This window comes from Helianthus annuus, chromosome 1, assembly GCF_002127325.2.
Source record: "Helianthus annuus cultivar XRQ/B chromosome 1, HanXRQr2.0-SUNRISE, whole genome shotgun sequence".
NCBI lineage: Eukaryota > Viridiplantae > Streptophyta > Magnoliopsida > Asterales > Asteraceae > Helianthus > Helianthus annuus.
In genome coordinates this window covers 132,579,502-132,697,029 of record NC_035433.2, presented here as the reverse complement: position 1 = coordinate 132,697,029, position 117,528 = coordinate 132,579,502, and the positions used below count along the sequence as shown (strand labels likewise).

Genomic DNA, 117,528 nt, shown 5'->3' with positions numbered 1-117,528 from the left:
AGGGCGGTTGCATCCAAATAACTATTGAATAAAGGCGATCAGTCGATGATGTTGATGTTGTTGTTTGATCCAAAGTGTCCAAAAAACACATGTCAACACCACAAGTCTTGAGATACCATAACTTTAAGCATAATCGTCGGAATCTTATAATCACCCCTTTTGAATTAACCTCAATATTCTCATGTACGTGCATACAGTTCATGTTCCCTATCATTCCTGGAAAGCCATGCCATCGATCATGTGCCGCACATAAATGTTGAATGTCGGTGTAAGTCGGTCTACGGAGATGTCTCACCTATCTTTACAATAAATCAAACTTGCAAATCATTAAAATACATAACATGGGCATTCATCTCATGTATTTATCCACCCATCACCAAACACGTGTTCTAAATCATTCTTTTACCCCAAACTTGTTAATTGGTTTATTACTACTCACATGACCCCTTTATCACGCATTTGTGTTTAATCATAACATATGAGTCATTTTCACCATAAATTCTCCAAAGCTTTATGTTTACTAAACACCAATTGATTATTAGCAAATCATTTAAATCAAGTAAACATTATAAAATCTCTCAATTTCCACTATTTATTTAGTTTAGGCATTTCATCGAACACGTTGTGGGCGTGATTAGAACTCACCATAAACATACCTATTCGAACTCCCACAATTACCATTTAATCATCAATGTTATCAAGTTCATTAAGCATGCATATGCAACTTGAAACTATAATCAAGCTCGTAGTTTTTTTAATCGACTATCACCATAACTATGCGAAAATGTTAGAACCCAACATAAACAATTATGTTTACACCTTTTACACACCAAATCATATAATCTAACATCTAGACTATAACATGCAACCACACCCATAACTCAATAATCACATACAATCACTGTAGTCCATAATTTGGAGATATTTACACCAAAATCACACAAATGGAAACCCTTTAAGGTCACACACACCTAAGAACCCTAACTTTGAATTTCATCAACATAACATAAGAAATCACTTACTAGAGCCATAAGATAGAGCGAAGAAGGTAAAATCTAGACTTCAACCCTACAATTTCGTGATTCCCTGTGTGAAATCGACCTCCTTCTCTTTTTCCCTTGGCTTGCGTCGCACAGGGCTGGCCTCCTAGTCACGCCCATCTTCTTTCTTTCTTTCTTTTTTATAACCCTTTGAAACTATATGTTTTCCCCTTATTACCATAACTGTTAGTTTTAATCAGGTTTGACCCCTTGCAATATAAGAGGGTGTTCGGGGTTGAGTTTTGAAAGAGATTTTTAGATTATTGAGTTTTGAAATCGGAAATAATCAGTTTTGAGTGTTTGGGTAAAAAAAAATTAAAAAATTAATTATTTACGTTTAGAAAATTACAAAACACAGTTTTCCAAAAGCAGCTTCCCCCTACTGCAACATAACGCAGTTTTCCAAAATTGATTATTTGCGTTTAGAAAAAGATTTTCACTTGTTTATTTTTTATAAATATATATTTGCCAAACACTCAAATAGTTAATTATCTGATTATTGTGATATCAAGCAACATAATCAAATCCAAACACTATCTTTGAACATCACGTTTTGTTATAGTTAATTATCTGATTATGATTATTAAAAACGCATAATTTATGTTCAAAACTCAACCCCAAACACCCTCTAAATCTTTTTTTATTAAATTCCATCATAGTATCTTTTTTTATAAAAATACTATTTTGCTAATATAAACTCACTTTTGAGATTTAATATATACATTTAATTTATATCTTAATCTCACGAAAAATCAGGATGTTACAGTTTGCTAGCTGTTGAACGATTATTTAAAAAACATTTTTATACTATTTATATCTCTCCATTTAACCTATTCTTACCACACAATTCTACTCTTTAATTTTCTCATCTACAACTTAATTTTTCTCTAATTTTTACCACCCAGTCTCAAATGGCTAGGAAAAGTTGGATCAAAGAAGAGGAAGTTGCCTTCACTATGTCTTTAATTTTCTTATCTACAACTTAATTTTTCTCTAATTTTTACCACCCCTGGAGTAACTCGAGAACCAAACGTAGATGCTGCGCGTGTTCGGCTTTCGTTTTGGAATAAATCAAGACATCGTCGATGAATACGATGACGAAACGGTCAAGGTATGGCTTACACACGCGATTCATCAGATCCATAAAAACCGCGGGTGCATTGGTTAGACCAAAGGGCATAAAGCAGTTACGACTAAGGAGCTTCTCGAATTCAAACGACACAAAGCAGTTATCGGCCCCAGTATCAAACAAACATGATGCATAAATACCATTCACAAGGAACGTACCATTAACCACGTTGTTATCCGCCTGAGCCTGATGGGCATTCATGTTGAAGGTTCGGGCATGGGCTGCTTGCTGCTGTTGCTGAGGCTGCTGTTGCTGCTGCTGCTGCTGTTGTTGCTACTGGGGCTCTTGCTTAACCACCCTGTTCGGGCATCTGTTGGCAAAGTGGTTAGGGTCACCACATGCAAAGCAGACTCGAGCATTAGCTGCTGGTGCTTGAGCTGCCTGCTGACCTTGAGGGGCAGGGAGTAGAGCTTGGTTGACAGTGGCTTGAGCTAGGGCTTGACGGGGACCATAGCGACAGTTCGTAGTGAAATGACCATAGAGGTTGCAGTGAGCGCAAAAACGACAAGCTAGACCCACTGGATGATGATACGAACATGTCGGGCAGAGTGGGTGAGGCCTGTGTATGCACGCTTTGCTGGCGGTGCATTGATCACTGGGGCTGAGCGCTGGTGCTGCTGAGCTGGTACAGCCTGTAGAGGAGTGGCATTTGTCGCGGCAGCACAACTCTTGTTGCTGGAGCTGTTGTTGTTCTTCTTCTTTCTTCTTGACGACTTGGAGGATTGAGCAGATGAGTTGGTGGGTGTTGCAGTGGCTTGGTGCAGAGATTTGGTTTGCTTATCCCAGAAGCCAGACTTTACTCGCTTATCGTTGATCTCAGCGGCGAGTAGGTAGGTTTCTTCGATAGTGGCTGGCTTGGCGGCGTGAACAAAGTCGGCTACGCAATCGGGCAGGGCTCGAATGTACTTCTTGATGGCTTGATCTGAGGTCTTGACTTGATCAGGACAGATAATGCTAAGCTGCTTAAAGCGGGCAGTGAGAGCAGCGTTGTCTCCATCCTTCTGCTTGATTCCCCAGAACTCGTCCTCCAGCTTTTGGCGTTCATGAGGAGGGCAGAATTCTTCGATCATAATTGCCTTCAACTCCTTCCATGTTAGCCCGTAAGCTGCATCATTTCCGCGCTTGTTTCGTTCGGCCGTCCACCAGTCTAGAGCACGGGACTGGAAGACGCCTGTAGCATTGAGAGTGCAGAGATGCTTAGGACATCCGCTCTGGCGCAGAGTGACTTCGACTGAGTCGAACCAGTGAAACATGGCTGTAGGACCATCTTCGCCAGTGAACTCTTTTGGTCCGCATGCTTTGAACTGCTTGAAGCTGAAAGCAGCCTTGCTTGAATCCTTAGGGTTCTCAGCTCGAGATTCTTCAGACGACTTGCTAGCGTTTTCATACACCTCACTCACAGCTTTCGCTACGGTTTTGGAGATGATAGCAGCAAGGCGTCGGTCTCTCTTTTCTTGGCGAGTAAGTGGGGTTCGGTGTCGAGATCCAGACGACGACATGGTCTGCATTAGACATCGTCACGAGACTCAACACAACGAAATCGAATCTCACCTCACGCGTCTACTACTATCTAAAGCTTAGAATCACGTCGAAACACGTATCACATAGACACATAAGCACACAACCACAGATACACATAAGCACAGAAGCACATAGAACACATAGGTCACAGAAGCACATAAGTACTTAGAACACAAAACACAGAAACACGTAAATACCTAGGCACTTAATTACTGAAGCAGTCAGAAAACAGAAACCTATCCTTCAAAGCTCGCGTGTCGTTTGATTAGCATGTCGAATAGCATCGTATTAGCCTAACTTAGTCGTATAGCATAACATACCGTAATATCATCTAGATTGCAGCAACTGGGGATTGATTAGGGATAGAATAACAGTACGAGTCGTGTGTGTCGATTGAAATGATAGCAAAATCGAATAATGTCCCAAAATAAAAACACAAAAACAGAGAAAGCACACATAAACACACAAAAATCGGCGAGTCATCAAAGTACGTGGTTGCGGTTCTCAGAATCGAAACACATAGAATCGAGATATAGATTGTCTGCGGCTACTAGACATCGACTACCCAAGGCAATTCGACTATTCACAGTAGACTTGTCATCACTTTCGACTCTAGAGGTCGTGTTTCTGCCTCGATTCTTGGGCACTTCCACACGCGTTCCCTAGGTCATACTTGTGAGTTCAGGTCGTTGGAGTCCGTCGAATGCCTTGGTGAGATAAATAAAGTACAGAACAAACTGCCAAGGTCAGGGTTCACCCCTTGGCTTAGCAATTTCTTCCTTGTTTTTAGTAAAATAAGGGAGATTAGTCATCAAAATATGGATTTCACTCCTGATTTGGTATAATCTTCCTGGTTTGTTGGTGAAAATAATGAGATAAGCATGAATAAACGAATAAAATCAGCATAAGTCAGGCGGTTTGGTCAGGAGTTTGCGGCTTTCACACCTATTCCTAACTAAATCTCCCGACTTTATTTGAAAACTCAGGTGCAGTGATAGTGAAGGATTGCAGAATAAGCACATAAACTTGGTCTGATGGTTCCTAACTATAGTCTAGGTCTCTAAGACAGCGACCCGGACTAGGTCGTGTCTAACCTAATTCCCTATAGTTATGGCTCTGATACCAATCTGTCACACCCCAACCGATGGCGGAATCATTGGGGCACGGCACTGAGCGAAACAGATTGTCCAGAAGTTTCCACAACAACTATAATATAAATTCAGTTTAAATGACACGTCCCATACCGTGTCCCAAATAAATAAACAAGTTCTCATAGAAAGCAACTAGGCAAATAATTCCGTTCCGACAACTCAGATTCAGTTATTATTACAGACAATTGTTTATTATTTCTAGACTCCCTAGCCTCGATTTTATCACCACGCGCCTAAGCATCCTAGCAACTTAAGCACCTGTCACATACGTTAAAATAAAGTCAATACATATAATGTAAAGGTGAGCATACAAGTTTGATAATAGCATATAGAGTTTGAATAGTTTACGCATAACCAGCACGTACACAGAGGGCAATGATGCATGTAAATTATCGACATGGACCTATCAATACCAATGACTACGGGTTGACTGTCCGATACAGTTTGCAATACATGATCACCACCGTAAATCATGCAAGTAGATTATCCTTAACAACCCCCGTGTGAACGGGTGCTGAGTCCAAACTATAGTACTACGTTGCTAAGGCAGGTAGACAACTTTCCACGTGTAAACATAACAACAAGCATACATTTAATCACGTAATACATGTAGTCGGTTAGCGTTCAAATAGTTTGAATAGTGTGTTCGATTGTGATTTTGATAAGTAACGTATGTAACACCCAAAAGTGCTAAAGCAAAAAGGGTTCGAGTATACTCACAGTGATGGATTATGGATTGAAAGGAGCGCTGAGAGTAGGGTTAGCCTGAATAGTTCGATAGCACAACAATGAGTAACGTGGAAATGCAAACAGGTGTGAATGGATCGAATAGGCTGGTCGATCGAACGGCAGGTTCGATCGAACGATCTGTTCGATCGGCTGGTATATCCGATTGGACAGTCCTGTTCGATCGGCCGGTTGGCTCGATCGGCTGGGCCATTCGAGTGGATTGTTTCTTCCTCTGGTGTGTTTGTGTTTGAGGATGTGAACTTTTGAAGTTTTTGTTGCAGCATTTGAGAACACTGAAGTGTTCCTACCTTTCAAGTCGATCGATCGAGCGGTTCGCTCGATCGGCTAGCTCACTCGATCGGCTAGGAACTTCAGAATTAGTCCTCAACTGTATGTCACTCGATCGAACAGTCTGTTCGATCGGCTGGCATTCCCTACTACGAACGAGTTGTGAAAAACGATTAAGTGTTGAAGAGTAGTATCTCATGATCCGAAGAGTAATGTTCACCAAACGTAGTTCGCTCGAACATCCCTTCCTCGATACTATGCTTCATGAAATTTTAAAGTGTGGGACCATGTGCTAGCCGATCGGCTGGCCCGGTCGATCAGCTGGTATGTCCGATCGGCTGGGCTGTTCGAACAGCCTAGCCGTTCGGCCAGCATCTCTGACCTGGTCGGCCTGTTATCTAACACTTGGCTGTTTGGTTACTTGTCGTTATATCGAGGTAGTTTGATAACAAGTTGAACTATGATACCTTCGTTCTTACTTGTCTCTCCGGCTCGGACAGGAATCACCCAAATCCGTCCGTTGAGCGGTTCGGAACGTCGGCTTAGAGTTTAACCCATTGTCGGTGAATCCTCGTAGATAGAACCCGAATCTTGAACCTTTTAACTGTTAGATTGATCAGTTAGCCGGTTCAAGCTCCGTTTCTAACGATTTGAAGGCATTGAGTGTAAAAGAGTTGAAAGAAAGTTGGAAATCCTTCTTTCAATCCTTCACACCATGAAAATGTTTAGATCTATGATAGATCTTAACTTGTTTATGTGGAAATCGGTTAGATCTAAGCTATTCATGGTTGAGTGAGGCCAAAGTTTGATGTTCTTCAAGAACACTATGATGACATCACCCAAGAACACTTAGATCTTGGTGATTTCACGGTTAGAATCCAAGTTTTGAAAGATAGAAAGGTGTAGAATCAAGTAATAATAAAAAACGTACAAGATTTAGAGTGAAAACTTACCGGAGTTGAGAGAAATATGAGAAAAGGTGAAGAATAGGAGCTGGCCGGTCAGAACTTTCCAAAAGTGGAAATGAAGAGAAGGACAGCCCTATTTATAGGCATCCAAAAAGGGAAAGTGGCAGCCGATTGGCCAGGAGCTCCGATCGAATGGGCTGCTCGATCGGCTGGCAAGATGCTAGCCGATCGGCTGGCCTATTCGATCAGGATGCCTCCTGTTCAATCCGCGACACACTTTGAGTATTTTGCGACGATTTTCGACGTTTCGATTTCGATGAACGATGATACGAATACGATAGGGTTCCTAGTCAAATTACTTTCAGTCCCAACTACTATATCTACATACAAGCATCTACATTTCACGTTTCGATGTCGGTTTCGATTGAGTTCGATTGCTTTTCGAGTTTCGATTCGATTTTCGATTGATTTGCTTGAATACCACACCAATCATAAAGTAAACACGCACAAGTAACACATAAGGCACACACACACGTATAACAATACCAAAATTCGCATAATTCGAGTCTCGAGTTCGATTGATTGTTAGATCGGTTTGATTACTGATTAGTTATCTTTATCGCATTGTTACTTCCTATCATTCACAGTCGTAGATCGGTTCGCGTCAAAACATTCGATTGCTTCGATTCTTGCTGATTATAACACTTACTCCACATAATACAACTAAAACATAAAATAGACTATCTACAGTCAAAGAAAGTCAAAGTTGACTTGGACTTTGACTTTGACATTCGAAAACACGGGGTGTTACAAAAGAAAATGTGATGTACCAGATGATGGACAGATGATCCAACAGAACCATCAAGTGAAAAAAAAACAAACAAACAAAGGATGGATCCACGACCTTTGTTTTTAAGAGTATAACTAGTAATATGACCCGCGGGCGATGCGCCGCGGGCCCATTGCACACATCAAATGAATTAGCTTAAACTTTATGTAATGCGTTAACCATATGAAAATTCATGTTTTTACGTACTCGGTTCAGCTCAATGTAACATATATTGAATCAAAACGTTAAGTAATCGAGTTTATAGAATTTATATTGTACAATTATAACAATCAAATTTATATAAATTATATTGTATAGTTATACCGTAATGTGCCAAAAAAAAAACATGAAGTGTATATAGAGAAATAACTGACATGGCTTATTATAGCTTTTAAAAAACAGAAACCACAAAAGAAAAAAAGAAAACACATTCACATCATGGGGCAACTACAAGTATTATGCAAAGTGAAAGGACCAAAGTTGGGAGGTGTAAACGTCAGCGACTATGGTTTTAGTATACATATATATATATAATAATAATAATATAATTGTAATTTTATCTGTGTTGCATTACTAATGGTCGAAATGTAGAGTAACTCGAATTTTTACCATCGAATGAATGAAAATGTATCATATTTAACGATGCTCGGTTTGGTACATTTACGCGAAACGTGGACCAACTGGAAACGTACATAAAATAAGAACCAAAACGTATTATATTTGAGCGGACTCATTTCAAAAAAAAAACATGTAAAAACTTAGTTTTTATGAGTAAAGGAGTGAAAGGGGTAAACTCGAAACTTTAGAAACTCAAGGAGGTCAATGACAAATTAGTTTTTTAAAAAGAAATTAGCAAATGAAAATTATTGAAGAAAATAATAGGTTAAAAACGTATATTATAGATGGTATAGGGGTAAAGTTGAAACATTAGAAATTTGAATGGTTAATTTGTAAAATTTGTAGGGAATATGCCACATAATAGTAATAAAATTTTAGGAGTGTTCCAATTAGGTCACTGATAAAATTAATTGTTCCAATTAGATCATTATACTTTATTTTGGTGTTCTAATGCTAGAGATTTTACCTGAATAGCAGGTCATAATCCTATATGGCATTTATTTAACTTTTTTTTAAAGAGATGATGACATGGAATAAAAAAAAGAAATATAATAAATCAAAACAAAATCAAAACCCAAAAGGATCAAATATTACAAATCATTGAAATTTTATCGTTAGTTGTTTATCTTCATTTAGAACTTTTTAGATATTTTGAAAAAAAAAATAACATTTTTTTTAATTTTTTCGCATTTTTTTAACTTTTCTACCATTTTTTTAAAAAAAAATTTAAAGCTATTTCGCATTTTTTTCTAATCCATTTGGCATTTATGTGCCCTGTCAACAAATTTTTTAAATAAAAAACCTAAATAAATACCATGTAGGATGGATGACCTTCTACTTAGGTAAAATATCTAGGATTGAAACATCAAATGAAACTTGAATGACCTAATTAGAACACAAAAAATTATGAGTGACCTAATTAGAACACTCTTGAAACTTGGTTACTATTGTACAAATTTGTAATATGAAGTAGTAGTCTAAGGATTAAAATTTTCATTTTATGAAACTTTGAGGGTAAAAAAAGCAATGAACTTAAATTGTAACATGATGAAAGGTTAGAGGTGGTCTATTGGAAAATAGACTGATGTTGCAAATTAAGATAGAATAGAATAGAATATAATTAGTATTATCAAACAAAAAAAACAAATATATATATATATATATATATATATATATATATATATATATGGGGAAGGATTCACTAAAAAGTGGATTTTGCCTAAGTAGCCTAAGAAGGATTGTGATAATGACATGTGGCACTCCTAATAAGTAAGAATGAATGACATTTTGATCCGTATAAATAGGAATGAAAATGACATGTGGCAACCCTTTTGTTTTTTAAAAATACAACAAAAAAATCTAGTACAAAAATATAGCATAAAAAATCTAGTACAAAAAATATAGCACGAAAAATGTAGTACAAAAAATATAACACAAAATATTTAGTACAAAAAAATGTAGTACAAAAAATATAGCACGAAAAAATTTAGCAAAAAAATGTAGTACAAAAAAATTCAGCACAAAAAAATGAGAAAAAAATTAAGACAAAAAAATTCAGCACAAAAAATTTAGCACAAAAATATAGTACAAAAATCCAGCACAAATAAATGTTATATAACATAGAAATACAACAAATTTTAGTGGGTTTTTTTAGTTTTCATATTTTATATAGCAATATGGTACTCAAATTAAAGATAAAAAGACGCTCGATTTTACGGTGAAATTTTTATGAAAAAATAATGTGGTATTAAAAAGTTATGAATGTTTAAAAAACGGGGGTGGAATATGCATGTGCCTTGCATGTGGAGAGAGAAAAATCCATAAATAGGATTTTCCCAAGATACCCTTCTACTCATCTTTTCTCCTACACTTTCATCTTAACCATTGATTTGAAAAATGAATGTTAAGATTATTTCTCATCCTACTTAGGCAAAATAAACTTTTTATTTGATCTTACCCCATATTACCCCATATATATATATATATATATATAAACGACAAAATAGAGAAAGTGATATTTGATCATATAAGACAATAAAGACAAATACGGAGAAAGTGGTCAGTGTTCTGTTTTAAGATGTTATATAATAATAATAATAACTATAATATAATTAAGCGCCCCCGCGTTTTGGCGGGGCCTAAAGCTATGTCAAATAACATCAATGCCATACCGCGGGTAGCGACCACCAACACTGAAGTTGCGGCGTGTTAATGCGGAAATATAAGACCGAAACATATAACATGAAAAAATAACTATGTCGATTTATGTCACACCCCCAAAATCCACCTGCGGATAACACCCGCTTCGGGGGCGTGACCGACCAGGATCCAGCCACCAATTATACTGAATACTTAAGTTGATAACAAAAGTAATACTTACTAATCATAAGCTTAGCAAATATTAAGTTCAGAGTTTAAAGTGTTAAGTTCAAAACAGTAATAAATAGCGGAAGCATAAGTAAGGTAGTTTAAAACAAAGTTCATGTTTCAAAATAAGGTAACACCCAACACAAGGGTGAACAGACACTACACGTTCCCAAGCTGCAAGCTCCTTCGTCACTGGTTACCTGCAAAGCATGCAGTAAGGGGTCAACAATAATGCTGAGTGAGTTCACTAGTTATCCAGTTTTAATTACCAAAAACTTTGTTTCACCGGTTAATTTATCCGTTTATACATGCCCTGGGGAGCTACCCCAAAAGTTAGCGACTAAACTGTTTTTCCAATACCGAACACTAGGTAACCGTTGCGTATCCGCAGGATGCCCCGATGTCAATGTTCTATCATCATTGACGGATTTCTGAGTTCATTAGTTCACGCCCGTCCCAAACCAGGGCACGGTGTGAGGCTGGTAAACACCTAAATAGCGCTATCAACTAATAACCCGTTCGCCTAACCCGGCGACTAATCGGTATTTGTAGTAGGGACTTGAGTGATAGAGTTTCGTTTAGTGCCGTTAGTTGCAATCCGTATAAACAGTAATTAACCAAAAGGTTTCCCAATACCCGGGAAGGAAAAGTAAGTTTCGTTCCCAATAACTAGGGAAGGTATGTAAATGGTATCCCCTTTTACCAGGGGATAGGGTTGTTAGTCTCGTGTCCCAAACCACCGGGACGCATGCTTTTAAGTTGTGAACTCACCTTGGGTTGCTCGGTAGGTTTAGGTTACTTGTCAATCACGTTGGTCACCACGTCCTAACATGGTTACCGGTATAGGTCAGGTTCGGTGTACAAGCATTCACGTAAAACACATATAGGCACGTAACTAACACGTATCAAGCATATAAGTAAACAGTGGGTTACTGGGCCGGCCTAAGAAATTAAGCAGTCAACAGCAACATATAATCCAGTCAACAGATAGTCCAAGTTAAACACATATGGGCCCAGTAACCAAAATGAACAGCCCACTCGCAACCAGCTGGTCTCGAGTCGCAACCAGGTGGTTTCGGCTTGTCACGCTGTGGTTGCGAGTCGTAACCGTGGTCTCGAGTCATCATGCTGTGGTTGCGAGTCGCAACCGACGTAGTCTCGAGTCGCAATCACGTGGTTTCGACTTGTCATGCTTTAGTTGCGAGTCGCAACGGTGTGGTTTCGAGTCGGAATGCTGTGGTTGCGAGTCGTAATGCCGTCGTTGCGAGTCGTAATTCTGTCACTTTCATATACACGTGATGATGCAGATATGACAGTCCAAATTGTACACATAAAATCAGACCCAGATTAGGAAACTACCAATAAGGTTTCACTAACACTTTTCCTAATCTGCCCATTGGTAAATATAGATCAAACTTTGCCATTTTTAAAACCTTCAAACCATATTCAAACAAGTTCTTCTTATGTTCATAGTTTTCTAGGGTTTTCATGCCAACATAAACACCTATTTATGAGCCGTAAATCACATATTTTTGACAAGATCATGATGCTAAACAAGAAAACATACATTATATAGTCGAAATCTCATATTTAACAACATCATTTTGCAAGAACAATGAAGCATTCATTTTATAATCTTGAACATAGTTTTGGTTGGCATAAACATTCCTACACTACCATTTCTAACATGTTACCACATATTTGTCAAACTTTTACAAATCAACCTAAAAGTCATACAAAACTACTAATCAAGCATTTCCTTGTTCATACAACATACATACATCTTAAACACAAAAGAAAACACTAACCGGTTATGAAAAGGAGGAGCCGAAAACAAAGAGAAGAGAATGAGAGAAGATGAAGTGTCCGAGTGATCCGAGCTTGACCGAGTCCTTGTCCGAGATCCTTGCTTGAACCGAGAATTTGGAAGAGTTTGGATGTTGTTTTGGGGTTTTCTTAGTTGAGAGAAAATAAGGAGTGTATGTGTTGGTGTGTTGTGCCAAATGAAGGAAATGAAGGAAAGTGGGGGATTATATACCAAGTGTCAACAAGACTAAGGGGGTTTCGGGTTGGGCTTGGGGGTTTCGGCCCAAACCGGTTTCGGCTCAAAGGCCCACTCGAGACCGAGTGGCCCACTCGCAACCGCCCGGTTGCGAGTCATGGTCTCGGGTCGTGGTTTCGGCTCTCATATAAATATATACATAATACATACATATCACACATATCATGTAAAAGTCACGTTTCCAATTAGTAATAATCATATATACACAAAATATTACAAGGTGTTCGATCGGAAAAACCTCGAGTGTCACAATTTAGGACACACGCGTTGCGACGAAGTTGTTACATGGAAAAAAATAGATGTAAAAACGTTGAACCACACACGCACGTTGCGCCGTGTTAACTTGCAAAATAACGTAGAGAAGAATAACTAAGTTAATGTAGGATCCGCCCGTTGCAGCGAATTTGCCAAAAGGGGAAAATAGACACATTGCGACATACCTGTCAAATGTGGAAAAATAGACGAAAAACGTTGAACCACACACGCACGTCGGGACGTATTAGCTCGCAAAATTTAGAACGAAATGTAAAACGAAAAACTTGCGAATGATAAAAAGTATGGGGACCAAAGTTGTAATTAAAAAAGTTTTGGGTTAAATTACAAAAAATGTAAAGTTTTGAGTTAGAACTAAACAAATTAAAAGTGTTAAAATACAAATGATTAAAACTTTTGGGTTAAAAAAGAAAAATCACAATTTTTTTTTAAAAACCCCCAATGCTTAGGGTACAACACATAATACAACAATTTATTGCAAATTTATATTATAGAAATAACAATAATAATAATAATAATAATAATAATAATAATAATAATAATAATAATAATAATAATAATAATAATAAAAACAACAACAACGCAATTGTTTTAACATTTGACTAGTATTTTAATAATATTTGTATTGAAAAATTAGGGATATTTTTTTTTAAGGATGACTTTCTATGTACACGACCTATTAAAAAATTAGGGATATAATTCTAATAACTAAATAGTTTCAAAAAATAAAAAATAACTAAATAGTTTCAAAATTTGAGCAGTGCGTATTTTACGAAATAAAGAAGCTAGGAAATTAATTACAAACATTGATAATAATAAAATGGACCGAGATTGGAAAAATACCGATATTGGATAAGTAAAATAGCGATACTTTGGGCTTACATTAATTAACAGATCATATAAGATAAGATAAATAGATAATAATCCCCTTTCATGCTATATATATAAATCAAGTAGTGCGTATTCTTCATGCAAGTTTATGTTGTCATTCGTCAACCTCTACAATCGTATTATCTTCTTCATATAACCTACTCGAATAACCACGTTATTCATGGATCAAATCGTTCCGAACATGCGTCAAGAACAGCCTGATTATCTCGATAACCTGCCTCCAGGCTATCGGTTTTGCCCAACGGATTCAGAACTCATACTCTACTACCTAAAACCAAAGATTGAAACCGGAAAACATCCCAAATGCCGGATATACGCGGTCAATCTTTACAACCACAGTCCTGAAGAACTTACAAGTAAGTAAAACTTATACCAACATAGATTATATATATAATTTGAATGACATATGTAGCGTATATTAGATTAGTTAATCTTGAAAATTGTTGTGTTTTGATAACAGATCAATACCGAGCTTGTGATGACAAATGGTACTTTTTTACACCAAGAGAGCGAAAATACGAAAAGGGGAATGTACCTAATAGAAGAACCGGGGACTTGGGGGTTTGGAAAGCAAGTCAGAAGTATACATTGGTTTATCATCATGATGCGACTGGATCGCGAGTGGTGGGAACGAAAAGAGGTTTAGGATATCATGACAGGACGGGTTGCAAGACATCATGGCTAATGCAGGAGTATGCTATGAATGATCCAAATCTTCCAATTAAAAGCCGACAAGACAGTAACAAGGTATGTGACCTACTCAGTGTAGAACTCAAACATCAGTGGCGAAGCTTGAGATTTCCGACGGGGGTCGAAAACGTATATACCCAAAAATTTCTATAGAGCCGGGGGTCAAAAACGTATATACCCAAAAATTTGTGTACGAAAGCTACATACATAATACTACTGAGCGAAAAGTTCAGGGGGTCCACCCGGCCCCTTCTAACCTTCGCCCCTACCAAACATTAACCCTAACATTTGTTTGTTTAAAAGACATTAACCCTAATATGGACGCGCCTCTTGTAACACGAACACAACCCGGCTAAAATTTGGTTTTTTCAACTTTACAAAAAATACAAAACCGAAACTGCACACTAAAATTTGGTTTCCAGAAAATATATAAACGGGTCGTCATTTTTTGTATGATCCAGTTATTTTAATTCGGTTATGTCAAATAATTTGGTTTCGGATTTGGTTTTGGTTTGATTTATCGGTTCTCTACTCACCCTTAAATTTTTATACAGGTTTTAACTGATTGGGTGATCTGTAAGATTTATAAGAAGAATAGTACCAATGAGACGAAGAACAGTATAGCTCAAGCTCCTCGTCAAGTGTTTGCAAGTGAAGGAACTGGTGAATATCAACAAAATATTTCAATGGCATACCCTAAAAACACTGCTCAAATCCCACATGGTGCTACAGCCATCACTTCACATGTTTATGTTGCACAATCGCGCGCTTACGCATCTCCAGTGTTGGATCAGATCGTTCCACAAAATCAGTCCATGTCGAACGCTACAAGCAGTTTTCGATATTATGAGGTTCCTTCAAATTCTACTTCAGCCGAATCGCTTGTTGATGCTGCACTACCATTTGGTTATACAACTCCAGTGACTTCAGAAGATGTTGCTATGGATGATTTCAATACAACACAGTCAGTTGTTGACAAGGACGACATGTTGGTGATTGATGATTGGATTTCTTTTGATGATTTCATGAAAACATACTGAGATAGTTAATGTAACTTTTGAGTTCTGTTGTTTTCTTTAGTGTGTGTGGGGCGAAACACACAAACAAATGTAAGATATCGTTAGAGCTCAACAAAATTTTGTTGACTTTGTGAACTGTTAAAGAAAAATGAAAAAAATAATTAAAGTTCTAGCTACTAAGATACACACAATTAAAATTTAAAATATAAGGGGTTTACTTTTCGATATCTTTTATATCTAGCGAGATGGGTCAAGTTATTCTACAAAGGCTTTTAATTGTAAGAAGTGTAAGAAGGATTTATAGAGTGACAAGTGTCTATCCAATAAGCTAAAAGTAAACCCATTACATCACCACCAAAAACCTAAACACCCACCCCCACCCCACCCCACCACCACCCAAAAACCTAACCCCCCCCCCCCAAAAAAAAAAAAAAAAAACTAAACCCCCCCCCCCCCCCCGCGGGCAAAAAAAAAAAAAAACTATACCTCACCAAAAAAACCTAACCCCCCCCCACCCCCAAAAAAACTAAACACCCGGCAAAAAAAAAAAAAAAAAAAAAATTTTTTTTTTTGGGGGGGGGGGTGGGTGATGTGGGGGGGGGGGGGGGTTTAGGTTTTTGGTGGTGGTGGATGTTTAAGGTTTTTTTTTTTTTTGTAGTGGGGTTTTTTGTGTAGTAGGTTTTTTTAGGTTATTGGACACTTGTCACTCTATAAATCCTTCTTACACTTCTTACAATTAAGATCCTTTGTATTTGATCCTAATCCCTAGCGAGATATTAGAAGTTTAACTTAGTTTAGTATAACTTTTTGGTAGTGTATGTAGGTATTTGGAGATGTAAAATCTTTAATCTTTTGCTGGTTTGAGGATGGATGTGATATTCACCCACAACAATAATTAAAAGTGGATGCATCTAGCATAGAACTAAATGATCTTTTGTCAAAACTAAAAACATGTTTTAATAATATATATGTATACGTACTAAGGTTAGCAACGTAGACGTAATACAAATCAATAGCTTCATGCAACCTCTTATTAGGAAGGAATGAGACATCTCGATCGTTTTTCCCATAATTACCCAAGTGCTGTGTAGCATGGTGTCGTCTTAAATTTCTCCAAATTAAAATATTTTAATTTAATTTAAACTTTAAACATAAATGTACTTAAAATGTTTTAATATAACTAAAAATAAAAATTACATAAATACAACAATAAAAATAACAAAGATATAAATTTAATTACAATAAAATAAAATAAAATAACCTGCAACATTTTATTAAAGTAAACCTGGATATTCATTTGGTTCATTTGGACGTACGTTTAGTGTCAATGCTCCAAATGCTCGATAAGATCTGATTTAAGGTTATTGTGAGTCGTTCATGATTGTAATAGTGAAATAATATTGTCTTCAACTATTCTTTCGTTTGGAAGATCCTTTATGTGTTCAGGAGATCTTACCACATCATCGTGATTCAAAATCATATTTTGTAGGATTATATACATGCACACATGATTTTTCTAATCTTTTGGGGATGTAGTGCCTTTGCAGGTTGTTGAAGTATGTTTCACCTACCTTTTGGGACCCTGAAAGCTCGTTCAACGTCCTTTCGTGTTGCTTCTTGTGCTTTCTGGAAGCGACAACATACATTTTAAATTGTTTTCAGAAGGATGCGACAACGTCTTCACTATGGTTTCCCATCAGTGGAATATCCCATCCGCAAGATATACGAAAAAGGACAAAGAGGGGCGATTCCATCCAAATAACTATTGAATAAAGGCAATCGGTTGATGATATTGATGTCGTTGTTTGATCCAATGTGTCCAAAAAACACGTGCCAACACCACTAGTCTTGAGACACCATCACTTTAAGTATAATCGTTGGAATCTTATAATCATCCCTTTTGAATTAACATCACCATTCTCATGTACGTGCATACAATCTATGTTCCCTATCATTCCTGGAAAGCCATGTCATTGATCATATGCCGCACGTAAATGTTGAATGTCGGTTATATTGGATATAACTAGGAGGTCGGCCCTGTGCGACGCAAGCCAAGGGAAAAAGAGGAGGTCGATTTCACATGGGGAATCACGAAATTGTAGGGTTGAAGTCTAGATTCTGCCTTCCAGGAATGATACGGATCGATGACTTTATATATTTTAGGGATTCAAGCTCCAATCACTACTGGGTTATGGCCGAATCTTTTTTAAGTAGCACTTTAGTTCAGTCCATAGGTCCAAGTCGGGTTTCACCATGAAAAGAACCGAGAACTAACCCAACCCGATTTTATATGAAAAATTGGAACCGATATAAATACCTAGGTACTTGGGTTCGGGTCGGGTTGGGTATATTTTCAGTTCGGTTCTCGATTATTTTTGGTCCGGACCTAAACTTGCTCACCCCTATCATCTTCTTTCTTTATTTTTTATTTTTTTTTTGTTTATAACCCTTTCAAACTATGTGTTTTCCCCTTATTACCATAACTATTAGTTTTAATCAGGTTTGACCCCTTTGCAATATAAATTTTTTCTTTTTATTAAATTCCATCATAGTATCTTTTTTTTTTTATAAAAAATACTATTTTGCCAATATAAACTCATTTTTAAGATATAATATTTACATTTAATTTATATCTTAATCTCACAAAAATCCAGGATGTTACAGTTTGCTAGCTGTTAAACGATTATTTAAAAAACATTTTTATACTATTTATATCTCTCCATTTAACCTATTCTTACCATACAATTCTACTCTTAATTTTCTTATCTACAACTTTTTTTTCTCTAATTTTTACCACCTGTCGCAAATGGCTAGGAAAAGTTGTATCCAAGAAGAGGAAGTTGCCTTCACTATGTCTTGGATGAGTGCCGCCTTTGAAAAATTCACTCTAACATTTGGGTGGACCCGATCGAAGGTTACATGAAATTTATTCATAGTTTGGGTTGATCAATGGCATGGCTCATAGATTTAACCAAACCTACAACGAGACAGACTAATGGTAATGGTATCATAGCAAACGATTGTGGTTGTCCATCGCAAGTGCCGGAGGTGGTATGCGACCCGACTATTTAATCTTGTTTCATCGTGATAAATTTTGCGAAGCAATTTTGAATGAGAAACCGTTTAGAATTTTAATTTTAATCTAATATGTAATTTCTATTTTAATTAAGTACTTTTAATTATTTAAGTTTTTAGTTTTATGTAGTTTTTAAGTTTTACATTTAACAATGTAGTTTTAAGTTTTAATTTTAAGTAACTAGTTTTTATGCACCTTTTATTTTATAATTAACATTTTAATCTTTAAATTTAGTTTTTGTATTGTTAAAAAACTAGTATTTTTCCCGCCGTGCGTTGCGGCGGCGCGCAACGGGTGGAAATGTTTAGTAAGACACGTGTAAAAGACAATGTGTAAGACACAATGCGCTACACACAATTCGTAAAACACAATGCGTAAAAGATAATTTAAAAAAAGACAAACAAACACTAAAAGTTTACACTTAGTTTTGTTCAAAGGGATGCCTAAGCATAATAAACTTCACATACAGATCTCAAAAGTTCATTCAGTGCTATGCTTGCAAGCAAGTGGTTTCATGCTCTATGCAATGAAAGCTGCAGTAACCTAGTAGTTTCTTCTCGGTCAAACATAATGCCATTCATTGTTGCCACTAATTCGAAACAACATGAAGCAAAACTGATGAGATGGGGAGGCAAACGGCAGACCTCAACTCAGTGGTCTTGTGGAATACGGATGATACATGGGTTCTGATGATGTCAATGTGGTTCTGCAGACGCCAATATGCATCTGTTGACTGTTGTTACCCTTCCATCTTTTATCTTCGTCTGTAGGATTCCTACTACAACAACACCTTTCATTGTTGCAATTTTATGACATCTATGTAAGGATTTAAACCCTAATTAATAATAGAAGTTGAAGTGAAGGCCCAGTTGCCCAATTCTGAAACCTACGAAACCCTAATTTCACTCCTCATCACTTTCCACATCAGAACACACAACGAACACAATTTCGTAGACGGCTTCGCCAGAGAAGTCTCCCCCAGTCGCGGGCGCCGTCCTCTGTAAACGACCAGCTAACCGCTAAGTGCATCGGCGGTGGTTGAACTTCTTCACGAAACATCGTACTGCCGCTCATCGGGCTTCGTATGACAGTTGATGTTGTTGGATATGTGAAGAATACCTTCTGCACGCTAGATCCTCCAACGCTGCCGCCATCGTCTGTCGCTGCTGCTGGAGCCATGGTAATGGCGGTTCTTAACTAAAAATTCATCTCTCCATTGAGCTCGCGACCCCCTACTTATGCAGTTAATAACAATGTGGTGGGTGCGGTGGTGTCACCGTTGCACTCTCCCTCTCATCTCTCTTTGAAGACTGTGGGATATAAATATTTTATCAGGTCGGTCAAAAAAATACATACTACTTTGCTAGGGAGGGCTGTTTAAGGAATTTGGTTGACTTTGGAGATGTGTGTTTTCAGAGGTGGGCATGAACGGCAATTGTCAGTTGTATGAGACTTGGAAACCTGAACTGTTCCTAAGAGCTTTCATGTTTTGTTATTTTATATAAAATTATATGGTTAATTCCTGGGGTGATGCGCTCTTATTAGGCTTGACGGGGCGGTCCCGTTGTTTTTATAACGCAAAGTTTATCACGCGTGGATTCCCACCGCCGCATCAAAACTCAACGCGTTATTTTGTGGAAAAAATCAGATTCCGTTATTTTTTTAACGCGTTATGATTTTGGTTTGTGAGGGTATTTGTTGGTTGGGGGGAAATTGTTGGGTGTGGTGGTGAGTGATGACCACCCCTAGTAAAAATGGTTGTGAGTGATGGAAAAATGGTCAATGACATGGCAAAACTTGATTGGTGCTTGTGAGTGATAAATTCTATCACTAGTGAACCACCCCTAGTCCCCTTAAAATTAAGTACTTTGGATACTTTTGAGGTGCCAAAATTTCATCGGCTAGTTAAAATTTTGAGTACTCGAAGTAAATGGGTAAGATATATGACTAGCTTATTTGAGAAAGACAATTATTATTATACATATCAATTTAGGGTTATGATATAATAGAAAGTTTATTTGGTTAAGAAGGCTAGTAAGTAATCTTGATCATCCATTTATTTAATCAAAGGTTAAGATTAAATGAGGAAAATTGAAGGGAAGAAAAGAGGCGCGTGAGTTTGTTTAGAGGCATTCTAGTCAATCCAAGGCAATAGTTTCTCTCTCCTCCAATTCCCCCTCATTTTTATACGTTAATAACTCTTTCATACGACATTATTTTTTTTTATAAAAATTGCACCAAAAAAACGAGCGTTTTTTTATCTTTAAAACGAATATACTATTGCTATATTTTCGAATTTTTTTTTCTAAAACACAGTTGCGTAAAACGCAATGAAAAAAACCCAGTAGAACGCAATGGAAAAAAAAACCTAAAAAATGACATTTTTCTAAAACACAATGCACCAAAAACACAAAGAAATTTCTTATTTGTAAAACGCAATGGCCAGAAAACACAAAGAAATGTCTTATTTCTAAAACGCAATAGCCTAAAAACACAAAAGAAAGTGTACTTTCTAAAACGCAATGGACTGAAAACACATAAAAATGTGTTTTACTTAAAACACAATGCACCAAAAACACAAAAAAATCTCTTATTTATAAAACGCAATTACCAGAAAACACGTAAAAATGTCTCCTTTCTAAAACGCAATAGCCTAAAAACACAAAAGAAAATGTACTTTCTAAAACGCAATGAACTGAAAACACATAAAAATGTGTTTTACCTAAAACGCAATGCACCAAAAACACAAAGAAATGTCTTATTTCTAAAACGCAATGGCCAAAAAACACTTAAAATGTCTGTTTTCTAAAACGCAATAGACTGAAAACACATAAAAATGTGTTTTACCTAAAACGCAATGCACAAAAAACACAAAGAAATGTCTTATTTGTAAAACACAATGGCCAGAAAACACTTAAAAATGTCTCCTTTCTAAAACGCAATGGCCTAAAAAAACAAAAGAAAATGTTCTCTCTAAAACGCAATGGATTGAAAACACCTAAAAATGTGTTTTACCTAAAACGCAATGACTAAAATCACTTCAAAAATGTGTTTTTCTAAAACGCAATGGTCAGAAAACACATAAAAATGTCTTAGTTCTAAAACGCAATGGCTTAAAAACACCAAAGAAAGTGTTTTCTCTTTTAAACGCATTGAACCAGGACAATGGTTTTGTCTGTGAATTATCTCGACCCCAGCCAGGGGCTCTGCCCCTTGGACCCCGCTAGGGGCTGCCGCCCCTTGGACCCTGCTACCATGCTCTCTTTCAGACAACAGTAAAATCTTGCTTTACAGCTGTAGATGTAAAAGCAGTACGTCAGTTGAGTGTAGTTGAGGGTTTGTAGAGTGTTGAGCTTGATGAAGTACTTATAGAGACTGAAGCAAGCATGAGACAACAGTAAAATCTTGCTTTGGATTATAACTTGAAGTTGGATTCTAACTAAACCATTTGGTATTTGAAAGGGGTAATACTTCCAGCTATAAATTGCTTCTCTATTTAGCTGGTCAATCTGAAAGGGGTAATACTTGACTGGTTTTAATTGTTTTCATAAAAAAAAACTTCTCTATTTGTAAATTATTGTTTTAGTAATAAAAACAATATTATACATTTATTCCTATTTTACGACCAGCTAACCCTTTTTTTCAACATTATGTCCTATTTGATCATTTTATCACTAAGCACTAAGATATTAATCATATCTAATTATCTTATTAGGTTATTTAACATCACATAATCAGTTTTGAAACGCATGTCCAAACGCCCCATAACAAAAATCACCATTGTGCTATTACCTCTTGACCATAAGTAAGAAGAGGGATCTTGTGGCTAAGATCGTTTGCGCTGACCACCAATGCAGTGGCAAAACCAGTAATATTGGATGCAACAGGCCCAAAATTCTGGCGCGAAGGAAGTTCAGAAAAACTATGATGAGGGTCTCTCCTATCATTGTTTCAGAGATTAAATTCATTATCCAAATCATCAAATTCATCCTCTTCTTCATCACCATTCACTCTTGGATTCCCTGGTATTTAAACTTCCTGTTAGGTTCTTTGATATTCACTAAATGACACTTAAAAAATTCATAACATGGATACCTTTGATTTGTTTGTATCTGGTTTTGCATTGAGGGCAAGCTTGATTACCCTCTTCATTCATATTCATAACAAGATCTGCAAATAGGAAATGCACATTCATTACAAGCCACAAATGGCTCCCCATCAACTGTTATTTCAATCTCATCATTGCAAACAACCATGAATCAGCGGTTCAGTTGAGCAAACAGGCCAGATCATGTTTCAGTGTTCTCAGAAGCATTCCAAAAAGCATGAGTCGGGATGGTTTTTGGGTATCTTTAGTTATAGTGCACCCAAAAAGCATGAGTCGGGTTGGTTTTTGGTTATCTTTAGTTATATTTGCATAACAAAACTTTGTAATCATTTTATTCGGTTCAACTGTATATATAAACCATGTAACTTTAAGTCGCAGATTTAAGTCGCACATTTTATTCGGTTCAACTGTATATAAACCACGTAAATTTAAGTCGCACAGTTAAAATTCTTTTGAGTAACTAAACGATCAACCCACAAACCCAGTAAATCAACCCAAACACCCATTTCATGGGTTCGACCCAAAACTGACCCGAACCTATTTAGACTAACCCATAAAACAAACCATGAATTATCATCAATGTTATTATTGTAAATGATAAATGAATGAACTGCTAACAAAAAATTTAATAGTACAAACAAAGTAGTGTTTGTGGGTCAGCTCAACCTAACCAATCAAGTGCCGATCTTTACAGCTCTAGAAAAAGCATATAAATGTAAAACAATACTTACAGGGTAATCATCATGCACACGCCAGATGCTCTCGCCAAGTAGGTTTGCTACCAATAAGACAGTCAGCGGTGGTAAATAGTTATTTTCAGACACCGGAATGGTATTCGTGGTAATCACCTCTTGAAATAGACCACTTGACAACCGATCAATTGCTAGTGGACTGCCGTAAAACATATCCACTTAACTTAAACCATTCATTTTCATATGGAAGAGACAAAGTATGAGGTAAAAGGTGTGTGAGTTACCTGAAAACAGCATGCGTGCTGTATGCATAAACTTCCATGCCTCTTCCCCTTCACGATGCAACAGGTCTGCTCCTTTGGCAATAGTACCTATAAACACAAAATCAACATATTAATCGCCATATAAAGAGATACAAGAGGAAGAAGAAAGTAAATCTCACCAGCAGTATCGATCATGTCATCCACCATAACTGCTACTTTACCTTTCACATCACCGTTCAAATTCGTTACCTGAAAAGGGTAATATCAGAAACATCAAAAGGGAGAATATAATTCTTTCCTTCATCTATAAACTTCTTACTTCAGCTACATTGTGCCCATGACGCCGCTTATCAACAATGGTCAATGGCGCATCAGATAACTTTTTAGCAAAAGCTCGTGCTCTAGCAACTCCACCAACATCCGAGGGCACCCATAGTTGTTAATTGCGAATAGCGACAAATAGCGATAAGGTACCTATAAGCCACATAGCGAATAACGATAAATAGTGGGCGGAAATTTTATAAACAGCGATACGTATGAAAATTTTTTAAATATTTTTATATGTATATTATATCAAAATACCCTGGTATATATGCCATTTTACATATATATTTAACAAAAACGTATAATCCAGCCATTTTATAGCTATATTTACTTGCTATTTATATCAAAAGAAATTAATTGTCACTATTCTCGCTATGAGTCGCTATAATCCTAAATCAGCCATGTTTACCGATTTTGCACCGTCCATTGCCACCTTGAGAGCCGCCACGTTTACCAAATTTGCCAAATCAGCACCTAAAAATACGATAAACAGATCGTAAACTGAACTGACATAAAGAATTATGTAAATATAAACTGTTGCTGGTCTTGAACAACATCAACCTTTCGAGTAATGTATTGTACTTACATTTTGAATTTCGGTAACCTTCGACTTCTGGCTTTTTAACCGTTCACCGCCTGCATTCTCGATCAGCTCTCCCTAACACCACTCTCAAATCTCCAGCATTCGCAATGTAAATCAACCCTTTACAAATAACACCTACCAAACAGCACGTCTCCACAGACGCTATTTGCGGGCATATCCGCCATTGTTCTCTTACAACCGAAAGAAACTCATATCTTGATAACATTCGCAGACATATCTTGATCCTCAGACGCAAATCCTGAACCAAAATAAACAAATACTTTATAAAGTTTCACTCTCAAATCTCCAGCATTCGCAATGTAAATCAACCCTTTACAAATAACACCTACCAAACAGCACATCCCCACAGACGCTATTTGCGGGCATATCCGCCATTGTTCTCTAACAACCGAAAGAAACTCATATCTTGATAACATTCGCAGACATATCTTGATCCTCAGACGCAAATCCTGAACCAAAATAAACAAATACTTTATAAAGTTTCACACTTACACAATCGAATCGAATTCTTGAAACCGTTTAACCGAACTTACTCTTGAGATTAGCAAACAGATTCTCGTTAACGAATCTTGACGTCTCCGGTCCACCATGTCCCTCATAGACGCCGATGAACGTTTCGTACGGACCTGAATTCATCGAACTCAACGGTCCTGATTCCACCTGGCTGATCTAACAAATTGTTTGCTTGAATCACAACCATTGAAAATTCATCACTTACATGCATCAATGAACACAAAATTGGAAAAGGAACTTTACCTAGAAAGGCATTGAGCAAGCAGATAAATCCCAAACCTTGAAGGGTTTATGTACCATCCTTTCTCGATAACCAACCTCCCAGATGCTTATGTGATATAGAAAACAAAATCATGTAAGAAAATCGCAAAAGTGATATAGAAAACGAAAGGGACTGATCTGGCCTGCAAAGGCAGTTAGCCTCACTAACCCAGACTATTAGTTCTCACCTTGGAGACAACTTTTCCTAAGTAGTCGGAACCCTCATCTCTTAAATCATAAGCTTTATAGACACCTGCAAGATGATAACTGTATGCACAAATACACAACATCAAAAGGCTGTACCAAATAATGCTACAAAGACATCAATTAAGACAATTTGTTTCATTAAAGATACAAATCTTACCTGTTGAAGTGCCGCTAGAAATAGTTGCTCGACCAGTCGACCCCATGTATGATGTACCACTTCCGTTCTCGCAACATCAAGGAAATAATCAATCAAACGGCAGTAAATGTCCTTCCAAACTCATACAATTCCACAAATCTTCAAGTGTAACCATAATATTTCATTAACAGTGAAAAGTATTGATTCAACAAAAGAAGTAAACTGTACATAATCATGAGGAAGCGATAACTGTTTCCCTGTCTCCTTAAGCAGTCGCTCCAGCTCAGCATTTGCAGACGCCATAACCTCGCACTGTTCGAAACCCTAGCAAAAAAACCACAGTCAAAGAAACCGAAAACCAAACGAAATCTCCCTAAAAAAACACAAAACACATAAAAAAGCCTATAAATTTAAACAAAAAATCAAGAAATCTTGTAAATAAACCCTAGACTTGTAAATAAACCCGAGAAATCTACTTACAAAGAACAGAGTGCTTGTTGTGCTATTCTAGAGAGAAATCTACTACAAATAAACCATAGATCTTGCCAGATCTTCCACCCACAAGCACCATCATTGACAAACCCACAATCAAAAGGAAGATCTGAAACATTACCCAGATTAGATTCAAATAACAAAAAAAAAAAAAAAAGATATGGTAACAAGAAAGGTACCCTACAGTAGCCACCGGGAAAGAAGCCATAGAAATCGATCTGGTGTCGGATCTGGTGTCGAATCTGCTGAGATAGTGTCGGATCTTGAAGCCACCGGGAAAGAAGCCATGAAGCGACTGTTGGAGTGGAGAAGGGGAGAAGACGGTGATGGCGACGACCGGTTCGATGGAGGAGCGGTGGAGGATCGATGGATGAAATGAAGGTTAGGGTTAGGGTTTGTAGAGAAAGGTGGAGCGTCTGGATGGATGAAACGAATTTTGTGGTTAGATAGAGTGAATGAAAGATTATATTGGATCCATCAAACTAAAAACGAGTCAAGTTAATCCGGGTAAGATCCGCGTGGGTATCAGGTGTTGAAAACAAGTTTTCAACACTTTGTGCTTAACAGGTTTGTACAATGGGCTTTAAAGACTTGTAAAGTGGCAAATGACCATTCTATCCTTCCTATATGCTTTATAAAGTAGTATAGATATATATATCCTTAAAAAACCCCGTGTATTGTACGAATTGAATAAATCTAATTTTATACATCAAATAATAAAAAGTTATATCCTAAAAAACCTCATGTATTACATGGGTCGAGTAAATGTAATTTTGTATAGTGAAAATAAAAATATTTAATATATTAACACAAAGTTTGGTTTTCGTGATAAAAATAGATTATTCTGTTGTTGCAAAATTTGTTAATGTAGTCTCAATAAATTTAACCCTTTATTTAAAACTCTATAAATGTATAAATGATAAATAATATTAGTTAATTTTATTTTAAGTTTCATAAAATCTATTTGATAACAAACTAAACAAAATGTTCAAATATATAGTTAAGATCAAATTAGATAATTAAGTTTGAATTTGAAGTAAATAGATAAATATAAAAGTAATAATTAATTCAAATAAATAATATTATAAATGAGAAGAAGATTAAACTAAATAATAATTATCCATAAGATATTAAACTAAATAATATTTAGTAGGAGGATTATCTTTAATGAATTAGAAGAGATTAAACTAAAATAATAGTTATCTACAAGAGATGCTCTAATATGATGACAAGTGTCCCCAAAGTGATTTCTTTTATTATATAGTAAAGATAAAGATGATGATAATGACATTGGCGAGCTGAGCTCAAGCCGAGCTTTGGCTCGTTTAAGCGATATTGAAGCGAGTTCGAGCCGATCTTTTAGCTTGGTTGTTCTCAAAATATCTCGAGTCGAGCTCGAGCTTAACTCACGAGCCGAGCTCGAGCTCAAATGAGTAGACTCGAACCAAGCCGAGCTCGAGCTTCATAAAACATGACGGGCTCGGGCTTGGCCCGACTCGAAATGCATGACATAATCACTTGACATCTTAGAGGATGTTTGTGATTACGTTTTAAAGTGATTATTTGATTATTGCGTTTATAAAACATAAAGAATCTAAAAAAATGTTTGGATGAAAAAGTGATTATTTACCTACATGCTTTTTCGAAACACAGTTTTAAAAACGCAACACCAACCTAACACCTTAAAATCACAATCAACAAGAATTGTTGCACACTATAGGCAAGTTCGGCGAGAAACTCAACACACGAGTCATATCATATGCGATCGTCATCATCTCCTTACTGGCGTCACTACTGCTAACTTATTAAACCCTAGTCCACACACACACATCCACCCAGCTTCTTGTTTTCAATTCAATGGCGGATCCACAAATTGTAGCAGGTAGACGACGACATGTGTTCGACTCATTCTACTCGATCATTACACTTGTATTCATTCTAATCGCCTGTGTTGAGCTCTGCGATGCATCCACCGTCGTTGACGTTTACCGCCTCATCCAATACGATATCTCCGGTGCACCTTTTGGATCTCGTGCTGCTTCGATTAATCATCACGCCGGTTCTTCGTTCTCTCCTCCTGGTTCCGATCTGTCTCGTACTGTTGCCGTACTTACTCTGCGTGAATTGAATGAAACTTTTGTTAGAGGTAACTGTTGAGTTCATCATCTTCGTTGAATCTGATTTTGTGCGGTTTGACTTTTGAGCGTGTTATGTAAATCTAGAGTGTAAGAAGATCAGTTTGATTTTGGATTTTATTGAGTTTGAATTAGGTGAAATTGATAAAAGTGTTGTTGATTGGTGCTTAGATTCGGTTAGAAGCTGAATATACTTGAGATGCAAACGGATTAAATGTTCTCCGTTGAATCTGATTTAGTGTATTGATTATGTGTGGTTTGAGCTAGTTTTATGAATCTAGTGAATGAGATCATTTTGATATGCACCGCAGCTTAGTCTGTTTGTAGATTTTGGAGTTATTGAGTTTGAATTAGGTGAAATTGATAAAAGTGTTGGTGATAGGTTCTTAGGATCGGTAGGAAGCTGAATATACTGGAGATGCAAAGTGATGTGATCTCCATTGAATCTGATTTAGCGTATTGATTATGTGTGGTTTCAGCGTGTTTTGTAAATCTAGAGAGTAAGATCAGTTTGATATGCATAACTGCTGTCTGTGAATAGATTTTGGATTTTGTTAAGTTTGAAGTAGGTGATATTGATAAAAGTGTTGTTGATTGGTGTTAGGATCGGTAAGAAGGTGAATATGCTTGAGATGCAAACTGATTCGCTTTTATTATGACGTTGATTTGCAACTTTACTTATTTGAGCAGATTCATGATAGTTGTGATTCAAATTTACAAAGGTAGCAAACGGTCAGTAGCAGATAGATCGGCTAAAATTTAACAAAAATATAGTTACTTACATAGAAAGTTTGACTAAACCAGAATTTAATGAGATGTTTACCAGCTGTTTCCAAAGTTTAGGCTGTCGCGAGTGCTACTATTTTCGAAGCTGAACTTTTGGATACATTTTGATGATAAGAGATGTGTTCGCTTTTGTTTATAGTATGAATATGAATATGAATGTTGGATTTTAGAATTGTTATTTCTTTCTTTCTACCTGTTGGCTGAATTTGAAGCCGGTGGAAGTTGGAAACTTGGAATTCAAGCTAATTGTATTTTAGATTTAAGACTTGAAACGAAAGGTGATATCTGACGTCGAAGAGAGTGTGACAGATTCACAGAGGAAAAAAGCAGAAGATGAAATTGATTGTTGTTTGATATTGAAGCAATGTGACGAGTTCGTTGACAGAAATTGAGGGATGCTAAATTATGAAATCTGAAGTGATTATAGGATCTATGTGTGGGTGCATAGTTCTTCATTTTGTATCCTGATTTAGTAATTGGCTTAAAGTGTCAAATTTATCTGAATATAGTTTTGTTAAATCTTTTGCTGTATTCATTCAAATCGTATCCGACTAGTTAGGTTTAAAGGTTTTTCATTGTCGTTGTCACGTCTATGATTATCTGATTCAGTTTTTTAACTATCGTTGACCATATGCAGAATATATTGAACAGGGAAAGCCTTTAGGGGGCTTACTACTTCTACTTCCTCAAGTTTTTCGTTCTGATAACAGTCAAACTGTTATTGATGATGGTGATTACAAGGATATGAAAAAAAAGTTGGCGGATTTAGAGCAAAAACTAATACATTCTACTATTCAAGTGAGTGAACAATATATGTGCATAACAACTATTATCCTTGTGCATATGCAATTGATTTTTTAACAAAAATAAAATCATGTTCGACAATGAACTATGACGTGTAAAAGGTTTAAGACAGTTTTGATTCTTCACAAGTCAGAATATGGTGCTTAATGTTTTTTTTTTCTATGATTCACTTTTATCTTGTTTATTAATTCTGTTTTCATTTTACAGTATCCTGTCTATTTTGCTTTTGAAGATGAAGACTTAGCTAACGTGTTAGCCGATATCCAGAGAAACGATGCGGCTGGCCAGCCTGCAACAGCAACTACTGGCGGGTTAGTATATAATATATGTATGCTTACAGCTTACGCTCTAGTACAACCGGTAGAAAGTTTACTTCTACATTATATTTACAATGTATGTTATGCTATAAATTTTTGTGATCTACCCTATTGCTACTGTTACTTAAAGTTAAAAGAATTATTTGAAACTGTTGAATTTAATTGCAACATTTTATCTTGAATCATCACAATCAGAACTTGTGTTATTTTCAGATTTGGTGTTTAGTAACTTTATAACACATCCATAATTAATCTTTATGATCTAAAGTTTTACTGCTCTATGCTTCTTTATAAAAGATTCATGAAGTTTTTATAGTACATTTAACTTAATTTGGTTACTTAGTTTGGATATTGGTGGTGATCTTGGCTGCATTCCTTTCTATAATTGCAGATACAAGCTTATTGTTACGTCACCGGCTCCTAAGAAACTTGCATCTCCCACAATTACAAACATTCAGGTTTTCTCTTCTTTGCATAATTACATTTGATTGTTTATTCTATATACTTGTGTTAGTTGAAGACTTGAAGTGTTCCTGCAACGGAACAAAAACCAACCAAGCAATATATCTTATGATTATGTGAGGGAATAAATGCTAAAATAAATAAATACATATTTCAAGCAGTAGAATTTATTTGTCATCGAACATTGAACATATAAGGTTTAGGTAGATTCTACTGAACATTGAACATATAAGGTTTAGGTAGATTCTACTGAACATTGAACATCATGTGTCAAATGTGATGTAAACATCTTTTAACGACACTCATTCTGAAACTGATTTTTAAGAGATTTATGAAAAAGATACGGTTTTCTAATTAGTTTAAAGTTTAAACAAATGTAAAGATTGCTTAAAGTTGCAAAGTTCGAAAACTAAATGGCTAACCTAGTTTAGAAGAAACCCGAAAACCAAATGGCTAACCTAGTTTAGAAGAAACCCGAAAACCAAATGGCTAACCTAGTTTAGAAGAAACCCGAAAACCAAAAAGCATTACATTACACAAATACATACCCAATTTGCTTATGAATTGATCGATTTGGGTTATGCTTTACACTAAACAGGTCAAATGAGCCAAACGGGTTGAGACGTTTAAAGGGTTCTCTTTCTTTTAATGCATAGGGCAGGAGAATTGCTTTATCCAATAATTTACATTAATTAATCTACAAATATAGTCTTTGTAAACCTAACTACCAGTTTAACACACTAGTAATTCATAAATTAAATTAAAAAATGTACAGAAAGTGTTCTGGTCAACCTGTTGCGGTTCGTTTCAACCTGTACCATGAAATTATCTGTTTTAATCAAACCCATATTGGTAACTTCTTACAGGGATGGTTGCCTGGATTGAAAGCTGACGGGGATTCAAACCAACTCCCAACTATTGCCATCGTGGCATCATATGATACGTTTGGTGCAGCTCCGGTAATTTACGAGATTACCCTTTCATTTTATTCCCTATAATCACATTACATTTACTTAATTGTGTCTTGAAATTATCCATAATAGGCATTGTCAGTTGGAAGTGATAGCAATGGAAGCGGTGTAGTGGCACTTCTTGAAATTGCTAGATTATTTTCTATTTTATATTCCAACCCTAACACGAGAGGAAGGTATAACATACTCTTTGGGCTGACATCTGGTGGGCCTTATAACTACAATGGAACTCAGAAGGTGTGTATCTTTCTCTATGTACTATGTATTAGATTTGGCAATTTCTAGGCCTGTAAATGAACCGAACGTTCATGAACTGTTCGTGAACTTGTTCGGTGGGAAGTTCGTTTATGTTAATAAACGAACGAACATGAACACAATTTTTTGTTCATCTAATCAAACGAACAAACATTAACACACGTTTTGTTCGTTCATTTTTGTTCGTGAACGTTCATTTATGTCCGTTCATTTATATTCATTTATTTATATCTGTTTATGTTTTTTTCGTTTGTCGTTTAAACATAAAAGAACCTTCTAACTACTTATATAAATATAGATAATTGGTAATTGGGTTTTCTAATGATAAAAATGGGTTTCCCATGGAATTTATCATAATTAATCACTAATTTATATAAAAATTACTTTATGTTGAGTCAATTATGTTCATTTATGTTAGTTCAGTTATGTTTATATGTGTTGCTTATTGTTTGTTAATGTCCGTTTAAGTTTGTTTGTTTACGTTCATGAACTGTTAGTTTAGTTTCTAAACGAACGAACATGAACATGTCCATTTTCATAATAAACGTATATGAACAAAAAAGTGTGTTCGATTATGTGTTCGTGTTCGGTTAAAGTTAAATGAACAAACACGAACATGCCTCTATTCATGTTCGTTCAGTTCCTTTACAGGCCTAGCAATTTCAACTCATTGACTTACAAATGTGTCAATTTGAGCAGGTCAAATGGTTGAAAGTTGCCCCAAATTTATTTTTATTGCATATAATATTCTAAATTGTTTTATTCAAACAATTAGATTTGTATTACTATATTTTGATAAATACTTTAATACACATGCGTTATCTATTAAAATGAACAAAGTGTTTATGGGTCAAACCAACCCGACCCGGACGCCTGTATAGAATCGATTTCGTTTCAATCTTAACCTGTTTTTCATGTTATCCAAACTTTGTATGACCCACCCATCTTGCCACATCTACTATATGTATCTTTTTTTTCTTGACATTTGCCAATCATTATGTTTTTTATTCCTTGCAGTGGCTTAAAAGTTTTGATCAGCGTTTACGTGAAAGTATCGATTATGCTATCTGCCTGAATAGTCTTAGCTCAGGGGAAAATGGGTTATGGCTTCATGTTTCTAAACCTCCAGAGAATGCTTATGTAAAGCAAATTTTTGAGGCAAGTGTATAAAAAACCTCCTAGGAAGCACGATACATGTTGGACTGGATACAGTAACTATTCATATGCTTAAATATCAACCTTAAAAACATACCTAATTCTTGTGTACAGGGTTTATCCAACGTAGCTGAGGAATTGGGCCTTAAAGTTGGCCTAAAGCACAAGAAAATAAATGTTTCCAATTCCCGAGTAAGTAATTTAGACAATACGGATGTTAATTTTAACACATTGCACGTATTATACAGTTTAGGAAGCGATTTGATTTTATGCATACATGCAGGTGGCATGGGAGCATGAACAGTTTTCAAGGTTAAGAGTTACTGCAGCCACACTCTCTGGACTTTCTGTTGCACCAAATTTACTAGAACATACCGGAGGCATTTCTGATAAAAGGTGAATAATTTAAATTTTGGATACATTGTCATCTTTACCTTCTATTTAAACAACCATATAATAAGGAGAATCATTTTTCTGATCTTGCCAATATTTATTTAGTTTGCTTTGTCATCAGGGAATTTGTGAATGAAGATGCAGTTGTTCGGGGCGTAAAATTGGTTGCCGAGAGTCTGGCTGTAAGACTCTTATTAAATAAATAATTATTAATTGTGGACATTTATGCATGAATACGTTTCAGCATGTAATGCTAGCTTTATTATATAAAATTAAAGGAAGTGTGAAAATCGCTTAAACAACTATTATACGCAGAGGCATATCTATGGTCACGAGGGGAAGAACGTCAATATTTTTGCAGATAACAGTAGTTTGGCGGTTAATCCTTCTTACATAGGATCATGGCTTGACCTTCTATCAAAAACACCTCGTGTAGCACCTTTTCTCTCGAAGGACAGTGCATTTATAATGGCATTGAAAAAGGTATTTTTCATTTTGATATTTTATTATTTTTGGTTTTTGGGTTTTGCTAACAAATAAATTAAAATCCACAATTTCAAATTCATTCTGTTATTTGTTGATTTCAGGAATTAGCAGATCATGTTGTAGAAGTGAATTTGCAACATGACGTGATTGATGGGATGTTCACCTTTTATGATTCAACAGTTAACACACTGCAGATTTATCAGGTAAAGTTATTTCCACTTTCGTCTCTTTATCAGAGTAATTGTTGATGTTACCCACTTTCGTCTCTTTATCATATTAACCATATGCTCGTTGACTGTATCGTAGGTCGCCAGTGTAACATTTGACTTGCTTTTGCTGCTTGTTCTCGGTTCATACTTGATTACCCTTTTCAGTATCCTTGTGATAACTACCAGGGTATGTTCTCGTTTGCTTAACCTTTAGGTATAGGCGCCAATTTCTACCGGGTGCATAAAAAATCTTCTTTGGAAGGAAACCTGTCAAACGGGTCAAAAGTCACCAAAAATTAGAGTTTGTTATTTGTTAATACCTGTGTCCCACTGTCCCATATCTGTTGAGTATCAGTTACTCATTACATGTTAGGTTTCTATGTTTTGGGTATACACGTTTATGATCTTAGATGGTTAAAAGTTATCTTTTGGGACTTGCATTACCCAAAACCCGATCAAACATTCACCCAAAACTGACTTGAAATATCAAATACTCACTACACTTCTAACTGTTCTATATTCCTAATATTTCTTACAACTTCATAATATTTCATATATTTTTTAAAATTTTATCATATATCTATATATTCGATTCTATATATTCGATTTCAATGTGGGTAACTGGTATGGGATTGGTTTCGGGTAATCAGACTGAAACGGACCCCTCATCATTTTATTCACAAGTTATTTTTACTGAAATGGATCCCCATATTGGCAATTTAGGATAACATGGCTCTTATGTTTATTGCATTTCGGAATTATTAAATTGAGAAAAAAACATTATTATAAAATGTGCACGTATTATATCCTTCAACAGGGTTTGGATGATCTCATCAGTCTTTTCCGTCGTCCTCCATCTCGCAAGATGAAATCAACTTGATGAAACGCGTGCCTGTTGTGGGACAAAACTTTACAGTTTCTGCATAACTAGTTCATTCTGACTGCAGAGATTAGATGTGCTCTTGATGGTCTCTTGTAGCTTTACTTGTAGTTACCGAGGACTATTTTTTGTTATCATCACAAACATGCAGAAATTTTTGGTTATTCTTAGACGTGTAACCTCTGTAATCTTTTACGGCAATTTATAGTAAATTTGTTCTCGGTGATGTCCGACTTTAAGGGAAAAACAAATTGTCCCTTTGTAGTTTGTAGTGTGTATGGTCAGTCCCAACCCATGGGAGAAACCGATATAAGGCTAAGGTAGCCTAAAGGGGTGTAAATGAGTATCCCGAGCTTAGCTCATTTTGTGCATTATTTTGAAAGCTCAAGCTCTTTATTACATGACTTATAATATAGGTTCAAGCTCATTTAAGCTCTTAACAAACCGATTTGAAGTAGTTCAAGAGCGGCTTGACTCGTTTATATTCATAGTAAGATTAACATTTACAAGCCACAAGAGCGGTCTACAAAGAAGCCTTGGTACTCAATATTCGTGGGTTGATTTCAATAGACTAGAATGTTGCAATGAAATATCCGAAGTATTATACAAGTATATAACAAAATAAAACTGAAAAAAAAAATATGCATATTGTAGAGGAAACAAGTGTTGTTTTAACAATCAATGTATTGTTGATTAAGTAGACTACTTAACGTCCATGTGAAAATACATTAGGCCATATATAGTGTTCAAGCCCCATAACCCCCATAGATGTGGGGTTATACAACATGATTGTGATTGTGTGTAAGAAAGGGGATTATATAACTTGAGTGTTGTTAGTTGCAAATAGTTGAAGGGCCTAGTTGTTAACTAGAGGTCCCTACATGCAAATATAGATGTCCTTGCATGTAATTATAGGTGTCCGACATGTAATTAATATTTACTTGTTGGTTCTTCCTTCCCCTATAAACAGAGGGGTCCTTTTCATTTGTAAATACACACTTAATTAATACAAGTGGAGATTTCTCATACCAGTCTCATTTACATGGTATCAGAGCTAAAGGTTTCTTAGCTCACGAGCATCTTTTCAGGTGACCATTTCCGGCTAAATTTCCGGTCACCACTAGTCCCGTATAACCTTCATCTTCCGCTCCTAAAACCCGTTTTAGAAGGTTCGTAGTATGCTCTGTGGTTGCAGCTTACTCTGATCTTCCACATCAGAAACGGATTTTCTTGGAACTCAAACACCCAAAACCATCACAACCCGTAACCTCCTTTTTCAGATCCAACCATTTTCCGGCACGTTACATTACACCGCCACCACCATTGAACTCGTCATCGCCCGATCTACAAAACCCCTCAAACCACCCCGCCAACCGCTGCCGCACATGCCCCTACGCGCTGCCGGAACCTCCGCCGCTACCACCCACGCGCCGCGCGTGACGCCACCTCCTGCCGTCGTATTTTTTCCAGTTTCGTCGGAATTTGTTTCCGATCATTTCCGTGCAGTTGGTTTTTCGATCTGAGCAACTTTGGTTTTCTGCCTCGGTTCACGTGTTTGGGTTTCATCTCAGTTTTCCGCTTTTCTAGCTTGAACATCTTTTCAAATGGGTGACGAACGAAATCACACCAGTACATACACCAAGGAGGAGTATGATTTGCTTCAATGGTTCCTTGCTTTTTGGTCATCCGGTCCTCAAACCAACTCGGTACAACCAGGTACGTTTTCTGGCCTTGACTTATCCTGGATTATTGATTCTGGAGCTACTTATCACATGACTGCGAATCAAGGAATTCTCACTAGCCTTCATAATACCTCTTACCCACCAGTTAAACTTGCAGATGGTTCCTCGTGCCCTGTACGCGGCATCAGATCCATTCAGAACCCAGATAGCTGACTGGTAGTCCATAGGACAACCCTTAAATGTTATAAACGAAAATTTAATCTCGCATTTATCCATGTATTTATCTTGAATTAGATAACTACGGTTGTTCATGTTCCAGGTGTGTTCGGGGCTTTAAAAGTGTGGAAATGAAGCTTCGAATAGGCGCGACTGGATTGGAGATTGAAAGATGGAGCATAAATGAAGAAAATAATTTATTGGAATTGAAGAATTAAGAAGATGACATGATAGAGGATGAAATTACGAGAACGTGGGCGAAAACGGCGAAGAAAACGGAGTTGAAACGAAAAAGTTAAGCTGAAAACAAAATTTTATGCTGAAGCCTACCGTAGCCTACGGTGGAGGGCGTAGCTTACGGTGGACCCTGACAAAAATTGTCACCGTATGACAGTTTAAACCCACCGTAGGCCATTCCAAGCCACCGTAAGCTACGGTAGCCACCGTAGCTTACGGTGGAGGCCAGCGAGAAATGTGTAACTGCCCTATTTTATGATGTTTTATTGTGTCTTTTCAACTCCAATCATACCTAACCGTTTTGAGCAGTCCTTGGAGGCGAAAATAGGTGTTCTTGTGTGGATTTTGCAAGATTCTAACATTGGGTTTGTTGTTTTAATTCCTATGAACAATATAATTGATGTAATGATGATTCACCACACTATGCGCGGCTAATCTCGTTGGTGATCATCCCGAATGTAAGGTTTGCTTGTGACACTTATGTTTTGTTCTTTAATTTATGGAATAATAGACTTTGCATGTGTTGTTTAGTTTATTATGGTGTTTGAGTGATTGTTTGTAAATTGTTAATGTGTATTTGATCATAGTTCTAAACCATACGTTCTTGGTGCCGTTGGCAATCGAGATATCATGGGAGGGATTAGGGTTGGATATATGTTGATTGGTCATCGGGTAACAACCTCGCGTTCTAGGAATCCGAGTACTTAGTTCCCTTTCATCACAAACAATTGATCTTACATGAGCCATGTCTATATGGTTTTTTCCAGTTGAACATGAACATTGGTTGTTACTTAAAACCTGAAACTTGGGATGATCGCTACCTTCTTATCCTGCTACAAAACTTAACTTTGATTTGTAATCTAATTTAGTTCAATGTAGACAATTAAAACCAAACAACCAAATCAGTGAATTTACTTTGCTTGCAATTTATTTAAACTTAGTTATTTTAGATAACCATTGAGATAGAACATATTCCACAGACTCTCTGTGTTCGATACCCACTTACCGCTAGCTATCTAGTAGTATTTGGATTAAATTTGATTGAGACTTTGACCTCACGTCAATAGCCTAAACCCGTCTTCTATTCTTCTTGTTCCTAACTTCCTTGCCAGCCTTTTATCTGTCAGTCAGATTACCAAACGAAATAATTGTTCCGTTACCTTTTATCCTACTCATTGTACCTTTAATGTACTAGGTACTAACCGAGTAATTAGCACCGGCCTCGAATCAGAAGGTCTCTATCGAATATCCTCATTGTCACATCCCAAAGAAAACATCTATGAGTCTAGTATCTTTGAAACTCATTGTCGGTTAGGCCATCCCTCAGCAGCCGTTGTACAGCAAATGAAACGTGGCATCTCTATTCTCGATAACTTCCATTGTGAGTCATGTCAACTCGGTAAACATACTCAACGTCCTTATCCCCCAAAAGTGTTAAGCCGAACCATTTCCATATTTGAACTTGTCCACTCAGATATATAGGGTCCATGTCCAGTTAAGACTACACTGGGTTTTCAATATTTTGTCACTTTCATTGATGATTATTCTCGTGCTACATGGGTTTACCTATTGAAATCCTGTAGTGAAATCAACTCGATCTTTCATGAATTCCATGCATATGTCAAGACCCAGTTCAAAACATCCATCCAAACCTTACGCATCGATAATGCTAAAGAATATCTATCCACCGATTTCTCTACATATCTCAAATCACAAGGTATAATTCATGAGACTTCTTGCGCGTATACATCCCAACAGAATGGTGTTGCTGAATGCAAGAACCGGCATCTGTTGGATGTTACTCGCACACTCATGATTCATTCTCATGTTCCTCGTCAATTTTGGGGTGATGTTGTTCTTACTGCGGCTTATCTGATTAATCGTATGCCATCGTCTATTCTTCATGGTCAAACCCTGTTCTCTGTTTTATTTCCTTGAGGAACTCCGTTTCCTCTGTAGCCCCAAATTGTTAGTTTGATGAAATTGATGATGTATTGTGTTGATGATCACTATACTTGCTAGTATAGATGAAATATTTGAACAATCTAGAGACTAGGTCAAGTGTTCATACATGACATAAAGTGGTTTTGATAGTAGAATGAAATTGATGTTATAGTGATGTCAAAACATGCATATAGTCTTTATATTTACAAGAAAATATGAGATACTTTCCTCAATTGATGTTTGGATTAAAGTCCATGTATATGGTGAAATGGGTTTTTAAGATAGTAATAAAATCCCCAAATTCTAGTATGATAATTTGAGGGATTAGCTATGATGATTAAAAGTCTTGCTAACTTGACGTTAATAATTGTGTAAACTTGACGAATCGAAAGAAATAAGGTAAATTTGGTTAAGGAAATTAGCCAAATTGGTGTCCTAAAAATGATGCCACCAAGTGTTAGATAAAATGCCTAATGAGTTTTATTAAACTTGTTAGTGCATATACATGTAAAACGAAAGTTTGACTTTTAAAAATTAAATCGACCTATAATTGAATCGAATACGAAATTTGGTAGAAAAGTCCATAAGGGTGATGGTCATGGTATTGATGACTAATCTAACTATCTTATGGATATTTTATTAAAGTTTGACTCTTGACGAGCTAGGTGGAAGCTTGGAGAAGAATGGGTCAAACGGGTCAAAGGCGCAAGAAAGAATAAACGGACTTAAGGTAAGTAAACCTTACAATTCCTAGAATAGAATTACAACTTACGTGATGGAAAGTATTTTGGGGATTGAGGACAAAATGTAATGTGACCTTATGGTGTCAACCATAATGGGTCAAACGAGTAAAATGGTTGGTAACCACTTATCGTGTTTTGTCAATAAAATAGTTGTTGCCAGCAACAGGTACGCTACTTGCAGAAACTGTTTCGAGGTCTAAACCATTGAGTTTTCACACAATATTTGATCAGAAGTTGTTTCACAACATAAAAGATGTTTGGTAATTTTTATAGATTTTTCCAAAGTTGTTTGACGTAGTTTTCGCAGCTGTTTTGTCAACAATATAGTTGTTGACAACAACAGGTCCGCTAATAGCAGAAACTGTTTTAAGGTCTTAACTATTGAGTTTTGACACAATATTTGGTCAGAAGTTATTTCACAACATAAAGGATGTTTGGGATTTTTTATAGATTTTTCCAAAGTTGTTTGACGTGGTTTTCGCGGATGTTTTATCAACAAAATAGTTGTTGACAGCAATAGGCCCGCTAATTGCAGAAACTGTTTCGAGGTCTTAACTATTGAGTTTTGATACAATATTTGGTCAGAAGTTGTTTCACAACATAAAGGATGTTTGACAATTTTTATAGATTTTTCCAAAGTTGTTTGACGTGGTTTTCGCGGCTGTTTTGTCAACAAAATAGTTGTTGACAGCAACAGGTCCGCTAATTGTAGAAACTGTTTCGAGGTCTTAACTATTGAGCATTGACATAATATTTGGTCATAAGTTGTTTGAAAACATAAAGGATGTTTGGTAATTTTTATAGATTTTGCCAAAGTTGTTTAACGTGGTTTTCGCGGCTATTTTATCAATAAAATAGTTGTTGACAGCAACAGGTCCGCAACTTGTAGAAATTGTTTCGAGGTCTTAACCATTGAGTTTTGACACGATATTTGGTCAGAAGTTGTTTGACAACATAAAGGATGTTTGGTAAGTTTTATAGGTTTTTCTATAGTTGTCTGGCGTGGTTTTCGCGGCTATTTTGTCAACAAAATAGTTTTTGACAGCAACAGGTCCGCTAATTGCAGGAACTGTTTCGTGGTCTTAACTATTGAGTTTTGACACAATTTTTTGTCAGACGTTGTTTGACAACATAAAGGATCTTGGGTCATTTTTATAGATGTTTTAATGAAATAGTTTGATGCGATTTATGTGTGACATTTGTGCCTCTACAACCATCATACAAATACGAATCCAATGAAATCTTGTGTTTCATTCTTGGGATTTGTACAAATTACATGTGACTTTTACACATATCAATTCTTGTTCGATTTCAAGCTTTAAATCGCTTTCTGGAAAGTTATACGCAAACTATTACGTAAACGTAATCAGTTTCACGCAACAAACACTCTGGAATAGTGATATGAGCTTAACATACCTTAAATAACCTTTACATAACTTAGAAATAAGTTTCGAAGGGTTTGGTATGTCAAAAACAATTTTATTCGATCGCAGGGACTATTTGCGACAAGCTGCAAAAGTCTGCCGATTCCTATAGCAACACACATTTCGGAACATGATCATAAGATAAAAATACCCTAAATATCCTTTACATAGCTTAGAAATAAGTTTTGAGGGGTTCGGTATGCGAGAATACGCTTAATTGATCATAGGGACTAAAAGCGTTAAAACTGCGAAAGTATGCATTTACGTGCATACCTTGCATTCTGACCATATCCGGACATTCATAAATTTATTTAATCATTAAAATATTATATTCTAGTGATGGGAATGCAAAAACTTCATTCGTTTCGCAATTTGGGTCATTTTCGCGTTCGTTACGATTCCGTCGTAATTAACCGAAAACCGTAACAGTACGGCTAAACGAACCGACATCCGTGACATTTTTTTAGCATAATTCAAGTTAAATATACCTTAACTTCATCATGGAGCTTGAAAATGGGCTTGACGTGTGTTAGAAGTGCCAAAACGTGACGAAACAAGCACAGGGACTGAAACTGTCAACTTGTGAAACTGGCTGGTTTGCAAGGTCCATACGGACCGTATGGACTAGAGCTTACGGTCCGTAAGCAGTTTCCAGCTTCACAAAAATTAGAAACTTCTAATTCAGCTGCTGTCTTGGTTTGAACGATTGGTTTATGGTAAGTGATTACGTAACGGGACGAGTGTAATGTGATAAAAGCATGGTGGATATGCCGCTGGTACTTCCTATATATAAGTGTTTTTAACACATTACATGTCGTTGCGTTATCTAGATCACTTGGACGAATGTTTTCAAGACGAAATTACAGTACAAGGATTAGTTAAAGATATAAACCATACAATGTTTAATTTCAAAGCCGATTTACTACTTGGTTTACAAAGACAAATGTTTTCAGTCAAAATTCATGGCTACAATGGTTTTGATTTACACATATATCAACTTGTAAAGTTGATAAAACATACTGCAATATCAAACACTTTTGATTTCAAGGTACACACTCTACAACTCTCGTAGTTGGACGATGTATTGCGATATGAATTCAAAGCCATGAATTTGACACACTCATAAAACCTATGTACTCGTCGGCATTTTTATGCTGACTTATTTTCACATATGTTTCAGGTTCTACTATGTGATGATTGTTGATTGCTTGCTACACATAGGATGGACGAGGCATTAGTGACTTAAAACAAGATAGACAATTTGTTGAACTCGTTTGTTTTACTTTAAGACAATGTTAAACACTCAATAATTAAATAAAACACAACTTCAATATCCATGTGTTGTGAAACAATTATTCTGTTACTCGACTCCCCGACGTTTCCGCCGCGTTTTGTTGTTTTAACGCGGTCGGGGTGTGACATTATGCCGACGTTTTGTCATAAAATTGTGGTTGATATAAAAATGTTTGATAATTTTGTAACGAGTCAAAATTGTTAGGGAAACGGTCGAGTGGAAATGTGACCCGGCTGGGTAAGGGTTCTGAGAAAAAGACATGTTTCAGTTGACACGACCGGGTGGAAATCTAAACCGGCTGGGTATGGGGGCTGGAAAAAAGGGATATTTTGTGCTTAATATTTTCGTTCAAATGTTTTGATTTCCGATCGTTTGACCATAGAACTTAAACACTAATTGTTTTTAGTGTTCATGATAGGCTTTCACTAAGGCGGGAAGCGTACGGATAGACGACCAAGCACGTCAAGAACCGAACACTCTTAAACCGCCATTTCTACAGAGCATTCTTCGGGAAAGTTTAAGCGTGATCACGCATGACAAAGTTTTATGCATTAAAATCTTGTTTTTAACGGTAACTTATTTGTATAATTACCCATTAAGTTGGTTTGTCTGGGTTATTCGTTAATCCAGACTCGTACGTTAAACATCCGAAAAATTTGGGACCTAATTATCCGCATTTGATTAAAATATTACTAAAACGGGTTAGATTGTTACAGAACACCGACATCAAAATCTTTATAATTGTTATATCCTTCTAAATGAGAACACCCTACATCATCCAATTTACCTGGTACATCATCATTTTGTTTTAAACATTCAACAACCAACTTTTACTTGGACACAACCTCTTCTCTATTCACTTGTTTTATTGCATCAACAGAGGCTAACCACTCTTCATCATCTCTGTCAGCCCCATTATCAACCAAATCTGCTTTATAGTAACTATTACACGAGCTGGTTCGCCTTCCGTTAAAGTGATATGCACCGAATGCAACATATAAATTATATCAAATAAGGTATAAAATCAACTCTTTTATGTACTAATGTTGAAAAAATTGCGTTTCTTTGTATACTTTTGATTTTCAGGATTAAAAGAGCTTAAATGTACAAAAGAAACAAATTAACGACAAAAACCAACATAAATACAAAAGAAGAGAAGTTGATACATCATACCAACCCTCCGAGCTTCACCCCAAGACCAAAAATAAGAAATCAGAAGACAAGTACGGGGTCGTGCCACCAAGGCATGGGGTCGTGCCCCACTCCAGATTTCATGAACAAAAGACAAACAAGAGACACGAGCTGTGGTCAACTCCCAAATACGCAAAATCTTCAATAGTACAAGTACAAGGTCACGGGGCGGTGTTAGCATACGGACTGACACAACTCATTAAATGAAGACAGAGAATGAGACAAGAGGTCGTACCCTCCAGGCACGGGGCCGTGTAAGGAGTTTGTTTCCAGCTATAAATAGGGATGCTTGGTTCAATTGCAATCCATCCCTTAACAGTCCTCTCCCTCACTTCACCACCACTTCTCCACCACTGCAACACCATCATACACCACAACCGTTGAGTTTAGAGTGTGTAGTAGTCTCGGGATCCAGAATTGATCGTAAGAGTCTTTGTCAAACTAAGGCCATGCTTGACTAATCTCTTACATCACTTGGTGAAGACAATTCTTTTATGTATTACTTTTGATTTTCAAGCTTTGGTTAACTTTTTAATTGGGTGTGTATTAATGACTTTAATAACTAGTTTTTTATATTGAAAGTGAACTTTATTCTATCGCCTCTTTATGTTTTGTTGATTCACTCATTCGTGTATTTACGGTCTATATAAAGCGCGTTAACTGTCTGGAATTGGGTTAGAAGAGTGGTTTGGGTAAAGTTCTTGCCTCGTTCTTTGTATAGATCCTGTGAGGACTTGATTCAAGCTTATTAGACTTCCTTTGAGGCAGATAACATCAAATCGGGGGAAGTAAGAACGGCTTGAATCCCTTATAAATAAACTACTACTAAGACTTTAAACCGGTCTTGTGGGACTGTATCTCTGCTGACTCAGACCAATATGGTCGAGGGTAGGGTTGCCTCCAAAAGAGGGACATGCCACATTTTGCATTAATAAGTTACTTAATTATATTTCAATATTCCGGCCTTGCGGGACTGTATCCCTGCTAACTCAGACCAATATAGCCCAGGGTAGCGTTGCCTCCAAAAGAGGGACATGTCACAATAACTAAGATAATCTATTAAAAAACCCAAAGTGCGAAAATCATCAAATGATACATAAAAGATAAGTCAGAACCAAGAGATTCTATTTTGTCTATCTTTTATTATTTTAGTTTCTTTATTGAATTTAATTACTAAAAATCTTTTTCTTAAAATTTGGTTAGATTAGACGTTGACGATATTCCAGTATTAAAAGCTCTTGTGTCCTTGGACGACCTCGGTATCTTACCATCACTATACTACGCCAACGATGGGTGCACTTGCCCTAGCGTGAGTGATAGTGTTATATCGTGTTTTATAAATTTAAAGCTTGATAAACGAGTAAAAGTGCTTAAAAATATCAAAAATTATACCCGCTCGACACCACGTCATAAAGCAAGTGGTTCTGGTTCAATTAAGTAAGGTGTTACATCAGTAAACCTAACATTCCTCATTTTTGGAGTAGCAACTTCGAATGCCCCACCAATCTAAACGTTAATCTTGATGCTTTCTGCCATTCGATTATGATTGTTTCTTCGTTTGATCAAGTGGGGGAGATTAGGCTTTGTTCTTCTTATGCGAGAGTGTATGAGATTAGGGTTTGGTTTTTATGTTGTCCGACTGTTTGTGTGAGGGGTGAAGTCTTTAATGTCACACCCCGACCGCGTAGAACAACAAACCGTGGTGGAAACGTTGGGGAGTGGAGCGACAGAATTATTGTTTCACAACACATGGATCAAAAAGTTTCGTTTTATTTAGTTATTAAACGTTTAACATTCTCTTGAAACAGCACAAACAAGTTTAACATATTGTCTATCATCGTGTTATTAAGTCACTAAGGCCTTGTCAGATCCTAAGTGAGCATGCATCCTAGTCACAATCAACATCATCAATCACCACCTGAAACATATGTGAAAATAAAGTCAGCAAAGAAATGCCGGCGAGCACATAGATTTTGTGAGTGTGTCAGATTCATGGTTTGTATATATGTTGCAATGCCTCGTTTGACTATAAGAGTCGATAATTGAAAACCTTGTTTTGAAAAGTGTTTAGCATTGCAATATGATTAACCAACTCAAAACAAGTTGGTTATAGTTTTATAAAACCTCGTTGCCATAAATCTAGACTAAAACATTTGTTTATGTAAACCAGATTGTAAATCATTCTCGTAATAAAACTCGTATGGTTTATATCATATAGTAAACATCGTTGCGTGTCATCGTTTAAAATCGTTCGTCTAAGTGAACTAAATAATGCCACGGAATGTAATATGATAAAAGCATTTATATATAAGAAGTACTAGCGACGTATCAAACATGCTTTTATCACATTATACTCGTCCCGTTATCTAATCACATACCAAAAACCAATCGTTTAAATCGTTTAACTCGTTCATGTTATAAGCCATCGTTCATTTGTTCAAATCGTTCATGTTTTAATTGTGAAAACTAACTTTTGGTCGTCTCGTTGAATACATTCAAACATTCGTAACTCGTCCATCGTTCAGCTCGTATTAACAAACCACCAAAGGGTAAGTTAACAATCATCAGGTTCAGTCATTACCCACATAACCCTCATACATAACCATGGTGGAAGTTTGATAACGGGATTTGTTAAATCCTATGGTACCATAACATACTACTGGTCGGCTTGATCATTGTTAATGAATGTCATTCGTTATGTAATAACGTCCCAAACAAGTTCGTTCACATTATCGAAATCGTTGTGTTTAATATAAACCATAGTATTCGTTTTTGAAAACATCGAAATCGTTTAGCACATATGAATCACCTCAAAACAATTGAAAACGGTAAAATAGGGGAACTATGTACTCACATTGAATTGCAAGGTATCCTCGATTAACAAAGCTCGAGTAAACCAAGGAAATCAAGTGGCACCTAGTAATCGGATCACTATGTTAATAAATCGACACCTAAATCGGAAGATCGGGTAGAATGAGGTCTCGTAAACCAAATGAGTATTGGAAGTCATGTGATATGGTTTAACAAAGCTTACATTATAAATCGGGACCTATTCTAAGTGCTTACAACCTGTTATGACTCATTAAGGTAGTCTACGCTACTTTAACGTGTCGTTCGCACGAATGCGCATTCGAGACGCCTAATTAGTCCTATGACAAGTATTATATGCCCTAACATGTTTAAATATGTTGCATAATCAATTTAAGTGACAAAATTTAGGTTACATATGCTTAAAATCAAATTATGCATGAAAAGGGGATTTTGGTCATTTACCTAAGGCATATAAACTAACTATCATACAACTAATTAAACTAAGTGACCATAAGTTATAACCTCGGAAGGTTATTCCCTATACAACTATGGTCACAATATATGTTTGGTCGGATCCTAACGATCGACCAAATGGGTCGGGTTCGAAAGTCTAAACGGTTGTCAAGACCGCTTGACTTACGACCCTATACAAGCACTATACTAAAAGTGACGAGTTAAAAATGTTAAAACATGTTTAACTAAGTTAGAAAACAGATTTGATATCAAAACAAAGTGTCTTGATACCCGAAAATAGTTTCGTCGCAAAATGCACATAATCGGCATTTTGACCTAAACTTTGACTCGTCACTTCGACTAATCGACGTGGTAATCAGTAGGTATAGTCACAAGGGACTATAACCATCGTGATTACGCTCACGTTGCAAAGTTAAAATGAACTTTGTCTTGACCAATTCATGGTCAAAGCAGAAGTTTGACTTTCATGCTTGAAAAGCATAAACAAGCATGGAAGAAGCTTACAAAGGTGTCCAAGCTAGGAAGAATTGAACTAAAATTATTCAGGTATGAAGCCTTCAACAAGTGAGAGCTTCAACTTAGAGCAGATTAGATCAAATGAGCAAGGAACTTGGCAAACTTGATGGATATTTATAGGAAACCTTGAATCATTAGAATGATTACATGTGTTTTTGAGCAAATCAAAGCTTGATCTTGGCCATACACATGTTACCCATAGTTTTAAATACAGGGGAGCACAAAAACAAGCTCAATGTATGCTAAAACCATGGTAAAAATCAATGGAAACAGGCTGCTGAACCAGATTCAATGTTTCTGCCAGATGAGGTTGTCGCGCCCCGCGTAAGACTCACCCTTGGCTTACGCGGCCCGCGATGGATCTTTCAGAAATTGTCAGTTTTAGTCCCTGCAAGCTATAAACTTTGTTTTTGATGCTTGTAAGCCCAGTTAACCCCATTTCAAGGCTCTACAATGAAGTTAAAGCATATGGAACATGAAATATGCTTGAAAACATCTTGGATGTCGGTTCGTTTGGTCGTACGGTCACGTTATTCGGTTAATTACGACGAAAACTCGAACGGATGCGAAAACGATCCAAATTACGCGACAAGTAGTATTTTTGCATTCCAATCACTAAAATAAAAAATTTTAATGATTACAAAAATTTTTGGATGTCCGGATATATGTTCAGAACGTAAGATATGCGCGTAAATGCAAACTTATGCACTTTTTGATGCTTTTAGTCCCTATTGATTAAATAAGCACATTTTTTGCATACTGAACCCCTCAAAGCCTATTTCTAAGCTATGTAAAGGATATTTAAGGTATGTTTAGCTTTGATCAAGTTCCGGAATGTTTGTTACTATATGAATCGGCATACTTTCGCAGTTTGTCGCAAATAGTCCAGCAATCGAATAAACTTGTTTTCGACACACCAAACCCTTCAAAACTTATTTCTAAGTTATGTAAAGGTTATTTAACATATGTTAAGCCTATGTCACTGTTCCGGAGTGTTTGTCGCGTTAAACTGATTACGTTTACGCATCAGTTTGTGTATAACTTTCCAGAAAGCGATTTAAAGCTTGAAATCGAACTAGAATCAAAACGTAAAATCATCAAACACAAATACAAAAACATTGACACCAAAGTACATCGTTTTACTGATAATCGATATTATTTTACATCGTACATCGTTTACAGAGTACAAATGTCACATTTAAGTATCCATTGAATGTGGTTGGTCGGCGAACTACGAATAGTTTGGCTTATTAAAATCCATCATTCCTAAAATTAATATATACGCATACAAACACACTTTTACAAAAAGTTGTAAAGACTTATTATGTAGTTCATACAACAAAGTCATAAGATAAAAAACAAATTATCTGATTATTTTGTAATAAGCATATCCAATGCCATCTCCCACAACACATTTTATATAATTGATTATCTGATTGTGATTACTTAACATTACAAAAAAAAAAAAAAAAAAAAAAAAAAAAAAAAAAACCGGTTTTAAAACACCCCTAAAAGTATGTAATCGTCTTTACATTTGTGTGTTGTTATTTGGTATACAACAAGTAGTTTTCGGTGGTCGATCAATGGGTGAATGGGAACAAAAAATTGTTGTTGAAGACGAATACAAGTACTTCAAGGTAGGGCTGGCATATCTTATCATACGCGACATGTTAAGATACGAACACGACATGAAATCTTATCGTAACAGTTTTTCCAAACATGAACACGGCCTAATAAGACACGAAAAACTTTATAGTGTATGATATGACCTGCTAAGACACCATGATCCTTAAAAAAAAACCATAAAATGGTTCACAAAAATATTAAATAATGTGTATATACATAATCCTTATCAAAAATCCATAAAAATCAAATCAAAACATCCACTAAATACAATTTCAAGTTCCCATATGTCTCTCTTCTTAAATATTCAATTAAAAAAAATCAAACCAGCACACAAATAATTAGTCATATTAAGCATGTATAATTGGACATAAACCGATTCATATAGTTTTATCAAGCAACATCACTAAACAGATTCACTTATTTTTAGCAAGCACCACTACTTGAAGCATTTAGAGTGAATACCTTATGATTGTTCTCAGAGAATTCTAAAACATCTGATTCACGACTAATCAAGCGACATTATATCTTTTGTTAGCTCATCTACACTAACTTGGTTAGAACCTACAGAATACAACAAATATATACCATTAATATAATAATACGTAAAAAACTAACAAAATTTTAAAGAAATGGACATTCAACAACCTCCAAATAGCCAATTTTTTGTGCAGATTAGAGCCCAAACGGTATCTTTACTAAGGTGCAGTTTGTTTTTTAAGAGGTAAAATGTCTGTAGTCTGCGGACCACATCTGCAAACATCTGTAGAAGAGGTGGACCAAATCTCTACAGTCTACAAGAAGAAGGCTGTTTGTTTTTTAACGTATGTAGACTTCTAAAATAAACTGGTGATGGTGGGCGGTTGTGGACAATGGGTGGTGGACAATGGACCGTGGGTGGTGGTGGTAGATGGTGTGGCGATGGACGGTGGTGTTGTTTAACCCTCTGCAGACCTTAGAAGTGGATGGGGCAAGTCTGCACCAAGAAGAGCTTACGCAGACGTTTTTAATGAAACGTCTTCGGAAAACAAACAGTCCACACAAATGGTAATGTCTGCGCGGCACAGACAGATTTTTTACAAAAACAAACACCACCTAAGTGAACATCGATGTTCAATTAATACAGTTTGACTTGCACTGAATGTAGACTCCAATGCAATAGCAGATACCAGAATTTCCAAAACGTCTCTTGCCATCATCACAAGTGCGGGATATCTGAACTCGTTGGCTTTCCAAAAATCCAACACATCAAATTATCGATTCCTATCAACTCCTCCGAATACAATTGCAGTTATTACTTTTTGAGTTGTAAAATCTTTACTTGTGTTCAAAATCATAAAAATGAATAATAAAAAAAATAGTTAGTCAATAATTAAAAGACAATATATAAACAAACAAATAAATTACCTTAAGTCTTGCTATGACTTCACAGGCATGTGTTGAATTATCCCTTATATCCTCACCCACTTTGGTAGCATGTGTTGTATCCTCACCGATATTTAACATAGCATATTAATTAGAAGTAGAATTAAAAAAATATCAATATTTGTATATTCACAGTTTCCACTCCATATACTTGTAAATAACTCCAATCCATAAAATACAACTTGTATCTAGGATTCTAACACCTATGGCTAATATAAGACTCCAATCCATAAAATACAATTTGTATCTAAGATTCAACACCTATGGCTAATATAAGACTAAAATCATACCAATATTTCTAAAACTTTGCTATTTTTTTATTTACTCATCATTTGAACGCATATCCTCGTATAAAGTCAGATTAGCCACAAACACGTGTGGATAGTACAAATTTGCAGTCGGATATTTGGTACCCGAAAAAACATTTGTCACATCATAAAATACTCCAAGAAAAATACATATTTTTTCGGTCTCGTCCCACTCATTTGAACAATGTTTATAATTAGAATCATTTTATTCTAAATGGCAAAAGGCACGTCGATAATGAAGGGCACTATCAAGTAATAAAAAGGTAGAATTCCACCTAGTAACACGTTTTGCCTTTAATTCTTTTTAATAGAAAGCAACTGAAAACAGTCCAAAAACTTTTCCTTCGTTTGTTGTGAACCTTTTACATACCTGATACTCTCTATAACTTTGTAAACACTCATTAATTGCCTTTAGCCCATCTTGCACAATCAAGTTCATAATATGTGCACATCTCAAGTGAAAAAAAAAAAATACGCTTATAAACAAGTGATGATTTTGTATTCAATTGTTCTCTCAAAAGCTCAATGAAAGTGTCATTTGAAGAAGCATTATCTAAGGTCACATGGAATATTTTTTTCTATGTCTCATTCTATTAGAATAGAAAACACATTTTTACATAAAGCAACGCCAATACGTGCTAGTGACATAAAAGAAAAATGATAAAACTCTCTTTTGCAAAAACCAATGTTTATCCATAAATTGAACTATAATTGCTAAATACCCATCAGTAGGGATTAAAGTCCATAAATATGTAGTTAAGCATAACCTCCCATGTGATTCCATAAGCATGTCTTTTACCTTTTTCTTTTCCTTTTCTTTCTTAAACTTTTTTTAGTAAATTAGATTTTATGGTATTCCTAGAGATGATATTCAAACCGGATTACAAGTACTTAAACAAATCTCTAAATGCCTTATAGTCTACAAATGACAAAGGCAGTTCATGCCTCACAATAGCTGCCACAAAACATTTCATAGAACGTATTTTGACTAAAAGTAGATGACTTTAACTTCATATCACTATTTGAAAGTAGTTGACCAACATCTTTAAAAGTAGTACCAAAGCAGGATGTTATATAGCAGGAATTATTTCTTGTACCTTGCTTACTACTATACATGATAACATTTGTTGCATTTGTATGGAATCTTTCCACCTACTACTTTAGTTTAGTAAAGTATTTGTCAAAAGCTTTTAAATAGTGACATGAAATTGAAGTCTTCTCAACACATAACATCCTGCTAAATACTACTTCTAGAGATGTTGGTCAAATGCTTTTAAATAGTGACATGAAGTTAAAGTCTTCTACTTTAAGTCAAAATGCGTTCCACAAAATGCTTATAGTTGCTATTGTGATGCATGAATTGCCTCTATCATTCGTAGACTATAAGGCATTTAGAGATTTGTTTAAGTACTTGCAACTTGATATGAATACCTTTTCTAGGAATACCGTGAATCTAGTTTACTAAAAATGTTTAAGAAAGAAAAAGAAAGGGTAAAAGACATGCTTATGGAATCACCTTAGAGGTTAGGCTTAACTTCAGATTTATGGAATTTTTTTGCTAGCAATGGGTATTTAGCAATTACATATCATTTTATGGATCATTGAGTTTTGCAAAAGAGAGTTTTATCATTTTCTTTTATGCCACCACCTAATACTAGTGTTGCTTTATGTGAAAAAGATGTATTCTATTCTAGTAGAATAGGGCATAGAAAAAAAATTTACTATGTGACCTTAGATAATGTTCCTTTTAATGACACTTTCATTGGGCTTTCGAGAAAATAACTGAATACAACCACTTGTTTCTAAGGGTTTTTTTTTTTTTTCCATTTGAGATCTGCACATATTTTGAACTTGATTGTGCAAGATGAGCTAAAAGAAATTAATGAGTATGTTTACAAAGTTAGAGAGAGTATCAAGTATGTGAAAGGTTCATAACAAAGGAAGGAAACGTTTTTGGATTATGGTCAGTTGCTTTCTATTAAAAAGAAAAAGGGGTTAAGGCAAGACGTTGTTACTAGGTGGAATTCAATCTTTTTCATGCTTGATAGTGTCCTTTATTATCGACGTGTCTTTGTCATTTAGAATTATGTGATTCTAACTTTAAACATTGTCCAAATGCATTAGAGTAGGACAAGATTGAAAAGATATGTATTTTTCTTGTAGTATTTTATAATGTGACAAATGTTTTTTCGGGTACCAAATATCCGATTGCAAACTTGCACTATCCACACATTTTTTTATGGCTTATTTGCCTTTACATGAGGGTATGAGTATGAGTCTTATAAAAATGGCAAGGCGAAGTTTTAGAAATATTGGTATGATTTTTGTCTTATATTAGCCATAGTTGTGGTGTTGGATCCAAGATACAAGCATTATATCAATTGGAGTTATTCACAAGTATATAGAGAGGGAAGCTGTGAATATATAGATGTTGATCAGTTTTTGAATTCTACTTTTAATGAATATGTCATGTTAAATGTCATGTTAAATGTCAGTGAGGATACAAGGGATTATTCAACATGTGCTTCAAATGCTAGCAAAGGGAGTGAGGATACAATGAATGATTCAACACATGCCTATGGAGTGAGAGCAAGACTTAAGGTAATTTATTTGTTTGTTCATATATGTTTATATATATTATATTTGCCACCACCACCACCACCTCCTCCTGATTACCCCCACCCCTCTTTTATTACCACATTTTAGTCAGCTCACTTCTAGATCTGACATCAAGAGGCGATTTTAAGTTATTGAGATAATCAACTAATCAAACCACTTCACAAAATCAAATCTCTAATACAACCAACAAAGTCATATAAAGAAACCTACCATCGCTGCGCTAGAATTCAATCAGATTTCATGGAACAATTTCTTCACAAAATTTATCACTCTCTTAACATTCAACCAACACCATAACTCACAACCACAGTGAGACCATCGTTAGGAATGGTGGCCGGCAACCAACAAGATTTCCAAGACGACTTTCAACAACAACCACAACCTTTAACCACCACCACAACCACAACTTCGCCTCCGTTTATCAAAAGCATATTCTGAAGACCAACAAGACGACCTGACTAGATTCCGGCTTGATTCCACCTCCGGATCCAATTCCGGCCGGGCATTCTCATCACTTCCACTCTCCAATGAGAATGCCCCAACAATGAGCACTAACGAATCTAACGGTAACAGTTACACGACTCTTACGATCGATTACTCTCCTCAACGTCGTGTTCTTGGTCTTCGTGCTCGGAAAACTGACTCGAATTGCAGTAGTTTAGGGTTAGGGTTTTGAAAGGGCGGCGGCAGACGGTGTGGGTGGGGACGATGGTTGTTGGTGGTAGATGTGGGGGTGGATTTCTGAGAGGTGGGGGCGGTGGCAGATGGTGTGGGTGGGGGTGGCTGAGGGGGTTGATGATGGGGAGGGATCTTGAGTTTGTGAGAGAGAGAGAGAGTTGTAGAGAGAGTGTGTGAGTTGTAGTTAGTGATACATATATGTATGTATGTATATATATAGGGTGGGAGTTGGCTACAAAGTCCATTTTCCTACAAAGTGTACAAAGTCATAAAACATCACAATTTTAGTCATAAGACACAATCAAAACCCACAAATAATAAAGTGAAGATTACTAAAACGTCATATTTGTGGGTTTTGTATTGTGTTTTGTATGATAAGGCTTTGATTTTCGAATGACTAACATTACTGTGTTTTATGTTGATTATCATGTTGTGTTTTATATTCATAGTTCTACGATGGTGTGTTTCAAGTTTTTATGGACTGTTAGGGCTTGGATATTGTGTTTTAATGATCTTCACTCTGTTATTTGTGAGTTTGAGTGTATTTTATGGCTGAAATTGTGGTGTTTTATGACTTTTTACACTTTGTAGGAAAAATGGACTTTGCATTCTCATCACCTCCACTCTCCAATGAGAATGCCCCAACAATGAGCACTCACGAATCTAACGGGAACAATTTCACGACTCTTACGATCGATTACTCTCCTCAACGTCGTGTTCTTGGTCTTCGTGCTCGGAAAACTTACTCGAATTGCAATAGTTTAGGGTTAGGGTTTTGAAAGGGGCGGCGGCAGACGGTGTGGGTGGGGACGGTGGTTGTTGGTGGTGGATGTGGGGGTGGATTTGTGAGAGGTGGGGGCGGTGGCAGATGGTGTGGGTGGGGTGGCTAAGGGGGTTGATGATGGTGGAAGGATCTTGAGTTTGTGTGAGAGACAGAGAGTGGTAGTGAGAGAGAGTTGTAGAGAGAGTGTGTGAGTTGAAGTTAGTGATATATATATACATAGGATAAGGATCATTACAGAACACTAATTATTACGAGAACAAAAATGAGTGATTCATTTTGTTCTGCGTGTTCTCGCAATATTTAGTGTTCTGCATAGAACCTTCCCCTATATACATATATATATATATATGTGTGTGTGTGTATGTATATATATATATAATAACAATAAAATGGGTAAAAAGATCAAACTACCCTTGGGTGATCAGACTTAACAAAAAATCTAACTGGGTTAGGGCCAAGGGACGTAACGTGCAAGATTTTAACACGTTATGTACAAAACTCGTCAAGTTTTGCGTCAAAGGACACCGCCTGAAAAATGACATATGTTTGTTTGTATTTTGTAGGTTCTAACCAAGTTAATGTAGATGAGCTCACAAAAGATACAATGTCGTTTTGACATTTATCGTGAATCAGATGCTTCAAACTTCGTGAACAATCTTAAGGTATCTACTCCAAATGCTTAAAGTAGTGTTGCTAAAAATCAGTGAATAATCCTAAGGTGCCCACTCCAAATGTTGCTTGATAAAACTATATGATTCAAACAATTAGTTTATGTCCAATTGCCCATGCTTCATATGACTATAATTATTGTGTGTAGGTTTGATTGTTTGGAATTGAAGATTTAAGAAAAAGACCCATGGGAACTTGAAATAGTTTTTAATGAATGTTATGATTTGACTTTTATGTATTTTTGTTTTAAGTTTGTTAAGGATTATCTATTTATGCATTATTTAAGACTTTTGTGAACCTTCGTCGACTTTTGTTTCACTAAACAGGATCCTTAATGACTATACATCAAATATGTAATAACAGGCCGTGTTCGTGTCTTAATAGGTCGTATGATACGTTGTTAAGTTTTTCGTGTCTTAACAGGTCGTGTTCGTGTAACCTATTTATTATCAGGTTTGTGTTCTTGTTTGGAAAACCCGACATGATAAGATTTCGTGTCATGTTCGTGTTTACCTATTTCCTGTTCGTGTCTTAACAGGTCGTATTTGACACAAGATGCCAGCCCTAAAGATTAGGTCCTCAGCCCTAAAGATTAGGTCCTAAAATTGGGTCCTAGGCGTAGCTCATGGACCTGCTAACGGTTCTGCTTGGTTCTTGCCAAAAGATGGTTATCAGTTGGTTAGACTACATGCACAAATTAGTTTTATATATATTATCGTGCTCATAGTGTTAACCTACGTAGCACAGATACGAGATTGAAGTACGGGGACGATACGGGTACGGGGAACGGCAAAACTCAAAAATACAAGATACGCGTACGGCAAAAAAAAATAATATTAAAAAATAAAAATATATTAAACAAGTCCCAAAAATAAAAATATATTAAACAAAGTCCAAAAATATATTAAACTCCAAAAACACTACACAACCATAGGTAATTAATTATCAATAATCAAAACATTTTCAAATTCCGGTTCATCTAGCGAAAGATCAGCAACCTCCAAAAACCCAACATCTACGATGAATGATGAATACTTGAAAAAAGATGATGATCAGACTTGTTGTACGTGAATGTTCAGAATAGCATATATATTTATAAAAGGCCAACGTAGCATATATAATTATAAAAGGCCAACGCATCTATAACTGGGGTAGCCCAGTTGGCTAGTTTCACCCTTTCTCTCCCCAGAGACCCGGGTTCGACTCCAGGGATGGTCACCAGCCACCCACCTCTTCCACGGGGAAACGGATCGACTCGGTATAGGGTATTAACCCCCAGGTGGCTATGGGACTAAGCTAACCTGCGGAGTGTCACACTCCGGCGGTTGGGAGGACCGTGGAATATCCCCCCCCCCCCCCCCCCAATTATAAAAGGCCGACTTACGTATTTGGAAGTTAGAAGAGCGGTTAAAACCCTAAATATTTTAGGAAACGTCCCCGATACTCAGTATTGGAAGTACCCAATATCGGGTACGTTTGGAAAACAACCCCGAGCCGTCCCCTACGCGTTTCCATCCCCGGGACGGGTACTCGATGCAATATGCCGTCCTCGTGCTTCATAGGTGTTAACTATAGATTATATTATATACCTATAGTTATATAAGTAACAGACTCAGTTATGCTCGCAAGCCTAATCTGCATACTTTACACTCGTAGATACTACCCCTGAAGTTTGTTAAACATCCTTTAATTTCAGCCAGAGTTTCTTTAACTTTGACTTCAGCTTGGTAGAGCTTTTACGAACCTATCAGGAGCGATACAAATAATTTACAACCGTAAGTACTACCCCTAAAGGTTAGTGCTTCAAGGAAACTAGTTAACATACTTGGTTCTCATTCATATTCATATATACTTCGAGTATTCTCTACATATATCTTTACTAAGTTAGGCATCAAGGTACTCACCTTTTCGCAACCTAGTCCTGAAAGACATTATGGTGACGTGGATATTCCAACATTTTTTTTTTGTACCGATCAAGCACCTTTGTTGATATATGCTTACAGTCATACAAGCCGACCTCTGTTTACTGCTACTTTAAAACACCAGAGTAAAGCCGGTACTCTTACCTGTCGATTAAAATAGAAAAAGTTAAAAAAATTGCATTTTCTCCACAATAAACGGCCATGGATTCGAAATGGAATCATATCCGGTACAAATTTTACAGTGCATTTACCAGGAATCTTGACTCATTTACCTACTACGATCGATTTGATTTCGGTTATGTTTTATTTCAAATAGGTCAAATAATCGCCAAAGTTAGCTAAAAGGGGAATGGGTCAAACAAGTTGAGTGTCAGGCAAAGTCTGTTTCTAATGCCTACAAAGTTGTTTTATGCAAGTATTTTGGAATAATACTTAAAAAATTGTTTTTGAAATCATAAGTAATAACTAATAACAAACTAATTTTTTAGGAAAATAATAATAATAATAATAAAACTGAAAACACTGACTACCGGTCAACCCAACCCCATGCGGTTTGTTTTGACTCCTACTAGAGAATGACCTGTTTCAACCCGAACATTTTTTGATCTACCACCTGACCCACCATTGTACTACTTTAAATACTATACATATTGCAAAGTTGAAATAGAAAATCAGATAGTACACAACCGTTCTTAACTCGTAACATCTACACAAAAAATCATACGACTCTATGATAATGCAAATTTATGTTCTAGCTCGTAACACATACAAAAAGTTTCTTACAATTCAGTCTTTTCAATCGACAGATAAAAAAATAAAGGGGAATTGGCCTGTAATAATACCAACTAGAGGTCATTGGCCATTGACAGTCCCACCTTTGAATATTCCCCCCACCAGTCCCACCTTTCACCTATTTTTCCTACATCGGTCGAGTTAAGCTTTTTTCCAAGTTACAAACAAATTTTTAGGGCTTTTGATCAGAACGACGATACAAATCCATTGATGTAAAACTTACCTCGAAATGGTGCTCTAAATGACTTGATTTTTGTTAATTGGAAATTTAAACACCCGAATTGAAGTGCGGTTTTCATCGTTTGGAGCACCGTTTCGAGGTAAGTTTTACATAAATGGACTCGTATCGTCGTTCTGATCAAAAGCCGTAAAAAATTGTTTATAATTTGGAAAAAAAAAAAACATAACTTCGTTAAGTTTTTTTAACGGGGGACCGGTGTAGAAAAAATAGGTGCAAGGTGGGACTGGTGGAGGGAATATTTAAAGGTGGGACTGTCAATCGCCAGTGACCTCTAGTTGGGATTATTACAGGCCAATTCCCCAAAAATAAATTGAATTTCAACATGTGTAATATATAGAGGTGGGAGGCCGAGAGTTGCTTAACAGTCAAAAAACTAATAACAAACGACACACATATTATTCTTGATCATGTCAAGTGTGCGTACTATGTTATACAATCTGCCCGATATAGTATCTGAGTACTGTAACTAAAATCTAAAAATTTATCAGAAAAGTAACTTAGCTGTGCATAAAGGCTCTAGATGTAAAAACTTATTGAACAATTGATATGATCATATCTCCTTTGTATGCAATTTATTTTAATTCATAATTAGTTCTTACATAGTCCACCACTGGTTTTTCTAGAGAAAATGAAACTAATTAAAGAATTGCGCTAAGTTAAATGGCAACCTAATTTGATCATATATAAATGGAATATAGATTGTAGCTAAAGGTGATAAAAAGAAAGATATACGTCTATTATATCATCTAGACATCTAATTCATATACCTTTGAATTACCTATACAGTTCTTTTGTCATTTTTATAAGAATAATGATCAATTTGCAACAAAGTACAAGAATGGCGTATAGGAAATACCAAACTACTCACCTCACATACGGCAGTTGGTCTGTATCTGAACCCTGGAGGATGTTTGCTTCAAGCTTTTTTAAATTATTACGTACAATTTCAACTTTTGAAGATAGATATTCGTTGTGCCCATCAACATCTTTCATTATAGCAAGAAGTTGTTCCCGATACGATGCAGTTAACCGCTTCTTTACACGCAATTCAGCACTTAGTTCCTGAATTCTCTTGTCTTTCTCATCCTACACAAAATTGTTGTGTATATTTTCATATTATGCAAATGAAATTACATATATGCATAAGTCACTGCAAACTTACAAACAGGGGTCGTCTCTGCAAAACCGAAACACGAAGTGGATGGTTGTGTTCCTTTATAAATTTCCTGACAACCCAATTCCCGGGTTTCTGTCGCTTAACTAAAATCATTGCCGCACAATTTTCTCTACCCTTATTCTTTTTCTTAACCGTAACGGTCTCCTTTTTGTGATTTTCTATATCCCCTCTACATCCAAGTCCGCGAGAAATAATCGTTCCGTCTCTCTCTGACTTACGGGAAGATAAAACACGGGTAACGAAACCAACCCGCCCTGCGTAATCATCGTAAAACGTTCTTGCTGCTTCGTCTGATTCAAACAGCATACCCTCACATGGTTCTTGATTTTTGTCAGATTCACACGTATTTAGTTCCCCTTGCGCAGGTAGCTCTGTCTTTTCAACGTCATCCTCCGATATAGTTTGTTGTTTATCCACTGAGAAAAAAAAAAGAATACAAATACATATATGAGTATATAACCATCCGAGTTGAATACAAACATAACCTTCTGAAACTCAATATTCACAAGAGTTTCCCTACAAACTTAGGGCGTGATTGGGTGTGTGTTTTGAAAGCTTGGTTTAAAAAAGCGCGAAGCGCTCCGAAGCGTTTTGGTTCCAAAAGCTTTAAGCGAAGCTTCAAGCGCGAAGCGAGAGCTTCACGTATACGAAGCGCTCCATATTATATATAATTATATATAATGTTAATTTTATATATATGTATAAAAGATAGCTATCCATATTAAATATATGTATTTTATAATGTTAATTTTGTACTTTTATGCATAAATTAAAAAGTTTAAGGACCAAATGTAAACTACTGAAGATAGAGGGGGTTAAATGTTTAAATAGACAAACTATCTTTACACTTTTTAAGTAAAAAGTTAGAAGTTTCAGGGACTGAATGTAAACTAATGAAAGATAGAGGGGTTAAATGTTTAAAAACCTTAACTTATAAAAACCCTAAAAGCCTAAAAGATACGCAGCCGCATCTCTCTTCTTCTTCTTCTTCTTCTTCTTCTTCCCCCTTCTTCCTTGTTTCCGGCTGAAAGCAACTCCGTCGCCGGAATTTGTCGCCGGATTTCACATAGGAAGTCGCTATATCGTCGATATAAGGTCGATATGTACCTTGTAAAGACTGTTGGGCTTAAAAAATGGCCCAAATGGTGATCTGATTGGCTGGAGGGTCGCTTCACAACTTCATCGCTTCGCCGCTTAAAGCTCGCTTCACTTCGCTTCACGTAATATAACGCTTCAGAGCCAAAAAAGCGTTTTTTCCAGCGCTTCATCACTTCAATCTCGCTTCAAGCGCGCTTTTTTAAACACAGTTTGAAAGTGATTGTGCGGTACGGAATAATCAGAATCAGATAATCAGCTGTAACACGTACTTATGCTATTTTAAGGTTGTGATTATCAGATAATTAACTTTATAAATGTGTGCCAAATTCTGATTATCTAAGAGCTTGACATATCAAATTACAATTATGGTCATGTAGTTTCTCTGCATAATAGAGGCAGGTTAAAACTCTCTTACCATCCACGGATAGCCCTTCGGTTTCATCGTTACAAGCAACCGCTTCTTGCTGACAGGTCGATTGTGCTCTTCGAGTAGGTGTTGGATCATGACATAAGGAAGACATTTGTGCATCCTTCATGTTCAGGCAAACCAGTATTAAATAGTAATATACACCAGAGAGTAACATGAATCAGGCTAAAATCATAAAAAAAAATTCAATCTAATCTAATGTTGATCTACAAATAAGGTGACATTCAAATGTACATAATTGAATTTATCACAAAAATAAATAAATTAATAGATACTATAAAATGAAAACCTAGAGCAAAGGTGACATGCAGACTGAATACTGGATAAATGTATACTGGAATCAATACAATTCTTGAGAAATTTAGGTTGTTTTCAAGTTAACTGAGGCATTTTTATTATTACAAATTTATCTTTGAGAAAGATGAATTGAATCGTTTAATATTATACGCATTTGATAGTGTTGTAAAGGAATAAGTGTGAGAAGAAATTAGGAGATTAGAACTCACAAATTAGACTGTAGAACTGTAGAAGTTGAAGTTGAAGGGAGCGTACAATTGAGCAATTTAACGGTCGCCGGTGGTGGTGCAGTGAGCTTCGACGGTGGCTATGGCGGCAAGTGAGCAGCGTGAGACAGAGAGACAGCTGTAAATTAAATGTATCGAACCCTAGAATTTTTATACATAATAAGAATTGGTTATATGCGTGGATTCCTCGGGTTGAATAAATGTAATATTTTTTAGCAAATAATAATAAAAAGTTATATTTTTAAAAACTCTCGTGTAATACACGGTTCAATAAATGTAATATTCTTTACATAATAACATAGCGTTGTTCGTGTTCATTCGGTTCGTTTACAGCCTTATTTGTGGAGGGTTCTTGGATACTTACATGAATGTTTCCATAGAACCTCCTAGTTCCTAAAAACATAAACTTAAAAAAATCGTATAGAATTATCCTCTTCTTCTTCTTTTTTTTTTGTAAATTACAAGTTTTGTCCTTTATGTTTACACTAAATTGCAGGTGTTGTCCTTTAGCGCAAAAGTTGACGAGTTTTATACTTAATGTTTCAAAATCCTACACGTTATGTCCTTTGGCCCTAACACAGTTAATTTTTTAGTTAAATCTGGTCATGTGTCTTGCACATGAGGGCACTTTTGTCATTTTATCTCCTCGGAGACTATTGTGTAAAATGTTTTATATTTAGAGGCTAGTTTCTAAAAAATAAAAAGATGTATAAAGAAGCCTTCTCTCTTTCTATCAGATGCGCTCTCTCTCTCTCTTCTCTCTCTCGACTCAAACTTTCTCAGATCTGGAGGGTGGGTTTAGCGGTGGTGGTAGATTAGATTGAAGGTGGGTGGGTGGTTGATGGTGGTTGTTGGCGGCGGTGGGGGACGATGGGGGCTGGTGATAGCATGTAAAGGCAGTGATGGCTGGTGGTGGTAGGGTGGAGGTGGTGGCAGGTGGTGCCGTGATCTCGTCGGGGGTTAGGATCCGACGGTCGAGAATGCATAGGATCATCAAATTGTGTGATTCAAGGTTAAATGTGTAGAATTGAGAGGATATGTGAGGGTTAGGGTTTATAAATTGGGGGTTAGGGTTTGTTGCGTCAGAATCTTTGTCGGAGGGAGAGTGGAGTATGTCGAATTCAACGGGGGAGGCTGAAGTCCAGCAGCGGTGGCGGTGGGTTTTGAGTGTGGGGGTTCAATGGTTGAGATTGATTGGGTTCATATGATTTTTAATATAGGTTTGTTTTTTATTAAATTATTTTAAATAAATAAGTAAAAGGACTAAAATGTCTTTGGGTGATCAGATTTAACCAAAAAATTTAACTAAATTTGGCCTAAAGGATATAACGTGTAAGATTTTGGAACATTAAGTACAAAACTTGTCAAGTTTTGTGCTAAAGGGCAGCGCCTGCAATTTGATGTAAACATAAAGGACAAAACTTGTAATTTACTTTTTTCTTTTTTCTTTTTTTTTTTTTTTTTTTTTTTTTGACAGCAAGAAACGAACTACATTAACCAACATAAAGAACAAAAACAACCCAGTAAGGTGCTGGGAGAAAACAAACTTAAGACACCAACTACCACCCTAACAAAACACCAAATAGTTAACAGGCAAGAAGCATACTTTACACCCACACAGCAGACAAGAAAAGTTAGAAAGCATACAAAACAATGGCCAAATAACTACCCTTCAAGATATATATAAAAATGCTTCTGAAGAGACTGAATGTATGAAGACGCATCACCACTCGAACTATGATATTTTGCCTAGATAACGATCCTTGGCCATGATAATTTCGATCCCATTGATCCTTTGAACCTTGGTTCCAACCAGCTAGAGCGACTAGCATACAAAACATTGGCCAAATAAACACCCTTCCTTGAGGCACCCTTTGAATATAAATAAAAAATGCTTCCGTAGTGACTGAATGAATGAAGACACAACACCACACGAACGATGATATTTGGTCTAGATAAGCACCTCAGCCTTGAAAATATTGATCCCATAGAGAGTTCAACCTTTCCTAAATTATCTAATATAAAACATTCTAGATTAGAATTAACTAATACACCTAGTAAAGTGTTCTTAAGCAACACTAATCATTCTCATGTTCACATAATCTTTCATTCCACTGCAAGTCGTTTTGAATCGCTAGAAATATCATGGATAAAGCTAAACGTAGTAAAGGCTGTATGTCGCAAAGAAGCATGCAAAAAAAAAAAACATATATAAGTTCAATATTTCAATTCATCATATACATCAATAACAAAACATATTAAAAAACCCTACAGCTGAAATCACTCTACGCCATAAAATAGAGAAGAAAAACTAAAAGGATGAACGAAAACTTGTGTATAAGAAATACTCGTATTTGACACACTCAGCTGAGCAGAGTGATTGGTTTCTACTCGCATGAGAGACGCCTGTGTTACCAACGTAAAATACTCTTGTTGTCTAATATTATGCAGTTTCATACATGCAACTTGACCCTATTAGTTTCAACCTCACAGATCATTGACTATTGCCTTGTATGAGCCCAATAACATGCCCGGTTAGACAGGCTGCAAAACAGGGTCACGTTAGGATGGACCGGTCCGCTAAAATTTCTTATCTTTTCTCTATATTCTTGTTTAAATAATGATGTATTAAAATATATTTAGAAAAAGTACAATACTAAATAATAAAGGACCCCTTCTAAATGAAGCAAATATATAATAAGTATTTCAATTATACATTATGCGCACGCCCCGCTTGCGGTATGCGCATATAATGTATATATGTGTAGGCGCTCAGGGGGGAAAAAGTGAAAGTGCACTAATTTTAACGTTATTTTACTAATTTCGTGAAAATAATGTTAAAAGAGGGGGATGGTTAATCATGCATCATGTGGTGGCGTTGATAGCCGAAAGACAAGGGAGTACATGCACTAATTGGCCTTTGTCTTAATTGCTGAGTGTTATGTGCCTTTTGTCCAAGGCTTGATACAAAACTACCATCGAGCCGGGGGTCTCACTGGAAGCAGCCTCTCTATTCCTACGGGGTAGAGGTACGGCTGTCTACATCTTACCCTCCTCAGACCCTACCTTAGCTTTGCTACTGGTGGGATTTACTGAGTATGATGATGACGATGATGAATTATACATTATGCGACTTTTAACCATTTGACCCGTTCGACTTGACCTGTATGCTTTTTATATAAATTGGTTGAAATCGACACCTCTAATTAACATACCTTTTCAAATAAACGGAAAAGAAAAAGCGGAAAAAAACACGTATAAAACAGCACAAAATACACGTTAAACTGAACCAAGATGAACATTAAACCGTACTAATTATCACTCAATTCCCAGGGGCATCCAAAAGGTTCCCTAAGATTGTCAACAAGAACACATCTATGATTACTATATATTAGGTTTCCAATTGTACACAAATCTTTCAAAACATGAAAGAAAAAAAGTTTATAAATTGAGTAAGAAAAGAACATAATGTGCACCTACAGGCAAAGCTGCAAATCAACAGGCGCGACGTGGCCTAACGAGCCCTGTATGTAAAGAATTTGACTTATTTTGTCCATGGAGCGGGTCAAGCTTACTATCTACGCGCTTCAATCTCTTTGGATTCCATCTCAGTCACGTTGTTTACAACATTTTGAATCTTTTTCGACAAGGATTGATTGTGTTCTTCAATATGCTCGAAAATCATTTCCAGATGTCTTTTATACGCTGCTGATCTTCTTTTCTCGATTGCTAGCTGTTGTGATAACTCCCGGATCTTATCATGCTCATTCTGCATAAAACGAATTAAAAATTGTGATAAGTGAGATGTTATTGGATGTAATCTTGAAATAGACAAACACTGATTGACACTAGAAATGGGTGGGGTGGGCGAGTTGAGTAAACAAGTCGAAGTGAGTAATGTTTTGGTGCGGGTCAAAACGGGCCGGGCTGGGTTGACCCAAGAGAACATTTGCCCAATTTATTTTTTAATTTATGACAAAAAAATCATATTATTAGAAAAATAATTTAACTTTTGATAACATTAAAATGGGAAGCTTTTGTCCAATTTGACTAGTTTCCCTTCTTGTTAAATTTTTTGTTTACCCATTTGATCCGTTAGATATAAAAACCTGAATTGAACGATTCATAAGTAAACAAGTTGACATCGCCATATTTAGAGCTACCAAAATCGAATATTTATATTTGTTTTCTCTATAAACAATACAATTCTTGGTCCCGATATTACTCGGAAATCAAAAAAAAAGTTTTTCAAGTATTTTGTAACTTAAAATAAGTGTTTTTTTTTTTTAAATCATGCATACCCAGGTAGAAAATCCTTGATCCGCCACTTTTTTTGTAATAAATAACCTTGTTTCATGAAAGAGAAAATAAAAACTAGTAATTTCACACTCGATGATCAGTCAGACCATCAAGAGATATTATTTTTTTTTTACATGCACTAATTTACTCTGGGTATTATTTTTTCAAATTCAAAACCAAGGAGGGGATGAAATAGGTTTTAGAGCACGAAACTTGAGTATTCAACAATGTGCCTTTGATTATTAACATATAAGAATCTCATTCGTGTTTTGAGCCTAAAAGGGTTCCCATTTGGATATTGAATCGAGACCTACTACTTAGCTTGTAGTATGGTAGTAACATTGGACAAAATGTAAGGCGGGTTGACAAGCCCTTATCATAAATCAAGTAAGACAAGAGATAGATGCTTAAGAAAAGCGGGGAGAGTGACTTATGTTCGGGTATTGGTAGAAGTTTCTGCTGATGGTGACCTCCCAGACCACGTAAAGATCTAATTCCCTTCTAGAAAATTCAATAGGTGTTACTTGTTTTTTGATCATGCGGTAAATATTATATTATTATCTAGAACTAATTTATAAATATTATATAATACATGACGCCTTGTGGACGTGAAGCTCTCGCCTAGCGCCTCACGCTTTTTTAAACCAAGGGGTGAGCTTTCGCCTAGCGCCTCACGCTTTTTTAAACCAAGGGGTGAGCTTTGTTTGTATTCTTTTGGCGTTATTTATAACATTTTCCATGCACGCCTTTTATAATAAAAAAAAAAAAAAAGAAGATAAATCTATAGAGTATACCTATAGGCTTTAGTTAATAACATCAAGTTGCATGTTAAGCTGTGAATATCATCTACGAATGTGACAACATACCTAAAACACATGGCATAAACAACACATGTCACAAAGATCTCTTCTTTTTCATAAAGAATTTTAAACATCCTACTCTCCTATGAAGATCTCGCCTTCATCTTAAAAAGTAACTAGATATACTCAAAAGATCATATTTTATTTGAAATTTGACATATATCTAGCCTTAACTAACTGATATAAAACTCACTATGATTCTTCATGATGCATCTTTACATATAAACCGTGTTAGTTCTAGTGTATTGAAAAATAGTTGCATTTGTACCAAGTTCAACATAACTGTGTGTGAAGCACCTTTCTAAATACGCCTAAGAAAGCAACACTTCTTGTAAGTCCTAGAACCATATCTCCATGTGTTATCACATTTGATTGTCTGTTTCGAGTTATTCCCTAATTTTTTTTTTAATTATAGGGTATTTTTACTCCAATCAACAGGGGAAATTACATAAGGATAGCAGGGAGACGGGCAACAAACTGCGCTGCCATCCCCTTCTGAATAGAAAACCCTAATCTGCTAAAAACAAAGCCTCGCCCCTGAGGGGTCGAAAAGTTGCTATGGACCACACGCTGAACTCTAGCTAAGTAACATGGAATTGAACAGATAAACAAAATAATTTGGTAATTCTACAAATTAGGAAGTAGACATACCGGATATTGGTCATATATCAAATCCTTACGGCCCTTTCCAGGTGTCAACGGATGAGTATGCTCTTTGACAAATTTTGTTATCATCCATTTTCCCGAGCTTACTTTCCTAACTAAAACCATTGCTCTACAACCAACCCGTGTTTCCGCTCGTTGTCTGACAATCTTTTCGCGTTTGTCAGGTGTCCTAAAACCCTCTTTATTGCAAACAAGAGCCCGTCCAATGGCGGTCCCATCACGTCTTGATCTAGATAACTTGCTCACACGTATAACAAACCCGACCCGTGTAGCATACGCATTGTAAAACGCATGTGCTGCTGCTTCAGAATCAAATTCCTGCCCAACATACGGTTCTTCGACAAGAATCGAGTTATTGACTGTATGGGCCCCGTCTAATGGAAACACGCCTCTTTCTGATTCGTCTTGATCAATTTTAATATCGTGGTTGTTTTGAAACATGGCTTCGACGGAACACCCTACCATACCGTCTTCATCTACTTTTCTGATTTCCATGTCAGCAGAAGTCAATAACACCTCACTGTTGACATCATCGTCAACCTCAAAATCCACTGAAACACGAGCAACCATTTTCAAGATTAATATGTTATAATATGTTACATCAAGACACCACCCCAAATCATACGGGCTGTATGACTTGGTCATTGAGTCATTCTTTGTCGGTCAGACACATCATACGGGTCGTATGATAGGGCGAAAATTAGTCATACATGTTGTCTGACTTTGTGAATGAGTCATTTCTTTGTCAGTCAAGTACACCATACGGGTCGTATGATAGAGCGAAAAAATAGTCATACATGTTGTATGACTTTGTCAATGGTCTTGTTGACCAAAACATAATAAAAATGTATGATTTGGCTCTCACACGACCCGTATGACCGTTTTCTCCCTGTCATATGGCAAGTATGACCGTTCGCCCTATCATACTGCCCGTATGACCATTTTCATCCTATCATACGACCCGCATTACAAGCCAGTAGTGTCTGGATAGTGCGTCAGTGGTGTTTGTTTAATTGTTTAGCATGGACCATACCAATGTCAAAATTAAACATTCAACTGAAAGGGATATGATTATATGAATATAATTTGCATAAATTAGACAATTGATAACTAAATAACTATATGCATAAACTCAAAATTCACATACATCAGCAAGCATTACCATTTCATAGACTTTTCCCTCTTACTACTAAATCAAATACCCAATTAGGCAACAAAAAACACATAAATTAAAAGCCAATTAACATATCACCCTTTAAACAAGCCCTTATCTTTGACGGGGCACATTTTTACAAATAAAGTTTCTGGTTTTTGGCATAAAAATTCAAGAATTGACATGGGTTTGCTTTGAAATTGACCGAATTAAAGAGGGATGGAAGCACTTACTCAAAACTTCCAATTGGAATCAGGATGATCGCGATATGAGGATGGTTCAGAGGCAACAGTGATGAACAGAGAGAAGGAGAAGAGAGGGGATTGATTGATTGATTGATCGTATGGATGGAAGCCGAATATTGGGAGGTCAAGTGTGCAGAAGATGTGTACGAGTTAAAACGAGATTGGAGTGAACCAGTTCATAATAGGTCATAAGACCGGTTTGAGGCTTTGAGCCCATATGTCTAATATGTTTTATACTAGTGAAATTCCCCGTACTATGCGGTGAGAAATTCGAACGTTATTAATTCGTTTCGTTTTGTAACGAGATTAATACGGTACCGAAACTCGGTATAACAACCGAAAGAAAAAACAAAAAATGTCGTGCCATGACAAAAATAATATCCACATAAAAAAATACATTACGTCTGGTAAGGTTCAATTTGCGTTAAGGATGAGCACGATACTCGTTCGATACCGAACCAGTACCGAAAGTACCGGTATCGAAAAACGGGAAAAAATGGTACCGGTACCGAATACACCGTTCCGGTTCGTAACTTATTTTTGCTTGTTCTATAACACATTAGTTGGTATATATATTTATATTTGGTTAGAGTGGAGGGTATGGTTAATCACTCTAGGGTGATTAAGTGAAATCTTACATAATAATATTATGTCATGTCAACTCCTCATTCCACTCCCATTTTGCACTCAATCAGGGGGTATGGTTAATCACCCTAGGGTGTTTGAGTGATTCTCACTTTTGATTGGTTGTTTTCTCATCTCTTCTCTCTCTCTCTCTCTCTCCTCCATCACTCTTCAATCACTTCGGTGATTACACACCGATTTTGGTAACCTCTCACCCACTCACCAAATATCTTCAACATGAGGGTATGGTCACCGCTCGGTGACTCCCCCTCCCCGCTTAACTCCCCGCATATTATACCCCCCACCCTTACCTAATACATTAATTTTGTTAATTTGTACAAATATAAATACTAAATTCAAAGTTAAATGAAAGAAGTGAAGTTTATATGTGTCAAATTCAAAACCCATTTGAGAACCATTTGTAAAACCAATTGTGGTATTGTAATACCATGAACTGCGTTTAATAAAAACTAGTGGTAATAATGGTTTTAACAACTCATACCCTCACACACAGAGAGTGCTGAGGAAATCCGGTGGCTTTCCACCACCGGCAACGGCAAACTTCCAGTCGGTCAAGGCGGTTGCGACGGCGGTTCACAGTGATGGTTTCAACAAAGTAATCGACAACGATGTTACAGGGATCGGTCCTCCGTATGTCCAATCCAAGTGTGTAGACGAAAACAGGAGGTACCTTTACGCGGATCTAACAAATCGTTAGCATGCAAGGTAGTGGTCGTTAGGGTTTAACCATAACCTCTGCACCAGACCGCAGCGCGAAAGCATCGTATGGAGACGCCGATGGTGATGATGTTATGTGGCGGTCCTCGTTCGAAGGTGGCTTAGGGTAATTTTAGGAGTTAATGTCGGCGGCGATTTCGAATTTTGAGGTGGTTCCGGTGGGGCGAGCAGGAGATTAACACCAGAACGCTACACGTGGTAGGATATCATTTTGTCTGTGAGTCAGCGTCAAGTCCATTTAGCATCAGCACTACTGTACATCAGTCTTTCAATTGAGTAAGTTACAAAAATCGTTCTTTATGTTTGCTACTTATTGCAAAATGTGTCCTTTGTCTTTAATAAGTACAGTATATGTACTCTATGTTTACAAACTCTTACATGTTATGTCCTTTGACCCTAGCCTAGTTAATTTTTATGGTTAAATCTGGCCAAGTGAACCCTACATAAGGGTATTTTAGTCATTTTACCCTAGATACTAAAATAAATAATATTAACTATCTCACCAACTATTTCTCTCTCTAAAATTACACTCTCTCTCCAAATACTATCTCTCTACAAACTCTTTCTCTCTCTCTTACAATTTGCCTAGCTTTCTCTCTATCTATCTCTCTACAAACTCTCCCTCTCTCTAGAATCTAGAATATGGTGTTGCACCTCCGCCATCGCATCGCATGATGCGTGTCGGTGTGTATATAATTTATAGTTATATTTTTGGCCCTTTTTACACGTTAGTCAAGTTTTAAATTTATAAAACACGATATTTTACTAACACCAAACACACATATGGGCAAGTGCACCCATCGTGAACGTAGTATAGTGTTGGTAAGATACCGAGGTCGTCCAAGGACATAAGAGCTTTTAGTATCGGTTTATCCTCAACGTCTAATCAAACCAAAAGTTTAGAAAAATGTTTTTAAACTAGAAAATAAAAACTAAAAAAAATGCTGAAAAATAAAAATAAAAATAAAAAACAGATAGACAAGATGAATCACTTGGATCCGACTCGCCTTTAGTGTAACATTTGATTATTTCCGCACTTTTGCACTTTTTAAGAGATTATCTTAGTTATAGTAGTAGGCCCCTCTTTTGAAGGTGACGTTACCCTCAACCCAGTAGTTTGAGTCAGCAAGGATACAATCCTAAAGGGTTAGATTATTGAAAGATAATTAATTAAGTTATTAATGCGTAATTTGGTAGGCCCCTCTTTTGAAGGTGATGTTACCCTCGGCTAAGTAGTTTGAGTCAGCAGGGATACAGTCCTAAGTAGTCGGGTTAATGTTTTAATAGTAGTTTACATATGAGGGGATCAAGGAGTTCGGACCCCCGCCATCCAATACAAGTGGGTATTGAAGGAGGTCCTACTAAAGTTGACCCAGGTCCTTGCAAGATCTATACACTGAACAAGGCAGGACTCTTACCAAACCATTCCCTTAACCCCCGACCAGGTAGCCAACATATCTCCATATAGACCGTGGAGATATGAATGGTGTAAATCTTTTATTTTATATGAACAGTAAAATAACGCCAAGACACCACGGACAAATGATAAGGAAGACTCACCTTCAACATAAGAAACTAGTTATTAAAGTCATTAATACATAACCAAATAAAAAGTGCGAAAAGATTAAAAATAAAAAGTATTACACTAAATGCTTGTCTTCACCAAGTGATGTAAGAGACTTAGGCAAACATGGCCTTTGATTTTCAAGAACTCTTACGATCAATCTTAGATCCCGAGACTACTCACACACTCTATGATGGATGATGGATGATGGTGGTGGATGTGGGTTGTGATGGTGGTATTGGGTAGGTGAAGTGTGAGAGAGGTGTTTTGCCAAGGGATGGTTTGCAAATGAGCCAAGCACCCCTATTTATAGCCTGCACAGAAGCCCGGACACGGCCTCGTGTCCATTGGGCACGGCCCCGTGTCCACCCGTCTTCTCTTTCTTCATTAAATGCAGTTTGTCTGCATTAGTTGACCACGCCCCCGTGTCTGGTGGGCACGACCCCGTGTGCAGAAGCGTATCTGTACTATCAAGATTTTCCTAGATTCTGCGAATCTTAGAGTTGACCACGGCCCTGTGTCCGCTGGACACGCCCCCGTGGTGGGTGATAGAAGCTTCTACCACTTTGTCTTTTCTGCATACACTTGGGCACGCCCCCGTGCTCATTGAGCACGGGGCGTGTTCAGCCTTCTGTTCTCTTGTTTTTGCTTGGGAAGATGCTGTCGGGGGGTCGGGCATGCCACGTTTATTCCTTTTCTTGTATTTATGTTAGATTTAGCTGCCTTTTTGCTTCTTTTGTTCATTTGAGCTCATTTAATCCTGAAAATACAAACGGAAGACAAAAACACATTTTTCCAACATTAGTACTAAAAAGGGTTAGTTTTATGCCATATTTGATGTAATTTATATGTTGCTTTTTGCGCACATCAAATACCCCCACACTTGAATCTTTGTTTGTCCTCAAGCAAAACTCTTTATAATGTGGCTTACACTCCCAAATGGAATGGGTAGAAGTGAAGGTTTTTGGGCTTGTCATAGAGTGTCGGGATTTCCAAGATTCTTTATTAAGTTTTATTTTTAATTATTTACAATCCTATTCGTCATGATTTATTTAAAACATTACATAAGATAAATTACTTATTAGGGCATAACATGCCTTTTTAAAATTCCATTTATATACAAGTTCACATACCTCACGGGGGATCACTCAACACTCGGCCGAAAATGTATTTTTGTGAAACACTCGAGAGCGGCATGGAACTTAGTTCTACCATAAGCTTGCCAAGCAATCAATCCTCCTCCTTTTTAACTATATACCTTTGTAAATATCAAGAGGACTTTTGGGGGAAGGGTTAGGCTTGGGTTAAAGGTAGGTGGTTGGGTTAGTGGTTAGTAGAAAAGGGCGAAAGGCGTAAAAAGCGTCGGTTTTCGTAAGAGTTTTTATTTTTGTAACTTTTTATTTTGATGAAGCAATTCTTCAAACAAAGTTCTTTTTTATAAACTTGTTTGTTTATTTCTTTTGGCTTCATCATCATTTTTTTTCAAGGAATGTCATATGAAAAAAACGAGCTTTTTACTAAAATAAAGAGTTTAAAATAAAAAAGGGTTTTGGTGGGTAAAAGGGTGTTCGTTTTGCGGGTTAAGAAATGAAAAGGTTTAGGCTCAAAGGGGTTAACTAGGGGGATTTTGAGTAGGTGGTAAAAAAAAGAAAACTAATGGTGTAGAAATAAAAAAGATTAGTCGTAATGCCTCCATCATTTACTTACTCGGGTTTAAGTTAGTAAGGACCGGGAATGCATCGTCGTGGCAAGTTCTAGAGTTGTAAGAAACCAAACGGCTATTCACACAAGAAACGAAAAATGAGCAGTTAGCTTAAAGATGTGTATTTGTATGCTCAATAAAGGCTCAAAACTCACTTTTTGTGGGAATGGGTTTTTATGTGATCAAGTATATATAATGAAATTTTAAATAGATTTGTCATGCCGTTTCATAATTTTCTTATGTTGGTTCTTTTTATCACGACGCTATCGGTTGTAAATTTGTAAAAATATAACTTTTTTAGAACTCGAAATTCCCAAATTAAACCTAGACAAGTAAAAAAAAATGAAAAATTATTGAAAAAAATTTGGGGTGTTTAGCGGTTCCAATAGAGTTTTGTGTAAGGCTTGTAATTAGGACTTGCAAGATTCAAGGTTTTAGCATCCCCCCACACTTAAATTACACATTGTCCTCAATGTGTCCCAAAAATAAGTTTTTAGGTTGATTAAATGTGTAAAAAAATGTGAAAAAGCAAAAATTTATGTTACTAGGCGTCTGGACACGGCCCCGTGTTCAGATCGCCAGTAACAGAACATAAAACAAAGTAACAGAAGGCTGGACACGGGGGCGTGTTCAGTGAGCACGCCCCGTGTCCAGGTACCTGAACTGGGCATTTTTCTGCAGATGGGTGAGCACGGGGCGTGTTGGATGAGCACGGCCCCGTGCTGAACTTGCTGTAATAAAGAAAAATTGTCGGGTGGCCCTGTTTTTGTGCATGGTGTTTTGGTTCAAGTTTCCCTTGGTATCCTTCACCATCCCGAGTGTGTTTTATCCATTACATCATCATCCAAACACCAAGTAATTAATAAAACCATCATTCATTAAAACTAACACATTACATAGGTCCTAAAAAAACGCAGAAAAAATAAAAGTTAAAAGTCCTAAGATAGATAGGTCAAGTGATACATAAATTCATCCTAATGAGTTCTTCTTCTACAATAGGGATCAAAATTCCGGAAATAGCTTTCCGGTATCTAAAAGCTTTGTAGAACTCCGGACCGAGGGGTATTCCCTAGATGTTGTTAAAGTCATTCTTCTATCTCTCTTGGGAGAAAGAAGGCGGGCTCATTTTCCTCAACATCTTGTGGAGTGGGAGTGACACCAACTGGAACCCCTTATAGTATGTCTCGAGGGGGTTCCGGGTGTATGGTGTACCATTCGGCCGGTATGATGACTTCCGGTACCACATTCCATGCCCTTTGGGTGATAATTGGTACCAAAGGAGGAGAAGCGAGAATGTTCAACCTTTGGTGCAAAAGGTTGACCTCTCGAAGACATCCCTCTAGTCCCACCGTCAAATGATTAATACGGTCGACCAATGCTTCTTCCACCCCCGTCATTTCATCAATGGCCTCTCTTAAGGCGTAAATGTAGCTCACAAGAGAATCTTCAACCGCTGATGACCTCTTCCCTTGTCGGTTGTTCCTGTAGTGCGATGAAGATGTTCCGCTAGTTCTGCTCGCCATTCTAGGATGGTATGTGTGAAGATCCCAGCAAATCTTTGTCTTTGGAGTGGTCCAAATGAGCAGGAATCTTGCTGCCTTTATAGAAAACGACAGCACGCTGCACACGGCCCCGTGTCGGCTGGACACGGCCCCGTGTGCAGGCAGGATCCTGACACATTTTGTCCGTATGCTGACAAAAAGTCAAACGGGAATCTTTTGGTGGACATGGGGGCGTGCTGACCTGGACACGGCCCCGTGTCTAGAGGCTGTTTATGAAGTTTCGTCTATTTTTAAGGAATTTATCCGGATCGGGCGGTTCCTTACTGGATGGAACAACCCCAAAGTGCCTGAGATACCTTAATTGCTCTAGATTGAGACGAGAACGCAAGAGGTTGTCGGTGAGGGTGATTCCTATGCTAAATGTAGGTGGACAAGTCCAACCCTTTCCCAGGCTCTCGTTAAAGAAGGTGTATGCCGAATCGCTCAGGTCTATGTATGCACCGAACAAAGCCGATGGGGAGTCCTTCACGGCAAAATCGACACAGGGACGACTATCGCTCAAGTCTTCGCTAGAGTTAGAGGTAATATCGGGAATAACGAAGTTGTTTTTATTCGAATGCGATCCCAACAATTCTTCTTGGGTATCGTCTTGAGATGGAAAGTCCAACTCAAGTTCTTTTAACTAATTAAGAATTAAATCGTCTAGTTGAAATAATTCATCAAGAAGCATTTCTCCTAGAAGATTCGATTGAGAGCATTCGAGGGAGTGATAAGGATTATTTTTACTTTCGCCCCTCTTAAGGCTACTAGAAAACAATGGGTCTATATAATGGGGCTTATAATTTAGAAAATAACATTCTAAATCTTTATGGGGGCCACCACATATTTGACACCACGTACCATAAGAGGGCCGATAGTAAAAAAAATCATTATCACTCATGTTTGTGTCAGAAATTACCAACCGTCGGTATCTTACGGTTATGTTTTCAGTAACTGAAGCTTTGGCACGGGGCGTGTTGAGTGGGCACGGCCTCGTGTTCAGCTACTGTCTGACTTAAAACAGGATTGCCAGTACCAAAGATTGGGCACGGGGCGTGTTCAGCGGGCACGGCCCGTGCTGAGTTCTGCAGAAGTTGAAAATTTAAGAAAAATCCTAAAAAAAACAGAAAATAAGAAAAAAACGATTAGGCCGTTGATTCCTAACTTTCTTAAAATCCTTGCGTCCCTGGCAACGGCGCCAAAAACTTGATGCGTGTCGGTGTGTATATAATTTATAGTTATATTTTTAGCCCTTTTTACACGTTAGACAAGTTTTAAATTTATAAAACACGATATTTTACTAACACCAAACACACATATGGGCAAGTGCACCCATCGTGAACGTAGTATAGTGTTGGTAAGATACAGAGGTGATACGTAGTTGAAAACCGGTGATCGTTTATGCTTAAGTTGATGTTTTTACGTAGCTTTTAATCTTGAATAGCCTACTTTTAATGGGATTTGTGTTTTACAGGTCTAAAAGAGTTTAAGGAGCTAATCGGGAGCTAAACGGAGCACCGTGACGCGAAACGGATCAACCGGGGATGTGAAATGAAGAAAACTGGGTTAATCATTAAGATTGGATGTATTTTGGGGAATGTTGATGGATTTAAAATGAATATATTGGAAGATGGCATGATAGAGGGCTGAATTACGAGAACGTGGGCGAAAACGGTGAGTAAAACGGAGCTATAACGAAGAAGTTGTGAAGAAAACAGATTTGGACGAAATCGACAAAACCAGGCAGCGTCGGGGATGCCCCAATAGGCCGTCGGCGACGCCCTCCAGAACCTTCCGACGCTGAAAAACCTCCGTAGGCAGTGGGTTAAGCCGTCGGACGAATTGGGAACAACCAGAGGCCGTCGGGGACGCCCTAAATGGTCGTCGGCGACGCCACCTGCATTCTCACTTCGCGAAAAACTTGATTTTTGAGTTGGGGGAAGAGTTATAACATCACTTTTGACCCAAAAACGGGGGTTACACTCTATTTTGAAGGGAGAAACACCTCTTGGAGCCAAGATACACCACCAATTCATCCTCTAATCCATCCATTCGATTAACAATCATTCGATTCGATCATCATCATCACTTCCACAACCCTAATCATCATTCACCTTTCCAATCCATTCATCACCATCAACCATCCACAAACCTAACCATTCATCCATTCATCCATATTCAAGCTTGAAGATGACCCAATTCAAGTCTCACACATCCGTTGATCAAGTCTCGTTCACCATGAGCAGCTAATTTCTTGGAGGTTTCACCCCGGTGTAGGTTATTGTAAGTCTAGGGTTTGAACAATGTTTTAGTTTGATTTTGTGTCAACTTGAATTGTATTTGAATTGATTAACAATTGTCTTGCATTTGAATTGAATTTGTGAATTGTCGAACGATGATAAAGTTATGACTTTGCGAAATGAATTTGTGCAATTATGCCTTGTCATTCAAAAGGTTTTACTTGTCCGAAGTAACGAAGTGCATTGTGGTCCGTGATATGCGTTGATAGCAATTGGCACATAAGCTTTGAAGATAGAAATCCATTAATAACATATTCAAGTGAATCAAATTTGAAACGTGTGAGAACCCTAGGACTGAAATTACCAAACCGGGTGTGAGCCTTGTTTCTCTATCTTGTTTAAAACTTTAATTACATTCTTGCAATTGTTAATCATTAGTAGTTATCAACCCAATTACTTTAGTAATTTTAATTCACATCTTTTCAATTAAACAAAAATACACAAAAACAAGATAGCAAGCTTCATAATTGTGACACCTTTTGAGAATTCATCCAAATCCATTCGCAAACCACATACTCTTCGTGGTTCGACCCCTTGCTACCACTAGCTATTTGTTAAGGGTAAATAGGGCTTATAAATATTATCTCGATCAAATTTTGGCGCCGTCGTGGGTGTGTTCCCTATATAACCCTCACGAGACCTACTCGTCCTTCCAAGCTATTGGGGGGTTTAAAAGGGCTTGTTGCATAAGCTAAATGCAACCGTGATTCCTACGAAAGTGAGTTAGGTTTGTTATTGTTGTACATTATTTTTTCCATAAAAATCAAGGTAATTTAATGCATGATTTGGTAACACTTTCATAAAAATGGTAGAACTAAGCACCTAACAAATTTTAATGTGTAACACCTCGAAATTTTGTGTCCAATGATGTGTTAACACGTGTCATTTGTTTACACGTGGCATCTATAATAAATAAAAGGACTAATTTTGACAAACCTTGAAAGTATATAAATTCGAGGGTTATAATTGTCAACAAGGGTAAATATACTGTATAGTATCCCTAAATAATGCTTAAACCTTCGAACGAATAGATTATAGATCGTACAAAAACAAAACGCGGATGAAAGTGAGAGATTACAAACTACAGGGGTTAACTGTGTCAACATGTTTAATAATACCTCTGAGTGACCCTTTAACGTCCCAAAGACTTTGTAACGGTATTATACCCTCACTAAAATAATATATATGAATTTCGCGAAGTTTCGATATGAAACGAGAAAGTTACGATCGAATTCGTAGAAGAAGGGTTAAAAGCGTCAACAGTGAAAGTTAAGGCTTTCCAATATAATTAATAAATAAACCGGGGACTTAATAATGCGGGTGATTAACACGAGGCCCCTATCGGTAAATAACCGAGGGTCAAACCGCAAAGTTACCCCTTCAAATCCGAAAGGTCAGGCAAATCATTACGAAAGATTTCGTTATTAATGGCCCGATTCTGTAATCATTATAAAAGATTTGAAAAATCCAGAAAATATAACCTCACGCGACCCGCGTAAGGTTTCAACATAAGTTGAGGCGGGCCGCGAGCCTCCTCAATAACGCGTCTGAACTTCTAATCCCAAGCGACCCGCGTAAAAGTGCATGGGAACTCCCATGCGGGTCGCGTAAAGTGCCCAGATGCAGAAAGTTGATGTTTTCTTGACTTTTGAGCTCTTGAACGATCATTTGATCAATTATGGCAGCATGGGTGCCCCCTACACGACCCATACCCCTTAGGGACACCTGCCCATGATCCATGATCAGTTATAGCATGTTGTGTATTAATCTTGAGGGTCTTGTGTGACTATAAATAGGCCTCTTTGGCTCATAACATTCACACACTCAAAAACACTTCTACTAATCATCTCTCAAGCTCTCAAGACTTCTCTGAAGTTCCATAAGCAAGAACACAACCTCTGTAAGTGATCTAACCCTTTGTGGTGTCACATTTCCTTAGTTATGGCTCATAAACGCAACCGTCGTAACTAACGGTTGTCATTGCAATATCTTGCAAATGATTCAGTCTTATGACGAATCAAAAGTGGTTATGAGTTGGTATTTATGTGGGTATTAAACCTTTAAAATGGTTCCCCCTGATCACCACTCTAACTATGTCAATTGACGAGTCAAACGTGCGGTTAAAAAGTCAACAGAAAGCTATTTTGGCGATTTATGCATAATCTGTAATATATATGTTATGGAACCTGTTTTGACAATCATAAAATATGATAATAAGTATATAAACATGTTTGCGCTCGTTTGAATCGATCATTTACTATATTGAACCGGTTCGGAGCCGAAAGTCGCAAAAGTTTGACTTTTGCTTTGACTTCAGTTCTGACCCGTTTTAGTGAGGTATAAATATCCCCTAGGACTCTCTTAGGACCAGGTCACATGTTGGTATAAGCCTCTGTGGTCGGTTCATGAGTTATCCGAGTCTTTAGCGCATTTCCGTCATTCGCCCAAAAGTTGACCGTAACGGCCTTTTGAAATTAAAACGAGTATTTCGGACATGTGAACGGACCAAAACCTTGCTTATTAAATTATAAGCATGTCCCTAAAGTTTCACGTCAATCCGAGGTCTAGAATGAGAGTTATGCTAAAAGGCGCACTTTTAAGAAAGTTTTGTAATTAACGGCGCAATTAGCATAACGCCCATCTAACCCAAGTTTTCGTCACCAAAACTTTTACCCACTGTGGTAAAATAATATTTTGGGAATTTTAGAGATTTTTAATAATTTTTACCTTGCTCATAACCTACGGTTATGGCTACGGTTCGGTAAATACCGAATATGCCCTTTTTGGCCAAAACGGGAGTTCTACAAGGTCTTTTGACCCGATTCCAGTTGCTACTGGTTTTAAATAATAAATAAAGTATTTTAAGCTTTATAAGCTGTTCGGGAAACTCAGATTTCCTGTAGAACTCGAAAATCCCTTTTAAAGTCTTTAAAATGACCGAAAAGCCCCTACGGGGCATAATATAAACTTAAACTCGTTACGGCCATTACGGAAGGTATCCTACTGATACCAAAATACTTTTAAGGCATATTGACTTAGGAAATAAGCGTACGACTCTTATGGTTAACCGTTTCGCCTATTTGCGCACACGGTACGGCCCACGGAACTAGTTTTCGTGCAATAGCCGATATGGGTCAAAGTATACTATTTGAACCCCAAAATCCAGAGTATGAACTATAAACCCATATAAAACAAGTCTCTGAACTTGTGAGGTCCAAATCATACTCCATTCTCGGTTTTCGCCTTTTCGTGCGAATTAACCATATCTATATATCGGAATCAACCGGTTTAAGCTACGGCTACTATAAGGACCGTTAGGATTCTAAGAGGTTAATTAAAACCTTCGTTCCAGATTAGGAGCCCCAGTAAAAGCTATCGGTGACTTGATCTAAATTAAGGATTAATACTTGCAAAGGTAAATACTTTTGACTTATTTCCCCTATATGGGCTTGGGTTACGGTATATTAATACCGCTTGATTGAGCATTATATAATTCCATCGCTTAGGTGGTTAATTGATTAAATATGATTGGCTCATTTAAACAGTTTTGTTGCTTATAAGCCTTTGGGGGGTTTAATGACCGTTGTCCCGGATATCCTTGGCATCATTTTACGAAATGGCCACGACCATCGACATCCCGGTGTAGGCGTACACCCGGTATAAAGTGTCGACATTAAAACTAAAAGACGTAGCCGTTGGTTTCTGTACTACGGTTTTACGCAAACGTGGTGTGTCTATAAATCTTTAACCCGGCACGACCCGGGCTACTGAACGCATAAAAGAACATGTAAAACGTTCACAAGATCATTATGAATTTTCCCAAGTTAAAAAGAGTTTGTGCCTTGTGCATTCAAATCAATTTTAATAAACATTTTCAAATGTGTCAGTTGAATGTATTTACCAGTGTAAACTGACGTATTTTCCCCAAAAAGATTAAGTGCAGGTACCTAAACGTAATTGGCTGGTATTAGCTCCCTAGCGTCGGGATAAGCCTCGCAAGCTTGATTGCAGTATCTGATGGAACAATACTTTATCTGTATTTACGATCCACTGTGGATATTCAACTTCTGTAATACATTTTGATATTACAATCAGAGGTTGAAATTTATATATTTATCTTATGCTTCCGCTGTGCATTATATAATTGTGTGGTTTGACTATATTGTTGCCAACATCGTCACGGTAATCCCCCACCGGGCCCACCGGTGAGACACGTGGAAATCGGGGTGTGACAGGTTGGTATCAGAGCCAACATTGAGTGAATTAAACACTATCCTATTGTGTTTAATCTCAATAACACAATTGCACATACTTGAGTCTAGACAAGAACTTAGGACAAATTCGGATTACTACTCCATTTTTGTCTTTATTTTCGAATTGATTTTTAATAAGTTTTGGAGCAGGAAAATGCCACCTGTTATATTCCGAGGAAGAGGAAGGGGACGAAGAGGCCGAGGAGAAATCGTGACACATCACGATCAAGAAGCTGGACCTTCTGGTACAAGACATCCTTCGATGACAAGGAGCGAAGAGCCACAACGACGAAGAGATCTTTACGAACCCGCGAGGCATTCCACTTCGCACAGCTCGACGCCATCCTACCGGCACTCCTTTGGGCCAGATTCAGAAAATAATCCCAACAACCCACAACCTTCCTTCATACCTCTACAACGTTCGGTTTCGCACCGGAATTACGACGACCCTAGTCCGTACTACGTAGCTCAGTTTAATCCGGCTGACTACATACAGGAACCTTCAGGATTTGTTCCGCTTGGTCCTCAAGACCACTTTTCTGAAGATCCCATGGAGGAAGATGAGGATCCAACTGAACCAGCTCGTGGTACACCCACGCATCCGATAGAAGTATCTGATGGATCTTCATATCATGGTCCGCAGTATCAAGGCCCAGATAGCTTTATGGCCTTGTTTGACCGACATGAGTGGTACAACACACCATCTCATCAGACACAACAACCGAGACATCCACAGGATCCCTCTGAGGATTCACGCTTTGAGGCAGTTACGCCACCACCTCCGCCACCGGCACAACCAGTAATACCTGATCCGCCGAGGCGTAGGAGGACCAATGCTCGTATGTCTATACGAGGAGGAGGGGGTAACCACTTCAGCACTCCTCGACATTCTAGTAGCAGCCACTATCCACCGCTACAAGAAGAAGGACCTTCAAGTCCTATACAGGAGGCGAACTCCGCACCTACTGCACGAAATTCGCCACCATTTGGGTATGACCAACCCATACCAGCTTACACAGGTCCAACGGCTTACAACCCGTTTGAACCGTCACAAGCACAATACAACTACGGCTATGAGCGCGACCCATATGTGGTGTCGGCTAGATATAATGCGCGCTACCCTGACGGAGCACATGGAAACATGGGACCACCGGACTACTCAGCTCATGGGTATCCAATACCTCCCAGACCTCCAGTTCCGCATCAAGCGCCGCAACCACGTTTTTCTCCTCCTGAACAGGAAGAAATACTCCATCGACTAGATCGTGTGGAGAGAGAGTTCGAGGAAGAGAAGAAAAGCCACCGAGGATTTCTCAAGGGCTTGGCGAACCTACTAAAGGGCAAAAAGAAGAAACGTGACCACTAGCCCTTAATAGTAGTACTACTGTAATTTCTACTTTGAAATAAGTCCCTGCGTGGACAACTTATCGTATTTCAGTCCCTACGTGGACTTATCTTTAGTCCTTGCATGGACACCTATCTTGAATTAGTCCCCGCGTGGACTTGTCATTTATTTTAAAACCTCTATGGAGGTATGTATTATTTGAAAGACCCGTTTAGGGCAATATGTAATTGTATTTGAGATTTTTGGAATGTATGTTATGAGTTTTGTTTTAATAGATATAAAAATAAATCAAAACCATTCCTTTTATATTGATCTGCCTAATAAGGAATCTTAAGGGGGGTGAAACCTAGCTTGGGGTCTTTTAAGATCAGTCAAGATGGTACGACCTAGCTGAAAAGATTCTGATTCCCTGTTAACCTCTGTACGCATGTTAACATTCATGGCAGATGTGATTCGTTAAAAGTCACGCACGTCATTCCTATACAGTAATCCTTTAAGGATTTCAAAACCCAACTAAACGATATATAAATCGTGGGTTAAATCACCAATAAAGGTGATCAATACTATAAAGACATCCATTAGTGATGCAATGCCTACGGGCCAGTATTATAAAGACATCCATTGGTGATGCACTGCCTACGGGCCAACATATTAAAACATCCATTAGTGATGCAGTGCCTACGGGCCAGAACTATTAAGACATCCATTAGTGATGCAATGCCTACGGGCCAATATTATAAAAACATCCATTAGTGATGCAGTGCCTACGGGCCAGAACTATTAAAACATCCATTAGTGATGTAGTGCCTACGGACCAGTATTATTAAAACATCCATTAGTGGTGTAGTGCCTATGGGCCATAATAATTGTCTTACAAAGACAAAAGGCAGTGGTAGTCTATGACTCTCTGTCAGAAAGAGATAAAAGAACTACGGTTCAACTCTCTATGCCTTTGATTCTCTGGAATCTCGGCTAATATTATAAAACATCATCGTGATTAGGCTTTATGCCGCCAATACTATTTATATAGTTAAAATAGGATATATTCAAATCCTAATATTTAATGAGTTAATAAGTTAACCGAATATGGTCTCTGTACCATGGTTGACAAATTGTCATAAAAGACAATCACATAATAATCTCCTAAATTAAAATTTTGTTATCTTCTGTAACAGATTTAAGTTACAATGGCGGATCCCAATGGAGAGAACAGCCACACAAATGAAGATGACTACGACAATGCGTCAGTACATTTGACAGGCGCACAGCTAAAGGCTCTGATCAACAATGCTGTCCAGGCAGCTATTGATCGTCAAAATACTGAGTCTCAAGGCAGATCTGTGTCAAAACCACCCTCTAAACCAAAGACACACTCCAAACCACCCTCTGAACCCAAGAAAGATGACGACAAGCATTCGTCTACTGAGCACAGCGTTCACCGCGATAGAGAATATACTGATGCGTCTAGTGCTAAGGGTTGCACCTACAAATACTTTGTATCATGTAAGCCCCGTGAATTTACAGGGGAGAAAGGTGCGGTTGACTGTATAACCTGGCTGGACGAGATGGACACGATAGTGGACATCAGCGGGTGCGCTGAGAGGGACGTGGTTAAGTTTGTGTCCCAGTCATTCAAGGGCGAGGCCCTGGCATGGTGGAGAGCTCTGGTGCAGGCTTCAGGTAAGTCTGCCTTGTACAAAATGTCATGGGGGGAGTTTATTACCCTCATAAAAGAAAACTACTGCCCTCAGCACGAGGTTGAGAAGATTGAGGCAGATTTTGTCTCACTGGTGATGACAAACCTGGATTGTCAAGCATACCTGACAAGTTTTAACACTATGTCACGACTGGTGCCATATCTGGTGACACCAGAACCACGAAGGATTGCCCGATTCATTGGAGGCTTAGAGCCGGCGATCAAGGCCAGCGTAAAGGCTTCTAGGCCAACGACCTTCAGGTCAGTTACTGACCTCTCCTTGTCTCTTACACTTGATGCTGTCCGTTTGAGGGCACAAAGGAGCAAGGAGGCTGAAAAGCGAAAACGTGAGAATAATACCTCACGAAAGTCCGGTAAAAAGCACCGTGGAAACGGTGAGAGCAAGAGAGGGTCGGAGGCAAAGAAGGAGGGGCAAGCTGATGGAAGACCCTACTGCAAGGTCTGCAAGAAACCTCACTCCGGGAAGTGTAGGTTTGCGTCTGGTTCACAGTCGCAACAAAGGACTCCACCCTGTGGGCTATGCAAGTCCAAGGAGCATAAGACAGTGGAGTGCAAAAAGATAAAGGATGCAACCTGCTTTAATTGTAATGAAAAGGGGCACATAAAGAGTAATTGCCCGAAGTATGCCAAGAAGACAGAAGAGACTAAAAAGACAAACGCGAGAGTTTTTCGCTTGGATGCAAAGGAAGCGGTCAAGGACGACAATGTGCTTACAGGTACTTTTCTCGTAAATAATATATTTGCAAGAGTACTGTTCGATTCTGGCGCTGACAAGTCCTTTGTAGACCAGAAATTTTGCCAACTACTAAATATGCCAATCAAAACCCTTGACGTAAAATACGAAGTAGAATTAGCAGACGGCACGATAGAAACCGTCTCTACTATTCTAGAAGGATGTGAAATATCCATTAGGAACCATTCTTTTCCTTTATCTCTACTTCCCTTCAAATTGGCGGGTTTTGATATCGTGCTAGGCATGGACTGGTTATCCCATAACCAGGCCCAAATCATTTGCGGCAAGAGGCAAATAGTTTTAAAGACTCCGAGTGGTGAATCTCTTACCATTCGAGGAGATACGCATTACGGATTGCCCGAAGACGTATCTATGCTGAAAGCTTCAAGGTGTTTGAACAGAGGCTGTGTAATTTACATGGCTCAGGTGATAATTGAAGAACCAAAGCCGAAGATCGAGGATCTTCCAGTCATTTCTGAATACCCCGAGGTTTTTCCTGAAGAACTACCTGGTTTGCCACCAGATAGACAAGTGGAGTTCAGAATTGACATCATTCCTGGAGCAGCTCCGATAGCAAGAGCACCTTACAGATTAGCTCCAACAGAAATGAAAGAACTGAGGACCCAGTTGGATGAACTGCTGGCGAAAGGTTTTATCAGACCTAGTTCATCTCCCTGGGGAGCTCCTGTCCTGTTTGTAAAGAAGAAGGACGGATCAATGCGGTTGTGCATCGACTATAGAGAACTGAATAAAGTTACCATAAAGAATAGATATCCTTTACCAAGGATCGATGATCTGTTCGACCAGCTGCAAGGAGCCAGCTACTTCTCCAAGATCGACTTAAGGTCGGGTTATCATCAACTAAGGGTCAGAGTTGAAGATATACACAAGACTGCATTTAGGACTCGCTATGGTCATTACGAGTTCCTAGTGATGCCTTTTGGGCTCACAAATGCACCGGCTGCGTTCATGGACCTCATGAATCGCGTGTGCAAGCCGTATTTAGATAAATTCGTCATAGTCTTCATCGACGATATCCTTATCTATTCCAAGAATCAAGCTGACCACGAGAAGCATCTCCGTTGCATTCTCGAATTACTACAGCGTGAGAAACTCTACGCCAAATTCTCGAAATGTGAATTCTGGCTACGAGAAGTTCAGTTTTTAGGTCACGTTGTGAGTGAGCGTGGTATCCAAGTGGATCCCGCTAAGGTAGAGGCAGTCATGAACTGGCAAGAGCCAAAGACGCCTACCGAAATTCGTAGTTTCCTGGGATTAGCAGGATATTACCGGAGATTTATTGAGAATTTTTCAAGGATTGCTGCGCCCTTGACTTCCTTGACCAAGAAGAAAGAAAAGTACATTTGGGGCCCGAAGCAGCAAGAGTCCTTTGAAATACTGAAGCAGAAGCTAAGCAACGCACCTGTGTTGACATTACCGGAAGGTACAGATGAATTCGTAGTTTACTGCGATGCATCACATACAGGCATGGGGTGTGTGCTTATGCAGAAGGGCAAGGTGATTGCCTATGCTTCAAGGCAATTAAAGGTGCATGAAAAGAATTACACCACCCATGATTTGGAGTTGGGTGCCGTTGTATTTGCACTTAAGTTGTGGAGGCACTACCTTTATGGCATTAAATTTGTGATTTATTCTGATCACAAAAGTCTCCAGCACTTGTTCAACCAGAAGGAGTTGAACATGAGACAGCGCCGTTGGATGGAAACCCTGAATGATTATGACTGTGAAATCAGGTACCATCCCGGCAAGGCGAATGTAGTCGCCGATGCCTTGAGCAGGAAAGAAAGGGTAAAACCCATTCGAATCAATGCCAAGAGCATTGAAGTTAAAAATAATTTGATGGAAAGGATATTAGCTGCGCAGCGTGAGGCTGTGTTGGAAGCTAATTATCCAAATGAAAAGCTGGGAGTAACTGAGGAGCAGTTGACTCTTAGCAAGGATGGAATTCTTAGGCTGAATGGACGTATATGGGTTCCGATTTATGGGGGACTACGAGATGTTGTTCTCCAGGAAGCCCATAGTTCCAAATACTCAGTCCATCCTGGTGCTGATAAAATGTACCAAGACTTAAAGGCAAATTATTGGTGGATAGGCTTGAAAAAGTCAGTAGCCGCCCATGTAGCAAAGTGCTTGACTTGTGCTCAAGTCAAAGCCGAGCACCAAAAGCCGTCTGGCTTGCTACAACAGCCTGAACTTCCCGAGTGGAAGTGGGAATGCGTAACTATGGATTTCATAACCAAGTTACCCAAGACCAGGAAAGGAAATGATACAATATGGGTCATAGTCGATAGGCTGACTAAATCAGCTCATTTTCTACCCATAAAGGAGACATATAGCTCCGATATGTTAGCCCAACTTTATGTTGATAAGATTGTAGCCTTACACGGCATACCTGTGTCTATTATTTCCGACAGGGATACTAGATACACATCTCACTTCTGGAAGAGTTTCCAGCAATCTTTGGGCACGCGTTTAAATTTTAGTACGGCTTACCATCCACAGACGGACGGTCAAAGTGAGCGTACTATCCAAACGCTAGAAGACATGCTTCGTGCATGTGCGATCGATCTAGGTGGAAACTGGGATAAAAACCTACCCCTGATCGAATTCTCCTACAATAATAGCTACCACACCAGCATAAAGGCTGCGCCTTTCGAGGCATTATACGGTAGGAAATGCAGATCGCCTGTTTGTTGGGCGGAAGTAGGAGAGGTCCAATTATCGGGACCAGAGATTGTTTTCCAGACGACGGACAAGATTGTCCAGATCCGGGAACGTCTCAAGGCTGCCCGCGATAGGCAGAAGAGCTACGCTGATCCAAAGCGTAAGGATTTTCACTTCGAAGTGGGTGAAAAAGTATTACTTAAGGTGTCACCCTGGAAGGGGGTGATGCGTTTCGGCAAGAAGGGCAAGCTGAGTCCGAGATACATAGGACCTTTTGAGGTCATTGAACGAGTCGGATCAGTTGCCTATAAACTGAACTTGCCTGAAGAGCTCAATGGAATTCACAATGTGTTCCACATCTGCAATCTCAAAAAGTGCTTCGCCGACGAGTCGTTGGTGATTCCACACACAGATGTGCATATAGATGAGAGCTTAAAGTTTATAGAAAAACCTTTGTCGATTGAAGATAGACAGGTGAAGAAGCTTCGCAGAAAGCACGTACCGATTGTAAAAGTCAAATGGGATGCTCGTAGAGGTCCTGAATATACGTGGGAAGTCGAAGCTACAATGAAAGAAAAATACCCCTATTTATTTGAGTAAATCTCGGGTCGAGATTTATTTTAAGGGGGTGAGGATGTAACACCTCGAAATTTTGTGTCCAATGATGTGTTAACACGTGTCATTTGTTTACACGTGGCATCTATAATAAATAAAAGGACTAATTTTGACAAACCTTGAAAGTATATAAATTCGAGGGTTATAATTGTCAACAAGGGTAAATATACTGTATAGTATCCCTAAATAATGCTTAAACCTTCGAACGAATAGATTATAGATCGTACAAAAACAAAACGCGGATGAAAGTGAGAGATTACAAACTACAGGGGTTAACTGTGTCAACATGTTTAATAATACCTCTGAGTGACCCTTTAACGTCCCAAAGACTTTGTAACGGTATTATACCCTCACTAAAATAATATATATGAATTTCGCGAAGTTTCGATATGAAACGAGAAAGTTACGATCGAATTCGTAGAAGAAGGGTTAAAAGCGTCAACAGTGAAAGTTAAGGCTTTCCAATATAATTAATAAATAAACCGGGGACTTAATAATGCGGGTGATTAACACGAGGCCCCTATCGGTAAATAACCGAGGGTCAAACCGCAAAGTTACCCCTTCAAATCCGAAAGGTCAGGCAAATCATTACGAAAGATTTCGTTATTAATGGCCCGATTCTGTAATCATTATAAAAGATTTGAAAAATCCAGAAAATATAACCTCACGCGACCCGCGTAAGGTTTCAACATAAGTTGAGGCGGGCCGCGAGCCTCCTCAATAACGCGTCTGAACTTCTAATCCCAAGCGACCCGCGTAAAAGTGCATGGGAACTCCCATGCGGGTCGCGTAAAGTGCCCAGATGCAGAAAGTTGATGTTTTCTTGACTTTTGAGCTCTTGAACGATCATTTGATCAATTATGGCAGCATGGGTGCCCCCTAAACGACCCATACCCCTTAGGGACACCTGCCCATGATCCATGATCAGTTATAGCATGTTGTGTATTAATCTTGAGGGTCTTGTGTGACTATAAATAGGCCTCTTTGGCTCATAACATTCACACACTCAAAAACACTTCTACTAATCATCTCTCAAGCTCTCAAGACTTCTCTGAAGTTCCATAAGCAAGAACACAACCTCTGTAAGTGATCTAACCCTTTGTGGTGTCACATTTCCTTAGTTATGGCTCATAAACGCAACCGTCGTAACTAACGGTTGTCATTGCAATATCTTGCAAATGATTCAGTCTTATGACGAATCAAAAGTGGTTATGAGTTGGTATTTATGTGGGTATTAAACCTCTAAAATGGTTCCCCCTGATCACCACTCTAACTATGTCAATTGACGAGTCAAACGTGCGGTTAAAAAGTCAACAGAAAGCTATTTTGGCGATTTATGCATAATCTGTAATATATATGTTATGGAACCTGTTTTGACAATCATAAAATATGATAATAAGTATATAAACATGTTTGCGCTCGTTTGAATCGATCATTTACTATATTGAACCGGTTCGGAGCCGAAAGTCGCAAAAGTTTGACTTTTGCTTTGACTTCAGTTCTGACCCGTTTTAGTGAGGTATAAATATCCCCTAGGACTCTCTTAGGACCAGGTCACATGTTGGTATAAGCCTCTGTGGTCGGTTCATGAGTTATCCGAGTCTTTAGCGCATTTCCGTCATTCGCCCAAAAGTTGACCGTAACGGCCTTTTGAAATTAAAACGAGTATTTCGGACACGTGAACGGACCAAAACCTTGCTTATTAAATTATAAGCATGTCCCTAAAGTTTCACGTCAATCCGAGGTCTAGAATGAGAGTTATGCTAAAAGGCGCACTTTTAAGAAAGTTTTGTAATTAACGGCGCAATTAGCATAACGCCCATCTAACCCAAGTTTTCGTCACCAAAACTTTTACCCACTGTGGTAAAATAATATTTTGGGAATTTTAGAGATTTTTAATAATTTTTACCTTGCTCATAACCTACGGTTATGGCTACGGTTCGGTAAATACCGAATATGCCCTTTTTGGCCAAAACGGGAGTTCTACAAGGTCTTTTGACCCGATTCCAGTTGCTACTGGTTTTAAATAATAAATAAAGTATTTTAAGCTTTATAAGCTGTTCGGGAAACTCAGATTTCCTGTAGAACTCGAAAATCTCTTTTAAAGTCTTTAAAATGACCGAAAAGCCCCTACGGGGCATAATATAAACTTAAACTCGTTACGGCCATTACGGAAGGTATCCTACTGATACCAAAATACTTTTAAGGCATATTGACTTAGGAAATAAGCGTACGACTCTTATGGTTAACCGTTTCGCCTATTTGCGCACACGGTACGGCCCACGGAACTAGTTTTCGTGCAATAGCCGATATGGGTCAAAGTATACTATTTGAACCCCAAAATCCAGAGTATGAACTATAAACCCATATAAAACAAGTCTCTGAACTTGTGAGGTCCAAATCATACTCCATTCTCGGTTTTCGCCTTTTCGTGCGAATTAACCATATCTATATATCGGAATCAACCGGTTTAAGCTACGGCTACTATAAGGACCGTTAGGATTCTAAGAGGTTAATTAAAACCTTCGTTCCAGATTAGGAGCCCCAGTAAAAGCTATCGGTGACTTGATCTAAATTAAGGATTAATACTTGCAAAGGTAAATACTTTTGACTTATTTCCCCTATATGGGCTTGGGTTACGGTATATTAATACCGCTTGATTGAGCATTATATAATTCCATCGCTTAGGTGGTTAATTGATTAAATATGATTGGCTCATTTAAACAGTTTTGTTGCTTATAAGCCTTTGGGGGGTTTAATGACCGTTGTCCCGGATATCCTTGGCATCATTTTACGAAATGGCCACGACCATCGACATCCCGGTGTAGGCGTACACCCGGTATAAAGTGTCGACATTAAAACTAAAAGACGTAGCCGTTGGTTTCTGTACTACGGTTTTACGCAAACGTGGTGTGTCTATAAATCTTTAACCCGGCACGACCCGGGCTACTGAACGCATAAAAGAACATGTAAAACGTTCACAAGATCATTATGAATTTTCCCAAGTTAAAAAGAGTTTGTGCCTTGTGCATTCAAATCAATTTTAATAAACATTTTCAAATGTGTCAGTTGAATGTATTTACCAGTGTAAACTGACGTATTTTCCCCAAAAAGATTAAGTGCAGGTACCTAAACGTAATTGGCTGGTATTAGCTCCCTAGCGTCGGGATAAGCCTCGCAAGCTTGATTGCAGTATCTGATGGAACAATACTTTATCTGTATTTACGATCCACTGTGGATATTCAACTTCTGTAATACATTTTGATATTACAATCAGAGGTTGAAATTTATATATTTATCTTATGCTTCCGCTGTGCATTATATAATTGTGTGGTTTGACTATATTGTTGCCAACATCGTCACGGTAATCCCCCACCGGGCCCACCGGTGAGACACGTGGAAATCGGGGTGTGACATAATGGTTGTGAGAAGCTTGCTTCTACACAAGGGTTAAGATTTGTAGGTACAACATGTTCGCGGGACAACCATTTTTTTATGAAGAGAAGAAGAAGATATGAGCATCTAGCGACAAAAATCAGGTGCATGCGTTTCCTTTTTACCTTGATTCTTAGATTAGTAATAAGTGGATTGTAATTGTATGTTATTTTCCGGGGTGGAATTTTTGGGAAGTTAGCCGTGTCACATCCCTTGTGCGTTTTAAAACTCTAGTTCTTACACATTGAGGACAATGTTTACCTCAAGTGTGGGGATGGGGGAGTAGTAAAAGTTTTCGATTTTGACCCGTTCATTTAAACACTACACACTGAGGACAATGTTTACCTCAAGTGTGGGGATGGGGGAAAATTTCAAAAATGTCTTGTTTCGAAAGCGATCTTAAAGCACAAGTAACTAAGTCAACGAGGGATGGCACAACCCATTTGGTCTTTTGTCATGGTCAAGTTCAAATTAACAGCATGACGGGTATTTAGGGGTGGTTATTTGGGAATAATTCGCCTAAGAAATTAGCACATTATGCATGTCACATACCATACCCTTTATATATGTGAGGTTTTGAGCCACTTTTACATCATAGAATTACATATTTATGTTTCTTTGTTTGAGTGGACCATTAGTCACGTATTGCAGAACTTGCGACTTTTGATATGTTTGAGACCATAGACCAAATACAAGCACGAGAATGATTAAGGCATTAGGTAAACCTTTTCCTTTAAAACCATTTATCCATCCTTACCCAAATAAATCCCCTAGTCGCCCACTTTTTGAGCCTAAACCTTTGTTTGACAACCCATTTAGCCAAAACCTTAAGCCTTTTTCTTTTAAACCCGTGTAATGGAAATTCAATTATAGGAGTCAAGTTTGTATAGTTGTGAATTGTTTATTTGCATAAAAAAAGAGAGGATAGAAAAATCAGAAAATGTTGCGAAAAAAGAATAGAAAACCATTAAGAAAAGAGCAAAAATATGGATTTCTAGTTGTTGAATAAAAGGCAAAAATCATTGCCTCGAAGTTGACGTATAGGTTAGTTTTGTTTAGAATAGTTGTCTTGTAATAAAAATCGAATTTTCATCACCCTGGCCACTTTAAAATATCCTATTTCCTACCCTTACCCTAGCCCCATTACAAACCTTACAAAGACCTTATGACTTGTGCTTAGTATTCGTGTTCGGTGGTGGAGAATGATTGAGTTGTAAGCCTATGCGGGTACGTGTTCTAATCGGTTTTGAGGGATCATTATTTGAAGTGCTAATACATTATAAAAATTAGCCAATTTATAAACCGAGTGGAGAGAACATTGTGAGGGATGTGCATGAATTGTTGATTTCACGAGCGGGTTAATCTTGGATAACCATTTTATATATGTGAATACACTTTACCGTTAAATATGTTGAAAATTGTAAAGAGTTTGAACTTTAGTATGACAATTGACCTTAGCCTTCGTCTCGGGAATGGGGAGTGTATTTGTCACACCCCGATTTCCACGTGTATCACCGGTGGGCCCGGTGGGGGATTACCGTGACGTAGTTGGCAACAATATAGTCAAACCACACAATTATATAAATGCACAGCGGAAGCTTTAAAGATAAATATATACTTCAACCTCTGGTGGTAATATCAAATATATTACAGAAGTCGAATGTATCCACAGCGGATCAAAATAATAATAAAATATTGTTCATTCAGATACGGCATCGAGTTTGCGAGACTATTCGTGATGCCTAGGAAGCTATTACCAGCCCATTTCGTATAGTACCTGCACTTAATCTTTTGGGAAAAAATACGTCAGTTTACACTGGTAAATACATTCAACTGACACATTTGAAAATGTTTATTAAAAATTGATTTGAATGCACAAGGCACAAACTCTTTTATAACTTGGGAAAATTATTAAAATCTTGTGAACGTATTACATGTTCTTTAATGCGTTCAGTAGCCCGGATCGTGCCGGGTTAAAGATTAATAGACACACCACATTGCGTAAAACCGTAGTATAGAAACCAACGGCTACGTCTTTTAAATTAAATGTCGACAATATATACCGGGTGTACGCCTACACCGGGATGTCGAGGTCGTGGCCATTTCGTAAAATGATGCCAAGGATACCCGGGACAACGGTCAGTAACCCCCCAAAGGCTTTTAAGAAACAAAACTGTTTAAATGAGCCGATCATAATATTTAATTAACCACCTAAGCGATGGAAGATATGATGCTCAATCAAGCGGTAAATATTATACCGTATCCCAAGCCCATATAGGGGAAATAAGTTAAAAGTATTTACCTTTGCAAGTATATTCCTTAATTTGATTAAATCACCGATAGCTTTTACTCGGGCTCCTAATCTGGAACGAAGGTTTTAATTAACCTCTTAGAATCCTAACGGGTCTTTATATTAGCCGTAGCCTAGACCGGTTGGTTCCGATATATAGATATGGTTTAATCGCGTGAAAGGCGAAAACCGAGAATGGAATGTGATTCTGCCCCAAACAAGTTCAGAGACTTGTTTTATATGGGTTCAATGTTCACACTCTGTATTTTGGGGTCCAAATAATATAATTTGACCCGTATCGGCTAACTTATGAAAACTAGTTTCATAAGCCGAACCGTGCGCGCAATAGGCGAAACGGTTAACCATGGGAGTCTTACGCTTATTTCCTAAGTCAATATGCCTTAAAGAGGTTGTGGTATCAGTAGGATACCTACCGTGATGCCCGTAACGAGTTTAAGTTAATATTACGCCCCGTAGGGGCTTTTCGGTCATTTTAAAGACTTTTAAAGAGCTTTTCAAGTTCTACAGGAAATCTGAGTTTCCCGAACAGTTTGTAAAGTCTAAAATACTTTATTTATTATTTAAAATCAGTAGCAACTGGAATCGGGTCAAAAGACCTTGTAGAACTCAAGTTTTGGCCGAAAAGGGCATATTCGGTATTTACCGAACCGTAGCCATAACCGCAGGTTATGAGCAAGGTAAAAATTATTAAAAATCTTTAAAATTCCAAAAATATTATTTTATAACAGTGGGTAAAAGTTTTGGTGACGAAATCTTGGTTTAGATGGGCGTTATGCTAATTGCGCCGTTTATTACAAAAGTTTACTTTAATTGCGCTATTTAGCATAACTCTCATTCTAGACCTCGGATTGACGTGAAACTTTAAGGACATGCTTATAATTTAGTAAGCAAGGTTATGGTACGTTCACGTGTCCGAAATACTCGTTTTATTTTTAAAAGGCCGTTACGGTCAACTTTTAGGCGATTAACGGAAATGCGTAAAAGACTCGGACAATTCATGAACCGATCACAGAGGTCTATACCATCATGTAACCTGGTCCTAAGAGTGTCCTAAGGCATATCTATACCTCACTAAAACGGGTCAGAACTGAAGTCAAAGCAAAAGTCAAACTTTTGCGACATTCGGCTCCGAACCGGGTCAATATAGCAAATGGTCGATTCAAACGAGCGCAAACAAGTTTTTATACTTAATATCATGTTTTATGAGTGTCAAAACAGATTTCATAGCATATACATTACAGATTATGTACAAAATGGCAAAATAGCTTTCTGTTGACTTTTTAAGTGCACGTTTGACTCGACATTTGACATAGTTAGAGTGGTGATCAGAGGGAACCCTTTTAGAGGTTTATTACCCACATAATTACCATCTCATAACTACTTTTGATTCGTCATAAGACTGAACCATCACGGATTTATTTTAAAGTCAAACCGTATTTACGACGGTTTGGTTTTTAGCTATTTACTAAGTATAAATCAAACCACAAAGGATTTAATGGACTTACAGAAGTTGAGACTTGATTAGAGAGCAATGAAGAACACTTGAGAGCCTTTAGAATGACCAGAGAAGTGTTGTTGTGTTGTGATGAAACTTATGAGCACAAGAGTTCTATTTATAGCCAAGGAAGGCATCTAAGATCATCACACAACACCCTACAACTGATCATGGATGGATGGCATGTGTCCTAGAGGGTTATGGGTCGAGTAGGGGGCACCCATGACTCTGAGAAACCCATAAATTCGTGTTTTGGCGCTTAAAACAGCCAACAGACAACAATCTGTCGCTGGGCGTTGCTTACGGACCGTATGGCTTCGGCCTTGCGGTCCGTAAGCCATAGGCGGATCAAATTTAATCATTCACCTCCTTACGGTCCGTAAGGAATACCCTTTACGGTCCGTAAGGGGTTAAAAATAAATCTTTTTCAAATGATTATCAAATCTTTATAATTAATATCGAATCTTCGGTAATTAATAACCTGACCTTTCGGGTTTGAAGGGGTAACTTTGCGATCTGGCCCTTCATTAATTACAATTAAGGACCTCGCGTTATTTACCCGTATCGTTAAGCCCCCGGTTAATTTATTTATTATCCGGAAAGCCTTAAATTTTATTATTGACGCTTTTAACCCTTCTTGTACGAATCTGATCATAACTTTCTCGTTTTAAAATGGAACTTTCGCGGAATTTATACAGTATATTCTAGTGAGCGTATAATACTGTTACAAAGTCTTGGGAACGTTAAAGGGTCACTCAGAGGTATAATTAAACATGTTGACACAGTTAACCCCTGTAGCTTGTAATCTCTCACTTTCTTCCGCGTTTCGCTTCCGTACGATCCATGATTTATTCGTTTGAAGGTACAAGCATTATTTAGGGTTACTATACAGTATATTTACCCCTGTTTGACATTTATAACCCTCGAATTTACATACATTCAAGGTTTGTCAATATTAGTCCTTTATTTAATATCAATGCCACGTGTAATCAAATGACACGTGTTAACACATTATTGGACACAAAAATTCGAGGTGTTACATCCTCACCCCCTTAAAATAAATCTCGACCCGATATTTACTCAAATAAATAAGGGTATTTTTCTTTCATTGTGGCTTCGACTTCCCACGTGTATTCGGGACCTCTACGAGCATCCCATTTGACTTTTACAATCGGTACGTGTTTTCTGCGAAGCTTTTTCACCTGTCGATCTTCAATCGACAATGGTTTCTCTACGAATTTTAAGCTCTCATCTATATGCACATCTGTGTGTGGAATCACCAATGATTCATCGGCGAAGCACTTCTTGAGATTGCAGATGTGGAACACATTGTGAATTCCATTGAGCTCTTCAGGCAAGTTCAATTTATAGGCAACTGATCCGACACGTTCAATGACCTCAAAAGGTCCTATGTATCTCGGACTCAGTTTGCCTTTCTTGCCGAAACGCATCACCCCCTTCCAGGGTGATACTTTAAGCAACACTTTTTCACCCACTTCGAAGTGAAAATCCTTACGCTTTGGATCAGCGTAACTTTTCTGCCTATCTCTGGCAGCCTTGAGACGTTCCCGAATCTGGACAATCTTGTCCGTTGTCTGGAAAACAATCTCTGGTCCAGATAATTGGACCTCTCCTACTTCCGCCCAACAAACAGGCGATCTACATTTCCTACCGTATAATGCCTCGAAAGGCGCAGCCTTTATGCTGGTATGGTAGCTATTATTGTAGGAGAATTCGATTAGGGGTAGGTTCTTATCCCAGTTACCACCTAAATCAATTGCACACGCGCGTAGCATGTCCTCTAACGTTTGAATGGTACGCTCACTCTGACCGTCCGTCTGTGGATGGTAAGCCGTACTGAAGTTCAAACGCGTGCCCAAAGATTGCTGGAAACTCTTCCAGAAGTGAGACGTGTACCTGGTATCCCTGTCGGAGATAATAGTCACAGGTATGCCGTGTAAAGCTACAATCTTATCGGCATAAAGTTGGTCTAGCATATCGGAGCTATACGTCTCCTTGATGGGTAGAAAATGAGCTGATTTAGTCAGCCTATCGACTATAACCCATATTGTATCGTTTCCTTTTCTGGTTTTCGGTAACTTGGTAATAAAATCCATAGTTACACATTCCCACTTCCACTCGGGAAGCTCAGGCTGTTGTAGCAAGCCAGACGGCTTTTGGTGCTCGACTTTGACTTGAGCACAAGTCAAGCAATTTGCTACATGGGCGGCTACAGACTTTTTCAAGCCTATCCACCAATAGTTCGCCTTTAAATCTTGATACATCTTGTCTGCACCAGGATGGACAGAATATTTGGAACTATGGGCTTCCTGGAGGATAACATCTCGTAGTCCTCCATAAATTGGAACCCATATACGTCCGTTCAGTCTAAGGATTCCATCCTTGCTAAGAGTCAATTGCTCCTCAGTTACTCCTAACTTTTCATTAGGATAATTAGCTTCCAACACAGCCTCTCGCTGTGCAGCTAATATCCTTTCAATTAAATTGCTCTTGACCTCAATGCTCCTGGCATTGATTCGAATAGGTTTTACCCTTTCTTTTCTGCTCAGGGCATCAGCGACTACATTCGCCTTGCCGGGATGGTACCTGATCTTGCAATCATAGTCATTCAAGGTTTCCATCCAACGGCGCTGCCTCATGTTCAACTCTTTCTGATTGAACAGGTGCTGAAGGCTTTTGTGATCAGAATAAATCACAAATTTAATACCATAGAGGTAATGCCTCCACAATTTCAGTGCAAATACAACGGCACCCAACTCCAAGTCATGGGTGGTGTAATTCTTTTCGTGCACCTTTAATTGTCATGAAGCGTAGGCAATAACCTTGCCCTTCTGCATAAGCACACACCCCATGCCTGTGTGTGATGCATCGCAGTAAACTACGAATTCTTCTGTACCCTCAGGTAAGGTCAACACAGGTGCGTTGCTCAGCTTTTGCTTCAGAATTTCGAAGGATTCTTGCTGCTTTGGGCCCCACATGAACTTTTCTTTCTTCTTGGTTAGGGAAGTCAAGGGCGCAGCAATCCTTGAAAAATTCTCAATAAACCTCCTGTAGTATCCTGCTAACCCCAGGAAACTACGAATTTCGGTAGGCGTCCTTGGCTCTTGCCAGTTCATGACTGCCTCTACCTTAGCGGGATCCACCTGGATACCACGCTCACTTACAACGTGACCCAAAAACTGAACCTCTCGTAGCCAAAATTCGCATTTCGAGAATTTGGCGTAGAGTTTCTCACGCTGTAGTAATTCGAGAATGCAACGGAGGTGCTTCTCGTGGTCAGCTTGGCTTTTGGAATATATAAGAATATCGTCGATGAAGACGATGACAAATTTGTCCAAATACGGCTTGCAGACGCGATTCATGAGATCCATGAACGCAGCCGGTGCATTTGTGAGCCCAAAAGGCATCACTAGGAACTCGTAATGACCATAGCGAGTCCTAAATGCAGTCTTATGTACATCTTCATCTCTGACCCTTAGCTGATGATAGCCCGACCTCAAGTCGATTTTTGAGAAGTAGCTCGCTCCTTGCAGCTGATCGAACCAGGCAGCATCGGGGACGCCCCAATAGGCCGTCGGCGACGCCCTCCAGAACCTTCCGTCGCTGAAAAACCTCCGTAGGCAGTGAGTTAAGCCGTCGGACGAATTGGGAACAACCAGAGGCCGTCGGGGACGCTCTAAATGGCCGTCGGCGATGCCACCTACATTCTCACTTCGCGAAAAAACTTGATTTTTGATTTCGGGGACGAGTTATAACATCAATTTTGACCCAAAAACGGGGGTTACACTCTATTTTTAAGGGAGAAACACCTCTTGGAGCCAAGATACACCACCAATTCATCCTCTAATCCATCCATTCGATTGACAATCATTCGATTCGATCATCATCATCACTTCCACAACCCTAATCATCATTCACCTTTCCAATCCATTCATCACCATCAACCATCCACAAACCTAACCATTCATCTATATTCAAGCTTCAAGATGACCCAATTCAAGTCTCAAGCATCCGTTGATCAAGTCTCGTTCACCATGAGCGGCTAATTTCTTGGAGGTTTCACCCCGGTGTACGTTATTGTAAGTCTAGGGTTTGAACAATGTTTTAGTTTGATATTGTGACAACTTGAATTGTATTTGAATTGATTGACAATTGTCTTGCATTTGAATTGAATTTGTGAATTGTCGAATGATTATAAAGTTATGACTCTGCGAAATAAATTTGTGCAATTATGCCTTGTCATTCAAAAGGTTTTACTTGTCCGAAGTAACGAAGTGCATTGTGGTCCGTGATATGCGTTGATAACAATTGGCACCTAAGCTTTGATGATAGAAATCCGTTAATAACATATTCAAGTGAATCAAATTTGAAACGTGTAAGAACCCTAGGACTGCAATTACCGAACCGGGTGTGATCCTTGTTTCTCTATCTTGTTAAAAACTTTAATTACATTCTTGCAATTGTTAATCATTAGTAGTTATCAACCCAATTACTTTAGTAATTTTAATTCACATCTTTTCAATTAAACAAAAATACACAAAAACAAGATAGCAAGCTTCATAATTGTGACACCTTTTGAGAATTCATCCAAATCCATTCGCAAACCACATACTCTTCGTGGTTTGACCCCTTGCTACCACTAGCTATTTGTTAAGGGCAAATGGGGCTTATAAATATTATCTTTGACCGGAGCGCGACACTCCGATCACGAGGTCGTCCAAGGATACAAGTGCTTTTAGTACCGGTTTATCCTCAACGTCTAATCAAACCAAAAGTTTAGAAAAATGTTTTTAAACTAGAAAATAAAAACTAAAAAAAATGCTGAAAAATAAAAATAAAAATAAAAAACAGATAGACAAGATGAATCACTTGGATCCGACTCGCCTTTAGTGTAACCTTTGATTATTTCCGCACTTTTGCACTTTTTAAGAGATTATCTTAGTTATAGTAGTAGGCCCCTCTTTTGAAGATGACGTTACCCTCAACCCAGTAGTTTGAGTCAGCAATGATACAATCCTAAAGGGTTGGATTATTGAAAGATAATTAATTAAGTTATTAATGCGTAATGTGGTAGGCTCCTCTTTTGAAGGTGACGTTACCCTCGGCTAAGTAGTCTGAGTCAGCATGGATACAGTCCTAAGTAGCCGGTTAATGTTTTAATAGTAGTTTACATATGAGGGGATCAAGGAGTTCGGACCCCCGCCATCCAATACAAGTGGGTATTGAAGGAGGTCCTACTAAAGTTGACCCAAGTCCTTGCGGGATCTATACACTGAACAAGGCAAGACTCTTACCAAACCATTCCATTAACCCCCGACCAGGTAGCCAACATATCTCCATATAGACCGTGGAGATAATGAAGGGGTATGGTCCCAGATCTCGCGTCAGCATCGACCGCGAGTGACCATTACCCTTATCAAAACCCCCACTAGCTAACAACCTACTTGTGCCCATGCGGGAACGCGTCGACACAAGGGTTGAATCCAATCTATCTAGTAACAAAGGAGGACTTACATGGAACATGAGAACGGTAGAGTGATGCGACATAGCATCACATCTGGTGTATGAAAACGGAAGTATTCACAGCGATGCGGCATCGCACCGCATCCAGTGAACACTTCTATCAATACAAGAAAGCCTTACCTTAGGCATAGAAGAAGATGAACGTAGCGGTACGGCTGACACCGCACCATACGGACATTTTCGTCACGACAAGGGATGCAGGCAAGACGACGATGCGGCTAGCACCGCATCTCGCGTATTCCTTGATCACAAGTAGGAGACGCGGTAACTTCAGATGTTACCGCACGTAGCGATGCGGCTTGCACCGCATCCTATGCACTCAAGCAAGTGGTACTGACACCACAGTGCAAGTGGCACCAATGGCAGTTACCTGTCAGAGCTACGTAAGCAATGGACTGACGTGGCGTAACCTCCATAACCGACGAGCCTGACACACCTGAAAAGGTGCAGCACGTCGTCAGTCCATCCATCATCATCCTCCTTCACTCCTCGGCTATAAATACCAACCCCAAACCAGGTTTGAGGTATCTTCTCACAACTCTCTCACTACTACTACGATCTTACTTTGCTTCCCAAGCAAACTACTGATTCTCACGCCGGAGAGTGGTAACAAGGAGCACCCCCCACCCCATCCTCCTTGTTACGAGTCACGACTTGTTTCCTTGTGCAGGAGATCAACCACCGGTGATCCAGCCAGCGATCCTCGAGAGGAAGGGATTAACCCTTCTTGACGAGACCAGTGTGTTAACCCTGCCCGGTTAACCATTGTTTCATCATTGGCGCCCACCGCTACTCTTATCATTTTCTAAACCATCCTTTTTTCCTCTCTCACGATCATGACTGATCACCAAAACAACACTGCGGATAACCAAAATCCTCCAATCCCAAACCCGGTAGGGGTCAATGCCTCGACCTCCCAACCCGGACACATTGGCACGTCCACACAAAGGAGCCCCTCCTTTATGTTCAGACATGACTTATCACAATTCCCATCTGTGATCCCACCAGGCATGACCATTCATGCCTGGTACGAGCAGTAGGCAGCCACGCTGACTGCAGCATACAACCGCGCTTGTACTGAAGCCAATATACGAGCTGGGCTTCCCCCAGCACCACACACCCCTGTTGAGCGTATTTTACAATACGACGGCAGGATACATTCACGCCCGGCTTCAAGAAGCCGACGTGAAGAACGGGGATCGTCTTACTGTTCGGTCCACACCCTCAACGAGGATGATTCCTCATACGGGTCCCACACCAGAGGACCGGTACATACCCGCCTTGGCCCCCATGGCGAGGACAGGAGGCGATCAACCTCCAGACGCGGCCCAGGCATTCAGAGCCGATTGGGCCCACAACCATACACCGAAGGGTACGGTCATACCGACTCTGACGACCATAGCTACCGCGGTGATTCGCATGACACCAGTAGCAGACCGGGAGGACGCAACTATGTTCCTCCCAGTCATCCCCGTAACACATACCTTAGGGCGGCAAAGCGCCCTGCAAACGAACCATACAGGCCAAAGGCAGCGGCCGAAAATTCCAAGTTCGGCACGCGGATTGCCAACGCCCATGTCACCACGACAAAGTTCCCATTCAACGTTGGGAAATACAGTGGTTCGACCGACCCGGACGACCACATGAACGTCTTCATGGGCGCGGGCATCAACGGCCAGTGGGATGAACCCACTTGGTGTAATTTTTTCCCCCAGACCCTTACGGGCCTGGCCAGGGCGTGGTTCGATTCTTTGCCAGTGGGATCACTGGATTCATTCGAGGACTTGCGTACCAAGTTCCTCGCACATTTTTGCCAGCAGCGACGCCACGAACGAGATTCGTGTGACGTCATGAACATCTGGCGAAGGGACGACGAATCGCTCGAAGCATTCGTCGTCCGATATAATAAAGAGTGCCTAGAGATAGGTGACGTGGCAGACCAGATGGCACGAAACCACTTCATCCGGGCCGTCAAAGACAGAGAGATGATCATGACCATCTCTGGCAAGGAGGGCTTGCCCAAAAAATGGGAAGATGTCATGACCGCGGTCAAGAAATACGCCCAGACACAGCGGTCACTCGAACCGCATGTGACAAAGGCAAAACCCCAAGCCGAAACATCCCAACAAGGGTCCAAGCGTAACAATAAACGCAACCGGGACGTTGGAAATCGCGATATTTCCAAACCATACTTCCCGCGAACCAACACATCCGACCCAAAGAACTACAACCCCGCCCGAGACAGTCGGGCGTCAAAAAAAGAATCTCGGGACCGCAACTGGACCGAGATCACCATGTCGCCAAGTGAGGTCCTCCTTGCGGACCCACAGTTCTTGCGACCGGCCCAACCAATGAAGTCCAAGAAAAATCAGGACCTCACACTCTACTGTGAATACCACAAGGACTCGGGCCACACCACCAACAACTGCATCAGTCTCCGACTGGAGATTGAGCGCGCCTTAAAGGAGGGGAAACTGCAACATCTTTTGCCAGGTGGGCAAAAACCCACCAAGCGCATTACCCCTCATGGCGAAGGTACCTCCTCCGGGAAGAGAACCATGCACGTGGCTTCCACCCACATGATCCACGGAGGCAAGGGCAGGCCGCGAAAAGCGGCAAGAAGGCCGGAATGTGACTGGAAAGACGAGCAAGTCGTCTTTCCAAAAGTCCGAGGCGGACCGCGCGATAGGCGCGCCGTCGTCATTTCAGGCCAACTGGCACACTACTGCACCGAGCGTCTATTCATCGACCCGGGCAGTACATCTGATATAATCTACGAACAATGCTTCAACCAGTTCGACCAGGAGGACAAAGATCGGTTGCAAGCAGTAGATTACCCGTTAACCGGGTTCGCAGGGGAAACTGTCTTTCCCCTAGGCCAGATTACTTTCCCTGTGCGTCTTTCCAGCGGAAACCGCACAAGGACAGAAGAGGTAAACTTCATGGTTTTACCTCACACCTCCAGATATGACGTACTCCTCGGGAGAGAATCCCAAGGAGATTTCAATATGATTACGTCAGTCCCCCACTCTGCGGTTGGTTTCCCAACCGAATTGGGGGTCGCGATAATCTATGCCCGCAGGACGTCATGATGTCGGACGAAGTATGCCCGACCAAGGTCGCAAGGCCCACTCCCAACGACCAGCCAGAAAAATGGGTTCTCAACGCGAGATACCCAGAACAAAAGGTCACATTGGGTCACGCCTTGTCCCCGACCACCAAAGCGCAACTGAAGCAGCTTCTCTTCAGGAACCAAGGCATCTTCGCGTGGACACCCGCAGACATGACCGGGGTCCCACGTGATATCGCGCAACATCACTTGAATACCATGCCAGGTATTAAGCCAGTGATCCAAGGCCAACGCCACCTTGGGTCAGCTAAAAATCAGGCGATGCAAGAGCAGATCGAAGAACTGCTCTCCGCAGGCATCCTGCGGGAAGTCAAATACCAGACTTGGTTGTCCAACCCAGTCATGGTAGAAAAACCGTCCGGGGGCTGGCGCATGTGCGTCGATTACAAAGACCTTAACAAAGCCTGCCCCAAGGATTGTTACGCGCTTCCAGAAATCGACGAAAAGGTCGATAATCTCGCACCATTCAGGTGGAAGTGTTTCCTCGATTGCTACAAAGGATACCATCAAGTACAAATGGCAATCGAGGATGAAGACAAAACGGCATTCCGGACTCCCACCGGAAATTACTGCTACACAAAAATGCCGTTTGGGTTGCGCAACGCGGGCTCAACCTACCAAAAGTTGATGAACGACACTTTCCGCGGCCAAATAAGCAAAAGTGTCGAAATCTACATGGACGACCTGGTCGTCATGAGCATGGAAGAAGATACCATGCTCACAGATATTGAAAGAACATTCCAAACTCTGCGAAGCGTTAACATAAAGCTCAATCCAGGGAAATGCTCGTTTGGAATGGAAGAAGGCAAATTCCTTGGGTTCATCGTGACTAAAGATGGATTCAAGGTAAACCCGGAGAAAGTCCAGGCGATCGAGCGCATGCCATCGCCTTCATCAATGAAGGATATGCAACGGCTAGCCGGCAGGCTAGCGGCACTCAACAGATTCTTAGCCAACCACGCAGCTAAGTCTTATCCGTTCATCAAGACCCTGCGGAGCTGTTCAAAGAAAGAACAATTCCAGTGGACCGCAGAGGCTGAACAGGCCTTCCGGGAAATGAAGGAGTGTTTGATACAACTCCCAACTTTAACCGCACCACGCAAGGATGAGCCACTCATACTATACCTATCCGCCGCGGACAACGCGGTGGGTGCGGTATTAATAGTGGAGCGAAAGGGGGTTCAAACACCCATCTGCTACATCAGCAAGATGCTCAACGACCCAGAGACGAGATACTCAATAATGGAGAAATTGGTGCTAGCATTAGTACACGCTTCAAGACGGTTGCGACGCTACTTCGTAAACCACGTCATCACAGTGCTAACCAATTACAGGATCGGCCCGATCCTCTCCAAACCCGACATCTCTGGGAGATTAGCAAAATGGGCAATCGAGCTGGGCGCGCACACGATACACTATAAACCGCACCCCGCGATTAAAGGCCAGATCTTAGCTGATTTCGCCGCCGAAGTACCGGTGAATCGCATCCAAGAATGCGAAGAAGCACAAACTCCTGCACCAACGCCACCCTCCTCAGAAACATGGGCACTCTTCACAGATGGTGCCTCCAATGACGAAGGGGCGGGTGCAGGTCTGCGACTCGTCAGCCCTGACGGCCAAGAACTTACATATGCAATCCGCCTCGAATTCAAAAGCACAAACAACGAGGCAGAATATGAGGCTCTGTTAGCGGGGCTACGTTTAGCGGTCAAAATCGGCGTGCAACATCTGGAAGCCCACGTCGACTCTTTGTTAGTTGCAGGCCAAGTACGCGGCGACTATGCCGCAAAAGGGGATATCATGATCCTCTACCTCGAGCAAGTCCTGCAACTAAAATCCAAATTCGCTTCGTTCAATATTCGCCATATTAATCGAAGCGAAAACAAGTCCGCAGATGCACTATCGAAACTTGCATCTACCAGCTTCCAACACTTGGCAAAGGAGATACGCATCGAAATCCTGCAAAATCCTTCGGTACCCCTGCGCCAAGTTAACGTCATTCATACGGTTCAACATCATGGATGACACCTATTATCGCATATCTACAATCAGGTGTGACTCCCGAAAGCAAATCAGAAGCACGCAAACTACAATACAAAGCGTGCCATTATCAAATGGGAGACGGTATCTTATACCGCAAATCATACCTCGGGCCACTACTACGATGCGTCAACCCCCAGGATGCCACATACCTCATTCGAGAGATACACGAGGGCATATGTGGCATACACGCTGGACCACGCATGATAGTGGCCAAAATCACGAATGCCGGGTATTACTGGCCCGGCATGCACCTGGACGCCGTCAAAGAGTTGCGCAAGTGCATCGACTGTCAACGTCATGCTCCAAAAACCTTGCGGCCAAAAAACAACTTAGTCCCCGTCACAACCGCATGGCCCTTTCAGAAATGGGCAATTGACGTTGTGGGACCTTTCCCTGACGCTCCAGGTGCGGTTAAATTTATCATAGTGGCGGTTGATTACTTCACCAAATGGGTAGAAGCAAAACCGCTCGCCTCAACCACTGCTATGATAACAAGAAAGTTCATTTGGGAACACATCATCTGCCGTTTCGGATTACTAATGTGCATTGTCACTGATAACGGCACCAACTTCGCTGCCGACGAATTTCAAAAATGGCTAGAAGAACTACATATTGAGCACATATTCTCATCAGTCGCACACCCGCAAGGGAACGGCCAAGTCGAGAGTATCAATAAAAGCCTAGTCGAAGGGATCAAGGCACGGTTGGGAACGGCCAGGCGTGGCTGGGTCGATGAACTCCCAAGTATCTTATGGGCTCACCGTACAAGCCCAAAAACAAGCAATGGGGAAACACCCTTCAGCCTAGTCTACGGTTCAGAAGCGGTGATCCCCGCAGAAGTAGGTCTCCCCTCTCCTAGAATGTTGGCTATTGAAAAACTAGACAACAACATGGAACGCAGGATTGATTTGGACCTCTTGGAAGAAAGGCGCGAAAACGCTGCCATCAACGAGGCCAAATATAAATCCAAACTTGAAAAGTACTACAACGCGCGCGTCCGCGTTTGTACTTTCAACCCAGGAGACTACGTCCTACGCGACAATGAGGCATCTAATGCCGAGCGCCCAGGCAAACTCGCCACCAAGTGGGAAGGACCCTACCTCATCAAAGAGGTCTTAGGGAAAGGCGCGTACAGATTGCAAACACTAGAAGGCAAACCTATCGCACGCACATGGAATGCACAACAGCTTCGACGCTGTTATATGTAAGCCATGTTCTTACATTTCTCTATGTAACCTATCGGGCCGCAGGCCATTTGCAAATAAATAAATAAGCAATTTTATACATTATTGTTTGTTATTACTATTACAAATGCGTGTTCCACTTTGCGGTATCCCAAAAACAGATTGGCAAAATCTTCATTCGCGATACCCATACAAAGTGGTAACCACACACAAATATTGTAATAGGCCAGAAAAGGCAAAAAGACTTGCATGTTCATCCGGCCGGATAAACAAGTTTTTGTTAAACACTTAAACACAATTCCTGAGCCCAAAAAGGCAAACAATGGAATTGACGCGGACTCATACGACAAAGGTATGGAGTACACTTGACCCCATTCACAAATGGGTAGAGTTCCGAATATATAAGCTTTTACAAAGCTTAAGCAATTCTAAAACCCTCACAAGGTAAAAAACAGAATTGATGCGTACTCATACAACAAAAGTATAGAGTATACTTGACCCCGTTCATAAATGGGTAAAGTTACGCATACATACATTCAGACATGCAAGAATTAAAAACACTTGTACACACTGAACAAAGAAACTTTGTATTCAAACATTTCAAGCACCTACATGATGCTTAAATAAATTTACATAAAGTTCCTATTCTATACAAGAGGAATACAAAAAGGAGGCACAATAGCCAGCCTAAACCCTATTTTGTACCGCTGGTTCCCGCATCTCCTCCGGCACCACCAGCGGGTTCTTCCTCTTACACATCCGGATAAAGCATCCGCAAGCGGTCAACATAGTCCGCAACCTCCAAACAATCGTCCAGTTCCCCTACACAGGCAAGGGGCGTATCATAAAAGGAGGCTACGGCCGCTTTCAGGCGACCTTCGGTATCCACATCACGGAACCCGGATGCCTGATCAGTATAACCACCTGCGGATAATACATTGATATGCCCGATGCAGCGGTTATAACCAGCCTTAAAGCCAGCATCGCGCGCACGTTCCTTAACCAGGTCCAAACCAGATGCGGTCTCAGGGGCATTCATGATCGCCTCAACAATCTGCAATAAAAGGATCATAAGTCTTGGATACTAACCCAAGCAAATACAAAGGCAACGGATACTTACACGCGCGATGCCGTGAGTCCGCAACCACTCACGGTCAGCTTCCAGCTGGTTAAAAGAGGACACCAAGGCATCCTTGGCCTCGGCAGCGGCGTCAGCCCGCTTCTCCGCAGCAGACACGCGGGCAGTAAGGTCTGTAACCGCGACCTCCCGGGCCTGAACCTCACCCTGTTACAAAAACAGCAAACAGTTCACTCGATAAAAATTTTCAAAACAATAAAGGAAATATACAACAGAGGTAACGAAACATACCTGCAGGCTGGCAACAACTTTGTCCAAACGAATGCGCTCCGCATTCGCCTCTTCAAGAGCCTTAGAAGCACGGCTCTCCCTCTCTTCAGCCTCCTCAAGGGCTTTCGCGGTACGAGCACCGGCTTCTTTGGCCTCTCCAAGCGCCTTCAGGGCGTCGGCCTTCGCCTGCAGCGCTTTAACAGAAATGGCCTCAGCCGCAGCCTTCTCCTGGCTCAAGGTAGCGTTCGCTGCCTTGGCATTTGTCAACTCCCGCCGAGCATGAAACAGAATGTCATTCTGCTTAGCCCACGATGCATTCCACTTCTTGCGCTCATTGGACATTTTTTCATTCCAACTCTTGCGCTCATCAGCAAGAAGTTTAGCAAGGGTACGCACCTGTTTCAGCTGGGCAGCGGCAGCCCATTCAAAAGTCTGCTTCTGCTTCTCAAAAGCAGCCTTGTCCTTCTCGAGCTGCTCCGCACCCACACGAGCAGCCTCGACCAACTTCTCCGCCTCAGCCCGCATGCGAGCAGCTTCTTCCTCGCGGCGGCCCAGCACCTTATAATCTTCCAAAATGGCATTTGCCACAATGGAAGTCCCTACCAGCATTGATGAGAGCTGGTTTATACGCAGCTCTCGGGGTGCGGCACGGGCACGCTCGACTTCAAAGGGGGTGCCCAGACCACCCAGAATCTCCTTGCAGGCCGCAGGGTCATTTGAGATATCGTCCCCCTGCATAACAGTCCAGGGAGGTCGGTGATACACCATACTGCGACCCGGGGAGTATGTGCGGTAGTAATACTCCAATTCAGACTCCCCAGGCTGAATTGGAGGCCCGTCATAACCCGCACCACCAGCAGACGAGCCGCTACCCTTCTCCCCAGCAGGAGACTTCTGCGGCTCAGCATCCTGCTGCCGCACCTCAGCATCAGACTTCTGCTTACCGGCATCTGAAAACCTCAAGTGCAATCCATCACCCTCGTTAGGAGAGATCAGGTTGTCCGAGGAGTCCACGGTGTCAAAAATCCGGTCAGCAGTCGTCTCCACCATCTTCTCCAAGGGGGGATCGCGAACCGGCCCAACAAAAGGGGCCGCAGGCTCCTTGGGCGCGACAGTCTCCTTCGATACACCCGCACCCGCAGCAGCGGTATGCGGAGGAGACGCAGGGACGTCGAAGAAAGAATACCCCGCATCTCGGGATTCTGCAATACAAAGAGCATTAATGAGGATTTACCACCCATGGTACATACAAAACAAGGAAAAGGGATATACTTACCAGCAGCAACGGCAGGTTTCTTCTGCGCCGGAGCAACTCTCCTGGTCTGCAGTCTCCGCCGTTTCGGTTCACCACCACCAGCAGCTTTCTGCTCTGGCCCCCTTTTCTCTCCAACAACGGGGGGAACCACAGCAGTTCCACCCGCAGCCGCACCACTACCTATAACACCCAAACCCTCAAGGGTGTCAGATACTACGATGTAATCGGTGTATCCCCGAGAACAAGATTGATAGGTACCTGCGGCTTCAAAAACTGAAGAAGGGGCAGCTGAGCTTTCAGCACTCCCCTTGCCACGACCCCGCACGGTCTTCTTCACCGTTTTCTTCTCCACAGTCTTTTTGGGGACACGTTTCTCAAACTTCCCCAAATCCGCAAGGATGCCTGGATTAACACAATCAACAGAACCAGTCAAAAAGATAAACTGAAAAAACTAATGCCACGAAAGACGTACCTCTTGCGTCTCCCGGAACCGGGGCATCCAGCACCGCTTTCGACGGCACGCGGAAGTTCTTAAGAATTTCAAGGTTGAAACCTTTCTTCAGCTCAACCGCAATCAGTTCAACCTGGCCCTTTAAATCGGGCTCAAACATCCTCCACAAGCCAACCGCATCCGCTGATACATGCATGCAGGTTACTACAAAGACTTGGGAAATAAGGAAAATAACAAGGTGTAAAGAGCTTACCACCACCCTGTTCCCGCAAAACGAGCCTTTCCTTCCTATCCGGTCTGGAGAGCATCATCCGCAATATCCACAGTTGATCATTATCCAACTTCTTGAGTTCAATAGGCCGCAGCCTAGAGAACCAGTCCACGGTCTTTGCGGAAGCAACAGGAATATCTTCATCAGAAACTCCAACGTTGACATTCCTGAAAGACATGGTAGCATAGACCGCACAGGCTTTCACGTAGAAGAACCTCTTCTTCCAGCCCGTCACACCCTTAGGGGGCGTCATCAACTTCAGACTCCCATGCCGTTGAGTAAACGAGAAAAAACCGGTGTTCACCGTCAACTGGTAGAACCGCCGGAAATTCTCTACTGTAATGGGCAGGCCATGGGCACGGAATGTGTATTCAAAATTCCTAATTCGGAACATTCCGAAAGGACTAAGTTGGGAGATATGGAGGTGATAATACTCCAATACCTCCGCAACAAACACCGTCACCGGCAACCTAAGGTTGCCGTCGTTGAAAAAGTCCGCCCACAAGGTTATATAACCGGCCGGAGCATCGGCACCGGTGTCCCCCACTTGTGGGTAGGTAGCATTCCAATCTTTGGCCATCTGCACCGTGGCCATCAGGGTTTTAAAACCACCCTTTGACCACTTCAACACCGGTAACCCACCACCGGGAACGTCAACGTCGTCATCTTCGTCTTCATCAGCCGATACTACCGGCTGTTCAGGGTTTTCACCCTCCACATTGTGTGGATTTGATGGTTCAGCCATCAGACAATATCAAAAATATGAAGGAACGTTAGTCGAAAAACCAAAACCCTCACTGGAACTTCAAGGAATTTCGTCGGAGAAGACAAAGAACAGGTTTTCTCTCACCGGAAATTTTTGAAATTTCAAACAAGTGAGGGGAAACCACGAACGGTTTCCCCTTATATACCCATCGCAATTAATGCGGAGGGAGAAAACAAATGATCACGTTCAAAAAGGGCGAATCGTATGACACCACGTGTCGAGCGCCGTTTCCGCTGACGGTTATCACACGCGCGTGGCCGCCCACGCGCCTGACACAAGAGACGTTTACACTCTTCGCTACAGTGCATTTAATGCCTCGGGCAGTGCAAACGTCCTTTCATTTCAGCACATGCCAGGAAGATCTCACCAACTTCCACCAACTCACACGTGCGATCAGCCACGTATGCAACAAAAAGCGACTACATTATCCAATTATAAGCGGCATGCGGTTTCTCTGGTATACCGCACCATAACCCATACCGCATGTCGTTTTTTAACATACCCCTAAAAATATGTAAAAATACATATCTCTACACTATAAGGGGATATAATACCTATCCGCACTACCCACGAGCACACGTGGAATATGCGGACATGACACACACGAGCCCGTTCAGGTGTGTCAGATGCTCAGAACCAGCGTTGGCCGTTGGACTGAACCACATCTCAGACACAGGGGAACCGCATTGCCTTCATTCTCTTCAAGCTTCAAATCCCTCCTGTCCGGTTCACAACCGCAGAGGGTACATGAACACCTTCTTTAACAAAAGGAAGGAAGGGAATGCACGCGAACGCACATCAGCAACCCTGTCTCCTGAACCTTCAAGAGCTACATCCGAGCCACACCCGCTTCGAGCAAATGTGGTAATGCAAAACCACAGACACTCACGAGGAGCTACGGACATAACCATAGCTTCCGCAGAGTGGTTGCTACGGAAGAGCCAAGCTCACCCCACATCACCGAACAATGCTACTGCAAGGCAAACTCGGTATTGGAGCGGGAAGGTAAGTGGCTCCAAAACGAACGCAGAACAGCGCTCTAAATAAACCCTCGTCGAACAACAAGCGTCCGAACAGCGGTAACAAGTCTGCTTATGACTTTGTTAGCCCGACTATGGGCCGCATAGAATAAACAATGGTGGGCATACCCTTGCCTATGACCATGTTTATTTACCCATAGTACGAATATACATTGTTCGACCAAACATGGCCAACAATGACGCAACGAGGTAACCGCAAAGAACGTGCGGTTACTAGAGAGCTATGACGATAAACACGAAAACCCAACAAAAAAGGGATCGTCGTCTCATAACTAGATGCTGAACATAGAGCTTGAGAAAAGCACTTGCAAGCATCAACAACTCTTGATCCCAGTCTCAAAGATTGGTCCAAAAGTTTCTTTTCTTCTTCATGCACCAATTGGTATGAAGAAAAGACCACCTTTAAAGGATGGGAAACCTCCACATACCTTCGAACCACCATCTCAGAGGTTGGTTCGAAGTTTGTGCAGCATTACTAACAAGGTCTCCAAGAGACCTTCGGCACAACAACAGGTGGCAAGCCACCTGGTGACATAAATCGGCTGAGAATCTCGCATCAGACGAAGATTCCTTCACCGATACGGAAGAGGCGTCAGATGACCCTTCCAGACCTCCAGCTTGATTTACATACAGAAAAGACCACACATGGTCTAGGATCTTCTCCAGACTCCAAACTACCTTCCAAACACCATAGTCCAGTACTCCTCCCACACACACCTTGTATGTGGCAGCAACACTAGACTGGGGGGACTTGAAGGGGTATGGTCCCAGATCTCGCGTCAGCATCGACCGCGAGTGACCATTACCCTTATCAAAACCCCCACTAGCTAACAACCTACTTGTGCCCATGCGGGAACGCGTCGACACAAGGGTTGAATCCAATCTATCTAGTAACAAAGGAGGACTTACATGGAACATGAGAACGGTAGAGTGATGCGACATAGCATCACATCTGGTGTATGAAAACGGAAGTATTCACAGCGATGCGGCATCGCACCGCATCCAGTGAACACTTCTATCAATACAAGAAAGCCTTACCTTTGGCATAGAAGAAGATGAACGTAGCGGTACGGCTGACACCGCACCATACGGACATTTTCGTCATGACAAGGGATGCAGGCAAGACGACGATGCGGCTAGCACCGCATCTCGCGTATTCCTTGATCACAAGTAGGAGACGCGGTAACTTCAGATGTTACCGCACGTAGCGATGCGGCTTGCACCGCATCCTATGCACTCAAGCAAGTGGTACTGACACCACAGTGCAAGTGGCACCAATGGCAGTTACCTGTCAGAGCTACGTAAGCAATGGACTGACGTGGCGTAACCTCCATAACCGACGAGCCTGACACACCTGAAAAGGTGCAGCACGTCGTCAGTCCATCCATCATCATCCTCCTTCACTCCTCGGCTATAAATACCAACCCCAAACCAGGTTTGAGGTATCTTCTCACAACTCTCTCACTACTACTACGATCTTACTTTGCTTCCCAAGCAAACTACTGATTCTCACGCCGGAGAGTGGTAACAAGGAGCACCCCCCACCCCATCCTCCTTGTTACGAGTCACGGCTTGTTTCCTTGTGCAGGAGATCAACCACCGGTGATCCAGCCAGCGATCCTCGAGAGGAAGGGATTAACCCTTCTTGACGAGACCAGTGTGTTAACCCTGCCCGGTTAACCATTGTTTCATCAGATAAGAATGGTGTAAATCTTTTATTTTATATAGACAGTAAAATAACGCCAAGACACCACGGACAAATGATAAGGAAGACTCACTTTCAACATAAGAAACTAGTTATTAAAGTCATTAATACATAACCAAATAAAAAATGCGAAAAGATTAAAAATAAAAAGTATTACACTAAATGCTTGTCTTCACCAAGTGATGTAAGAGACTTAGGCAAACATGGCCTTTGATTGTCAAGAACTCTTACGATCAATCTTGGATCCCGATACTACTCACACACTCTATGATGGATGATGGATGATGGATGATGGATGATGGTGGTGGATGTGGGTTGTGATGGTGGTAGTGGGTGGGTGAAGTGTGAGAGAGGTGGTTTGCCAAGGTATGGTTTGCAAATGAGCCAAGCACCCCTATTTATAGCCTGCACAGAAGCCCGGACACGGCCCCGTGTCCATTGGGCACGGCCCCGTGTCCACCCGTCTTCTATTTCTTCATTAAATGCAGCTTGTCTGCATTAGTTGACCACGCCCCCGTGTCCGCTAGGCACGACCCCGTGTGCAGAAGCGTATCTGTACTATCAAGATTTTCCTAGATTTTGTGAATCTTAGAGTTGACCACGGCCCCGTGTCCGCTGGACACGCCCCCATGGTGGGTGATAGAAGCTTCTACAACTTTGTCTTTTCTGCAGACACTTGGGCACGCCCTCGTGCTCATTGGGCACGGGGCGTGTTCAACCTTCTGTTCTCTTGTTTTTGCTTGGGAAGATGCTGTCGGGGGGTCGGGCATGCCACGTTTATTCCTTTTCTTGTATTTATGTTAGATTTAGCTGCCTTTTTGCTTCTTTTGTTCATTTGAGCTCATTTAATCCTGAAAATACAAAAGGAAGACAAAAACACACTTTTTCCAACATTAGTACTAAAAAATGGTTAGTTTTATGCCATATTTGATGTAATTTATATGTTGCATTTTGCGCACATCATCGCACCACCGCAGTCATCGCACCACTTCCGCCATCACACCACCAGATCTATGAAGTCCAATAAAACCCCCTCCAAATCAGATCAGAATGCACCAAATCAAATCTGAAATCATGAAAATCTTGCAGATTTGAGTGGCGGAGGTTGTATGATTATGTGGTCGGAGGTTGGTCGTCAATTGGAAGAGTAGCTACACTGACCCGAATATGATTCGACAAGAAGACAATACAATAACAGTTAGTTTTGTATGTAGAATGAAAGGGATTGAATACCTGATAGTGGTGAGACTGGAGCTGCCACGAAAGGAGCAATTAACTAGAGCAGGGGTATCTCTGTAAAGAGTTTGCTGAATTGGAATACCTTTGGGGTTGCTGTAAACGACGTTAGGTGGGATTTGGCCGACCTGATAAGGGTTATGTCCATTGCGGCTGTGGAGGTTGATAGCTGAGTTGTAAGGGATGCCCATCACCGGTTCCTCGTTCTTCTTCTCCATCTTCGATTGATTATTACTCATCTCTGATGATCAAAGTCTACACAACACGTTTTTGGGGGTTTGTTGAGTCTAAATGAGGGGTTATATAGATGGAATTTCGACAGCCAGAATGATCATGGATAACGCTTTTTATGGTGGTGGCAGGTGGGCGTTGGTGACGGTGGTTATGGTGGTGGGAGTAGGTGAAGGGTGGAAGGGAAGTTTGAGAGAGATAGAATTGAGATACATAGAAGAGAAGAAAGAGGTATAATCTTTTTTAAATAATAATTATTAATGTATTTATTATTTTTTATGATGATTTATTTTAATATTTAAGGTAAAATGACTAAAGTATCCCTATGTGGGGTTCAATTGGTCAGACTTAACTATGAAAATTAACTGAGTTAGGGTCAAAGGACATAACGTGTAAGGGTTTGTAAACATAGAGTACGTATATTGTACTTATTAAAGAAAAATGACACAATTTGCAATAAGTAGCATACATAAAGGACGATTTTGTAATTTAGTCTATATTTTTTAACGATTGGTTTAGACACCCGCTAAACATATATCTTAATCTACACTTATGTTTATTATGAGACTAGAGGACCGAGTATCTGAGGACTTTCAAGGCCGGTGGAGAGATGAGATGGTGCGATATTATGAACAGGTTTAACTCTAAAAGATTTGTATATGTAAATAGTAGTTTTGATTTTATTTTATACCAACACACCATCTAACAAACACACTGTAACCTGCCATCCAAACCGGAGAAATAGAAGCAACAAACAACAGAACTATACAAAAAGAAATTTACACCGTTTGGACTAGATAATAGACTTGTTATTCGATTGATTCTTGAACCGGCTTTGACATCATCAATAATCTCTTCGATCTTGGCTTTCACATTCGAAAAAAACCTTTTGATTCCTAGCTTTTCAAATCCTCCAACACACACAATGAAGATGATGTCTGGGAACACCTCTTTCTCCATATTTCCCAACCCATTATGGTTCTGCAGTTCCACCAAATCCTTAATCGAGAAAACCATGACCGGAGACACCCTACGGCCTACACCACCTGCTCACATATTGCCAAACCACTGTAGAGACCAAGCATGCCGTAAAAAGATGGTCCACCGAATCCATACCAAAACCACAAAGATGACAAAGACTAGAGTCCACATGAATCCCTCTTCTCTCTAAAGCCACTAA

General features: G+C 39.2%; 5 protein-coding genes and 1 long non-coding RNA gene across 6 annotated transcripts; 2 read left to right on the top strand and 4 right to left on the bottom strand.

Moving 5' to 3' along the window:
• The first annotated feature begins 13,780 nt into the window (after positions 1-13,780).
• Positions 13,781-15,561, top strand: LOC110939955 (NAC domain-containing protein 67). The gene is made up of 3 exons (XM_022181519.2): positions 13,781-14,162; positions 14,267-14,553; positions 15,051-15,561. Exons 1-3 carry the CDS (start codon positions 13,967-13,969, stop codon positions 15,534-15,536), a joined length of 969 nt encoding a protein of 322 aa, XP_022037211.1. The 5' UTR covers positions 13,781-13,966; the 3' UTR covers positions 15,537-15,561.
• A 6,658-nt stretch (positions 15,562-22,219) lies between these two features.
• Positions 22,220-23,633, bottom strand: LOC118480203. Its single transcript, XR_004861821.1, has 3 exons — positions 23,431-23,633; positions 22,687-22,761; positions 22,220-22,613 (listed from the first exon to the last, which is right to left on the bottom strand). It is a non-coding gene; the product is annotated as an uncharacterized LOC118480203 (long non-coding RNA).
• A 1,824-nt stretch (positions 23,634-25,457) lies between these two features.
• On the bottom strand, positions 25,458-27,716 carry LOC110878771. The gene is made up of 5 exons (XM_035989284.1): positions 27,663-27,716; positions 26,180-26,673; positions 25,928-26,023; positions 25,721-25,779; positions 25,458-25,623 (listed from the first exon to the last, which is right to left on the bottom strand). The coding sequence occupies exons 1-5, from the start codon at positions 27,714-27,716 to the stop codon at positions 25,586-25,588; spliced, it is 741 nt and encodes a 246-aa protein (XP_035845177.1). The 3' UTR covers positions 25,458-25,585.
• A 193-nt stretch (positions 27,717-27,909) lies between these two features.
• On the top strand, positions 27,910-35,291 carry LOC110878784 (nicalin-1). The gene is made up of 14 exons (XM_022127146.2): positions 27,910-28,337; positions 29,750-29,910; positions 30,124-30,227; positions 30,625-30,691; positions 31,562-31,654; positions 31,739-31,903; positions 32,939-33,079; positions 33,191-33,268; positions 33,360-33,472; positions 33,591-33,651; positions 33,785-33,952; positions 34,057-34,158; positions 34,262-34,351; positions 34,982-35,291. Exons 1-14 carry the CDS (start codon positions 28,049-28,051, stop codon positions 35,042-35,044), a joined length of 1,695 nt encoding a protein of 564 aa, XP_021982838.1. The 5' UTR covers positions 27,910-28,048; the 3' UTR covers positions 35,045-35,291.
• A 22,062-nt stretch (positions 35,292-57,353) lies between these two features.
• Positions 57,354-61,999, bottom strand: LOC110878794 (protein FAR1-RELATED SEQUENCE 1). Its single transcript, XM_022127157.2, has 5 exons — positions 61,892-61,999; positions 61,328-61,442; positions 59,800-60,230; positions 59,506-59,723; positions 57,354-57,748 (listed from the first exon to the last, which is right to left on the bottom strand). Exons 2-5 carry the CDS (start codon positions 61,431-61,433, stop codon positions 57,745-57,747), a joined length of 759 nt encoding a protein of 252 aa, XP_021982849.1. The 5' UTR covers positions 61,434-61,442; positions 61,892-61,999; the 3' UTR covers positions 57,354-57,744.
• Positions 62,000-65,136: 3,137 nt separating this feature from the next.
• Positions 65,137-69,272, bottom strand: LOC110878805 (protein FAR1-RELATED SEQUENCE 5). The gene is made up of 3 exons (XM_022127174.2): positions 69,075-69,272; positions 67,674-68,239; positions 65,137-65,632 (listed from the first exon to the last, which is right to left on the bottom strand). Coding segments are annotated over exons 1-3 (762 nt in total). The 5' UTR covers positions 69,076-69,272; the 3' UTR covers positions 65,137-65,437.
• Positions 69,273-117,528: the final 48,256 nt, after the last annotated feature.

Coding starts and splice junctions, on each gene's coding strand:
- LOC110939955 (XM_022181519.2), top strand. CDS start 13,967: ATGGATCAAATCGTTCCGAACATGCGTCAAGAACAGCCTGATTATCTC. Junction 14,163..14,266: donor CAGTCCTGAAGAACTTACAA/GTAAGTAAAACT, acceptor TTTTGATAACAG/ATCAATACCGAGCTTGTGAT. Junction 14,554..15,050: donor GCCGACAAGACAGTAACAAG/GTATGTGACCTA, acceptor ATTTTTATACAG/GTTTTAACTGATTGGGTGAT.
- LOC110878771 (XM_035989284.1), bottom strand. CDS start 27,716: ATGTCAAGTGATTATGTCATGCATTTCGAGTCGGGCCAAGCCCGAGCC. Junction 26,024..26,179: donor CAACAAGCACTCTGTTCTTT/GTAAGTAGATTT, acceptor TTTTTTTGCTAG/GGTTTCGAACAGTGCGAGGT. Junction 25,780..25,927: donor TATCGCTTCCTCATGATTAT/GTACAGTTTACT, acceptor CGAGAACGGAAG/TGGTACATCATACATGGGGT.
- LOC110878784 (XM_022127146.2), top strand. CDS start 28,049: ATGGCGGATCCACAAATTGTAGCAGGTAGACGACGACATGTGTTCGAC. Junction 33,080..33,190: donor ATGTAAAGCAAATTTTTGAG/GCAAGTGTATAA, acceptor TCTTGTGTACAG/GGTTTATCCAACGTAGCTGA. Junction 33,652..33,784: donor TGGTTGCCGAGAGTCTGGCT/GTAAGACTCTTA, acceptor TATTATACGCAG/AGGCATATCTATGGTCACGA.
- LOC110878794 (XM_022127157.2), bottom strand. CDS start 61,433: ATGTCTTCCTTATGTCATGATCCAACACCTACTCGAAGAGCACAATCG. Junction 60,231..61,327: donor CGAAGGGCTATCCGTGGATG/GTAAGAGAGTTT, acceptor TTTTTTTCTCAG/TGGATAAACAACAAACTATA. Junction 59,724..59,799: donor TGCAGAGACGACCCCTGTTT/GTAAGTTTGCAG, acceptor AATTTTGTGTAG/GATGAGAAAGACAAGAGAAT.
- LOC110878805 (XM_022127174.2), bottom strand. Junction 65,633..67,673: donor TGATATATGACCAATATCCG/GTATGTCTACTT, acceptor CGTTTTATGCAG/AATGAGCATGATAAGATCCG.